Source organism: Tursiops truncatus, chromosome 9 (assembly GCF_011762595.2).
Source record: "Tursiops truncatus isolate mTurTru1 chromosome 9, mTurTru1.mat.Y, whole genome shotgun sequence".
NCBI classification, from domain to species: Eukaryota; Metazoa; Chordata; class Mammalia; order Artiodactyla; family Delphinidae; genus Tursiops; species Tursiops truncatus.
This window is the reverse complement of record NC_047042.1, coordinates 88,266,953-88,411,131: the sequence shown is the minus strand read 5'-3', so window position 1 is coordinate 88,411,131 and position 144,179 is coordinate 88,266,953. Positions and strand designations below refer to the sequence as shown.

The window sequence follows — 144,179 nt, the reverse complement described above, 5'->3', positions numbered from 1 at the left end:
TGTTAGTTTCTGGTGTATAGCAAAGTGATTCAGTTATACATATATATATATTATTTTTCATATTCTTTTCCATTATGGTTTATCACAGGTTATTGAATATAGTTCCCTATGCTATACGGTAGGACCTTGTTGTTTATCCATTCTGTATATATCCATTCTATATATACAAACAACCTCATTGTTTATCCATTCTATATATACTAGCTTGCATCTGCTAATCCCACTTTCCCAACACACCCCTCCCCACACCCCCTCCCCCTTGGCAACCACAAGTCTGTTCTTTAAATCTGTGTGTCTCTTTCTGTTTCATAAGTTCACTTGTGTCATAGTTTAGATTCCACATATAACTGATATCATATGGTATTTGTCTTTCTCTGACTTATCTCACTTAGTATGATAATCTCTAGGTCCATCCATGTTGCTACAAATGGCATTATTTCATTCCTTTTTATGGCTGAGTAGTACTGCATTGTATGTATATGTGTATATACATATATATACATATACCACATCTTCTTTATTCATTCATCTGTCAATGGACATTTAGGTTGCTTCCATGTCTTGGCTACTGTGAATAGTGCTGCTATGAACATAGGGGTGCATGTATCTTTTTGAATTATAGTTTTGTCTGGATATATGCCCAGGAGTGGGATTGCTGGATCATATGGCAACACAGTGTTTATTTTTTTGAGGAACCTGCATACTGTTCTCCATAGTGGCTGTACCAGTCTACATTCCCACCAACAGTGTAGGAGGGTTCCCTTTTCTCCATACCCTCTCAAGCGTTTGTTATTTGTAGACTTTTTAATGATGAGCATTCTGACCTGAGTGAGGTGGTACCTCATTGTAGTTTTGATTTGCATTTCTCTAATAATTAGCGATGCTGAGCAGCTTTTCATGAGCCTGTTGGCCATCTGTATGTCTTCTTTGTAGAAATGCGTATATAGGTCTTCTGCCCGTTTTTTGATTGGGTTGTTCTTTTGTTGTTATTGAGTTGTATGAGCTGTGACTAGCACATTTTTGTTTTCCCATGGAAAGAACTACCTAAGAGGGTGCATCCTGGTAAAACTAAGTTTCTGTAGTACTACAGTGACTATTACCTAAGTAGCATCCCGAACATTTGGGTATGAGGAAGCCTGAATGAGGAGGACATTACTCACTCCTCAGTATTAGAAAATGTACTTTGGGCTGACTTTCCCTCTGCAGTCATGAGTTGTACTGAGTCACATTTTCTCACTTGGTTCTCCTAGAGGTTGATGGGAGAATCCCTTGGTATAGAATTTTTCTTAGCCTTAAACTACTTGTGCAAAATCTGACCTTATCAAAATTTAAGATTCACCTGGAATATAGGAAGGGAATATTCTAAAATACTCCATCCATACTGGAGGACTGAAAATATTCCCTTGAGTTTCCTTATGGAATCAAGCAGTCCCAGTCCCCCTTTATGACACCAACATTGAATTTGCCTAAGAAACTTAATGAGAATTATATCAGACACAAGAACCAAACCAACTAGTACAAAGGTGAAGGATAAAGTCTCTGGACACATTCATTTTGCTCTCCCTCATTGAAGTTTATCAAATCTACAACCCCTAGTCCCATTTCTACTTCTCCCTCTTCCTTTAGGGAACTCTTGACAAGCATGTGATCACTTGGAAATTAAGCCCTAATGACTGCATCTCTAGTCAAGTTAAGTTGGGTTCTTCTCTCATTTGTTATTCCATAAATCATTTGAACTTTTAAGTCTTCCAACAAGCATAATTCATAAATTTATTTGCTATTGAGTTTCTCAATATAATTTTAGTCCTGTAGTTTAACGAACTGGCTATGGCAATATTCTGAAGACATCAAATCTCACTATTGATCCTGTTTTGGTATACTGTGTTCACCCTGCCTCCTATCTATGTGTTTATTCTTTCAGAGAATTAACTTATTAAGTCAAATTTCCAGAAGAGGGCAATATTTAATCCCACCACTGTTTGTGACTCAAAACACGTGCAGTAATTGGTTTTGTACAGAAAAGAAGCAGCCAACCATATTAATATATAACACTATCAAAATGTATATATCAAATGGTATTTTAATATGTTGACTATTGTTTAATAAATTATCCAAATATTATCAAATATGTTAATGTTTACCTGTACTTTAACTCAAGCATCTGTTTTACACACTTTTAGGAAAGGGTTTATATAATTGATTTCCTGTTTTGTATTGAATTAGACTAAGCAGAGCATTAGAAAGCTCATAGGAACTGTTCAGACACCTGAGGTAAAAGCTTAAAAATAGAACGATACTTTTTAGTATTTATTAAAAACATTCCCCACAAGGCTTTTGAAGGGAATCATTTGAAGGGCTATAGCGGTTTAGTTGTTCTGGAAATGAGGTTTTATTAAAGAGAGAGGAGAAAACAAGATGTTACTGAAGAGATGGAATTTCAAAGGAACTTTGAGTTAAATTAAAATGTAATTTAATGTCTCAGTTCATAGGATTCTTAAGACTTCAGCTCAAGTTTTAGTCATGACTGAAAATATGATAGGAGTATTCGGATGACCACGGTCTTCTCCCCTCGGCGACCCATCGCAAGCTTCCCTCCTGCTCAGGCCCTTCATTTGGAGAGACTATGAGAGAAGACTGTCTTCATCCCTTCTTTAAGAGTGTGGGCATCTCAAGAAATTAAGATATAACATGTTACAGTTAGGAAAGGGAAAAAGACAAAGATTCTAGTACCAGACAGAGAAAAAAAACTCACCCAGAGATAGGTTTAAATATTGCCCAGAGAGGCTGTGTGTGTGTGTGTGTGTGTGTGTGTGTGTAGATATATATATACACATATATAGTATGTATATGTATATGCATATATATACCATAATCCATATATCTATATACATGTATATGGATAATTATACCTTATATATACATGTGGAGAGAGAGAGCTTGTGCTTTCTTCAGGAAGATTCTGCTCATTTCTAGTTTAGCCTTTTTGTGCATAATCTTTTAAATATATAGTATATATTTTAAAGATCATCTGTATATCGATATCAATATAGATATCGATAAATATATAGATACAGATATGTTAACAGTAGCAACAGAAAGTTTTTTTTAAATACTTTGGGATTGACATGTACACACTGCTGTATTTAAAATGGATAACAAACAAGGACCTACTGTATAGCACAGGAACTCTGCTCAATACTCTGTACTAACCTAAATGGGAAAAGAATTTGAAAGAGAACAGATACATGCATATGTATAACTGAATCACTTTGCTGTACACCTGAAACTAACACAACTCTACTCCAATACAAAATAAAAATTTTTAAAATACCTTGGAATAAATTTAACTAGAAATGAGCAGAACCTTCCTGAAGAAAATGTTATATCTCTACTGAGATCCATAAAAGAAGATTTAAATAAATCACATACTTTGTTCTTGGGATAAAAAGCTTAAACTTGTAAAGATTTCAATTCCATTTAGATTAGTCTATAAATTTAGTAAGATCCAAGTAAAAATACTGGAAAGGCTTTTAACCTTGTGTAATTGCAATTTTTTTCCGTTTGTATAATTTTATTGGCTAATTCTTTCAGAAAAAAATTAAATAATAATGGTGAGGTTTCATCATTGTCTCCTTTTTTATTTTTACTTGAAATACTTTTCATCATTAGGAGTTAGGCCAGCATTGGTTGATACAACACACACAAACTGTAATTTTTTGGTTACATGAAATAAACTTAACACTTCTATATTCTCATTTTACTTAACTTATTAAATGCAGTCAATGCAGCTTATCTCTCTTTCCACTTTTTTCCTGTGGCTTCTAATACGACCATACACTCCTGCCTCTCCTTCACTATAGTCCTTTGCTGTCTATACCTCTTTAATCTGACATCTACAAATTGGAGATACCTCAGAGTTTCTCTTTATCTAAACCCTTGTTCATGTAATCTCATCTGGTCCATCTATAAAATCCTAAATTAAAAGAGCCAACCTGGGCCTCTTTCCCAAGCTCCTTCCTCATATCCAACTACCTTAATGACATCTCCACTTGCTTGTCAAATAGGCATCTCAAAACTACCATGCCCAAAATAGAACTCTTTATTCTCTCTGCCCCTAAATCTGTTACTCACCTCACACTCTTTGTCTCAGTAAATACCACCAACCCACTCAGTTGATTAAGTCAAAAGCTGAATTATTCTTGATTCTTCCCTTTCTCTCATCTAGCCCTTTTGATTGTACCCCCAAAATATCTTTGAAATTTATTCCTTCCTATCTCTACTCCCACCATCCTAGTGCAAGCCACCATCATTTCTAACCTGGATCATTGTAGCTGCCTCCTGGCAGACCTCCCTGCTTTCACTCTACTTGTATACACCACCCCACAGCCCATTCTCCACTCAGCAGCCAGAATGATTACTTTAAGCATTAACCACGTCTTGTCACTCCTCTAAAGTCCTCCACTGGCTTCCCTTTGAAAGTAGCATAAAGTCTAAGCCCTTCTCTTCACCACAGTCAACAAATCCCTCCCTGGTAGGACTCCCACTCACCCATCAAACCTCAACTCACACCAGACTCTTCTTTCCATCACAGGTTTCCAGTCCCCTGGCCCTGAGGCCTTTGCCTTTGTTGCTCCCTTGGAGTAGGATATTCTCCCTGTCCCTTTCCATTCCCCATTTACATGAAAAAACTGCTATAAAATCACCAAGGTCCTACTGTATAGCACAGGGAACTCTACTCAATACTCTGTAACAACCTATATGGGAAAAGAATCGGAAAAAGAATAGATATATGTATATGTATAACTAAATCACTTTGTTGTACATCTGAAACTTATACAACATTGTAAATCAACTATGGTCCAATATAAAATCTAAAAATTTTTATAAGTCAAAAGAAACTGAAAAAAACATTTGGAACACATCGAAATCTCATTACCTTAATATATAAAAAGGTCTTTAAAAATATTTTCATGCAGTAAAATTTTTTAAAAATACAAGACAATTATCTTGCTGTGGAATATTGAAAATAATAATAATAACTCATCTCTAGTTTCTGTAGAAATTCCAGAGGAATGGGGGGTGTGAAAGGGTGGTAATGAGTTAGAACAGCTAAGATAATTTTGAAACTAGAGTAATTGAAAGAAAACAGCTTTATTAGATGTTAAAACATATTACAGAGCTACAATAACTAAAAACATTAAATAAGAGCTATAAATTTAGAAAAGTAAGGGACAAATATTTGCAAATGATATGATTGTATACTTACAGAGCCCCCCAAAATGAGATAAAAAGCTTTTTAAAAATGGGAATTTAGTTGGAGGACTGACACCAAACCCAGCTTCAAGACTTACTATAAAGATACAGTAAACATGACAATGCGGTAAGAGTGAACGATTAGGTAAATAGATCATTGGAACAGAATAAAGAGCCTGGAAATAGACCAATACAAAATAGTCAACTGATCTTTGACAAAGGAGCCAGGGCAATACAATGGAGAAAAGACAGTTTTCTCAACAAATGGTACTGTAATAACTGGACATCCATATGTGAGGAAAAAAAGAATTTAAATACAGACCTTACATCCTTCACAAAAATTAACTCAAAATGGATTGTAGACCATAATGCAAAATACAAAACTGTAAAACTCCTAGAAAATAATATAGGAGGAAATTTAGATGACATTTGGTGATGACAAATGGTGGTGACCAATTTGGTGATGACTCCAAAAGCATGATGTATGAAAGAAATAATTGATAAGCTAGACTTCATTAAAATTTAAAACTTCTGCTCAGCAAAAGACACTGTCAAGAGAATGAGAAGACAAGCCACAGACTGGGAGACAATATATGCAAAAGACACATCTGATAAAGGACTGTTATCCAAAATATACAGAGAACTCAAAACTCACCAATAAGAAAATGAACAACCCCATTTAAAAATGGGCCAGAGAACTGAACAGACACCTCACTAAAGAAGATATACTGATGACAAATAAGCATATGAAAAGATGCTCTATGTCACAGGTCATAAGGGAAATGCAAATTGAAACAACAATGAGATACCACTACACACCTATTAGAACAGCCAAAATCCAGAACATGGACAACACGAAATGCTGGCGAGGATGTGGAGCAACAGGAACTCTCATTCACTGCTGGTGGGAATGCAAAATGCTGCAGCCACTTTGGAAGACAGTTTCGCATTTCCTTACAAAACTAAACATACTCTTACCTTACAATCCAGCCATTGCACTCCTTGGTAGTTATCCAAATGAGTTGAAAATTTATGTCCATGCAAAACTCTGCACATAGATGTTTATAGCAGCTTTATTCATAATTGCCAAACCTTGGAAGCAATCAAGATGTCCTTCAGTAGGTGAATGGATAAATAAATTATAGCACATCCAGACAATGAAATATTATTCACTGCTAAAAAGAGATGATTAAGCCATGAAACGACATGGAAGAAACCTCAATGCATATTACTAACTGGGAAAAGCCAATTTGAAAAGGCTGCATACTATAAAATCCCAACTATACGACATTCCAGAAAAGATGAAACTATGGAGAGAATAAAAATTCCATGGTTTCTGGGAGTTAGGGGAGAGGGAATAATGAATAGAGCATTGGGGAATTTTAGGGCAGTAAAACTATTTACATTTTTCAAAACTCATAGAATATACAACACCAAGAGTGAATCCTAATGTAAGGTATGAACTTTGGCTGACAATGATGTGTCGATGTAGGTTCATCAGTTGTAACAAATGTACCATTCTGGTGGGGATGTTGATAATGGGGGAGACTATGGTGGGAGCAGGGAAGTAAATAGAAAATCTGTACCTTCCACTCAATTTTGCTGTGAACCTAAAACTGCTCTAAAAAGTAAAGTCTATTTTTTAAAATGAGGGTTTAGTAAAATTACAAAATAAATATGGAAAATAAACATAAGAATCTATATTTTAAAAATTGATTCTAAGTAGTAACATATAAAAACAACATATGTAGAAACGTAACATTAAATAAATAAAGAGACATACTTAGATATTTGGTAGGAAGACAACACTGAGAAATATAAATTCTTCCCAATTTTTCCTCTAAGTTCTAAGTAATCTCATTCAAAATGGAACTTGACGAAATTATTTTAAAGCTAATCTGGAAGAATAAACAGTCAGTAAATTTCTTAAAGAAGAATGTAATGAGCAGAGTTCTAATATACCAGCTATCAAAATGTATCACAAAATATTGGGGAAAACAGGTCAGTGGAGGGAAAACAGAGTTCAAAATATACAAAGGAATTTATTGTCTGATGAAAAGGCATTGCAAATCCCTCAGTAAAAGAAGAACCAGGGTGTTGAGTCAATTGACTAGTCATTTAAAAATAAGCACACACACACACACACACACACACACACACACACACACGTAAGCAAAACTGCGGAAATCTGATTAAGATTGGTGGATTGTATGAGTATCAATATCCTGGTTGTAGTGTCATACTGTAGGCTTTCAAAATGTTACCATTGGGGGGAAATGCGTGAAGTGAGCAAGGAATGTCTATGTTATTTATTACAACTGCCTGTGAATCTACGGTAATGTCAATAAAAATTTCAGTGAGAGAGAGAGGGTTCCAAGATTATATAACTCTTTACACCAAAACTTTTTCAGATGGCTATTGTATTTACATTTATTAAAAGAAAGAAAGGGCAGAGAGGGACAGGGATCTGATTAACTTTTAATTTCGTTTTTTAAAATTTTATTTATTTATTTCAGTCTTGGCTGTGTTGGGTCTTCGTTGCTGTGTGCGTGCTCGTGGCGAGCCGGGGCTACTCTTTGTTGCAGTATGTGGGCTTCTCATTGCGGCGGCTTCTCTTGCTTTAGAGCATGGGCTCTAGGCACATGGGCTTCAGTAGTTGTGGTGCGTAGGCTCACTAGTTGTGGTTCACAGACTCTAGGGTGCAGGTTCAGTAGTTGTGGCGCACGGGCTTAGTTGCTCTGCAGCATGTGGGATCCTCCCGGACTGGGGCACGGACCCGTGTCCCCTGCATCAGCAGACGGACTCTCAACCACTGCACCACCAGGGAAGCCCGCTAGTATTCTATTTAAACAATTCTTGTCCTTTGCACTAAATCTAAACTCCCTTCTACCACATATAGTCAACACTTGCCCACCCCATTAAGTGCACAAAAAATTTTTATTGAAATGATCTTATATTTAGTGAAACAGGCAGACCAAAGAAAAATGAAATGTTGAATAGGAGGGTAATTATGCTGTACAAACCGATATTCCTGCTAAATTCTGTGCATGTGCACCTGTGCTTGGGGGAGACTTTTGGACACAGCTTCTGATTGTGGAACTGCATCTTATCTTCAGCATCCAATCGAAGACAGTTAACTGTGAAGCAGTGGAAGTTTGTTTGGGGGTTCCCTGGCCCCCTTTTCTTATTCCTTTTCTTACTCCCTGCCTCACAGCCCTTCATGATTCCTCCATCCCACTCCCTCCGCCCCAAACCGGAAGTCACTCAGCATCATTCACCTGTCTGGTTTGCATTAGTAAAAATGATCCAAGGCTCATTGCAAGCATTTGTCATTTAAACTTTTATAAAAATAAAGAAGAGAAGGGCTTTGTTTCCTATTAAGGGCTTTGGGAAGCTTAGGGAAACCCTCCATAGTCACACTAGGTCATTCCCTTTAGGTAAAATGTATACGTTCTTTAAGGACGTGTATCCAAGCATATGTCGTAAATTCCTTACAGTGATTGCTTAAGATGGTGGAAGAAGTAAGTACAGAGAAATGGGATTGGGGATTGTATTCGTTTCCTATTGCTGCTGCAACAAATTACCAAAAATTTAGTAGCTTAAAACAGCACAAGTTTATTTTCTTCTAGTTCTGGAGGTCAGAAGGCCAAAATGGGTCTCACTTGGCTGAAATCCAGGTGTTGGCCAGGTTGTATTCTTTCTGGAGGTTCTAGGGAGAAATCATTCATTGTCTTTTCCTGCTTCTAGAATCCGTCAGCATTCCCTGGCTCGTGTTCACCTTCCATCTCCAAAGCCAGCGCTTTCATTACCCCTGACCTCTGCTTCTGTCGTCACATCCCCTTCTCTGATGCTGACTCTCCTCCCTCCTCCTTTCATTTATAAGGACCCTCGAGATTACACTTGGGGCTACCTGGATAATCCAGGATAACCTCTTCATCTCAAAACCTTTAATCACATCTGCAAAATCCCTTTTGCCATATAAGGTAACATATTCTCTGGTTCCAAGGATTAGGGTATGGATATCTTTGAGGGGGAAGGTGCCATTAGATTGCCTACCATAGTGATGAAGGGGAAAGAATAAAACAGAGCAAGAGAAAGATAAATTAACACTAGCGATAACAATGTGTCTGTTAACTCCATGCATCTGAGGTCAGAGACTCCTTGTTTCGCCAGAGGACAAACCAGTGGTTCTCAGACTTAGCTACACATTTACAACCACCTAAGAAGTTTTAAAACCTCCCAATAACCAGTTCACACCCTATGCCAGTTAAATCAGAATCTCTGAACACGGGGAACATCAGGAGTCTTTAATGTTCCTCAGGTGACTCCAATATGCAGCCAAGTTTGAAAACCCGTGGTGTAGGTACTTGGTGATCAGTGAAGGCCTCTTCCTGTGGGTTTTTGATTAAAGACGTGTTCCTAATAGGTGAAGGGATCTGCAGCTCTCCCAGTTCGCTGCCACTTACTTCCAGATACTTTTCAACCCCGACTGTTTCCTCCATCCTCGGGTGAACGGCACCCTGTCCTAGTCACTGTCTCCAAGGGCTTCTGTGTCCTCCTTTGGACCCGAGCCTCCAAGCTACCAGGATCCAGTCCACCATCTCACTGAGCTCTCCCCCTGCTTCATGATAGAAGCTGCTACCTAAATCTCTTCTACCCCATCCTAGCCCCCTCCCAAAGTGTGGCGACAGTGCTTTGCTTTCTGGAAAGATCATTCCCACTTCCTCGGCCCGGTCTCTGTTTTAGGCTTCCAACATCCAAGACACCCAGAGCAGAGCAGCACAAGAAACACTCAGAGGGTGGAAGTGAGGATGTGGAATGAAACACAGGAAGAAGACAGCTGCCTAAGCCCCCAAAGAATCGAGAGGTTAGCTCCAGATGGAGTGTGTGTGCGTGCGTGTGTGTTTTAAACTGCATGTGTAAAAAGTACTAGTGGTTTTCATTTTGAATAACTAATGGGAAGAAAAACTGTAACATCTCGTCTTGATTCCATAAAAAGTAATACCAAGTGATTTTCATGAATTGTGTATTATTTGCATAATCATTATGCAGCATGAATATTTTATATATAATTTTGTGCTGCATAAATATATGTGTGTATATATCAGATTATAAATTTCATTTGACAGTGATGCTTACAGCTCCTTGTATTATGCATATTACAGGTTATAGGTTTGTAACATCGTATCAAAAGTTTTGGTATATGAGGTTCAGTTTTGAAATCCATTGTTTGACCTACAACATATCCAGTTAGTACAAACTGAGTCCTATTCTATCCAGTGATGCTTCACAGAGCTTTTTACAATATTCTGTCTGATAAGGTGCCACCCTTTCTCTGTGACCTGGTCTAGAAACAGGACTGATTAACTGAAATATTTTCAGTACACTGCACATAGCTATAGATAGTGTATAGAATATCCATTCTTCCAGCAGGGGGCTCTCTCATCATTAGAAGTATAGATGGGAAAAGTTATTTAAAATTATTCACTCCGTTGTTCATTCATTCATTCATTCATTTGCTCATTCACCAAAATATCACTGAGTTCCTACTAACTGCCAAATTATGTTACTTTCCAGGAATAGAGTAGGGAGGCCTTTGTTCTCAGGGAACTTAGAATCTGATTTTTAGTTTTTAGCTTCCTCTACTGGGAATAATCAGTTTCCTATGTAAAAGCTTTTATTACTAGGACATTCATTTGGGGAGGGGATGATTCTGGTTGCTGAGAAAGTAAGTGCTTTGAAATGACTTGGAGTACACATTCAATTTTATTTCGTTCTCCTCTGTACTCTGAGAGATGTATTCCCTCCTGCAATTAGAAGAGAAATTGCCTCTGTTCCTTCGATAGCCTCTCCTGAGATCCAGCCAATGCTGGATTCTGAGAGGAAATGACTGATCTAGAGGTAGAAGCTTCTTGTGCCAACAATTTCAAATTTCTAATCTTAGAATCTATTATTCTAAGAGCAGTGAGGGAATTAGAAACAATATTCAAGATGCAGAGATCATAAACATCATCTAGTACAACGGTCGTCAAATGGTTTTATACAAGGACCAAATCAATCTCAAGATTTTTGAGATTACATTTTTGTCTTCCTTCCAAATGATAATGACATCATTGCTTCTTATGGGAGGAAACCGTTCCTACAACTTGGATTATCCACTTTAATAAATTTTTTACATGTGAATGAGAAGATGGGTACTGTTTTATGAACCAGTAAAACATTAACATGAGAACATATGTGAAGGGTAAAACATGGTGGCAGCTTCTAATCTTTCTACTCAACATTTCAAGCTGGGCACAGCTTCAGGGCCACGGAACGTACCTTGATCCTGTGTCCAACCATCTCATTTTGCAGATTAGGGATCTAGAGGCCAGCGAGGGGTCAGGACTTGTCCACGTCATACAGTGAGTTCTCAGGGCATCTTTTTTCAGGATTAGTTCTTAAAGATGGTGAAATCAGAGATTCTATGAGTTAAAACACGTCTTAAAACCAATCCATCCTGCCCAAAGCGAAAGCCAGTTCAGGAGCCCTTCTGAAAAGACATCATTTAAGTAGGGACAGAATGCTAACTGTCCAGATTCCACCCCTCAAAGGGACCCACTCCATCCTGAGAATTCCCATTGTATAAAATCACACATTGGGCCCAAAGACAACTTCTCATTGTTTCTAGTTTTGTTTTCTGCTTCTGTATAAAGGGTTGCACTGCAATTATTTAAGAACAATGATCATAACTTCAGTTCTCTTTTCCAAGTTAAACACCCTCAATTTTTCAGCCATTTTCCATATGTCATAGTTTCTCCTCAAATCCCACCCAGATCCTAAAATGTGGTGTGTAATGTGAAGTTATTTCAGATGAATCTGACAAGCAGTGAGTACAAAGCAGTGAGTGGGATGTATGCAGATACAAAATACGTCCATTTCCCAGAAAACATTTTATCTATAGATGAGTGAATAAAGAATAATCACTCTGAACAACTAAAAGAAAAACTGCCTTTCATGCCATTTCAATCTATGGAAGGCTTTTTCAGTTTAGCCAGTTCTCCAATCTAAAGAATGAGTTTATTTGGAAAAGAAAAATCAAGACATTTCATCAATATGATAGCAGTACAAATCAACCCAGAAATTCCAAACGCCGCTCTCTCCACCCCAAAATCCCAGGGCCTGAGCTCAGGGTTAACTGTGTCCAAATGGATCAATGAGTGCCTAGAGATTCCGTGCTCTCTTGGGGACATTTCATTGTCCTGAAGCACATATTCTCCAGTATCTAGGGATATAACTATAAGGTGTCTTTTGATTCAAATAATAAGCATACTAAAAAAAAACCACCAAGGAGTCAACAGTGCAAACTGCTTCTATTAATAAATAATATATTGATACGTATATGCAAATCAATGAGTAAAAAATACCCATTGCAACATTTTCCAAATAATATCCAGTTCCTAAAACTTGTTTTACCTAATTAACCATAGTAAAAACAAATCCATTGTCCTCAATCTTGCTGAAACTCCTTATGATACATTGAGCGAATCAGCAGTTACTCAAAATAGTCCCAGCTTAAGGCCAGAAAGTCAATATTGGAAGTTGCTCAAATTTCACACTAGCCCCCAACTACTTACCTGTTTTGTCCTCTGCACCTTTTCAGCCAGAAGCCAGCCACGTGTTCACCTTCTTGTCTGTGTGTCAGGGGAGACTTTCCTTTCAGAGACTTATAGTGACCATATCCACTGAGTCAAAAAAAAGTTGACTTATGGGAACAATGGGACAAAATATTTGAATTAGTATCCTCAGAAAATTTGGAAGTCACATGACTAATGCTCATCCACGTTTGGGCTTGGACTTGTTCAATTTGCTGAGATCATGTCTTAATGGGTAAACTATCAAAATATTGCATGCACTCAATTTACTTTCTTTGGGAGCATTTTAACCCCCAAACGTGGGACATTAAGATAGTAGCTAATAATATACTTAATGTGATTTGTTGGGTCCCTTACTTAAACTATTTCATTTTTCCTTCATAAAAAATACTTTCATATAGGTACTTTATTCATCCACATTCTGCAGATGAGAAAACTGAGTTTTAGAAGAGTGAATTCACTTGTCCAAGGTCGCTTAGCTAGGAGGCGACAGAACTGAGAATTGGATCCCAGGTCTGCCTCCAGAGTTTATGCAAAGCACCACACTTCACAAAGTATGCTTCTCATTAAGGAAGAGAGCATCTGGCTGTGGCTCTGTGTCTTCTACCTGGAAAGAGTAAAACGTACCTGGGCTGGGAAGGACGCACTTCCACTTTTGACAGTTTCCCTAGACAGCAAACCAAATATCTACACCCGCTTACAAAACACTTATTTTTGAAAATCCTAAAATCACCTTAAACTCATTGTTGAGATCCAAATCTGTTTGCTCTTCCACACAGAGGCAGCTTTGTGGAATGAAAATTATACAGAATTGGAAGTCAGAAAACTGCATTCTAATTCCACCTTCCCCATCTACTACTGTGGGTAAGTTATTCCGTGGAATCTATTCCCTCAAACCTAAAATGAAAATAATAATGTTATCAACTTTCTAGAGTTGTTATAAGTATTCAATAAGAATAATATATGTGAAAAATATTTCTCAAAGTCCTACATGAACATTATTATTATTATGCTTTGTGTTTATATGATTTTCTCCTTTATTCATAAGCTATAACCATCTGGAATATTTTCATATTTCCACCTTTATTATGGCTAAACAATAATAAAATGTCAACATAGTGAAGTAATTTTCAAATATTAATTTTCATACTTTGCCAAGCATACAAAAAAAATGCTCTAACTTTAATGTTCCTACCATTTTATTTTACATGTTCTAACAAGTACAGAGAACAATGAATTTAGCTAAGAATGATTTCAGATTAACTTCTCTAACATAAAGCACTCAACTTTTATAATATATGTGGAGCAAGTAATAAGCACAGAAATATGCAATTGCTTTTTAAGAAATAATTGTTTTCATTTTATTTGGTTTCAGAGTAATGTGGAAGACTAAATTATATTATTTTAAATGGTTGTTTGTCAGGTAAAACTTTCAGGGTCAGTAATAGATTAGGAAATAGAAGCATAGTCATAGAAAAAAGAAAAATAAACTTTAAAAGCATTGGACCTTAAGCTCTACCATTATTCCATAAACCACAAGAGGACCACACAGTGATTATATAATATTCCTACCTACAGTTAGTTGTACGCTGTTATTATAACATTTTTTTTTGTTTGTTTGGTTGGTTGGTTGGGTTTTTTTGCGGTATGCGGGCCTCTCACTGCCGTGGCCTCTCCCGTTGCGGAGCACAGGCTCCGGACGCGCAGGCCCAGCGGCCATGGCTCACGGGCCCAGCCGCTCCGCGGCATGTGGTATTTTCCCGGACCCGGACACGAACCTGTGTCCCCTGCATCGGCAGGCGGACTCTCAACCACTGCGCCACCAGGGAAGCCCTATTATAACATTTTTAAGTGTAGATTTTAATCCAAGGTTTTCTTTTTTATGACCAAGAAATAAATGTATATGTGTTCATCTTGGTGCTAACTTATAATTTCTTTCATCCTGTATCTTATTTTCATGGTTTTTTAAAAAAATCATATTTAGGAAATGCTGTTCAATGTATACCCGTAGGGTCCTTCTGACCCACATGTTTGGTGACCCACCCCCATTTCCTCTGACTTTACACTATTCCTGAGCTAAATTCTCAGAATTTCCTTACTCAACGTCTGCTGTTATTTGCAGCATGTCCCTCCTGCCAGGCCCTATCCTATTCTAGCTGCATCCAGCTGTTTGCTTTGTGCATCTAGTTATCTGCAGGCCAAACTGCTCCCTTCATGGAACTAATGAAAGACCAGGTAGACAGGATATCTTCATCCTTAAAAGAAAAATCCGACTTCAAAAATAGCCTTAGCATGCTCCCTGCCCAAAAGTAGGGATGCCGGATGGGCCTTAGAACAATCATTTGTGCATAAGTTCATTCCTTTAGCAATGATGTAACCAAGCGGCAAAAGCACCATCTCTAGAACAACTTCCATTCCCAACTCTGCCACTTATTAGCTGTGACCTTGGGTGACTTAACCTCTCTGTACCTCAGTTTCCTCACCTATAAAATGTGGGAAATAATTGTACCTATCTCATAGAGTTGTTGCAAGATGTAATTGAGTTAATATGCGTGAAATACTTGAAGAGTGCCTGGTGCATAGCATATGCCCAATGTGTTCCTATTAGTATTACTATCATTTTTTGTTTTTATTCACTCATTAAATATCTACTGGTCTCTGCTAGTGCTGTTACTCTAGGCATTATAATACAACCCTGAGCAAAGCAAACAAGAAACAGCCCTCATGGAACCTACAGAGAGACCAACACAAATCAAATAATCTCACGAATATATAATAATAAACATGATATACATGCATGAGGGATGACTGCCCCCCTAAAAGTCATGAGTCTATCTACCACAGTTCTTAATACCTGCAGTGCCTCTATTTTTTCCAGGTGACAGGAAGGAGTCTGCCTGGTTACTGACTAGTGAACTAGTAATGACTTGCTTATCTGATTCCTTTGTGTCTTATTTCCAAGAAAAGGCCTGGTTCCCACTTCTCCCCATCTTGTTTTGGAACAGCCCTATTCAGCAGTAGAACACATATCTCACGCTTCGTCCATCTCAGAGCTGCCCCTCTGAAACTCAGCCCAGGCCCTGACTCTATTTAAACCAGCAGCCCTCCTGGGTTCTTCCACTCAAAGGGCAGTGCAGCCTCACTGTTTGCGTACTGCTCCACGTTGCCCATCTTCCTGCAACCTTCTATGGCACATGTTTTAGGATACCTGGGTCTGGCTTCAAACGCTGCCTCTACCGTTTGTTACTTTGTGAGTTTTACCAGATTACTCAGCTTTTCTCAGCTTTTGTAGTCTCATCTGTAAAACAAGAATAAAAATATCTACACCGTAGACCTGAGCAGCCTTACCTCCTAAACAACTTTTAGGGTCTAACATTCAATAACTAAATTCGTTCATACAAATATTTATCCCCAGGCACTGAGGATATTCATCCAACCAGTACTTACCCCCAAGCACTGAGGATACAAAGATAAAAAAAAAGACATCAATTGGTCTCTTCGTTTGTGAAGATTATATTCTATCAGGAGAGGCAATTAAAAAGTAAAATAATGTCAACTGTAATAAGTACTATTGGTGAGATAGAAAAACACAGGGACCTTACTAGAGGTAGAGTGGTCAAGAAACCAGAGGTAGGCAGAGGAAGGAGGAAGGGGCAAATATCCCAGAGGTGGGAAAGATTAGCAAGTTTGAGGGTCTGAAAGACTACAGCGGCTAGAGCTTGGTGAGCCACGGGCGGTGTGGCACAAAATGAGATTGGAGAGTAGACCTTCTAGACCTACGTGAGAAATGGTTTGGCTCTTTCTTGTAAGTTAATTTCTTTCCCTCCTACTACCACTTCTAGGCCCCAGTTTTGTTCTCTAAATAACAGATAGGTATTGTTACACAAAAGTCTAGTCATCTCCATTTTAGGAATTAATCATGTTACTACTAATCCAGTTCCTTATGGAATAAAGAAGGGAAAAGGAGAGCTGGACAGTGTGATATGCATAATGTTCTTCTGTTTTCTTCCTTCTCTTCAAATGGTGGTGTGCCCTGAGGGTTCAGTCCTACATCGATGCTTTCCCTCGTAATCTCCTTCAATTCCGTGGTTTTCTGTAGCATTGATATGGCAGTGACTCCAGTTTATATAGCCAGCTCTGACCTCCCAGAGCTCCAGATGCATATCTAACAAAGAGTCTGCTCTACCTCACCACTTGGGTGTTCAACAGGCATCTCAAATTTAATGTGACCAGAAGAGAGACATTCATCTTTGCCCTCCAAACCTGTTCTGCCCCATCTTCCCTATCTTTACCACCATCCAACCTTTTATTCAAATCATAATTGCAGATAAAGTCCTTGACCCTTTCTCATGCCCTCCCCCATCGAATCCATCAAGTCCTATCAACAGTACATCTAGGGACTGCCCTGGTGACACAGTAGTTGGGAATCTGCCTGCCAATGCAGGGGACCCGGGTTCAACGTCTGGTCCTGGAAGATCCCACATGCCACGAAGCAGCTAAGCCCGTGCGCCACAACTACTGAGCTTTGCACTCCAGAGAAGATGAGCCACAACTACTGAGCCCGCGCGCCACAACTACTGAAGCCCACGCACCTTCAGCCCGTGCTCTGCAACAAGAGAAGCCACCGCAGTGAGAAGCCTGTGCACCACAACAGCGAGTAGCCCCCACTCACTGCAACTAGAGAAAGCCCGCGCACAGCAAAAAAGACCCAACGCAGCCAAAAAATAAATAAATTTATTTTTTTAAAAAACAACAGTACTTCTAAAGTAGATCCCTTATCTATTTCTCAATCTCAACAGCCATCCCTCTCCCCTGGTCAGTCTGTAATCACTTGGACTACCTGGGCTACTGCAATAGTCTCCTAAATGACCTACCTATTTCCCCCATTAATCGTTTGTTGATTGTTATCCCTGACAATCAATTCTCCACGCACCAGCCAAAGTGATCTACTGAGAGCATGAACACGAATCACACCATATTACTCCCCTACTTAAGACTTCCGGTGCTTCCCACTGCACTTAGAATACAATCCAATCTCCTGACTCTGGACATGAGATCTTACTGGCCCCTTAGCTTCCCTCTCCTGCCTTACCTACGACTCCTACTACTCCTCTCCTCCTGTATTGCTAAGCTCCCACCATACTGTCTTCAAACACACCTGTATGGACAGGCCACTCAAGATGGCTGTTCTTTTGCTCTCTATACATCCTCAGGTCATGCCTAAATACTTCTCTCTCAGAGAAGCCTCCTCTAGCTTCTCATTTTAAAGAAGTCCCTCATTCTCCCAGTCATTTTCTACAATAGCACTGCCGAACAGGACTTCCTGGGATGGAAATGTTGGAAATGTCCTAAAACCAGTGCTGATCAATATGGTAGCCAAGACCCAAGCCACATGTGGCTACTGAGCTAAGGAACTGAATTTTTCCTTTTATTTAACTTTAATTTATGTTAATATGAACAGTCCCATGTACAGCTCTATAACATCACCATATTTTCTTTTTCTCAGTGCACTAATAACTACCTGAAGTTATGTTCATTTCTTTCATAAGTTCCATGAGGGCAGGGATCCGGTCTACCTAGAGAAAGTGCTGGACCCAAAAATGGTACGGTATCGGTTCTCTATTTCTGCATAACAAATTACCACAATCTCAGCAGCTTAAAACAACACTCATTTATATCACAGCTTCTGTGAGTCAGGGACCCTGGGCATGGCTTAACCAGGATGCTCTGCTCCAGTGTCTCTCACAGCTCTGCAGTCAAGGTGTTGACCAGGGCTGGGGTCTCACCTGAAAACTTGACTGGGGAAGGATCTGCTTCCAAGCTCATATCGTTGTTGGCAGAGTTCAGTTCTTTAAGGGCTGTTAGAAGGAGAGTCTTCTCCTAGCTGGCTGTTGCCTGGAAGCTGCCTTCAGTCCCTGGCTATGTAGGCCTCCCCAACATGGCAGCTTATTCCATCTCAGCTCAATTTATCAAACATTCAAGCCAAGAAGGAAATGAAGAGATTGTGCGAGCAAGAGAGAAGTTGCAATCTTACATAAATTGATCGTGGAAGTGACATCTCATGACGTTTGCTGCATTCTGTTGGTTAGAAGCAAGTCACTAGGCCAGCCTACAAGCAACGAGAGAAGATTACTCAAGTACATGAATACCAAGAGGCAGAGATCATTAGGGGCCACTTGAGGGGGTCTGCCTGCCACAGGTGGTTATTAAATGTTCTCTGGATGAATGAGTGAATGAATGAAGACTCCATTCTGGCTGAGTGGTTTTGCCAGGTGTAGCACTTTTATTTCTCACTGTGCAGGGTAAAGTCTCTTGAAGTGATCAAAGAAAAGATAAGGGGATCCTTCCCTGAGGAAATATGAAAAATTAAAAGAGCAATGGAAAAGGAAACTTCTTACCAAATTAGGCCGGTCTCTACTTGATAACCGTTAAGAGCATGGGCCCTCACATCAGATTGCTCAGGTTCAAAGCCCAACTCTGCATTTTCCCAGTTGAGTCCATAAGTTCTCGGTGACTCAGTTTGCTCATAGGATGGTTGTCAGGATTCAATGAGATAATAGATGTGGTGAATTTTGAACAGTACCTGGCAGAGAATAAGCACTCAAGAAGTTATTATTGGGCTTCCCTGGTGGCGCAGTGGTTGGGAGTCCGCCTGCCGATGCAGGGGACACGGGTTCGTGCCCCGGTCTGGGAGGATCCCGCATGCCGCGGAGTGGCTGGGCCCGTGAGCCATGGCCCCTGGGCCTGCGTGTCCGGAGCCTGTGCTCTGCAGAGGGAGAGACCACGACGGTGAAAGGCCCGAATACAGCAAAAAAAAAAAAAAAAAAAAAAAAAAAATCATGCTCATCATGGAGAAATCATTAATGACCACTTTAATGGACATTCTCCTTTAAAAATTATTTTGGCAGTCCAGCATTGGAATGCTCATCTTATGTTTTAGAAATTCCCCTTCTAATGAATCTTGGAAGGAGGCAGGCTTAGCCACAACCATAGAAGAAGAAGATGCTGTATCCTTGCTATTCTGGCATCTCTCTGAGACCTAGCCTCCATCAGTCAGATGGTGCCAGCTGAGAGCCCACGCCAGCCACGTGGGGGCTATGAGACTTGAATTCTGTGGCGGTGACAGCCGAAGGAAGACCAGGTTCCTCAGGGCGGTTGGCTGTATGCAGCATCTGGAACTTTACAATAGTGTGGAAAAGTGCTGAGATACGATTCATGTGCAGGTTGGTAAAATTGAAGTTTAAATCTTCATTATCTAATTCAGCTTGACTCATCTTTTTTTTTTTTTTTTAAATAAATCTAGTTATTTATTTATTTATTTTTGGCTGTGTTGGGTCTTTGTTGCTGCTCGCGGGCTTTCTCTAGTTGCGGTGAGCGAGGGCTACTCTTCATTGCGGTGCGCATGTTTCTCATGGCGGTGGCTTCTCTTGTTGCGGAGCACGGGCTCTAGGCGCACAGGCTTGAGTAGTTGTAGCACACAGGCTCAGTAGCTGTGGCTCGCAGGCTGTAGAGCGCAGGCTCAGTATCTGTGGCGCACGAGCTTAGTTGCTCCGCGGCATGTGGGATCCTCCCAGACCATGGCTCGAACCTGTGTCCCCTGCATTGACAGGCGGATTCTTAACCGCTGCGCCACCAGGGAAGTCCCAGCTTGGCTCATCTTAAATAATGGTTCAACCAGGGCGACTTTGCCCCTTGGGGGGCATTTGGTAATGTCTGGAGATACTCTGTTTGTCACAGCTGGGGACAGGGAGGGGCAATGCTACTGACATCTAGTGGGTAGGGACCGGGGATGTTGCTTAACACCCTACAATGAACAAGACAGCTCCCTGCGACAGACAAAAAATCATTCCACCCAAGATGTCAATAACGCCCAGGTTGAGAAATCCTAATGTGAACACAGTGACTTTCGTAGGCATTTCCAGTTTTCCTTCTTCACCCCCTAGTCCTTTCTCTTCCTGGCTAGAGATCTCTTCTGGTTCTCAGGTCTTTGAAGAAGCAAGATTCTTTCTGAGTGGTCACCCCAGAGCTCATCCTCACGCTTGAACTGTAGTAAATGATGCTACCACCTGCTCTTCCATTCTGAAAATTCTTTGAACAAATTTACCTCAGTAAATACTCCTTGGGTTTGAGCCTTTTCTGAAACACTCAATTATGTGTATTTGAACCTGAGATTAAACACACTTAACTCCTGTTCTCACCAAAGGTGCACATCTGCCCCCCTGTTTCTCTGAACAGTATAGTCCTCTATGGGCATCCTGCTTCTCCACCTAAAGCTCACGTGGCCTTGGAAAGTCATACAAGCTCTCCCTACTTCATTTCCACACCTGCAAGATAATATAATAAAAGTAACTTCACAAGGGAGTTTGATGCTCAGATAAAATAAAGTAAAAGCATTTAATAATCTATGAAACAGTAGAATGTTTTTGCCATTATTATTCTTTTCCTCGCCAACTCTTTTCCATACCTTACTCCCCTGTGGTTAATCTGTGTAGGCCTCCTTGCTTAGGATGTCACACAGCATGCCAGTTAAACATTTGCTTTTAGCGACAAAATCAGCATATCTGTAACATGCTTTTTTGTTACCCTTGTTCCTACCTATATCGGCAGTGAATCTACGTAGTTATGTTTTGAAGAGCAGAGAATGGATGACACTGCAATTGGACCCTCCCCAAACCTAGTAGGAAAAAAAATTATAGATGGTTCAGGATTTTTACTCTAAGATACCTGGGGATAGAAAATAAAATGAATCACCACAAAATGCTATATTTTCTCTTAGGAACAATCATGATTTGTGGTTTGGGGGGAAAATGACATCAAATAAATCTAAGAAAGAGCAAACAATAAACAAAATTCTATAACCTTTGAAACAGAAATTTACTCCAACCAATAGAAAATAAACATAACTGTGTCATTCAGATTGATATGTAATATTTGTGTTAGTCTTAACGTTTATAAAACTTTTTTATTGATGACTTGGATAGTTTATGTTATGAAAACACAGCTCATGAAAGTTTGAATTACTATCTTCCTTTTCCCTTAGTAAGTTTCTCTAAACTTAGCAGAAATAATCCATTTACCTTGGAGGGCCTTGAGTCACTGTAGTATCTAAGCATTTGAAGCTTTCCCAAAGAACTTGAGTTCCCCATTGCCTCTGTCCTCCACTATTGGATGGGAAAACCAGACACATAAGGAAAGCTATAAAGAAATGAGTGGCATAAAGGACAATCCCAGTCCTTTGGCTGTAGACATTGGAAGGTATTAATGAGTCGACTGTTGATGACAGAGCCTTTTGAGCAGCAGGTCATGGAGACCCATCCTCTCCTTTCATCACGTTGCTCCCCGAATTACTGCCCAGAGACAGCAGCATGAAACACTACTCCAGAGACTGCACAATGAGTGAGTCTGTTCACAACAAAGTGAATCCTGGGGGTCAACCATCCAGTTACACACATTAGTGTCTATTTGTCTCTACTAGTAAACCAACTTTCTTTCTCAATTCTCCAAACACTGTCTTCTCAATTCTCCAAACACTGTCAGGCATATTTATTGAATTAATTATTTGTCGTAAATTCATATTATGTTTGAATATCTGATAAAGCTATGTCCACCTCATTACTCTTTCTTGTCACCTCACTTTATACACTTTTGTTTTATCACAATGACTGTAACTCATTTAATTGAATTGGACATAAGTTCTGCTCTACCTAGATATATGACTTAATAAAAGTAATTTTATTTTTCTGATTCTTAAATTAATATTTGCTGATAGAAAACTTAGAAAATACAGGAAAGTATAGGGAAGAAAGCAAGAAATCAACCAAACTCCCATAACTCAGAGAATGGTATAATTAACACACACACAATTAAGGGTTCTGTATCCAATTCCATTGTATATGGGGAGGAGGTAGGGGGAGGGTGAGAGAGGGGTTCTCCACACCAACAAGAAATGTTCAGATACCAGCTGGGCGTCCTACAGGTCAACCTAATTATGACACTATCTACCAGGAGATAGCATCAGATTCCAGAGGTTAAGGGTTCAGGCCTACAAGACTGCCCCACCCCCCTCGGTTTCAGAAGCCAGTCGAAAGCCCAGGTTGTTATCTGTGCTTCTGACTGACTGGCTATAAATCAGGGATGGCTTGACCCTCTCCTTAGGTTTGGTTACTTTGCTAGAGCAGCTCACAGAGCTCAGAGAAGCATTTTACTTACCTGATTACTAGGTTATTATAAAAAGATATAACTCAGGAACAGCCAGATGGAAGATATGCATATGGCAAGGTGTAGGGAAAGGGCATGGAGCTTCCAAGCCCACTCCAGGTAGCTTACTCTCCCAGCACCTCCACACATTTACCAGCCCAGAAGCTCTCTGAACCTAATCCTTTTGGTTCTTATGGAGGCTTGATTGTAGAGTCATGATTGATTAAATCATTGGCCATTGGCAATTGATTCAACCTCCAGCTCCCACTTTCCTCCTCTGAGGTCAGGGGCTGGGGATGAAAGTTCCAACCCTCTAATCACATGGTTGGTTCTCCTGGCAACCAGCCCCCATCCTTAGGTGGGGTCCCAAAGTCATCTCATTAACATAATATAATTCACCTTTACAGCTCTCACCGCTCAGGGAATTCTGAAGGTTTCAGGAGCTCTGTGTCAGAGACAAAGACCAAATATATATTTCTTTTTTTTTTTTTTTTTTGCCGTACGCGGGCCTCTCACTGTTGTGGGCTCTCCCGTTGCGGAGCACAGGCTCCGGACACGCAGGCTCAGCGGCCATGGCTCACTGGCCCAGCCGCTCCGCGGCATGTGGGATCTTCCCACGCTGGGGCACGAACCCGTGTCCCCCGCATCGGCAGGCGGACTCTCAACCACTGCGCCACCAGGGAAGCCCCTATATTTCTAATTATAAATCACAGTATCACAATAATCTTATAAATCCATTTTTATATGCTTTACTATCTCAAATTTAAAGTGCATACCATAGTTCACCAGTTCTGCTGAACTCTGTCAGTGCTCACCTATGGGAAAGTAAGTGGAATGATGTAAGAGGGAGATCAGAGACTGCAAGAAAGGGTATTTTCACTTTTTTACTCTATGTACAGGGATGTTTTCTTAAAATTTAAAAAATAAGCATGCGTTCATGTGGTACTTTTTAAATGGAAATTAAAGAACGTGGCCTTAGGTAAAATTGTCATGGCCCTACTTAAGATTATTCTTACTGTGTGTATTTTGAAGCAACCTCAAGATTCGTTTTGAAAACTCTTTAGGCCCTGTTTGCTGGCATTATCTTGGTTCATCATCATGCAAAAGTGAGGTGACTCTTCAGGCACGAATCTTGGTTAATTAAAATTAAGGTCCCTAATTATGCTAAGAGAATTCACCCATGTATTAATTCAAGAAATATTTATTGAGCACCTACTATGAGCCAGTGTAGTGATAAATATCTGGTATATAACTTACAGCAAGATAGACAAGATTCTTGTTCTCATTAGGCCTACTTTATAATGCAAATGGCAGACAATAAATAGGTATTATTCAGGATAGGCTAGATTATTCTGCAGTAATATACAACCACCAAAATTGTAGTGACTTAAAACAAAAGACTTATTTCTCATTGATATTACATGTCTATCACAGGTTGGCAGGGGAATCTGCTTCTCATAGTTACTCAGGAACTCAGGCTGAGGGTTGCCACCCTATTGAAAAAGTATATTGGAGGAACTCACAATGCCAATTAAATGTTTGAATGTTCTTGGGAATTCCCTGGCTGTCCAGTGGTTAGGACTCAGCACACTTTCCCTGCTGTTGCCTGGGTTCAGTCCCTGGTCAGGGAACTAAGATCCCGCAAGCCACACTGCACTGCATGGTGGAAAAAAAAAAAAAAGTTCTGGCCCAGAAGTGATATATCACTTACGTTCATGACTTGTTTGCCAGAACTAGTCACATAGCCCTACCCAATCACTAGGGGGCCAGAAAGTGCTCCAAAAGAGGCAGCATGAGCAGGCAAGACTAGTGACCACCAGAGTCCACCCTGATCATCAGATATTAGGGTTACTTTTCTTCCCACATGCAAAATATATTTATGCTCTCTTCTAGAGCAATAACACAAAAAGTTTTATCCTATCACAGTATCAAGCTCAAAGTCCAGGATCTCACAGTAGTCAGGTCTAGTTGTATCGTCTCTTGATCTGGAGACATATGAGGTAAAAAAAAATCTGTGCCGCACCCCATACCTAATAGATAATGGCAGAGTAGGAACAGGATAACTGACATAAATGCTCCCATTTGAAATGGTGAAGAATGGGCTAGAGATAGCAATCACTGGTCTATGGCAATTGTGGAATCCTACCAGGCAGAAATTGCAAGGATCCTCTCCACTAGTGTGGGGAATGTTTCTTGATTAGGCCCCAGTCCTGATCCACGGTAGGCTCCCCTCCCCCATTGCATTGTTTTTCTGTGATCCTTAGGCTGACCTTCCACCTTCTAGGGAAGTTCTTTTTAATCATCCCCCCATGTTCTTACATTAAGTGAGCAGAAAGAATAAGTCCTCCTTAGATTTTGAGCAGCTTTCTCAGACTACTTCCTGACCACAGAAAGCTGAGGCCTAAGGGTCATTTTAAGTCTCATTCACAGTTGCCTTTAGCACTTACTGGTAGATATTTTGGCACTACCCAAAAAATTTAATCATCTTCTATATTTGATTCAAGTCAGTCCCATGTGCCATAGTCACAGCCACTATATTTTCTGAGATACAAATTTTTTCTTTTATTTCTCTCTGTGGGTAACTTGAGCCCATCAGGCTTTGTTAATGGGAAGACCTGGACCATTTTATCCAACTTACTGAGAACCGGCCCTGAACCAAGATGGCGGAGAAGAAGGATGTGCTCTCACTCCCGCTTGTGAGAACACCAGAATCACAACTAGCTGCTGGACAATCATCGACAGGAAGACACTGGAACTCACCAAAAAAGATACCCCACATCCAAAGACAAAGGAGAAGCCACAATGAGACGGTAGGAGGGGTGCAATCACAGTAAAATAAAATCCCATAACTGCTTGGTGGGTGACTCACAGAGTGGAGAACACTTATACCACAGAAGTCCACCCACTGGAGTGAAAGTTCTGAACCCCACGTCAGGCTTCCCAACCTGGGGGTCTGGCAAAGGGAGGAGGAATTCCTAGAGAATCAGACTTTGAAGCCTAGTGGGATTTGATTGCAGGACTTCAACAGGACTGGGTGAAATAGAGACTCCACTCTTGGAAGGCACACACAAGCTAGTGTGCGCACTGGGACCCAGGGGAAGAAGCAGTGACCCCAGGGGAGACTGAACCAGACCAACTGCTAGTGTTGGAGGGTCTCCTGCAAAGGCAGAGGGTGGCTGTGTCTCACCGTGGGGACAAGGACACTGGCAGCAGAAGTTCTGGGAAGTACTCCTTGGTGTGAGCCCTCCCAGAGTCTGTCATTAGCCCCACCAAAGAGCCCAGGTAGGTTCCAGTGTTGGGTTGCCTCAGGCCAACAGGGAGGGAACCCAGCCCCACACATCAGCAGTCAAGAGGATTAAAGTTTTACTGAGCTCTGCCCACCAGAGCAACAGTCAGCTCTACCCACCACCAGTCCCTCCCATCAGGAAACTTGCACAAGCCTCTTAGATAGCCTCATCCACCAGAGGGCAGACAGCAGAATAAAGAACGACAATCCTGCAGCCTGTGGAACAAAAACCACATTCACAGAAAGATAGACAAGATGAAAAGGCAGAAAGCTATGTACCAGATGAAGGAACAAGAAAAAACCCCCGAAAAACAACTAAATGAAGTGGAGATAGTCAACCTTCCAGAAAAAATGCAGAATAATGACAGTGAAGATGATCCAGGACCTCAGAAAAAGAATGGAGGTAAAGATCGAGAAGATGCAAGAAATGTTTAACAAAGACCTAGAAGAATTAGAGAACAAACAAACAGAGATGAACAATACAATAATTGAAATGAAAACTTCACTAGAAGGAATCAATAGCAGAATAACTGAGGCAGAAGAACGGATAAGTGACCTGGAAGACAGAATGGTGGAATTCACTGCTGTGGAACAGAATAAAGAAAAAAGAATGAAAAGAAATGAAGACAGCCTAAGAGACCTCTGGGACAACATTAAACACAACAACATTCGCATTATAGGGGTCCCAGAAGGAGAAGACACAGAGAAAGGACCCGAGAAAATATTTGAAGAAATTATAGTTGAAAACTTTCCTAACATGGGAAAGGAAATAGCCACCCAAGTCCAGGAAGTGCAGTGAGTCCCATACAGGATAAATCCAAGGAGAAACACACCAAGACACATAGAAATCAAATTAGCAAAAATTAAAGACAAAGAAAAATTATTGAAAGCAGCAAGGGAAAAAAGACAAATAACATTCAAGGGAACTCCCATAAGGTTAACAGCTGATTTCTCAGCAGAAACTCTACAAGCCAGAAGGGAGTGGCATGATATACTTAAAGTGATGAAAGGGAAGAACCTACAACCAAGATTACTCTACCCGGCAAGGATCTCATTCAGATCCGATGGAGAAATCAAAAGCTTTACAGACAAGCAAAAGCTAAGAGAATTCAGCAACACCAAACCAGCTCTACAACAAAGGCTAAAGGAACTTCTCTGAGTGGGAAACACAAGAGAAGAGAAGGACCTACAAAAACAAACCCAAAACAATTAAGAAAATGGTCATAGGAACATACATATTGATAATTACCTTAAACATGAATGGATTAAATGCTCCAACCAAAAGGCACAGGCTTGCTGAATGGATACAAAAACAAGATCCATACACATGCTGTCTACAAGAGACCCACTTCAGACCTAGGGACACATACAGGCTGAAAGTGAGGGGATGGAAAAAGATACTCCATGCAAATGGAAATCAAAAGAAAGCTGGAGTAGCAATACTCATATCACATAAAATAGACTTTAAAATAAAGAATGTTACAAGAGACAAGGAAGGACACGACATAATGATCAAGGGATCAATCCAAGAAGAAGATATAACAATTTAAAATATACATGCACCCAACATAGGAGCACCTCAATACATGACGCAACTGCTAACAGCTATAAAAGAGGAAATCGACAGTAACACAATAATAGTGGGGGACTTTAACACCTCACTTACATCAATGGACAGATCATCCAAAATGAAAATAAATAAGGAAACAGAAGCTTTAAATGACACAATAGACCAGATAGATTTAATTGATATTTTTAGCACATTCCATCCGAAAACAGCAGATTGCACTTTCTTCTCAAGTGCGCACAGAACATTCTCCAGGACAGATCACATCTTGGGTCACAAATCAAGCCTCAGTAAATTTAAGAAAATTGAAATCATATCAAGCATCTTTTCTGACAACAATGCTATGAGATTAGAAATGAATTACACGGAAAAAAATGTAAAAAACACAAACACATGGAGGCTAAACAATATGCTACTAAATAACCAAGAGATCATTGAAGAAATCATAGAGGAAATAAAAAAATACCTAGAGACAAATGACAATGAAAACACGACAATCCAAAACCTATGGGAGGCAGCAAAAGCAGAGGGAAGTTTATAGCTATACAAGCCTACCTCAAGAAACAAGAAAAATCTCAAATAAATAATCTAACCTTACACCAAAAGGAACTAGAGAAAGAAGAACAAACAAAACCCAAAGTTAGCAGAAGGAAAGAAATCATAAAGATCAGAGCAGAAATAAATGAAACAGAAACAAAGAAAACAATAGCAAATATCAATAAAACTAAAAGCTGGTTCTTTGAGAAGATAAACAAAATTGATAAACCATTAGCCAGACTCATCAAGAAAAAGAGGAAGAGGACTCAAATCAATAAAATTAGAAATGAAAAAGGAGAAGTTACAACAGACACCACAGAAATACAAAGCATCCTAAGAGACTGCTACATGCAACTCTATGCCAATAAAATGGACAACCTGGAAGAAATGGACAAATTCTAAGAAAGGTATAACATTCCAAGACTGAACCAGGAAGAAACAGAAAATATGAACAGACCAATCACAGTAATGAAATTGAAACTTTGATTAAAAATCTTCCAACAAACAAAAGTCCAGGACCAGATAGCTTCACAGGTGAATTCTATCAAACATTTAGAGAAGAGCTAATACCCATCCTTCTCAAACTCTTCCAAAAAATTGCAGAGGAAGGAACACTCCCAAACTCATTCTATGAGGCCACCATCACCCTGATACCAGAACAAGACAAAGATACTACAAAAAAAGAAAATTACAGACCAATATCACTGATGAATATAGATGCAAAAATCCTCAACAAAATACTAGCAAACAGAATCCAACAACACATTGAAAGGATCATACATCATGATCAAGTGGGGTTTATCTCAGGAATGCAAGGATTCTTCAATTTTCGCAAATCAATCAATGTGATACACCATGTTAACAAACTGAAGAAGAAAAACCATATGATCATCTCAATAGATGCAGAAAAAGCTTTTGACAAAATTCAACACACATTTATGATAAAATCTCTCCAGAACGTGGGCATAGAGGGAACCTATTTCAACATAATAAAGGCCATATATGACAAACCCACAGCAAACATCATTCTCAATGGTGAAAAACTGAAAGCATTTCCTCTAACATCAGGAAAAAGACAAGGATGTCCACTGTCACCACTATTATTCAGCACAATTTTGGAAGTCCTAGCCACGTCAATCAGAGAAGAAAAAGAAATAAAAGGAATCCAAATTGGAAAAGAAGAAGTAAAACTGTCACTGTTTGCAGATGACATGATACTATACATAGAGAATCTAAAGATGCCAACAGAAAACTACTAGAGATAATCAATTAATTTGGTAAAGTTGCAGTATACAAAATTAAGGCACAGAAATCTCTTGCATTCCTATACACTAATGCTGAAAAATCTGAAAGAGAAATTAAGGAAACACTCCCATTTACCATTGAAACAAAAAGAATTAAATACCTCGGAATAAAGCTACCTAGGGAGACGAAAGACCTGTATGCAGAAAACTATAAGACACTGATGAAAGAAATTAAAGATGATACCAACAGATGGAGAGATATACCATGTTCTTGGATTGGAAGAATCAATATTGTGAAAATGACTATACTACCCAAAGAAATCTACAGATTCAATGCAATCCCTATCAAATTACCAATGGCATTTTTTATGCAACTAGAACAAAAAATCTTAAAATTTGTATGGAGACATAAAAGACCCTAAAAAGCCAAAGCAGTCTTGAGGGAAAAAAATGGAGCTGGAGGAATCAGACTCCCTGACTTCAGACTATATTACAAAGTTACAGTAATCAAGACAATATGGTACTGGCACAAAATCAGAAACACAGATCAATGGAACAAGATAGAAAGCCCAGAGATAAACCCACGCACCTATGGTCAACTAATCTATGACAAAGGAGGCAAGGATATATGATGGAGAAAAGACAGTCTCTTCAATAAGTGAGGCTGGGAAAACTGGACAGCTACATGTAAAATAATGAAATTAGAACACTCCCTAACACCATTCACAAAAATAAACTCAAAATGTATTAGAGATCTAAATGTAAGACCAGACACTGTAAAACTCTTAGAGGAAAACATAGGAATAACACTCTCTGACATAAATCACAGCAAGATCTTTTTGATCCACCTCCTAGAGTAATGGAAATAAAAACAAAAATAAACAAATTGGACCTAATGAAACTTCAAAGCTTTTGCACAACAAAGGAAACCATAAACAAGACAAAAAGATAACCCTCAGAATGGGAGAAAATATTTGCAAACGAATCAACGGACAAAAGATTAATCTCCAAAATATATAAACAGCTCATGTGGGTCAATATTAAAAAAACAACCCAATCCAAAAATGCGCAGAAGACCTAAATAGACATTTCTCCAAAGAAGACAGACAGATGGCCAAGAAGCACATTAAAACTGCTCAACATCACTAATTATTAGAGAAATGCAAATCAAAACTACAATGAGGTATCACCTTACACCAGTTAGAATGGGCATCATCAGAAAATCTATAAACAACAAATGCTGGAGAGGGTGTGGATAAAAGGGAACCGTTTTGCACTGTTGTTGGGAATGTAAATTGATACAGCCATTATGGAGAACAGTATGGAGGTTCCTTAAAAAACTAAAAATAGAACTACCATATGATCCAGCAATCCCACTTGTGGGCATATACCCAGAGAAAAACATAATTCAAAAAGACACATTCACCACAGTGTTCACTGCAGCACTATTTACAATAGCCAGGTCATGGAAACAACATAAATGCCCATCAACAGACGAATGGATAAAAAAGAAATGGTACATATATACAGTGGAGTATTACTCAGCCATAAAAAGGAATGAAATTGGGTCATTTGTAGAGACATGGATGGACCTAGAGACTGTCATACAGAGTGAAGTAAGTCAGAAAGAGAAAAACAAATATCGTATATTAACACATATATGTGGAATCTAGAAAAATGGTACAGATAAATCAGTTTGGAAGGCAGAAATAGAGACACGGATGTAGAGAACAATTGCATGGACACCAAGGGTGGAAAGTGGTGTTGGGGGGGTGGGATGAATAGGGAGATTGGGATTGACATCTATACACGGATGTGTATAAAATTGATGACTATTAAGAACCTGCTGTTTAAAAAGATAAATAAAATAAAATGAAAAAATTAAAAAAACCCAACTTACTGGGAACCACTTTAATCCACTCAGAGGTTTTAGTCATGAGTATACTGGGAACCACTTTAATCCACTCAGAGGTTTTAGTCATGAGTATGACAGTCATATCCTTGATTTGATCCTTGACACATGGATGAGTTCTAATCAGCCTTTGTTGCTCATCTCAGTTAAAGATGAGAATCATTTGTATCTTCCAACAGTGCAAGTCTCCAAATCTCTGGACTCTCTGTAATCTCCTCCATTTCTAGTTGCAAGCTCAACAACTATTTTCTGATTCATCTTTTCCTATAATAGCTTATGTAAACAATAATTACCAACATCCAAATGTACCTAACAAACATATACAGAACTTTCCATTCAATAGCAGCAGAATATGCATTCTTCTCAAGTATGCATGGAACATTTTTTAGGATAGATCATATGTTAGGCAATAAAACAAGCCTCAACAAATTCATGAAGATATAAATTATATCAAGTATCTTTTCCAACCACAGTGGCATGAAACTAGTAACAGGAGGAAAGCTGGAAAATTCACAAATATGTGGAAATTAAACAAAACATTTCTGAACAACCAGTGGGTCAAAGAAGAAATCAAAAGGGAAATTTAAAAATATCTTGAGACAAATGAAAGTGGAACACAACATACCACAACTTATGGGATATATCAAAAGCAGTTATAGTGGGAATGTTTACAGATATAAACCATACATCATGAAAAAAGGAAGATCTCAAACAAACTAGCATTATACCTCAAGGAACTAGAAAAGAACAAAATAAGCCCGAAGTTAGCAGAAGGAAAGAAATAATAAAGATTAGAGCAGAAATAAACTTAGAGAATAGGAAAACAATAGAAAAGATTAACAAAATAAGAGTTGGATATTTGAAAAGATAAACAATATTGACAAACCTTAGCTAGACTCAACAAGAAGAAAAAGAGAGAGGACGCAAATAAAATGGAAATGAATGAGGAGACATTACAGTAGATGCCATGGAAATATAAAGGATCATAAGAGACTGCTATGAGCAATTATATGCTTAGGTTGTTCCAGACAATCTAAAAGAAATAGATATGTTCCTAGAAACATATAACCTACGAAGACCAAATCATGAAGAAATAAAAAACCTAAGCAGACCAATAACAAGTAAGGAAGTAAGGAAATTGAATCAGTAATCAAAAATCTCCCAACAAAGAAAAGTCTAGGACCAGATGGTTTCAATGGCAAATTCCACCAAACACTTAAAGAAGAATTAACACCAATCCTTTCAAACTCTTACCAAAAATTGGAAAAGAGGGAACACAATGGGGGAAAGTGGTGGTGGGGGGTCGTGTGATGAATTGGGAGATTGGGATTGACATATATACACTAATATGTATAAAATGGATAACTAATAAGAACCTGCTGTATAAAAAAATAAAATAAAATTCAAAAATTCAAAAAAAAAGAAAGTTCACCAAATCATCAGACTAGAAATGCATAAATGCCAGCTGGTAAAATGGCCATGCTGTAGCCAAGAAAAATGGGAAAGAACATTTGTTTTTCCCACAGATCCCCATCATTCAACAGCACCACCCTGTCACAGATCTCATAAACCTCCCAACACTCACTCTCACCCAATACTGACTCCAGAGACCCTCCCCCCATCACACACCCTCCACACCCTCCCATCACTCCAAATTTCCCCATCATTCACCCTACAGATTCCCCCATCACTGACTCTAGAGACCTCCCATCACAGACCCCACAAATGCTCCATCACATACACACACACACACACCCCAAAAAAAAGAGGGAACACTCCCAAACTCATTTTACAAGGCCAGCATTACCCAGATACCAAAGCCAGATAAGGGAACTACAAGAAAAGAAAACTACAGGCCAATATCCCTGATGAATATAGATGCAAAAATTCTCAACAAAATATTAGCAAACTGATTCAACAACACATTAAAAGGATCATACACTATGGTCAAGTGGCATTTATCCCTGGGATGCAAGGATGGTTCAACATACACAAATCAATAAATGTGAAAAATTACATTAATAAAATGAAAGATAAAAATCATATGATCATCTCAATAGACACAGATGAAGCATTTGAAAAAATTTAGCATTCTTTCATGATAAAATTCAAACAGGGTATCAGAGATGTCTGCATTCCCATGTTCATTGCAGCATTATTTACAATAGCCAAGACATAGAATCAACCTAAGTGTCCTCTGACAGATGAATGGATTAAGAAAATGTGATATACTATACAGTGGGCCATGAAAAAAAGAAGGAAATCCTGTCATTTGTGATAACATGGATGAACCTTGAGGGCATTATGCTAAGTGAAATAAGTCAGACAAAGACAAACACTGTATGATCTCATTTACATGTGGAATCTAAAAAAACCCAAACTCACAGAAACAGAGAGTAGATTGGTGGTTACTAGGGGCTGCAAGGTGGGGGAAATGGGTGAAGGTGGTCAAAGGGTACAAAATTCCATTTACAAGATGAATAAGTTCTGGGGAATCTAATGTACAGCATGATAACTATACTTAACACTACTGCCTTGTATACTTGAAAGATGCTAAAAGTAAATCTTAAAAGTTCTCACCAAAAGAAAAAAAAAGTTACTATCAGGTGATGGATGTGATAACTATCCTTGTGGAGGTAATAATTTTGCAATACATACACATATCAAATCACCATGTGGTATATCTTACACTTATACAATGTTATATGTCAATTATATCACAGTAAAACTGGAAAGAAAGTAAATAAAAACATGCCCGCCCTCCCCCTCCCCTTCCCCTCCCCCCCAGGCAACACACAAAAATAGCTCCCAACACATGCCACCAGCTTTCCATTTCCCAGCCTCTTCCACTAGAGCTACAAGTATACAGGGTACGTTATCTGTCTTCCATGCATCACCATGCTATCACAGGAGATTGTTTTGCCAAATGTTTCACTCCTGTGAAAATGACTCACTATCCACATGGCTTCCAATATCACTTCCTTTGTTGCGTACTACCTAGGCCCTAAACCAATGCCATGTATTTAAGGTTTTTGTTCGAGTAACAGCTCACTTCTGACAATAATTTCTGTGTCGGTCAAGACTGACTCAGTGTTGCTGCAGTAATAAACACCACAATCTCAGTGGCTTGAAACAACAGAAGTTTCATTATTATTTTACTGGATATCCACTATGGGATGGAAGAGGAGTTCTGTTGATTGTAAGTTGCTCAGGAACCCAGGCTGACTGCAGCCACTGTTTTGAATATTGCTGGCTGCTGTGGGAGAGGGAATAAAGCACTCTGAAGCGTCTTGCATTGGCAAGCCTGCAAGTGACTCATGTTACTTCTGCTCATAACTAATAGGCCAGAATTAGTTACATGACATTATCCAACCACAGGGAAGCCAGCAAGAGCAATTCTCTCTTATGCCTAGGATGGCAGACAAAGGGAAATATCTGTTGGATACCTGCCAAAATAGGTAACAACAAGAAGAAAAAATAGTGAAAATATTTATGATAAGTGAACTTAAAGAGGTTAAAAACAAAAAAAGTGGACTATATGGTAGACATGATTGAGGGACCTGTTTAAAGTGGATGGTCTGAGAGGCCTCTCTGAAAAGGTAACATTTGCACTGAGACCTCAGGAGTGAGCAAGAATTAAAAGAACATTCCAGACAAGAAGAAACAAGCATAACAGCCCTAGGGTGGAATAAGCTTGGTTTTTTCTGAAACTGACAGAAGATGAGATCTATGGGAAACAAAGAAGCAATGGGGTGGGAGGGAGTGTCATGAAATGGGAGAGACCATAAGGGTCAGATCACAGAGGGCCCTGAAGGCCATAGCAAATAATTTAGAATTTTATCCTAAAATGCAGTAGGAAGCCATTGAAAAGTCTAAAGATAAGAAATGCATGTTTGGGGCTTCCCTGGTGGCGCGGTGGTTGAGAGTCCACCTGCCGATGCAGGGGACACGGGTTCGTGCCCCAGCGTGGGAAGATCCCACATGCCGCGGAGCGGCTAGGCCCGTGAGCCATGGCCGCTGAGCCTGCGCATCCAGAGCCTGTGCTACACAACAGGAGAGGCCTCGACAGTGAGAGGCCCGCATACCACAAAAAAAAAAAAAAAAAAGGTAACTGGCTATGTGGTGAATTAATTGGAAAAGGGTGAGAGTGAAAATGGGGACCAGCTGGAGACGACTGTATCAGTGCAGAGATGACAGGGCTGGGAAGGGTCTTGGGGCGGGCAGCAAGCCAGGAAGATGGTGAGAAGTGAACAATTTAAGATATATTTTGAAGGACTTACTGATGGATGGAATAAGAGAAAGGTTGGGAGCAGCAGGTGTTATATATGACTCCCATTGTCAAGGATGAACAAAGCAGGGCACTAGTTAAAGTGGTAAGGACAGATTTTTATCAGTAAGAAATATTGCTATAGGGAAAAAGAGTCCAACGTGAACTGAACAAAACTTCCATTTGTATAGAGATGAATAGGTGTTTTGAAGGGAGAATGAGGGAGGGGTGGTGGAGTGGGGGCTCTGTAGAGTCAGGGAAGTAAAAAATTACAAAGATTAGTCAGTGTAAATGCGATTAGGCCAGCTGTGTCTGCTAGCGGCAATCATTGAAGTTAGGGTTCTACCCTCCTACACAGACTGGGAGGTGTTGACTGGAACAAACAGGGGCCTTGGCAGCCTTGAATTTTCTCATGCAGCCACTTTAAGGGGGACTGGCATTATTTTAGGATGTGGCCTTGAGCTGATAGGGCCTGTGTTCATGTTTATTCAAGTCTTTATAGACGAAGGTTGAGGCCTAGTCAAGAGGGCTCACAGAGGCCTGGATAGAGTTTGGTTTTAGTGACAAGGTGGTTGGTGGTGTCATTCAAAGAGAAAGCGTGAAAAAAAAAAAAAAAAGAGAAAGCGTGGTCCAGGGGACAACTAGGTTTAGAATCTAGAAGAGACCAAATCCTATTTTGGACATGTTAAGTTTGAGACATTCAAATGGGTAAGAAGTTGAATATCAGAATGGATCACATAAGAGAAGTCTGGGCTAGAGACATAAACCAAGAGCTGTCAGCAGGATGTAACTCAAAGATCACACAGGTGGGAATTAGAAAAGAGATAGGAACTCCAGGATTTACCTAGCAAATTCATCCTTGAGATTTGTTCCCAGAAATGTTTCATCATTAGGTATGTGAAGTTGCATTTCTGTCAGAAAGTAAAATTAACAGAATAACAATCAAGGTAGCTATTAAATATTTGGAGATTTTTCTTTTGATTTGAATCCTATCTCTATTTGCTAGTTCTAAATCACAGGCATATATATATATATATATATATATATATATATATATATGCGCTTATTGAACACTACTGTCATATCCCCTAAACAAATATGGAAAACTGAACAGGGCAGGGTTAAATAACTTGCTTGAGGTGACACAAAATTAACAAAGGTTGGGTCCTGTATTCAAAACTAAGCATTCTGGTTCCAGTCTGTGTTCTGAACCCCTATTCTATATGGCAAGCCTAGTAAAGTAGTTTATCATTTATCCGTTTAGTGGGTCATAAATAATGGACTATACATATATATATAATAGTTCCAATAAGCATTTTTATTGGCTTTCTTTATGTTCATGTGTGCACGCCTGGGTCATTAGGGTTGAGGCACAATTCATTTGGTGGCTGCGCCCCAGGGTATTACAGCCAAACTCTAGGAAGAGTAGAACCGGTTTCACTAGAACGGTCCTGAAGCTTCAAAGCATTAAAAACAAACGAACAAAAAAATTTAAAAAACACAAATTGTACCGGTCAGTTAAGTTTGCTCTGCCCTATGGCATCAAACTGAATTCCTAGTCTCTGGATATCATTTGCTGGTCGGGGAGATGAGTAGAGTTTTTCCCTCCACAGAACATTACACGTAGTATTGGCACACTGAATTCACATTGTTGTCATAAGTATGGAAGCGTTCCTTGAGGGCAAGAATTGGTTTATGCCATCTTTTTTCCTACAGCCTCTGTGCCTAGCAGAGTCTGACATGCAGTAGGAGCCTAAAGGATGCTTGACAGTAGAGGAAGGAAGGGAAGGAGCAAGGAAGCGAGGGAAGGAGAAAGAAAAGGAGAGGAGGAGGGAAAGAAAAGAGAAGGCAAGGAATTCAAATCAAAAATTCCTACTGCACACTAGGAAGGTGAGCAACATGCCCTCCAAGGCTGTGGGTTTCTCTTAAGTTTTTCCCGCTTATGGGGCGCAGAAACGTCCTGATCCCCTCTGGAATACCCTAAAACTCCCGCCACACACTTTCTGCCCTTCCTGACCTCCGACCCCCTTGTTTGGCCTCCCAGACCCGCCCACTCCTCCCCCAGCAATCTCCGCCAGCCGTCCCAGCCACTGCGCCTGCGCACGCGGGGCGCTCGGCCGCGGGCCGTCGGGGCGGGGTCCCGAGCGGGGCGTTCCGCCGACGGGAAGAGGAAGAGGAAGTTGGGGGAGGGCCCTAGCGGGGAGTGAACCGGAAGTGCAAGCGCTCCAGCTTCTCTTCGGCCAGGCGGAACCTTCTCAGCTGGGCCCGGTGGCCGCAAAAAACTTTCTTTCTCCCGCCCTAACGGTCGCCGCGGCCAACTGCCTCGCTCGCCTGCCAGCCTACCCCGCCTTCTCTTTGCTCCGGCTCCGCGCGGCCCTGTCTCCCGCTCGCCCGGCGGTATCCGCTTGCTGCTGCCACCGCCTCCTCGTTTTCTGCCTGGCTAGCCGGCCCGCCCCGCTGCAGTAATGTGCGACAAGGAGTTCATGTGGGCCCTGAAAAACGGAGACCTGGATGAGGTGAAAGACTATGTGGCCAAGGTACGTGGGGATGAGTGGAGTCGCGAGAGCACGGAGGTGGGATGGAGGGGAGGCTGAGGAAGCTGCTGGGAGCTGGGCTGGCGGGGGCGGGGGTGGGGGAGACCTCCCGGGTGGAGGCGGCACCTAGAGAGCCGGGAGGCAGGGAGCGTCCAAACTGAAAGATGGGTCCACACAACGCGGTCGCGTTCTGTGTCAGGTAACTGCCGTGGTGACACAGTCAGGCTCTTGCCTTCCCGACCTCTTGGGGGAGGGGAGAGTGGTGACCCGCTCTTTTAGAGTCACTTACGAGCCCTGATGACTTGAGTTCGGCCCTTTTCTACTCCAGAGTTACACTTAAATCTTTTTCTGGACGAGGTAATTCTCCATCTTGGACCTGCCCACTACTGAATGAAGTAACAAGTGATTAGGGTCAGAGGAACGTTTTCTTTAACTTTGGGCCTGTTATGAATTTAAAGTATTCATTGACCGTGAAAAAGAGTACCGAAAATAGCAGTAGTTAAAATTCTGAAACTTGGTATCACTTCACTGTGAAGTCGTTTAACTTTGGGTGTGGCCTTTTCCCTCTCCCCCGCTAAAACAAATAACTTCTTTGCTTCCAGTGGTAAGGTTGGCATTTAGCATCTGGGCGTCTTTAAGTTATCTGAGCAGTTTCCAAACAAGTGTGTGAACTTTGGTTACTCCGTCTTTCTCCTTGATTCCATCAGAAATGCTTATATGTGTAATAAATAGTAAGGCAGTTTAGTCACAGTACTCTTGGGGGTAGAATCATGATGAAGAAAGCTAACCTCAAACCTAAACCCAGATGTGAATCCACGTTGTGATCAAGTGGTAAACTTAAAATTTCCAAGCTGGCCTGCCTTTGGACCCTGAAATTGTTCATTGTGTAATTAGGAGAGAACTTACATGTGATTTTAATATGGTGATCTAAAAAGAAATCTTTCAAAACAAAAGTATGACTTTATTACCTAAGCATGGAGCACATCTTGCTTCTAAAAAGTATAGCTTTATGACATGATCAGGGAGGGCATCTTGCTCACCTTCTAAAAGTGTAAGAAGCCAATCCAGATTTTAGTTCTTCAAAGGATATGACCACTGGTATGTTGCTATGTTTTTGCTTCAGAGTTCTGTTAGAAACAAGTAACCAGAAGCAGAGTTTCTTAAAACTTACAGGATTGTGCAAGGCAAGGTACTGATAGTTTTTACTCTGTTTAGTACCATTACAATTTAGACTTTTCGCATAGTCTGAAATCGGACTTTTTGGATGTTTCCCTTAAGATTAAAGGAAGGAAATTACTTGGAACACTTCAGTCCATGGTATAGTTCCAGTGGTGGGACACTGAAGTACTCTGGAAGTGAGTGGGCTTTTGTTTTTCTGTTAATGGTGGAACCTAGGTTATTTGATATTCTTGAGATATGAAAAGTTCTTAAGTACTGAGCTTGCAGCTATAAAAATAAGTTTATATAGTGTCTTCCTGTTATATTATTTAGTATCATCCTTGTGAGTCTTGTAAAGTAAGTCCTTTTATTAGTCCCATTTTACAGATAAGATTACTGAGATGCAGGGTACTTAAGAGAAAAAAAAAAAATCCAAAGTTATAGAGAGAACAAATGAAGGCAGAACTAAACTGCTGACTCCCAAACTTAGACTCCTTAACTTCTCCATGCAGTCTCTCACAATCTAAACTGTAATTGTGAAAATTTATGATATCAAGATTTCTAGCAGGACATTCCCAAGGTCCACATCCAGGCAGATTATGCATAGTTTTCAATCACACAAAAACATTTTTGTAAAAATATGTGCCAATACCAATGGATTAATTTATTTTCAGTTAGTTTTTAAATTAGGTCATTCTATTCAGTTTGATTTTGATTTTTTCCCTATTACTACCATACTGCTTACTGTCATTAATAAAAAAGATGTGCATGAGAGGGAAGGATAGACAGTCAAAGCAAAGTAAAAGAAAGTATTAAGAACTGGTTTATCCAAAAAGGTTTGACTCTAAAGTAATTCTATGAACAGACCATTGAGCTTTTTCCTTTCTTAGTTTTTCTTGGGTAACTTGAGTCTCTTCAAATATCTTTTGCTTTGTTAATGAAAAATAATAAAAAACAAAACAACCAAAAACTAGCACTCCATTTTTTTCTGACTGAGCTCCCTTATTGTGCCTTTTCACATTTCAGGTCCTCATAACATGGTTTTTTCTGCTCAGCCTCTATCTTCCTTGCTTATTCACTGATTTACCTTTTTCATCCACCAATTTTTGCACACATTATTATTCTCTAAGTTTATGTAATGTGCATTTATCTGAGTGTGTACAAAGAAAGTACGTAAAGAAACATTTGGACTTGTGTAGCTTTCCTTCTAAGGGGTGAGAATCTTTAAAAATACTCTTCTGAGTACTCCTGTGAATATCTCTCACATTGCTAACATTTAAGAATGGACCTGTGGGTGAAGCATTTTAGTATTTCCCTTTTTTAAAATTAATATTTTAAAAAACAATAATTGTATTTTTCTATCTGCTTCTGACTTCTATACAGAAATCTGGAGTATGGATAGGCATAAATTGTTGGTTTGGGGTAACTTCTTGAATTCTGAAAAATAAGTTCAGAGTTCCAAAACCATTGAAAATTGTTATGTTCCTAAATGGAAAAAGCAGCATATAAAGAAAAACTTAAGATTACTCCATATTAAATATTCATCTGTGTCATTAAAACAATATCTGAAACAAATTGGTTTCTTGACTGACCAAAAGACCATATTTACTTAATTCATCCATTTTTCTTGGGCACCTTTCAGGCCCCCAGCACTTTGCTCAGCCTGGCATAATAGTGAAGAATTTGGACGCAATGCTCAGAAAACTCATATGTTTATATTAAGCAGACCTATGTGGAAAAGCGTTCATGGTTTTAAAGTAGCATGCAAAGTAAAATAACATCTCACTTTCGTAAGCAGTTTGTCCAATTGGAAAACAAGAGAAAGTAAGATATTCATGAGCAGTAATAGTAGATATTCACCCATTTTCAATCTGTATGATTCCTCTTGGTGCCTTATTTTTGCCTTCCATTTCTGCCTTTATGTTAATTTCTCCCATTGGAGTTAATTCGGCCCTCACTTGAGCTCCGGACTGCCTAATGGATAGCGCCATTCAGATAAATTCCAAATTGAGCTCACATTTTCTTCTCAAAAATTGTTTCTATTTCTCTTGTCCCCATTTTGACTAATGACATTATGACCCAATCATTTGCCCAAACTAGAAATTGGGGAATTTTCCCAAATTTCTGAGTGTTATCAGGACTCCCTTTCTCAGTCTCTCTCATCCATTCCTTACTCTACATTCTTATCATCACTACTTTAGATTAGTTGCTGCTGCTTAACCATCTGGACTGTATTTTCCTTGACTGTAGTTCCCCCCTCTTTCCTGATCAACTTGAACATCTCAGCTGGAGGGATCTCTCTCTAATACGAATCTGAGCATCTTATCTTTTTCAGCCAACCTTCTTCACTGCCCTTACACTTTTGTGATTCCCCATTATTTATTTTAAAAAAGGGCCAACTCCTCCTTGGTTTGGCGTACTAGATCGTGAAAATCTGGCCTATGCTTGCCTTTTTAAACTCTCTCTACACGCTCTCTGCTCCAGACCCTGCTAGGGTGTTTCTTACTTGTGTATCTTCACATGTGCTCTTTCATCTTTGACCAAGTCAGCTCACCTCAGTCCCTAACTCCCAACCTGGTGAGCTATTTTTCCTCTTAGCTTAAATATCATCTCTTCCAGAGAAGCATTTTGACTTCAAATGGAGTGCTGCCTCTTTTACTGTTTCACTTATCAAATTGCTGTGATTTTGTTTATATGTCTGTCTTTAATTAAAGGCTGTGAGCCTCTGGAGGATAGATACTATATCCTTTTTCATCTTTGTGTCTCCAGTATAGTGCCAAGGAATTTCACACATTAAAAGCATATGTTCCAAGTAAGAAATTCTTTTTATTCTTAACTTCACTATAGTTTCAACATCTTGCATTAGTTATATAATAATAATTACCATTGACAGGATGACTTATATTGCCAGGTACTAGAAAGCATTCTGTAAGATTTTTACGTAAATTTTCATTTGCCTTTTACCACAGCCTTTCAATATAGGTAATAGTATTCCCATTTTGAAGATGAGGAAATTGAAGCTTAGAGAAGTTAAGTAATTTAACAAGGTCACAAAATAAGTAGCACAACTGGGATTTAAACCCAGAGCTGTCTGAATCTACAGCCCATATATTTTTCACCAGATCAGTCTGCCTTGAAATGGTTATCTGGCTTCTTAGCTCACAGTTGCTTAGCATGAGCACATTAAGAAAATGAGAAAGGGGCTTGCAGGAGGCAAGCACAAGTTATCTCTGTGAATAAGGAATAGTAAAAGGGGTACAGTTTTTTAAATTTTCAACTGTTTAATTGTAAAATTGTTACATTTGGAAATAATTAGCATGGAGACATCGCTATAAAGTTTAAGTCTTGTCAGGTGCTGTCTTTCTCAAAGTGTCTGTAAAGAAACTGATTAATTGATTGATTGATTGAAAGCTTGTGGAAACTTTTTTGTATGTGTCGTCATGCGTAATCTTATAATTTGTATTAATAATTACGATCCTGTACAGTACAGGAAAAGTTAAATTGTGTCTGTTTGCCTTAAGAAGAAACAAAAGTTAACTGAAGTATTGAGACTTCTATTCAGAATGGTTTAAATTAAACAAATGGCACTTTTTTCAAAAGATATGTTCTTAAAACTTTATATATTTGAGTACTGTGATGCCATGTACAGGTATAATTTCATTTATTTATCACATCAACCCCTGAACATAGTTAATATTGTTAACCCAATTTTAGAGATTTTAGAGATGAAGAAATAGAGGCAAAGATTAAATAACTTGCCCAAGGTCATACAGCTCTTGAGTAATGAAGCTGAGATTTGAACTTAGTCTTTCTGGCTTCAAAGCTCCTTGCTATTTATGTCAGCATACCATTGACTTTCATTTCTCAATAATGCTAGGTAACTCAGGGAGTACTGTATTATTGAGTAAGTATTAAAAATAATCACAGCAGGATGGTAATTATCCATTGAGACTACTTAGAGGTGAGCTTTGTGATTAGTTTTGAGGATCCAACTCTCTTAGAGGTGAATGCTTGTGAGTTATATTGATAAGTAGTACCTTAGAATCTACAGTAGGTCTGATATATATACTCTCTTGTTTACATGTGCTTCTGTTTCACTTACTGTGAAATACTATACATCAGGCCTCTAACTTCCCTTTCTCTGTGGTTTCCTTTCCCTCTCCAGCCCCCAATCTAATTACACCTGCCTTTGACACTCTGGTATGTTTGAAAAGCAACAATTGTTCACCTGTGAGAGAAAATGATCTCTTGAACCTGAGAGAAAAGTATCAACTCTAATCTTTAGAAATTGCATGACTTATTGGGATCACTTTTCACTTTCCTAATAAAATAGGCAATTGAAAAGAGGTCCTGATTCACACTATCTTGCATGTATCAGTTTTATGCAGTTTCCTTTTTTGTTGTTTCTTTTTGTTTGTTTGCTTCTTTTTTAAATTATCAGTTTCTTTCTTATAAAAATTTGTCACTGTGTTATGCCCTTTCTGCAGCAGGGCTTGTGACCCAGTCAGAAAGCCAGTAGGTCAGCTTGTAGAAGAAGGTGCCCTCAGTAGATACAGAAAGTTTAGTATAGATACTTTTCTATTAGTCTTTTACTTTGAATTTAAAATAATGCAAGATCTTTTTAACATTGGAAGACAAGTTTTCACTCAGATGTCCATATGTAGTGTTTTGCTTTGAGATTTTAAACATTATCAAACTAGGGCAAACAATTTAAAGTGTAATATGTTAAAGCTGATTTAAATTTTAAAATGATATATGCTTATTATTTAAGAGATAAAGCTGTATTGATAGAATAAAGTGCAACAAAGGGTCCCATTGCCCATTATCCCTACCCAGGTGGTTTTTTAAATTTAAAATATAGATTTTATTAGGTATTTTTAAGACAGAGAAGTATTTAAAAAGGCAAAAATTGGCCCACAATTCTACTCTGTAGATAATTCCTATTAACTTTAAAAAGTGACATTAACTCGGGAACAGATTAGAAAATGCAAGACCTGTGGCTCTCTGCCCCAGTCCCTGTGAACAAAGTTAACCACACTTAACAGGTTCACATAATTAATTCCAGAGAAACATTGGAAAACCCGCTTACTCATCCATTTCCCCACTTAAAAATAATTCTATACACACTTCTGCACTTTGCTTTTTTTAATTCCTTAATAGTTTATTTTAGATTCTACATTGAAATTTATTCATCCCCCTGCCTTTTTAAATGGTGCATGCCTCCATTTTATGGATATACCATAATTTATTTAACTAATGCTCCATGATAAACATCTTTTTCCAGTGTATGTTATCATGATTACCTTTGTACATATGCTTGACAGCTTCTCAGGCTATATCTGGATGACCCTCCCGATGAATTTTATCAACTTAGACACACATCAGTAGCACTTGAGACTGATCATTCCCTAAGACATTGCATTTTTGCCATTTGAATAGGTGATTTGCATTTCTTTAATGAGGAAATCAAACATCAGAACTTTATTAGCATTTGTATTCATTTCAGATTTCTTGTTTATATCTTTTGTTCATTTTTCTAGTAGGTAATTGGTCTGTTTTTTATTGATTTGTATGAGCCCTTTATAAATTAAGGAAGTTAGTATTTTGGGTTTGTTTGTTTGTTTATTTATTTATGGCTGCGTTGGGTCTTCCTTGCTGCGTGTGGGCTTTCTCTAGTTGCGGAAAGCGGGGGGCTGCTCTTCATTGAGGTGTGCATGCTTCTCATTGCGGTGGTTTCTCTTGTTGCGGAGCACGGGCTCTAGGCGCACGGGCTTCAGTAGTTGCCGCATGTAGGCTCAGTAGTTGTGGCGCACAGGCTTAGTTGCTCCGCGGCATGTGGTATCTTCCCTGACCAGAGCTCAAATCTGTGTCCACTGCATTGGCAGGCAGATTCTTAACCACTGCACCACTGGGGAAGTCCAGGAAGTTAGTTTTTTTATCATATGTTTTGCAAATATTTTTTCCAGTTTGTCTCTTGGCTTCATTTTTTTGGTTGTTGTTTTACAACAGTCTTTACTTTTTATGTGGTTAAGTATATCCCTTTTTCCCCCTTTTGTGACTTGGATTTTGTGTCCTATTTAAAGAGACCTGTTTATTCTCCTCTATCAGATTATGAATAAATTTGGTCTTTCTTCCAGAACTTCTGTTTTTCATTTTTTTGCATTTTAGGCATTTGATCCTTCAGTTACTTATTTTGAAGTAAGACATGAAATAGGAATATAGTTTGTGTATTTTTTTAACAGTTTCTACATTTATTGTAATTCCTCTTTACCTACTAATCTGAACTATTTATCATAAAGAAAATTCCAATATGTGTTTGGATTTCTTGCTCTTTTTCTATCCATACTAAACTGTTTTAATGGTAGTTTCATAATATGTTTTAGTATGGGATAGAGCCACTTTCCCTCTTATATTCTCTTTAGAATTTTTGCAGGAGGGTTCCTATAAGGATTTTTCCTTTTTTCTATCATTTCAGGGAAACAAGGAGCATTTTTGGAACCTACCTCACATTTAACCCATATGACTTCATAAACATTAAACTTTTTTTTTTTTCTGGCTCGCTGGCATTATGTGAAGACATGATGCTTTAGATTTTAATTCGTTATGAAGTATCTTAAGATAGGAGGATATGGTACAGTACAGCAATATTCTGTGTCAAAGTATTTGAAACAATAAAGTTGTGCTTAGGTCATCAAATCACAGCTGAATTGATAATTAAGAATTACTTTATGGTACTACATCAAAAGCCACCTTGTAATGAGAAATATGGCTGAAAGTAATTTTTTTGCAACTTGATTTATTTTTTTAGTCCAGAAACCATTATAAGGGTGTAGAGGACCTGTGATTAATGAAAGCAGTGAGAGAAGAAACAAAAACGTAAGCTGACCCAAGAAAATGAAGAGAAAAGAGTCACATTATATTAAAGTTCCACAGAACCATACAATAATTAATATGTATAAATGTAACCTTGAGCTTCAAGAAAAGTTAAAATTTGATCTACTTTTATCTAAACAGAGATGTGTATGATATATTTTGGAAAGATTTCTATTTGACCATATAAAGTAATGAATATTTTGATACTTGGGTCTAAATTCTTGGCCCTCTGAAAAATTTAGATATCAGAAAAAGGTAGATAATAAACATATTACCCATAGCATAATAAAAACCATAGTAGCAAATTCCCTGTCCTTAGGGAATTTGGAATTTTGTGATTGGTTTAACTATGATTGAATGTATTGGCTTTGCAATTAAATCCTCCAGCTGTGGCTCTCTTACTAACTGGATCACTTTGAATGAGTTAGCTAACTGCTCAGAACTTGAGTTTCCTCAATTGGGGAAAATGGGGATAATGATACCTACCTAATATATGTAAACTGTATACTATTTTCCCTGCCACATGGTGAGTGCCAATAAATGTTAACCATTGTGATTAATAATAATAACCAGAAATTCGTTTAGTAGCAAACCTACTTAAAGATCATCTAGTCCGTCTCCCTTATTTTGTAGATGAGGAAAAATCAGATGTTAAAGGACTTGACCCAGATTATACTGCTAATTAGGATTAGGAGTTTAATTCACTTTTCCTGACCTGAACAGGTGCCTTTTTCACTACGCTACAGTGTTTTCTAATGAAGTGCTTTATACTAGCTGTTACCTCTGTTGGAGTATTCTTTTTTTGCCCCACCCCATTTGCTTGGTAAATTTCTGGTTATTTTAAAGTTTTTGTTCTGCATAGCATTCCCTGACTGTAGTTAATCCCTCGTTTATGCCAACATGGTATCTAATATAGAGCTTTCTTATTATATTATGTTTTAGTGTAGTTTCTTAAACTTGAGAGCTATGGGCTCCTGACTTGACTGACAAGTCCCTGGACTTGAGTTTGAAAAACTGAGTGGCTTAAGAAACTCAAATCTTGCTCTGTGAAATATGTCTTTAAGTTTTGAATGTTGAAAAAGAGTTTTGTCTTAATGACTGGTTAAAAAAACAAAGGTGAATGTATAGGAGTATATCACTTGTTATTATTTAAGTATTTGAATAGGTATTTGAGCACACAGAGACTCCCCCTCAAAATATTTCTGCAAATCTTGATTTAAGATACAGTGTTTGTAGAGGGGGGGTTGTTTTCTTGGGGGTGGGGCTTCCCAGCCTTTGAAGCCCCTTCCTGTGTTTGAGGAGTTCCCTGCTATATAGTATGAATCTTGGTGAAGGGCAAGCCCTGGCTCCCACTACACAAAAGCAAAAAAGGACAAATAAATTGTTTTCTCGTGCCCAAACTTTAGGAAATTGGCCCATAGCCCAAACATGACTAATTGGATGCTTTTATCTGGAGCCTGTGTGGGCACAGTAAAAGATGTAGTGGCAGCAATAAAGCATCCAGTTGCCAAAAGGAGAAGTAGTGACATCTCTTCTGTACTCAGGTGGCTCATGTCACAGATTTTGATTTTTATTTCTTGCCTTTAAGCCTTCTCGCTCAGTTCCTGCCCGTTTACTGAGTGCAGTTCTTCAAACTTCCCAGCAATTCTGAGAACTACTTTTAATGCCTGTTTAATGCATTACATTTCTGTTGATCAGTATGAATTGGTTTCTGTTGCTTGCAGTTAAGAACCCCATATTAATTTTTACCTGCCTGTCCCCTGTTGAGCTATGAATTTTTTAGAAGGTATCTTTGTATTCCCAATCTTTATCACATTGTCTTTTATCCACCTATATAGTTTAGTTAAATTTGCGTTGAAGCCATATCTCTAGGAATTAACCCTTCCTTGCTTTGTTGTTTTCAAAGTTGTTTTACCACATACCTCTTTAAAACAGATGTTCTTAGTGTAAATGATATTCCTGCATTTCCTCACTTAAAAATAGCTCAGTTTTCAAACTTGGTTCACTTTTTCCTCACTACTGTAATAGTTGTGAAATACAGTAATAGTGATAGCAGTTGTATAAATATAACACAAACTTCCACTTGTAACCTCTCGTGGCCATCATTTTAGAATTTCAGTTAAGAATTTTTAAATTCTTAATTTCATTGCAGCAGTATTTACAGTAGCCAAGATATGGAAGCAACCTAAATGTCCATCAGTAGATGAATGGATAAAGATGTGGTGTATATATATACAGTGGAATATTACTCAGCCATAAAAAAGAATGAAATCTTGTCATTTGCTACATGGGTGGGCATCAAGGGTATTATGATAAATGAAATAAGTCAGAGAAAGACAAATACTATATGATTTTCATGTATATGTGGAATCTAAAAACCAAAATAAGTGAACAAACATAACAAAACAGAAATGGATGCATAGATATAGAGAATGAACAGGTGGTTGCCAGAGGAAGGAGAATGGGAGGAGTGAGTGAAATAGGACATTAAGAGTTATAAACTTCCAGTTACAAAATAAATGAGTCACAGGAAAGAAAGGTACAGTGTGGGGAATATAGTTAATAATATTTTAATAACTTTGTATGGTGACAGATGGTAACTATTATGATGATCATTTTGAAATGTATAGAAATATCAAATCACTATGATGTGTACCTGGAACTAACATAGTGTTGTAGGTCGTTTATACTTCAGTTTAAAAAAAATAAGATTACATATATGAAAAGTGCTTTGAATAAAGACGTGAAAATACTGTTACTGAGGAAAATACTAAAATCTATAAATGTCTTAAATGTAAATGTTTCCATTTTATTTACTATATATATTAATAATTGCCTTAAATTGTCATTTAATCCCAATATAACTTAAGTTGTTAAAAAAAATAAAAAAGAGGATTTCCCTGGTGGTGCAGTAGTTAAGAATCCACCTGCCAACGCAGGGGACATGGGTTTGATCCCTGGTCCAGGAAGATCCCACATGCCGCAGAGCAACTAAGCCTGTGTGCCACAACTACTGAGCCTGCGCTCTAGAGCCTGCAAGCCACAGCTACTGAGCCTGTGTGCCACAACTACTGAAGCCCGCGTGCCTAGAGCCCGTGCTTCACAACAGGAGAAGCCACCACAATGAGAAGCCCATGCCCTGCAACGAAGAGGAGCCCCCGCTCGCCGCAACTAGAGAAGCCCGCGCACAGCAATGAAGACCCAATGCAGCCAAAAATAAATTTAAAAAAACCCTCAGCTTTCTCATCTGAAAATAGGGATTACAATAAGTACCCAATTCACGTTTTAGCCATAAATTTTATGCAAAAATTTTACCCAATTTTTAAAAGAGATAATTAATGTAAAATTTAACAAAGCAGTGCCTAAGATATTGTAACTGTGTAGTAAATATTGGCTATTTGTGTTGTTTTTATTTAGACCCTTTCCTAAGAGGAGGCTTAGAGACATCAAGGCTCTCTTACAGCCTGGACTTTGTAAGCCATACAGTCTCTATCACAACTGTTCATCTCTGCTGCTGTTAAAAAGCAGCCATAGATGTTATGTAAACAAATGAGGATGTCTGTGTTCCAGTAAAACTTTATTTACAAAAATAGGCAGCAGATGAGGTTTGGCCCCACTGGTCATAGTTTACTCACTCCTGCATAACATTGAAGTTACAAAAACCAGGTTGTCCGATAAACTAAATTTCATTTCTTTCCCCTTGAGTTTTTGAAATCTAAAATAATTAAAATATATGATCAAATATAAAACTTATTTTCGGGATCAGCCTTTCCAAAAATATGATCTTTATGGTTTAAAGGTATTGAACTGTAAGGAAAAGCAAGGCATGGAAAGCCATGTACAGATAGGGGGAAGAGAGAAGAGAGGCTGAATGAAATTCTTTAAAAGAAAAAGTATAGTGTTTCTACAGTAAATGTGAACCTTTAGGCAAGAGGCCTAAAATTATTCTGAAAATTAGGAATCATTACTTATAAACATGCAAAGAGAAACTAGATCTTTAAACCGTGAAAGGGAATTTTACAAAATCTTCTCAGCTATCAAAGGTCATCCATCACCAAAAACGTGCCAGAATTCTTCTCTTTCCGGCCCTAGTGCCAGTCGCGTGACCTGGCTTGATTTCCAACTCTAGGAGTGAAAGAGAAGGCTAGTTAGCACAGTTCTCACTGGTTCATTCACAGTTCATTCATCAAATATCATTTGAGACCTACAGTGCTGGCCAGTGTATTCAATAACTCTTCTGAGGATGAGTTTTCTTTGGTAGGTTCAGATAAAAGGGTGTAGAGGACAAACAACAAATAAGATAGATAGTTGTATGGGTTCTCAATAAATTATTTCCCTATTTAATACGTGACATATGAAAAGAACTTAGAAAGCAACTATACAAACGTGTTAAGAAAACATACAACTGTATAAAAAGAATAGATTGCTGTAAGAGCCAAGGAATCATATTTGGTTGCAATATAGAGGAGAATGAATGCTATAGAACATCACATTCAAAATGGAAGATAACGAGAACAGAATGCCTTCCCTTTGAGTACTCACTCTATGCCAGGTATGGTTCCACGTAATAAATATACATACAGATATGTATGAAATTTAATCCTCACATCTACCCAGGTAGGCCTTATCTCCATTTTATAATTAGGGAAATGGAAATTAAGTAACTTGCCTGCAATCCTACAACTAATGAGTGGAAGGATTGGATTTGATCTGATTCGTTCTAGAAGAGTATTCTTTCCACATCATTTGTAATGAAATGTTTCAGAACTACATGTGAAATACTAGATGGAAAAAAAAATCAAGATTAAGTATTACAGTAGGTAAAACATTGAGATCAAACCAGCAGAAGATAGGGAAGAACATACAAGTTTGAACTGATAAATAGAAATACAAGTTTTCAGAAAAAAGACCCCAGATTGGAAATAGACAGTCCCTATACTTCTATTCAAAATTAATAAACCCAAATGAAGAGCAAGATACATCCTGGCTAAAATGATTAACTATGAAATTTTTTTTTTTTTAGTCTGTAAGCTTCTGGGCAAAATAATAACATTAATTTCCAAGGGGTTAAAAAAAAATCATCTTACCTTTAGATTATTTTCTGTGATGGTACTGGAAAACAGTGAAATAAGCAGTTCTGTCAGGAATAAAAGATATGAATATATTTAAGTTGTCATTCATGTATGATGGTGACAAAAAACAATCTTAAGAAAATATATAACCCCCTTCCCACTCAGCAGATTTCTACAGAGATCATGCCTGAAATTTTAGGGACTGAATTTTTCTTTCTCTTCCCTTCTCTCTTGCCCTGTCCTTTCCTCCCTTTCTCCCTCTCTCTCCGTATCATGGGATTATTTACAGATACAGCCTTTAAGAATATAAACCATTGGAACAGAGTACAAGGGATTTCCCAGGCTACATAATATTTTTAGGAATTTATTCCAATTATGGAGCCATGAATTAGTTTCTTGAAAATGAAGCTACTTTTTGATCATATTAATCTTTTTCCACATTGAGATACTGCTATAATGTTTTGGATGGATTTTCTTAATTTTGGTAGTCTTTCTTCATATAGAAATATATATTTTGTTAAATTAAAATTGTAATTTTATACCATCAGTAAAAATTTTAATACTTCACTATTTTCAATTAGAAAATGTCTAATTGCTTTTAAACCTTTCAAAGAAGAAAAGTGTGCTTTTAATAAGTAAATCAACTATATAAAACTAATTTAAATGCCCGAAGTAGTCATTTTGAAAGAAAAAAAAACTTGAAAGTTCTAGATAGATGTATAGATGGTATATATGGTAACATACCATAAGATTTGGGACCTTAATTATTGCAGGCTTCCATTTTAAAACGTTTTTTTGTTAGTAAGAAAGAAAGATGCTTAACACTTTTATGGATTAAAAATACTTATAAAGACTTACACATTTGCACTTAACATGTTTTCTGGTGCACATTTTATTTCTTTGCTTTCTGTTCTGTGTGATGCTGCTAATAAGTAAATTAATGAAAATGAACCTATAATTTGAATACATACTTTCAGAACCTTGAATAGTCCTAGGTTAAGAGTCCCAGAGACAGAGATACATAATTATTTGTAAAATGGTGTTAAAAACACAGGACTTCGTTTTATTTTGTAGTTCTCATCCTTAAACAAGGTATATGTGTTTTGTTTGTTTTTTACTGCAAACAGCTTTTTTCTTTTTGGCCAGATTCTCAGCCATCACAACCATTGAAGTGTGTCAAAATTACTACCACTCATAGTAATTTTGTCAGTGAAAATAACCCTCAATTGGGAACATATCTGAGGTGACTTATCTGTTGGATATTAGAAGGTGATCACTTTGGTCAGGATCAGCCTAGTATGGATTTTTAACTAGTAATAAGAAACTATTGTTTAAAACATTTAAAGTGCTTTATGAAGCTGTATCTTCATATATTACATTTATTAAAGAGATGCTCATTAAATGATTATTTGTTATGGGTATCATTGTTCATTACTTTGAAATGAGTTCATATTTATAACATTGAGAGTTCGATGCATTTGGTGTGACAGAACTTTACTGTTAACTTTGTAGAAACTATGTGGACTAAGAGCAAGCTGATTTTATTTTATACTCTTAGACTTTCTACCTTTCTGTTGTGCCATCTATCTATATTCTGTATCGTAAAGTTTCATATAATATTATCTGCAACTCTGGTACTGGTATTTATAACTCTGGTACTGGTTTTACCCACTAATGTCACCAGTGCAGTAACATATGATTTTTCTTGGCAAAGTAATATCCTAAGGTAAGGACTTTTAACCTTGAGTGGCAGAGGAGGGAGGAGGACAGAGGGAGGGTCATAGGAAAGGAAGGTCCATAGCATTCATCCAGTTCCCAAAAGGATCTGTCATCATAAAAATACTGAAAAAGAAAAACAAAACAAAAAAAACCTAAACACCCGAGTCTTACAGTCTTTGAATTCTAAGTGGGGACAGGTAATACTTAGCTGTAACTGAATTACTAGGGACATTGACTCAACTGTATAGAATTTGTTAAATTTAATAGTTTTGCTACATTCTACAATCAGTCAGGTGTCCAGTATTAATTTACGTGCTGCACTACAAAATGGTCACACGTATGCTAATTTAATCTGCTCTTTGCTAAGTAGCTTTTGAGGACACTGGTTTCTTGTGACAGTAGAGTATGTACTTATGCCTTAGAGCTCAGTTGCAGCAACGTGTACGTATCTTAAAGATCAAAGGAAGAGAATTAGTCGTTTCTTTTCACCTGAAGAAAAGCCTAAAAAAGTAGGAGAAGGCTAAAATAGTAGTTCTCTGCAGGAGCCAGATAACCATTTCATTTAGAAATATTTTAAAGAACACTATCCCATCCGAATGTTTATTATTCAAATGAACCTCATCTTGTGTAGTAGAGGCCTATAAGAAGTACTGGATCTATAGTAACTATCTCCACCAAACTATACTTTTGAGATGCATTTTAAAAATGTTGCTATTAAGGATAGGAAATCTGAAACTATTAAAAATTTGTTTTTATTCCATATTAAAGCCATGTAGGAGAGTGGGGAAGGCAAAGATTGAGAAAAACTAGGGGAAATCTAGTGAAAGGAAGAGTTAGACATCTAAAAATATAGAAATACTAAGTAAACTAGACTGTTCTGATTTACTCTGTATTTGGATTGTGGGTGTTAGAGATAGAACACTTCCTATCATAAAGCCCCTTGAAATTTCTTTACTGGTGTACCTAACCTATTACCCTTTGTTTGCCTTAAACTTCTAGTAGCTGCACTTGCAATGAAGTAGTAACAGCAGCCTACCAGAAGAAAATTTGCTCTCTGGACCATATAAGTGATTAGACTAGTAATATCCCTAGAACACGGATAAAGCAAACCAGAGACCTAATTTTTTTTTTTCTTTTCTATTGAAGTATAGTTGATTTACAATGTTGTTTTAGTTTCAGGTGTACAGCAAAGTGATTCGGTTTATATATATATATATATATATATATATATATATATATATATATAATTTTTTTCAATTCTTTTCCATTATAGGTTATTATAAGATATTGAATATAGTTCCTTGTGCTATACAGTATATCCTTGTTGTTTATTTTATATATGGTAGTGTGAATATGTTAATCCCATACTCCTAATTTATCCCTAACCCCCCTTCCCCTTTGGTAACCATAAGTTTGTTTTCTATGACTAGAGTCCTAATTTTTGCACTGTGCTATGAAATAACAATAATCACAATATCCCAGTGGCCACTGTTTAATGTGAGGTTGTTTACTGAGTGCTTGGTCTATATTTTTTTGTTTAATTGTCAGAAAATTTTGTTTTAAAAAAGACCATAAAAGACTTTTTGCAGATGAGGTAAATGAGACTTGAAGAAATTCAAGTAACTTGCCCAGGGTAACCAAGCTAGTAAATGGCAGAGCCAGAATTTATTTCTGGATCTGTTAGATTCCAGAGAGCACTCTTGTTCCATTACAGGAACATGAGTATTATTATTTTTTTAATTAAGGAGGGAGAGGAAGAATGGAGTTTGAAGTTTTGTTTGACTTAGCACAAACTGTTGTCAAAAGAGAAACTTTTAGAACCACAGTGACCATAATCCAGCTCTTGCTGAGCAGGTTACAGGCCATTACTTGACCTGATGAACTTTGCCTGTTTTGTTCACTTCTGTATTTCTACCACTTAGAATAATGTATAGCTCATAGTGGGAGCTCATAAATATTTGTTGAATGAATGAAGGAATGACTAAATAAATGACTAGTGAATGAAAAACTCTTTAAAGCTTCAAGGTCTTATGAAAGATCTACAGCTGTGTATACCAGGGTAAGAGGAGTTTATGTAGAAAGAGCTTGCAGCTATTCTCTATCCAGAAGGCAAAATCAAGATCAGATTAAGGAATATCGGGTCAAGGTGAAAGTCATTGGTAAAATTTAGAGTCTAAATGACAGGAAAAGAAGAGCATCCAAAGTCTGAATAGGAAAGAGGGCATTAGCAGAGTCCAAGTGAACCAATTCACCTCCTTCTTGACGTTAGCAAACTGGCAGATAGGGTGTCTGAATGGGGAGGGGCGGGGGGAGTAACATCCTTATAGGATTTAACTCTTGCCACCCAGTGCATTAGGGGGGTTCTGTGTTCTTTGATACTTTTAACTACTTCTAAGGTGTAAGTAAGACGAAGAATGAGGAGATCAAATAAAAAAGATGCCAGGCCGCTTTGACTTAATCATGTAAAAAAGTGGTTCAGCATTTCAAGCTTCATAATTAAATAATAATTTAAGTCCTTGTAAGACTTCTTTACCTTTGGCACAGAATGTTGCTCATTGTTTTCCCCTAATTTGTTATTCAAGAGGGAACAGTCAAATTGCTACACAAGATCACCAAAGCCAGGTATTAGTTTGCCAGTTTTGTTTAAAATGAAAAGTGAATTGAGCAAGTACTTTGGCTCCTAGACTTTGATTCAAAATATTAAGACTTTTTTTTTTAATTAGCTTGGAGATTTTCTGCAGTTAGTGCTGTAATTGCTGTATATTGTTCTTAATTCTTTTCTTCTGTTCTGAATGTTCATTTTTATAAGGATATATATAATTTGAACAGTGTCAGGTTTGGGAACAATTATTCTAAAGGAAATATTGATGGATATATATTATATATGTATGCATATATATATATTTATAAATATATATAAATATTGGGTTTCTCAAGCATTAGGAACTCTAATGAACTCTTATTAACACTGATTTTTACAAAACTAGAAGGATAGATCTTTCAAGTCAGATGTTCTGAGGTTAATTTTCTTAGGAAGCAAGATGCATTGAATGGTGTTTCTATACAGACTTTTTTATGGACTTCTAAATTTGTAAAGATTGTCATTACCTTTCAGCTTATATGAAAAGTTATCACAATTAGTGTACTTAAAATTTTTGTTGTTGTTTCAGGACTTAAGCAGAATTATAAATGTTTTCAAAATCTAATGTGAAGTAAAAGAATTGTGGCAGACTTTAAAAATCCATACTTTTAATTTAACCATCTCACAAAAGCTCACTTGGTTTTGCACAGTTTTGGTTCTGTCTATAAGTAATATTCTTTAATATAATTAACATTTTTACCTTATTTTCAAAATAGTCTAATTCTAGTATTGCGTTCCTCTTTACTCCATCAGTAATTTAGGACATTAAGTGTTGGTTTGGTTGTGTGTGTGTGTTTGTGTGTTGTTTTGTGTGTTATTTTTGTTGTTTCCTTGGTGTTTTTGTTCTGTTTTGTGTTTGTGCTAAAGCCTTTGGTACTAATTTTTAGTTTTATTGCATTGGGATTAGAGAATGGGTTCTGTAAGCTCCTAAACTTGGGAATGTATTGAGGTTTTCTTCGGTCTATTATAAATGAGTTTTGTTAATAGTCAGTGGAAATAGAATTGTAGTTTCCATAGAGTTGAGAGTTTGGTATATATTAATTCAATCTCATTAATTATTAATCAAGCCTGGCTATATTCTTAACTGCCAAAGACTGAGATTATTATGATAGTCCCTCACTCCAATGCTGTTTTTTTAATGTATACTTCATTTTGCTGATTCTTTCTTCTTCTTTCCTCAGCAATGGTTATAGGAGATTGATAGACCTTTTTTTTTGAAGTATAGTTGCTGTAAATGTTATATAAGTTACAGATGTACAATATAGTGAGTCACAATTTTAAAGGTTATACCCTATAGTTATTATAAAATATTGGCTAGGGCTTCCCTGGTGGCGCAGTGGTTGAGAGTCCGCCTGCCGATGCAGGGGACGCGGGTTCATGCCCCAGTCCAGGAAGATCCCACATGCCGTGGAGCCTGCGCGTCCGGAGCCTGTGCTCTGAAACTGGAGAGGCCACAACAATGAGAGGCCCATGTACAGAAAAATAAATTAATTAATTAAAAAAATATATATTGGCTATATTCCCCATGTTGTACAGTTATCCTTGTAGCTTATTTTATTTTTTTATTTTATTTTTTTTGTAGCTTATTTTATACATAATAGTTTGTATCTCTTAATTCCCTACCCCTGTATTGCCCCTCCCCCCTTCCCTCTTCCCACTGGTAACCATTAGTTTGTTCTCTGTGTCTGTAAGTGTGCTTCTCTTTTGTTATATTCACTAGTTTGTTGTATTTTTTAGATTCCACATATAAGTGATATAGAGTATTTGTCTTTTTCTGTCTGACTTATTTTACTTAGCATAATGCCCTCCCAAGTCTATCCATGTTGCTGCAGATGGCAAAATTTCAGTCTTTTTTATGGCTGTGTAGTATTCTACTGTGTGTGTGTGTGTGTGTGTGTGTGTGTGTGTGTACACATACATACCACATCTTCTTTATCCATTCATCTGTCAATGGACATTTAGGTTGTTTACATGTCTTGGCTATTGTAAATAGTGCTGCTATGAACATTGGGGTACATGCGTCTTTTCAAATTAGTGTACTTGGGTTTTTTTGGATATATACCCAGGAGTGGAATTGCTGGGTTATATGGTAGTTCTGTTTTTATTGAGAAACCTCCATACTGTTTTCCATGGTGGCTACACCAATTTACATTCCCACCAACAGTGTACGAGGGTTCCCTTTTTTCCACATCCTCACCAACATTTGTTATTTACATTCTTTTTGATGATAGCCATTCTGACAGGTGTGAGGTGCTATCTCGTAGTGGTTTTGATTTGCATTTCCCTGATGATTAGTGGTGTTTAGCATCTTTTCATGTGCCTGTTGGCCATCTGCATTTCCTCTTCGGAAAAATGTCTATTCGGTTCTTCTGCCCCTTTTTTAATTGGGTCGGGGTTTTTCTTTGTTTTGTTTTTTTTTAATGTTGAGTTGTGTACAACACTATTTTTGTCAGTCGTTTTCTTGATATTCAGATAAAAATTCATGACTGACGTCTACATTTTTAAAAATGTAAAATGAACATCTTTTTCCCATTTACTTTTCTTTGCCTTTAATTCTACTTTGTCATATATTAATATTACTCTTCTTAGGGTTTTTTTTGTTCTTTTTTGTTTTTTTTTTGTTTTTGCGGTACGCGGGCCTCTCACTGTTGTGGCCTCTCCCATTGCGGAGCACAGGCTCCGGACTCACAGGCTCAGCAGCCATGGCTCACGGGCCTAGCCGCTTTGCAGCATGTGGGATCTTCCCAGACCGGGGCACGAACCCGTGTTCTCTGCATCGGCAGGCGGACTCTCAACCACTGAGCCAGCAGGGAAGCCCCTCTTCTTAGTTTTTTAGATATATGTGCCTGATGTATTTTTGCCCATTCTTTTATAATTTTCTCATATTACTTTGTTTCTTAGGTGTGTTGCTCAGTAACAGCTTCTAGTTGGATTTTTTGTTTGCTTTTCTTTTTGTTGTCATTTAACAAAATTCAAAACAAAATGAACATGAACAAAATTCATTCTTTATCTTTGATAGATAAACCTATTCACATTTATTGATATAACTGATCAATTTATTTAAACTTTATGCTTTTTAGACTTTGAATTCACTTTGTTTAAACTTGCTTTCATTTTGTCTTTTTTAGCTGTCAGAATTTATTTTCTTCTTTTTCTTCCAAAAAGTTACTAGAACTTAAATTTATCGGGAAAAAAAAATGTTTAGGTCTAGATTTTGCTAAGCAGTAGCCTTTGATTTTAGTTTTTCAAAACAATAATATCGATCTTGCTTTAATCTATTATAAAAATAATGCATGCTCATTTTTAAAAAATGTAATACTACTAAAATAAGAAAGTATGAATATCCTCATAATCCTTTTCTCTAAAGGTAACTACTAATAAATTTGTTGTGTATATTCTCTGAAATTTTATGGTTATGTATAAGCATATTTTTCTAAGTTTTGAAATAAACAGGATCGTACCTGCTTTACTGACTCAATAGCATGGTAATCTTGCATTTCAACAATACAGAACTTGTATGAGTTACCTTCTCTGTGCCTTAGTTTCCTTGTACAAGAACAGTAGTACTAGCTTCCTAAGGCTTTTGTGATAATTAAGTGAATTAATACCTGAAAAGTACTTGTAACAGTGCCTGGCACATGGTAAGCATTCAAGGAGTATAAGCCACTCTTCATTTTCATTTTGAACAATTCCGCATAGTATTTCATGGAGGTTATGCCATCGTTTATTTAAAAGCTTCCCATGTACAGCATTTAGTTGTCAGTGTGTCACTTAATAAGACCTTGTGTCTGAGAATCTAGTAGGCTTTTTATTTCCTCACCTCCTTTCTACTTTATATAAATGTGTGATTGTTTATACTTGTTAAATTGTATATCTACTCTCTCAAGACTTATTTTTTAATCATATATGCTTAAGTAAAGGCTCATTTAATTTTACTTTTCATTATTAATTCTTTTATGCCAGAATTCCCCATTCTTGTGTTCTAATTTTGAATTCCTCTCTTTTGTTTCACTGGAGCAGCAGTTCTCAAAGTATTGTAGATCTCCAGGAGCCCCAGAGACCTTTTCAAGAGATCCATGAGGTCAAAACTCTTTTCATAATACTATTAAGACTTTATTTTCTCTTTTGATTGTGATCATAATTTTACTGATGGTGCAAAAGCAAAGGCAAGTAAAACTGCTGTGTGAATCAAGACAGTGGCACCAAACTGTATAACTGCTAGTCATTGTGAACTTTACCTACACACGTGTAGTTAAAAAATATCCCCTTGATGAAGATTAATAATAATTCACTTCTACTAAGTCTTGATTGTGGAGTACACTTCTTTAGTATTCTATGTGAAGAAATGGGAAGTGTTCATAAAGTACTTCTACATTCGTTGGGGTTGCAGCTTGCTTGCACTAGCTCCTTTTTTTATGAAACACCATTAAAAAAAAAATCCACTGACAAATTATAAATTCAGCTATTCAGACTTGGGTATTTGGCAGATATTGTCTTGAAGATGAATTTAGTGAGACTGTCAGTTCAAGGAAAACAGCTGATAATTTTTATTGCCAAAGACAAAATTCAAGCTTTAAGAGAAAATTCAAATTTGGAACATTTATATCTGCCATTTTGAGTTTGACAGCTTCCCAGTATTTAAAGACTTTTCCAATGAGATCTGAAATGATATCATTGAATGTGATGTTTTGATATTGTATAAAGAAATTTGTCAACATTTGGAAGATCTGCATAGCTCAGTAAACCAATATATTCTAAATTACCAATGCATGAGGTTACAGAATCATGCTGCATGGATAAAAGAGCTATTCAAAGTGTAAGTAGATGGATGGATTTTAATGTAACAGAGTATGTTACATTAAATACATTTAATGTATTTATGAGTATGAATAAATACATTAAATAAATAAATACAGAATATGTTACATTTTAATGTAACAGAGTATGAAGTTTGTTGATACAATTTCAGATTCCACATTGTAAATAACCTTTAACAAACTGCCACTTGTTGAGTTTTTAATACAGTGTCAAAGAAGAATATCCATAATTGACCTAAAAGACTTAAAATTTTTTTTACTTGTTCAACTACATATCTGTGGGAGGCCAAATTTTCTTCATATATTTCAGCCAAAACAGTATGTCAAAACAAATTGAATGTGGAAGCAGATATGAGAATTCAGTTGTCTTCTATTGAAGCGAACATTTAAAAAATTTACCAAAAAAATTGGGTTGGCCAGAAAGTTCATTCAGTTTTAAGTAAAAATGAAAGACATATTTTTCATTTTCTCAAAGAACTTTATTGAACAACGTGTTCGCTAACCAAACGAACTTTTTGGCCAACCCAATATAATACAGTGCCATCCTCCTCAGTTTTGGGGTGGGGGAAGTATAGTTATTTTTTATTAAAATTTCATTTGTTAACATGTAATGTCTTTTGTTATTTCTAAACGAATTAATAAACAGTTAAAAGGCTTTCTAATTTCAAATTTGATCAGTACTTGTAGATATAACCCATATTTTTTTAAAAAAGAAAACCCTAGGATCCTGAGACTAAAATGTTGGAGAATTACTGCACTAGAAGTCTAAGGTTTGCCTCATGTTTGCCTCCCTCTCAGGGGAGCACGGGTGACATACCTGCTGATTTGCTGATACCCAAGACTGCCTTTACACATGAATATTGATTTGCATAATTTATTCTTTCCAAACTGCAAATCAGAAATTCTCAACCTTCTGCCTACGTCCAACACCTCACACATTTCCCATTAGTATAAGTGTCAGTAACTCTCCTCAGGGGATTATACCTGATACCCAAGCCTCCTCCAGATATCATTATTGTAGATAGTTTCTCCCTCTTCTTTAGAATTCAGTGTTGTAGGGAGGTCAAAAATAAGAGATCAGGCTAATTTAATTTTCTTTCCTGTTAATGTATTTTTTACTTTTTATTTTATTTTTATAAAACAGAAATTGTAAAGCTGTATTAATGGAGGAGATCTATTCAATTTTGTCTGTAATCTAATGAGCTTTTATGATCTGTAGGCTCAGGTCTTTCTTGAGCTCAAAAAAAATTTACTTTTATAACTAGTTCGGTTCCCTTTGTTCTGGTTCTGTATTATTTATAGGTTTGAACTTTAATTATACCAATCATCTTTTTCAAATTTTTTTTTTCTTTGTTTATCAGCTCCGTATTATGGGAAATTTTCTTAAGCTTGTTCTCAATTCTTTATTTAATTAAATTTTCTTAATTTGAGTAGGGCTGCCCAACTCTACTGACTTTGGTGCAGATTTTAATTTTGCAATTGCAATTTCAGTTTCCTTACTATATTTTACTTTCTCAGCCAGCTTCCTTTTCTTATCAGCTGGCATCTCAGTTGTTCACTTTGTATGTTTGCCTGTTTTCTTTTTAAAATACCTTTTTCATAGAAACCATATCTTTTGGATTCCATTTTGGTAACTCTGTAAGTGCTTTCTAAAATTGTTGAGTTTTCAGTATGATATTCCTTTTCTTTTGCTATATGATTAGTTTTCATACATCCCCATATTGTTTTTCTTCTGGTAGTTCCTTTTTTTTTTTGGCCACGCCATGCAGCGTGTGGAATCTTAGTTCCTCGACCAGGGATTAACACCCCCCCCCCGCCCCCCCGCAGTGGAAGTGCAGAGTGTTAACCACTGGACTGCCAGGGAAGTCCCAGTTACTCACCTATTAAAGAGGGAAAGCTATCCAGATTCAGGGTTGTGAACAGATAGGATGTGAGGATTGCTTCTGACCATACTTATCACCTGCGTATGTGCTAGAAGAATTCTAGTTTGGGGTGCCTTTGTTGGCCTGATGTGAGATCTTTTATACTCTCTATTGCCTGCTTCTAATACACTATGTAAAAAATTCTGTCTTAAGGCAGGAATGTGCCTATGTCTCTCTGACTCTGTCTCTGCTTAAGATGATCCTTTGTGGGTGGAGAAATAGTGGGTCACTTTTTTTCCCTCTGACGGGAGCAGACCCTGCAGCTAAAATGAATATGCAAGTAATTGGCCAATACGCTTGGTTTTCTGAGCTTTCTAGGGTAGTCTTTTTCTGTCTGTTTTCACAGAAGTTAGGACAGGCATATCAGGGAATGTTTCCTTCAGGATATATTACTTATACTAGAGTTCAGTTTGCTTTCCTTTTAAGTCTGTGAACATAAAATTCAGATGATGTCAGAACTTCCACACACTTAGTATTAGCATTAGGGTTTAATGTGTTCCTATTGGGTTTAATTTATTTAAAAGCATGAAAATTCTGTTTAATTTTTGAGCTAAAATTAATTGATGGCAGACTCACCCAAATTTCATAAGAATAATATCAACAGGTCCTACTTTCCATGAATTTCACCATTTTATGTTCTCCAAATTCAGCATAATTTAATTCTGTACTTCACATTTTAGCATCTTGATCCAGTCATTTATTAGTTTCCGTAGCAAAGCAAGGCATAGGAATGACTGTTAGTGTTTTTACAAAGCATATAATCAACCCATAACCCCTTTCCCCACTCACCAAGGTAAAGTGGTAAGACTTTATTTTCTCTTTTGTGACCTGATTTCAGACATGTTAAAAATACAGGAAAATGTGTGCTTTGGAATTCATGAAATATGATATTGTTATGTTCTATAAAATAAGAACTTTAATATTTTAGGGTATTTGGTATTAACCTACATGTCCAGAATTAGGAGAATATTTAAGTAAACTGGCACATCTATTTTACAGAATATTATGTGGCTTTCAAAAATGATAGCAAGATATTTCATATATTAAATAATAGTGTGATTATAACTTTTTCAAGCAGCTACTTTCATAGAAAAAAGTAAACAGGTACAGCAAGGTAGTAATAATGGTCATATTTTGGATCGCAGGATTCACTAGAAGAAACATCTCTTATTTTTCAAATTTTATTTATTGATCATGTTACTTTTTAAGTGTGTGTGTATGTTAGTAGTAGGGTTGTTTGTAACACTTACAAAGAGATCACTTAGACCTTAAGTCCTGCCATAATAATTTCCATTTTTGCAGTTCCTAGACTGTTAGATAAAGGAACTCTCAAGCATTTCATTGAAATTTGGATGTTTTAATGGTATGCTTGGGGGCATATGGGAAAGGATAGTTAGATGAGAGTGTGATGAACTAGATTTAAGACTGTTTGAACAGTAGTACCCAAATACACTACCTATCTCTTTATGTAGCAAACTGAAGGAAGTTTCCTGACACTGGTGGGGCTCATTCCCTAGACTTTTCTTACTTAATTTTAATGTCTTTAGGTGACCATCATGAAGATAGGTGAGATGCAGCTGGAGGGAGGGGCAGATGAGGACTAACAAATTCCTTTTAATAAGACTCTAGAAAGAACTTGGCAGCCTGGAAAAATAAGACGATCATTTTAAGATGCAATTTAGTAGCAGTTAATGTAATGGCCCTCCATATATACTCAAAAAGTCAGTAATCCAAGTTCAGGATAACAGCAAGTCATATAGAAAAGATTTCATTTTAGTTACTGTGTCATCTGACTGCTAAACAATTAATAATCTAACATGCAAATAGGGACTCCTTGTTCCATGTGTCCCCAGAGGATAGGATCAGAACCTGTAAACAGTGAATTTTCCAGCATTTAAATAAGGAATAGACTGATTTGTAAGGTCTTGAATTGCCTTTCATTAGAGAGATTCAGTTATGTGTTGGGCATGCACAAGCAGGAATTCAAACGCAATATGGGTGGTTGAATTAGATAACAGAATCCTTTCCAACAAGGAGATTATGTGGCTTTCAGACACTCTTAACAATGTTTTTTAAATACATACCTCTTTATATTTGTTTTGTATATGTATATGTTTTGGTAAACAACAGGTTACATAATATGACAAAGATGGTATAAATGATTACACTAATTCTTTAAATTGGACTTTTATGCACAAGTCACCCACAGACATTGTAGACAATATATATAAATAAGTAAAGCATTGTCCTTTCTTTAACGGAGTTACATCATTGAAATACCTAATTAAATAAACGTAAATGTAGTAAGAGACATATAAATAAGAACTATGAGGATTAAAAGGAGGGAATTTTATATCAAGAGTATAGTGGGCAGGGGAGTATCAGGTAAAAGTTTTAGAGAGAAAATAGATCTTGAAGGGTAAGTGGAATCTCATTACACCAAGACATGAGTGGAAGTGGGGTGACTATGCCAAAGAAAGGCAACATCATGAAGTTTTCCAGATGTGGGAAAGCACATCTCGTGTGTTGGGAGCGCAGTGTTTCAGAATAAAAAAGCCAGAGTAGTAAGTTGGTGTTGAATTGAGGATGAGTATCATGGTGAGGATTTTCTATTCAACAAAAGGGAGCAGTTGAAATTTTTTTGCATGAGGAAGAGGTGTGATCAGTGTTACTCTTTAGGAACTTTAATTTACTTGGTTTACATTTGTTGAATTGTTGAAGGTGGAAAAATTGAGTGGAAAACTATTCAAATGAGAACTATTGAGGCCTCTAATAATAATAATATTGGTTGACATTTTTTGAGTGCTTACTGTACAGGTACATTATGTTATTTCATTGAAGCCTCAAAACAGCACTGTATATAGTAGATGCTTTCCAAATGAGCACCTCTTGGATTTCCAGTTGGCCTATGAGAATTAACATACACCATAATATATCAATTAATTTCTCCAGGCACCATTCTCGCATATGCATACCTCCACACTCTCCAAATCAGTAGACACCCTGTTGAATACTGTTATTTCTTAATTTAGCATTTTATACTATGCTATTATAATCAGCAATCAAAACAAATTTTTATTGAGGTTTAAAAATACCATATTTGGAATTATGGTAGAAATGAAAAGTGTAAGATGCAGTTTCTGACCCCTAAGAACCTTTAAAGTCTAATTAACAACACAAGATAAAAATACATGAAAAACTAAATGGCAGTAAAAGATGAATTGCCCACACACTAAGGTATTGAACATTCTGTTCATTAAGGCTCTTCTTTATTTTGTAGTACTCAACTAAATGGCATTCATTTATTTGCCTGCTAGCTTCCAAAGAAGGCAGCAAATTCTTTGAGTCAGAGCTGGGTCTTTCTATTTTATCCCAAGCAAGTAGCACAGTAGCAAGTAGGCTCGTTAAGTATTTGTTGAATTAAATTAATTGTAAATAGTGTATCTTTTTCAAATACTGTATTTCATCAGTTTTAGATCCATGCCTACTTTTGTTAGTAAAACAACTCAAAGTAATAATAGATTTGAAAGAAAAAAATTTTTAACTTCGAAATGTATGTATATATTTTTTACATTGTTCATGTTGTTGTATTAAATCTTCTTGCTTGATCCAACTTTTGTGGAAAGTTAAATATACCTACTGTAGCAGCCATTTTCTGCATCCAGTCTCTTAAACTACTTTGTTTTCATGGCCAGAAGTACAGAAACACCTATTTCTCTGGTCTAGAATATAGGGGGGGGCGGGGGGAACAATTGTTCCCAGATGCATTTAACCGTAAAAGTAAGCTAACTATAAGACTTTAGAGGTCATCTCCTCCAACCACAGATTTTTCAGTGAGGAAACTAAGGTCTTCCAAGCTTCTTACTTCCCCATTGTGGGCAGTAGCAGAGGTAACTTAGAGCCGAGGGCTTCTGTTTGGTGTTCTTTCCACCATTTAATACTACTTCTCTTCATAAAGTAGAAAACTAGGCAGTGAACGTTAGAGGAAGGGGTTCCTAACCTCTCAGGGGTCATGGCCCCCTTTAGACTCTTTACCTAGAAAATTTTATGCACACACAAAGAATTAGTAAGCTTTTTGAAAGTCTGTTCACTGATTGCCTGGTGGTCTGTAGATCTCAAGAGGAAAGGTACACAAATTAGCATACTATATTCATGGCATCAGAAATAGATGAGACTGAATTAAATTGTACTGTGCTCTTCAATAGTCAGCTCATGGTCTTCCAAGGAGTTACTCTAAGCCATAGAGTACACATGGCCCAAATTCCTGAAGCATCCTTGGGCAAAACCCATAGCAGTAGCTATGGGTTTTGAGCTGTGGCTTTTATATTAAAACAAACAGAACATACATATGTATATATGATACATGCATATTTGTGCAGATATATTTGAATGAATTTTTAATTTGTTTAGGATTCTACTTTCAGACTCAGAGAAGCATATATTTTCTATCCTTTGCTATTTGGAGTACTTCAGTGAAAAAGTTTGAGAAGTACCGGGTAGAGAGTTAGTAGGGTAGGTTATTTTATATTTTTGTGAGTGTATTAGGTAGATAGATAGATAGATAATAGATAGATAGATAATAGATAGATAGAAATTCATACATATTTTGTTAAATTAGTTAATAGTGAAGAGTAAAGTTCTTGTGGGCAGAGACCCACAATTCCACTTTCTTGTACCCTTAGCATGCCTAGCACAAGGCTAGGAACATGGTTTCTCAGTAAATGCTACTTGATTTATTGATATTAAAGATAGAACTAGATCACTGTACCAATATATTTCTAGTCAGATAAGAGAATTTATCAGTATAGCTGAGGCTCATGGTTATTTAGAGCAGTGGTACTTGAGACGTAAAAAAAACATGACCAGCTTTCTCAAATGCCAATAATGTCATTATTGAGGAGCATCAGGAATCAACACATCCTAAAGCATTCATTCATGGTCACTATAGTGGTTCTGGATAGAGTATATTAATTTAAACTACTCACCAGAAAATATCATGAAACAGTATTATTTCATATATCCAATATTACATATATATGTTATATATACATACGTAACATCTGGAATATGTCATATTTAGAAAAAAATAGCATCAAAACGACTTTCTTGGTACAAGAAAAATATGGTAAAAAGTACAATTTTAATGTAATAAAAATCTGTTGTATATTTAACAACCAACAGGCTTCATAGTGCAATGACAGGAAGGAGATTAAAATGAAACTGGTTAAATTATTCTTGCTAAAAAGGGAAAGGTGAAGCTAGACAAGCCTGGATGTGGTGACAAGTTAGATTTGTCAGCCTGCTTTACTTGAACTGCATATGGCAAATAGAAGCTGTGTGCAGAGTTACTTGTCACCTGCCTGGTTATTTACACCCATATCATGGTGAGAATTTATTGCTGCCCAACTCTGTGACAGTGATATTACTGCATGATGATGTCTTTAAAAACACATAAACTTTGTCACTAAGGAAATCCCCCCAAATTCTGTAATCAAGGTATTCCTATAAAGATACTATTACAAGACTATAAGGCTAACCAATTTTTAGCAACTGTTTGAATTATAAATATATGATAATCTGAATTCATAACCAGGATTTCAAAAATTTGTTTTAAACATCTAGTAGAAGTGGACAAGTCAGAAGAGGAAACAACGAAGGAATAGAGAGCAGGAGGAAAACTACAATAATGTGGTGTCCCTGAAATCAAGGGAAGAGAGAGTGTTTAAAAAAGGAAGGAGTGATCAACTTTATCACTGTTGGGAGGTCAATTAAGGTGAGGACTAAGATAACCTTTGCATTTTGCAACGTGGAGGTCTTTGATCTCAGCAAAAATGGCTATGGTGTAGTATTGAGGGTGGAAGCCAGATTAAAACAAGAAGTAAGAAACTGGAGATAGCAAATACAGACAATGCTTTTGGCAAGTTCAGCCGTGAAAGGGAGGAAAGAGAATAGTAACTAAAAGGTGAATATCACGTCTAAGGATAGTTTTTTTTTTTCTTTAATTTTTTTTGCGTCTAAGGATAGTTTTTCGTGTTGCTGTTTGCGTTTTTAGCCGAAGAGTTGAGAATGGCATATTCTGATGAGAAGGAGCCAGTACAGCAGGAGAGGTTGAAAACACAGGCAAGAAAAGGGATAAATAAAGAAATAAGTTTAAGAAAACAAGAAAGGATGATATCCAAAACTTAGGTGAGGGATTGGCTTTAGATAGGAAAGGATTTGTCAGTTGCAGGAAGGTGTGGTAGAGAGAAGCTCGGGAGGAAGTTCATGTCCGAAGACAGTTTTCTGTTTGAAGAAGGATATGAGGTTATCTGCTGAGAATAAAAAAGAAGCAGGAGCCTTATAAAAAAATGAAAGAGATTTAAAATAGCCGCTGTGGAAGGTAGAAAAGCAAGATAAAAAGGAACATGGTAAGATTGTCATGTAATGCTAAGGGACCTGTTGAAATTGTGCATCTCTCTCTTCTATCCCCAGAATCTGGGAGACAAAATTAGGGTTAAATTTTTCTCTGTAGCTGGTAATGTTTCATGAAGTTAGAATGAAGATTACAGAATAGGTGTCTAACATCCTCTCTTCTGATGTAACTCACTAATGCCAAGGGTGAGGAGAAAGGAACTAGATAGAGCACTATCTTCCTTCCCTATTTCACCACCACTACTGAAGTTACCACCCATCCAGACTGCTGGAAAGCTGGTGAAATTGTCATTCAAACCCCTACATCAGTAAACATACCACTGATCTCAAGTAACTGCTGCTGTTACTGGATAACTAATGCATTATCAGTATTTGCTTGAAATAGAAGATGACTTACTTCCAAGTCTTTTGCTTCAGCAATTTCACCATTTGTTCAGTCTAAAAGCTTCTATCATGTAAAATTTAGTATGTGTCAGAAGGTATACTAGGCACTGGAGCTGCAAAAGTAAATAATAGTGACATGATACCTGACCTGTGTTCACAGAGGATACAGACAGAGGCAGGTTAAGTAGAATGTGACAGGGAAATACAAGGTGCTTTGGGCACCCCTGTGAAGGTCGTATGACTCAAAGTTGCAGTAGTTAAAAGATGACTTTCCAGAGGAAGTTTGATTAAAGCTTGATTCTAAAGAATTAGTAGGAATTAACTGAACAAAGGACAGTGGGGAGGAGTGCTGTGAGAATTAAAGCTGGAAAGGTAATCACTGAATATAGATCACTCCAAGTCTTGTAAACCGTGTTTAATTGTTTAGACCTATTCTCTAGGAGCAATGCGTGGTCTTCAGAGTACTTTTAAAAGGGGAATAATGTGACCACATTTTGTGTTTAGCAAGATCCCTGTAGCTGCAGAGTAAAGGATGGAGTAGGCATAATGGGGCTGGAAGTTGGGGGTGCCGAGTAAGAGGTTTTTTCCAGCAATCCAGACAATTGTTTTGACCTCTAAAGCCCACCCAGCTAGTAGGAGTCGTATGGATCCACTCTTATCCCACTTAAAAACTTCTTGTTCCGTGTAGTTTGTTGGTTACAGAAGTCAGGAGCTTCTCATTCAGCACTAACAATGAAGGAACTTGACCTCAAATAGCTTTTGCTCTTTAAGTCTCCCATGAAGGTACTGTTACTCATTCCTACACCTATTCTACCTCAAATATTGATTTGTTAGCATCTCATTTTACAAGAATTAGAGCCACAGAGACTTGATTTAGGAAAATCTATGTTACTGAGGTGTAATTGAAATGCAAGAAACTGCAGATATTTAAAGAGTGCAATTTGATAAGTTTTGACACGTATACAATCATGAAACCATCACCATAGTCCAGATAATGACTAGATTTCATTACCCTCAAGTGCCCCTTCATAGTCCCTCCCTTCTGTTACCCCCAAATAAGCAACCACTAATCTGCTTTCTATCAGTATATATGTTTGCATATTTTATAATTTTATGCCAATACCATGCTTTCTTGATTACTGCAGTTTTTAATAATTCTTGAAATCAGGTAGTGTTAGCTCTCCAAATTGTTCTTTCTTTTCAAAGTTGTTTTGGCTGTTATAGATTGTTTGTATTTCCATGTGAAATTTAGGGTCAGTTTGTCACTTTCTTTTTAAAATTTTTAATTTATTATTTTTGGCTACGTTGGGTCTTCGTTGCTGTGCACAGGCTTTCTCTAGTTGCGGAGAGCGGGGCTACTCTTTGTTGTGGTGCGCAGGCTTCTCACTGCCGTGGCTTCTCTTGTTGCGGAGCACGGGCTCTAGGCGCGCAGGCTTCAGTAGTTGTGGCATGCGCGCTCAGTAGTTGTGGCTCACGGGCTCTAGAGCGCAGGCTCAGTAGTTGTGGCACATGGGCTTAGTTGCTCCGCGGCATGTGGGATCTTCCCGGACCAGGGCTCGAACCCGTGTCCCCTGCATTGGCAGGTGGATTCTTAACCACTGTGCCACCAAGGAAGTCCTGTCAATTTCTTTTTAAAAAGCCTGCTAAAGTTTTAACTGGTATTGCATTGACTCTATACATCAATCTGTGGAAAATTGACATCTTTACAGTAATGAGTCTCCCAATCCATGAACATGCTGTGTATCTCTCCATTTATTTATTTAGATCCTCTAATTTCTCTTCAACAGTGTTTGGTAGTTTTCAGTATATAGATATTGTACATTTTTTGTTAGACTTACTAAGTATTTCATAAATTTGTATGCTATTGTAAATAATATTGGTTTTGATTTGCAATTATTAATTTTGCAATTATTAATTGCTAGTGCTATACAAAAATGCAGTTGATTTGGTATATTGATCTTTTGTCCTTCAGCATTGCTAAAATTACTTATTAGTTCTAGTAACTCTTTGGTAGATTCCATTGGACTTTCTGCATAGACAATCACACCATCTGCAAATAAAGACAGTTATACTGCTTCCTTTTCAAAAGAGATGGGGTTTGTTTGTTTGTTCCCTGTTGCACTGGTTAGAACCTCCAGCACAGTGTGGAATAGAAGGTAGAAACTGACATCTTGTCTTGTTCCTGATTTTAGGAGAAAAGCATTCAATCTGTCACAAATTAAGTATGATGTTAATTGTACTTTTTTTTGTAGAAGCCCCTTATTAGGCCAGGGAAGTGTCCTCCTTTTCCTAGTTTACTGAGTTTTTATCAGTAAAGGATGTTGGATTTTGTCAGATACTTTTTGAGATGATTATATGATTTTTCTTTGTTTAGATGTTAAAATAGTGAATTATGTTGACTGACTTTTTCAAATATTCAACCAACCTTGTATTCCTGGGGTAAACACTACTTGGTCATGGTCTATTATTAAACTTTCTATATATTGTTGGATTCAGTTTGCTCAAATTTTGTTTAGAATTTGTGTTCGTGAGGGACATTAGCCTGTGGTGTTCTTTTCTTGTAAGTCTTTGTCTCGTTTTAGAATCAGAGTAATGCTCACCCCATAGAATGAGTTTGGGTGCTTTCTGTTTTCTGGAAGAGCATGTAGAATTGGTATTACTTTTTTTTTCCTTAAATGTTTGGTAAAAATTTACCAGTGTAGCCACCTGGGGCATGGGAGTTTCTTTGTGGGAAGATAGTCTGTGAGGTCTAATATTAGCACTTTCTGTCATTTTTTTTCCTGATCATTCTGACTAGAGATTTATCAGTTATATTGATCTCAGAGAATCAGATTTGATTTCTATTATTTTCCTGTTTTCATTTCATTGATTTCTGCTTATTTTGAATTTAATTTTTTAATAGACTTTATTTTCTAGAGCATTTTTAGGTTCATAGCAAAACTGAGCAAGGTACAGAGATTTCCATATGTCATTTCTCCCCCTATTTTTTTTTTTTTTTTTTTTTTCGGTACACGGGCCTTTCACTGTTGTGGCCTCTCCTGTTGCGGAGCACAGGCTCCAGACGCGCAGGCTCAGTGGCCATGGCTCACGGGCCCAGCTGCTCCGCAGCATGTGGGATCTTCCCGGACCGGGGCACGAACCCGTGTTCCCTGCATCGGCAGGCGGACTCTTAACCACTGCGCCACCAGGGAAGCCCTCCCCCTAGTTTCTTAAGGTAGAAGTACAAAGATCGTTAATTTGAGGCCTTTCTACTTTTCCAATACAGGCATTTAGTACTATAAATTTCTCAGTAAGTACTGCTTTTGCAAAGGCCTGCAGAAGAAAATCCTTTCTTTCCTGTCATTCACACAAAGCCTTTCCAGTATTGTCACTTTTGTCTGCTAAAATAAGAATTGTAAAGCAGCATCTGCAGGGATAAAGGAGAAAGTTTAAACTCACAACAGTTCCTTTTCATATGCATTTTGCATGCTTGTACTAAGTAAGGAAGGAAGATAGTGCATATTTTGACTCAGGAAAATATCTTTTTTTTTTTTCTCTCTGCGGTACGCGGGCCTCCCACCGTTGTGGCCTCTCCTGTCGCGGAGCACAGGCTCCGGACACGCAGGCTCAGCGGCCATGGCTCACGGGCCCAGCTGCTCCGCGGCATGTGGGATCCTCCCTGACCGGGGCACGAACCCGTGTCCCCCGCATTGGCAGGTGGGCTCTCAACCACTGCACCACCAGGGAAACCCAGGAAAATACCTTTTTGACAAAGCTATCTTGTTGAATACTTACTGCAGTTATTTCTTTACTTTGTTTCACTGAAAGGCCTCTCCAGTTAATCCTCTCCAGTTAATCCTCTCCAGTTAATGTAAATAATGGAAAAGAAATAATAATGAAAGGAAAACTAGTTTTATCCAAATCATTTGAAGGAGTACCTCTTTGCCTCAAAGCCTCACATTTCTACAGTTGTGAATAAAGACTAAGGTGGTACCCCAAGTCACCCTTACGTTTAAATTTGTTTCTGAATATAAAGTATATTGTAATAAATCATATCTTTGTATTTCAGCCATTATGCAGAAACCTGCATTAACCTAATTTTGGATAATCTTTTAGAACCAGTATAAACCAACATTAGGAATGCACAGCAATAATACTTAACCTCTATTAAACATATTACCCTGTGAGGTAGTGTGTTAGATACTTTACATGGATTATCTCATTTGATGATACACTAACACCCCCCCCCCCCCCCCCCCCCCCCCGTGAGGTTTATTTTTAGTCCCATTTTACAGATAAGAAAACAAAGATTTAGAAAGTAACTAGTCTAAGGTCCTACAACTGACTGGTAGAATTGGAGCTCTAACCCAGCCTTCGTTGATCTTAAGTATGTTATACACCTTTCTTCTATATTCATATACTTTATAAGAGGCCCTATTTTACTGTAAATATCACACGTTGACTTGAATAAGCAACCCATTAGAAGTTACTTCTGTGAATTACTCAAGTACTCTTAACAGAAAAGGGTTGTTTTATTATTAATTCAAAAGAGGACTATTTTTGATGAAATTCTTGATCCTCCACAGAGACAATATATTTGAAATATACATCTGGCCTGGAACTCGGAAACACTGTGTAATTTCGTTTCCTGACTTAAAGCTCTGATGCCTCCACTGATTGTTGTGACAGGCACGTGATCTCACCTCTTGGAATGCTTTTTTTTTTTTTTTTTTTTTATTTAAGTACCAGCCCTTGAACAATAAGTAAGATAATATAGCTCACTCTGATACTTACTGGAGGATGTAAAACCCTGGAGTTAAACTTTTTCCTTAACGGAAAAAAAAAATACCTCTATATATTTAAAGATTTCAAATTGTTGTTTGAATTTAATAACTTCATTGTTTGAAAAACTGATGCATTATCTTTATAGTGACCCTTAACATTAAAAAGAAAAGACTGAGTAATGGATTTCATTCAGAATTTGAGTATATCTCATATGTACATAGGTAACTTATAATAATAGCTAATCATATTTCTATTAATATTAGCTATAATATCTTAAGTGCTCTACATGGATCATTTAGTTTAACCCTCACCACAACTCCATTAGATGTAGGTATTGTTATCGTCATTATGTTTAGTCATGTGATTATTTGATTAAAATCTGCCTCCCACACTGGATGGTAAGCTCCGTGCAGTCAGCAGCCATTTCTGATTTTGCTCACTATTGTCCCCTGTGTGCACAGAGCCGGCCATACAATAGCGCTTAAATGCTGAATGAATGAAATGAATTCTTAATAGCTAATACTCATTACCTTGTGATGATGTCTGCCTCCATCAAAGTAGTGATGCTTTCTCTGAAGTATTAAAATACATGTCATATGATCTGTGTAAAATCTAAGTATTTGAACTCATCAGTCTTTGGTGGCCACATCTTGACATCGTGCTGATTGAACTCCTTAGAAATAGAGCACAATAATAGATTTCATTACATTTAGCATTTTTTTATTGTTTTCAGCTTGACTAATCATGATTTGAATTGCTGTCATGCTGTGTGCTATTTGTACAGAATTTAAAGTTCTTGGTTACTTATTTCACGTTGCAAGAAATGTAATTCTTTCATGAAACCCTTGCAGCTTTAAGAAAGTAAAAATAGCAGGTGCCTCAGTTCCCTTCTTCAGTCTACCATCCTTATGAATATTGTTTTCATTTGGCTTCTTTTATAAGGGAGAAGACGTCAACCGGACACTAGAAGGTGGAAGGAAGCCTCTTCATTATGCAGCAGATTGTGGGCAGCTTGAAATCCTGGAATTTCTGCTGCTGAAAGGAGCAGATATTAATGTATGTAAAGAACACTGTCATTCTAGAAAAAATTCTTGTATGCTTTTGGGTAATTGTTTTCTGTAGATTTATAAAATAGTTACTGGTGGAAACCTCATATGAAGTAAGAATATAGTCTGAAATTATACCAAATTTCTGTAACTTAGAAATACATAGTTGTGATTTTTTTAAAATAAGCAGAACAAGTTGATTTTTTTTTAACTGATAAAACTGGGGGGGTAGATGTTTCCTTTTCAAGTTCTAAAGCAATGTGAGAGTTAGCACTATCTGTAGGTGGCAAATAGCTATCACCCAATGGAGCATAGGGCTCTGCAGTCATGAGAAATCTAAACTGGATTTTTGGACAAAAGTCAGACAGCAGTCATCTCTTGACTCTTGCCTTTTGTAGCTGTTGCATTTCAGAGTTTTAGAAAAATGTTTAAGTAACCATGACAGCAAGTGAGATGAACTTTTCACATCTCAGGGGATACCATGTCACGTGGCCCAATTGTGGCAATCTTTTACCTCTTCATTGGCTATGTTCCACCCCTCTCGAGATTCCCTTCCTGCACCACATTGGCACGTCTACAGTAATGCGGAGTTGAGGCTCAGAGAGGTTAAGTAATTAGTCATGCAGTAAGTGGCAGAGCCCAGATTTGAGATGGGGTCAAAGCCCTGCTCCATCTGTTTCACTAGGCTGACTCCCAAGGAGAAACTGCGTGTGGGCTTGGGCCTCTAGCAGCTCCTAAGAGGCTAAAAATGCGTAAACACCGATTTTGAAATATTTATGAGCATTCCCTAATTAGATCTAGAAGGAAGGAATAAATGAAAAATGGATGAGGTGATCTATATCTTTATTATTTCATAGGCTCCAGATAAACATCATATTACACCTCTTCTGTCTGCCGTCTATGAAGGTCATGTTTCCTGTGTGAAATTGCTTCTGTCAAAGGTGAGGTCAATTGCTGATTTTTATTGCTTTTTCCATTACTATGTAACTGTTTAAGCTAAGTATTTGGTTGTTAATTTACTTAAATTTTGTGTGGCATCAGGGACAGAAAAACTAGAGGTAATATCCAAAATTGAGGCCTAGAGCAATGTTGCTCAAAACAGCTGGTCCACAAGCTGTTTGTTACCAGTTCATGGTGGGTAAAGAGGTTGGGCTAGAAAATAAGTCAACACAGTCTCTCCTTCATCAAGAATATCTTGCTATTTAAAAAACGTTAGCCAAACTAGGCATTGTAGTTAATAATCAGTAATATAGAAAATGTTGTCCCATGCTAGTAACAGTTTGCAGACTGGTACCATATTCACATACCACGCTTTGAGTAACGCTGGTTTGAAATTTGTATAAACTTCATTTTCTGTAGTACGTACTGAGCAAGATTATTAGAGGCAGATTGCTGTAAGGGCTCTCCAAGTCATCTGGTTTCTTGATGTGATTGAGATCATGGTAAATTTGTAGTTTTCCAGTGTTTTACCTTTGCTATTACAAGCTCTTAGATGAAGTTCAATGTCCAGCCTCAGAAATTAACCAGTCAGTTGCAGCCATTCTAGGTGTATAAGATGGGACCTGCAAATCTTGGAAGACAAGAACTCTTCATAAAATAAGGCACCAGTATCAATCCCAAGGTTATCATTTATGGCCATAATCTGGAAAGTGCTGTTCATAACATTTCATTTGGAATTTTAAAAATAAGCCCTGCTAAAAGAAGAATTAGAAATTAAATGAGTAAATGTATATGAAGCATTTTGCCACAGTATCTGACACATAATAAGTACTCAATAAATAGTAGCTCTTATTACCTCTACGACTAAAGAGGATTTTATGCTTCATAGATTGAACTTCAGTAAGATTTGGAGAACATTGAGAAAGTAGCACATTTGTCTCAGCACTTCACTTTTCAAAGATACTGTCTGAAAGCAGTTAATTCAGGTCCTCTAAAACTAGGGGGTTTACCCATACCTTCATGTTAAACACAACTACCGGATTCCTTTAAATGTGTGGTGGTGGTGGTTTTTGAAAAACCACCGGGGGAGGGGTTGGGAGGTTTTGGCATATGGCGACAGGAGTTTTTCCATATTATACACCGTACTGATATGAAAAGCCAAAATAAAGGGGGATATTATTCTTTGCCACTGTAATGGATCCAGGATCTGTGGTAGGATGTACTCAGAAAGATTTCCAGCCACTGTCTTTCTCCTTACTGTCTATTCCTCCACAACACCCATGAAAAGATTAAAAAGTACCTTTGAAAACTACTGGATAATTTCATCCCTGGGGGAATATTTTTGCATATTATGTTAAAAACTCGTTGTCGAAGGCTACAGATATAAATTTACATTTCATGAAAGATTTTTATAATTTCAGTATTTTGTTGGTTAGGACCCTGTATTGCAAGTAACTAAACCCGGCTCACACAGGCTTAAGCATTAAAGAGATCGTGTTGACTCACATAGGTCTACAGTCGAGGCACAGCTTGTCCATGGGCATAAGTCACGTGACCAGCATCTGACTTCTCTTTTGGATATTTCTCAGCTCTTCCTCAGTGTTGACTTAATTCCCTTGGCCTCAATCTATCTGCTAAGTGTAGAGCAAAAGAAACAGTTAATACTGTATTATTGATATATTTGAAAGTTGCTAATAGGGTAGATCTTTAAAGTTCTCATCAAAGGAAAACAATTTTTAAACTATGTGAAGTGATATTAATTAAACTTATTGGGGTAATCATTTCACAGTATATAAACATATCAAATCATTATGTTGTATACCTTAAACTAATAGTATTATATGTCAGCTATATCAATTACAAATTAATAAATTCATAAGTCAGAATTAAAACAAACAAGAAATGAATGGTTCCTTCCTTCCCCTTCTTTCTCCCTCTTTCCCTGACCTTTTCTATCTAGCCAAGGGTTTTCTTCTCTGAAAATAAAAAACTCCATGGGATCCTTTTTAGCTTAGGGCTCTGGTCATTTACTAAATGAAATGCCCCTAAGCAAGCTCCTCCCTCCTAGCCAGATCTCAAACTGTAGGTCAGAGCTGTATTTCTTTCTGATAAGCTTCTCTTTCCTCCTAGGACAAACAGAACAAGATGTAATTATTCTTATGATAGAGCCAAAACCGTTGTTCCATATTTCTTATTCCCAAAACATGATGCTCTAGGTGACCGAGACCTTGTGGCTATAAGATTCCACTGTTAAGATAGAATCTTCTACATAAAATAAGTTCATGAAAAGCTGGCTTGATTTGAATGTACATTAGGCCCCTGATATGTTATCCCAGAAGGGTCTTTATAAATATGTGCTGTGTTGCTGAATTACTGGTTATAAGTTGAGTTTCCTGACTTTTAAGTAGTTTTTTAATTTTACTTGTGCCCATAATATTCTTTCATTTGTGTCTGATCCTTAATTTTTATAGCTAAACAAGTGACATTCAGAGATGGCTGTATTGATGGCAGACCATTTGTAACCATGTAGAGCTGTTATTGATTTTAGATGAAAGGTTTTTTTTTTTACCTTTTTGAAAGCAACATAAAATTTAGTTCTTTTTTCAAAATTAATTACTTCAATTTTATTTTTGCATAAGCTCCTTTAATGTGTACCCTATAGTTCCGTTAACCAAATTTTTGAGGGGGGAAACTGTGCTCTTTAAAAAATCCTTAATTGCTAAAATAAGGCTATTCCAGTGCACTTTTTTAAAGTGCAGTCAATGTTTGTATTATGAAATCTGGTTTATTCTGTCTTTTATCAAAAGTAGAATCTTTATCAATTACTATTGTATGTAGTTTAGAAGTTTTCCACATTCATTGAATCTCTAATGTACAACTGATGCGTGAACAGCAAAGGTTTGTATTGAACCAGTCCACTTACACACAGATTTTATTCAGTAGTAAATGCTGCATATACTGCACGATGCATGGTTGGTTGAATCCACAAATGTGGAGGAACTGCAGATATGAAAGGCCGACTGTAAGTTACAAGTGGATTTTCAACTACAGAGAGGGTCAGCGCCCTTAACCTCCCCCCACCATGCTGTTCAAGGGTCGACTACATTATTCCACTGGTATATCGTTAGCATAGGAAAAAAGCCAAAACAATAAATTTTAAAACTCAATATGATCACAACTAATAGAGAAACACAAAAATTACAGAAAACAAAAGAATGGTAGAATGTATAAAATCAAACTCTATGCTATATGCTGTATTACTTACTGGACTTTTTAAAAAAACTTTAATGCGATGGAAGATGAAGTTTATGACACAAGTAAAAATTTAAAACATTTAATTCTTTATTGTCCATATAGCAAAAGAGGAAAGTAACATCTGTGGGAAATCTAATATAATCTTTGTTTATATAATCTCCAAATACATAAGTATAATCATCTCCATTTTATGGATGAGGTGACCATCTGTCCTGAGGAGGTTAAATAACTACCTGAAGTCTAATAGAATATAATGAAATCAAGATTTGCTCCAAGTTATATGACTCAAAAACCCATGTTCTTTGTACTACTTGAGAGTGGCTTTCAGACTTACTGTCAGGGATAGCTATGAGAAATGATTATGTATATTTCCGCAGGTAAAAGATATTTGGCCTGATTTTTAATTGATACATTCATGAATGAAAAAAATGTAGCGATCAACACTTGTGGGACTTCCACTTGAAGCCTGAGGTCTGAGCACATGCCATGGTATCTCCTTTTTGCCCTCTGATGACAGAAAAGATGTTTTTAAAATGAATGAATCAACATCTGTTTTAGACCATAAGACAGCAGGGTTCATTAGACAAGAAATTATAATGAAGCCTTGAGAGACAGAAGGCAGGTAGGATGGAGTTGAAGAAGAAAACATTCCCAAACACGAGCATGAGAGGACTGTTGTGAAAGGTAGGAGTTGATCCAAGGCAGCTTGAAGCCCAGAAGTGGTCAGTACCCTTGAGGAACAGATGAGTGAAGAGTTGGATGTGCTTTCAGGAAGAAACACATGAGACCCAGAGGTGAAGGAGGTATGCAAGAAGTCAGTATGTGAATAAATCTAAACAAATATTGAAATACAAAACAAACATGAACATTTAAAATAAGCTAAAACAAGGCTCCCCTGGTGGTGCAGTGGTTAAGAATCCGCCTGCCAATGCAAGGGACACGGGTTCGAGCCCTGGTCTGGGAGGATCCCACATGCCACAGAGCAACTAAGCCCGCGAGCCACAACTACTGAAGCCCATGCTCTGCAACAAGAGAAACCACCACAATGAGAAGCCCTTGCACTGCAACAAAGAGTAGCACCCACTCGCCGCAACTAGAGAAAAGCCCACGCGCAGCAATGAAGACCCAATGCAGCCAATAAATAGATTGATTAATTAATTAAGCTAAAACTATAGAACTGTTAAATAATAACTTAACAAGAAGCAAGGGAAATGAACAAAACTCCTGGTATTCTCACCAAATCCAGAGTACATGAGAAACCTTAGTAAAACTGGTGAAAGGAAACTGATGAAGCAGGTAAAAAATGCAGGCTCGAGAAGCATCCTGGGTAATTGAGTGGTCCCAGGGAGTAAGAAGCCCAAGTGAGAGTATGAAACAGAAGAAGTGGCAGCTGCACAGCAGTCATTAAAAAGGCCAAGCCTAACAGACTTCAGCCTGATGTTATGAAAGCAAAAACAGACGGTGTAAGCACCTGTCATTTTGAATCATAATTATCTCACGGTTGAATAAGGTTCCTCCTTCTTTGCCCTAAAAAAATCTTAACAGGAAATTTTTGGAATAAAAGAGGTATTTAAAAGATGTATAAAAATATTACTGAACTGATCTTCCTGATTAGAATCTCAGATACCTGAATAATAGCAGCGTTGCATGAACACATTATTTAGAAGAGAGTTAATCTTCAAGTGGTACTCTTGAACTATAATGTTATAATCAATGGATGTTCATAAGTCCAAAATTCATTTATTTTTCAGTTACATATAATTTGAAATCATCTAGTTTCTGTGTAGTTAAAGAAACAGTTCTCTAAGAGAAATAATAGTTTACCTGTAGCATTAATACACTATCATGTTAGACATTTCCTTTAACAGTACAGTATATAGTATTTAATATATACCAAATTTCTATAATATTTATACTTATTAAAATTCTTTATAATCTATGTAATCCCTTTGATAATAAAGGATTTTAAGAAGTATCCTTATTTTCTAAGGAAAACTGTTTCTAAATAATCCACTAAAGGATATTGTGGGGAAAGGGGAAATACTTAACATCTTTAAAAGATAATACAAGTTAACCTTTAAGTTCGCTATCATTTAGAATTCAGACACGTAAGCTTTCAGTCATTTACTCTAGTGTGGTTTATACTCTGTCCTTTATATACTATATATTAAAAATGACCAGTCAACCTCCTATTAAAACAAGAATTCTTTTAAACAAATAAATAGAAAAATTACCCCAGCATGAGAGAATCACAGATCTCATGAACTGAAAATTTAATGAAAGTTTTTAAAACATTATAATTACTGTTTTATTCTTAGATTACAGAAACAAACTGACAGTATACTTGTTATTATAAACCCATTTGTTGTTAGTGATAATACGAAGCTATATCTGAGAGAGAAAAGTCCAAAAGAAACTTCGCTTTTTTGTTTTCCATCATTTCTCTGCTTTATACTGTGTCAAAGAATTTACCTCCTTAGCTCAGTGCTTTGTGACAGCCTGGAGGGGTGGGATAGGGAGGGTGGGAGGGAGGGAGACGCAAGAGGGAAGACATATGGGAACATATGTTTATGTATGACTGATTCACTTTGTTATAAAGCAGAAACTAACACACCATTGTAAAGCAATTATACCCCAATAAAGATGTTTAAAAAAAAAAAGAATTTACCTCCTTAGGATATCTGCTGTAACCTTACAACGGAAATATGTAACCACTGATGCTTGTGCAACTCTGATGTTAGTGAGGCACAGCTGTTTCAGACCACTCTGTACATTCACTGTGTGGGGCAAATGAGTGAGAAACAAAGGTTTACTCAACAACCTTCCTTTTATAAAAAGAAAGTCAAAATGATTAACGTCTTATGTACAATTGCTGTAGAGAAGAAAAAGTACTAAAAATCAGTCTGTTAAGAAAATATAGAAAACCACCTTATCTGATAACATTGATGATTTTGCCTCATGTATTTTCCGTGCTGTATTTTAAAAAATCAAGCGGCCAGTTAATAATAAAATTTGAATACCCCTCTCAAATACCAGCATTGTCAAATCCTCAAGAAGGATCTACGGTACAGATTTTGCTGCTTGAATTGAGAATCAAGTGCGTAAGATATAAGGACTTAGAAGTCAACCCTTTCAGCCTAAATAAGTAGGTGTGCTGGTAGGTAGAAACATTTTTTTACTCAAATTGCTCACTGTTCCACTCCCAGTAAAATCTAAACAGTTTCACACATTCTCAAGCACACATTTTATGATTACTTGGAATCCCCAGAGTTCTCCATATAACATGGGCAGGTTTGGTTTCAAAAAAATTTTAGGACAGATGACCTGCAAAGAACTGAGCAATGCCTTTCTGAATTGCCTTAGTTTAAGAAACTGTGTTAGAGAAGGACTAGCAGAATTGATACAGCTAGAAAACTTACCCCCCTAAATAACTGAAGAAACCAGTTGTTATGCTGTTTTGATATATCTCACAAATCTCATCCACAAGTATGCCCATTGTAAGCTCATTGTTTTTTTACCTATTTAGCTCTTTTAGACTGGAGTGCATCATTATTTTAGATAGTTTCTGTTAGTGACATAAACTGTGTGTTGTGACATCACACACCCCCAAGTTTGGTTCTGAGTTCTCCTTCCTAATACCTTTGGGGCTTTGAATAAATTCCTTATCATCTCAGTCTAAGCATCCTCTTCTGCAACATGGGGCCAGTACTCATCACATAGAGTTGATGAGCAGGTAAATTAGCTCATAGTTAAAATAGTACTTATACATAGGAAATGTCATTTAAGTGCTTTACATATATTAATTCACTTAATCATCACAGTAATCCTATGAAGTAGGTACGATTTTTATCCCCCATTTTACCATTGGGGAAACTGAGGCCCAGGGCATTAGGAAGCTTTCCCAGGATCACACAGCTCGATAGGAGGAGAGTTAGGATTCAAACCCCATCACTTTGGCTCCAGAGCTTGTGTCTGTAACCACTACATTACACTGCCTCTCAGTGTAGCCAAGTAGTTAGAAGAGACACTGTATGCAAGTCATTGACGGCAATACTGAGCTCATCATAAATTCTCAGTAAATACTAAGACCAGTTAGGATTGATGCAGATGACTTTGATGTATTTCTCAGAAAAGGGAAGACTTGCTGCAAGAATGAGGGTTCCCTGAAAAGCAAGCTTTATGAAAATGACTGTTTCAAATATAAACAAACTTTTCATCCAAAACTTACAGTGTACCACATCATAGGTAATATATTGGCTCACTATCTGAATGTCTTTGGAGAGAAGTAATTTGAAGGCTCATTTATACTTTCTCCCATCCCTTGTATTTCCATGATGAATTTCTCTCTGAAACCTTGAAATGATCTTTCTGTTTTTGCTAGATATGACTACAGTGGAGATGTTAAAAATCATATTTTCACAAGGGGTAACATAAGAACAAATCTAAGACCATTATATATGCAACTGAAAATGAACTGTAGTCACTGTCTCCAAAGGAGAAATAAAATGAAGAGAAATGTAGAATACATGTCATTCCCTGTTGCATGGTTAGCATGTTGTTTAGAGAGGCAGAGGGGGTGCAGATGAGGAGCATGGCATTGAAGTTAGGAAAGCAAGATTTAACACCTGGTCCTATGGTTTCGTATCCAATGAAGCACAGTTAACAGATAATAAAGGACTATGACAAGTGCTGTAAGGGAAGTAGGGTTCAACTGTAACAAAAACTCCTACTACAGAGATTTAAACAAGAAAGTGGCTCTTCTTTTTTGTGGCTGAATAATATTCCATTGTATAATTAGTTCTTATTTTTAAGAGAGATTAAGAGAATTTTTGATCTAGGAGTTACTGCCGAAATCATGTTAGGTTTACCATTTTATTTGCAGAAAGTAGCACAGAAAGGTTAAGGTACTTGCCTAAAGTTACACAGCTAATTTGTGGTAAAATTGGGTGGCCAGGTTCAGTATGTCCTTGAACCACACCACCTGCTTTTTCTTATCTTGAAGTGTAGTTGATGTACAATATTATATAAGTTACAGGTATACAATATAGTGATTCACAATTTTTTTAAATTGAAGTATAGTTGATTTACAATATTGTGTTAGTTTCAGGTGTACAGCAAAGTGATCTGGTTATACATATATATGTGTGTGTATATCTATATACTTTTAGAAATTCTTTTCCCTTACAAGATATTGAATATAGTTCCCTGTTCTATACATACATCCTTGTTATTTATCTATTTTATATATGGTAGGTGCATCTGTTAATCCCATACTCCCAATTTATCCCTCCTCACCCTTCCCCTTTGGTAACCATAAGTTTGTTTTCTAAGTCTGTGAGTCTGTTTCTGCTTTGTAAATAAGTTCATTTGTACTGTTTTTTAGATTCCACATAAAAGTGAAACCATAAATTTGTCTTTGACTTCACTTAGTATGATAATCTCTAGGTGACAACATGGATGGACCTTGAAGGCATTACGCTAAATGAAATACGTCAGAGAAAAATACTGTATGATCTCACTTATATATGGAATCTACAACAAAAACGAAACAAACTCAGATACAGAGAACAGATTAGATTGATGGTTGCTAGAGGCAGGCGGCTGGGTGGAGGGTGTGTGGGGTCAAAAGGTTAGAGGCCTAGAATTACCAGGTAAGTCAGTCCTGGGGATGCAACAATGGCACGGTAGCTATCCTTAGTACTGTATTATATACCTGAAAGCTGTGAAGACAGTAAGGCTTAAAAGCTCTCATCAGAAGGAAAAAAAATCGTAACTCTACAGTGATGGATGTTAACTAACCTTATTGTGGTGAATTTTGCAATATATACATATATCATATCGTCATGTTGTACAACTAGAACTAATATAATGGTCTATGTCAATTATATCTCAACTTAGGAAAAAAACAAGTGGCTCTTAATGAAATGCCTGAAGGTAAGCAGTCCAGGGCTGAGTAGCTGGCTCCACTTGTCCTCAGTACCCCACACTCTCTTGTCCCCTGTCTTACCCACTCCTTACGGTTGCAAGATGACTGCTGAACCTCCAGGCATTGTGTCTGTTTGGGGCAGGGAGAAGGGAAACAGTTAAGGACACTCTCCTCCCTGAGGCTTTATTGGAAAAGGAAAGCTATCCACGAGATGCCAGCTTTGTGCCAGATGGCCACCTGTAGCTTTAAGGGAGTCTGGGGATTCAGTGCCTTTTCAGCCTCTATAGGAGATGAAAGCACAGAAAAAAGGGGTTTGCGCTAGACTTTGGATGAGCCAAGCTGTAGTACTGGGTTGGCCAAAAAGTTCATTTGGTTAATGAATCCATTCAATAAATTTCTTGGTGAAAATGAAAAATGTGTCTTTTATTTTTACTTAAAACCGAACAAACTTTTTGACCAACCCAGTATACACCTTGAAGTATGATCAGCAACGTGCCAGGGGGCATACAGGAAGAGAGGGAGCCAGCTGTCCTGGAAACTCCAGAAGGGCTTCACGGAAACAATTGAATAAGAGTTAATCAAGTGGTTAAAGGGAGAGCACAAAGAATTGCTTTGTTCCTTTACATTTTAAGAGTCCTTGTTGGGACATTTAATATCAGATATATTTATTCAGGCATTCCTTTTGTACTTGATTCTAACCCACTTTCTTTCCAAAAGTGAGTTGAATATACCAAACCATGGTTGCTAAATTTTTATTGCTGAGATAGTGGTTATATTCCAAGGTTGTGAAACAGTATCTAGCAACATAATACAGAAATGTCCGCCAAGATGTCATGTGTGTATCTAAATGCTAATTTTTTAATTGATTTGATAAATTTTGCACTGAAACAAAGCTGCGTAGTGTTTTAACAATTGATTAGTATAATTATAATTATCATCTTTGCCACGAAAGCCTTCTGTCAAGATAATGTCAGATAACCTGAGTACAAGTTTAAGAGTTTCATTCTTAAAATGTTACTAATCCAGTTTTCTGGCCTATTTGTCCAGATTAAGAACTGGTGGTAATTTTTAAAAAAACACACAAAAAAACCTGGTGGTATAAAGCAGCATTGAGCTATCTGAAGTAAGAAGTAGATAAAGATGCACTCTTGTTTCATGCCAGTATATCTTATCTTTCTAGCTACATTGTAAACTATTCTATTCAAGGGCAGAGATAGTATGATGAATTTTTTTAAACATTCCCCATATTCTACAACTTAACTATCAAATAATACTTGATTGTCTAAAACGGTAACTTTTGAAAATGAAGAAATTACTGGTGAGGTTTTAAAGCTTTTTTACTCCCTAGAATGACAAATGACAAATGGCCTGTCTCTCTACTTGGGCCACTTAACTTGGCTGTAGCAACCGTTTCCTCCTCCAGGAAACTATCACAATCAGAATCACGCTGTAACTATCAGCAGGTGAGCCTAGTCCTTTATTGTATGTGTACAGTCCCTGTCTATATCAATTAATTTTAAAAAACATTTAATTTTTCTAATATCATTTGATAGCCTGTTATTGACACTGCAAGGCCTTGTGATTTCAGAGACTGATAAACATGGTTACTGCTGTCACCATATTTAGTAAAATGTAAAACAAGTGCACAAAGTGTTGTGATTGCTGTGGCAGGAGTTTATGTAACAGCAGACACCTAAAGGAAGAAGAGGTCACGTGTGGTCCTGGGAGTCAAGGGCATAGTGTGTTATAAATAAGGATGTCATTACAACTTTAGGTACCACAAATATAACTTCAAAAAGCAGTTGACACTTGAGTTGAATCTTAGCAACTTAGTGTCCAAGAATCTAATAGAGAACTGGAGTACCTTTCCAAGCAGAAGCAGCAATGTGAGAAGGTTGCAGAGGCAAGAAAGAACCAGCTTTCAAAGAAACAGCTTTTAGTAGTTTTATTGATTTTTGCTATTGTTTTCTTCATTTCTATTTCATTTATTTCTGCTCTGATCTTTATGATTTCATTCCTTGTACTGACTGGGTTTTCTTTGTTCTTCTTTCTCTAGTTGCTTTAGGTGTCGTGTTAGATTGTTTGAAATTTTTCTTGCTTCTTGAGGTGAGATTGTATTGCTATAAACTTCCTTCTTAGAACTGCTTTTGCTGTGTCCCAGAGGGTTTGGGTCATTGTGTTTTTGTTGTCATTTGTTTCTATGTATTTTTTTATTTCTTCTTTAATTTCTTCAGTGATCTCTTGGTTATTTAGTAGTGCACCGTTTAGCCTCCATGTATTCATGGTTTTTTACAGTTTTTTTTTTTTCCTGTAATTGCTTTCCAGTCTCATAGCATTGTGGTCAGAAAAGATGCTTGATACGATTGCCATTTTTAAAATTTTCCGAGGCTTGATTTGTGACCCAAGATGTGATCTAGCCTAGAGAATGTTCCATGTGCACTTGAGAAGAAAGTGTAATCTGCTGTTTTCTAATGGAATGTCCTATAAATATCAATTAAATCTGGTCTATTGTGTTATTTAAAGCTTGTGTTTCCTTATTAACTTTCTGTTTGGATGATCTGTCCATTGGTGTAAGTGAGGTGTTAAAGTCCCCCACTATTATTGTGTTATTGTGTTACTGTCGATTTCCTCTTTTATAGCTGTTAGCATTTGCCGTACGTATTGAGGTGCTCCTATGAGGTGCATATATATTTATAATTGTTATATCTTCTTCTTGGATTGATCCCTTGATCATTATGTAGTATCCTTCCTTGTCTCTTGTAACATTATTTTAAAGTCTATTTTATCCAATATGAGTATTGCTACTCCAGCTTTCTTTCACTTTCCATTTGCATGGAATATCTTTTTCCATCCCCTCACTTTCAGTCTGTATGTGTCCCTAGGTCTGAAGTGGGTCTCTTGTAGACAGCATGTATATTGGTCTTGTTTTTGTATCCATTCAGCAAGCCTGTGCCTTTGGTTGGAGCATTTAATCCATTCACATTTAAAATAATTATTGATATGTATGTTGCTATTACCATTTTCTTAATTGTTTTGGGTTTGTTTTTGTAGGTCCTTCTCTTGTGTTTCCCACTTAGAGAAGTTCCTTTAGCCTTTATTGTAGAGCTGGTTTGGTGGTGCTGAATTCTCTTAGCTTTTGCTTGTCTGTAAAGCTTTTGATTTCTCCATCGGATCTGAATGAGATCCTGGCAGGGTAGAGTAATCTTGGTTGTAGGTTCTTCCCTTTCATCACTTTAAGTGTATCATGCCACTCCCTTCTGGCTTGTAGAGTTTCTGCTGAGAAATCAGCCGTTAACCTTATGGGAGTTCCCTTGTATGTTATTTGTCGTTTTCCCTTTGTTGCTTTTAATAATTTTTCTTTGTCTTTAATTTTCGTCAATTTGATTACTCTGTGTCTCAGTGTGTTTCTCCTTGGGTTTATCCTGACTGGGACTCTGTGCTTTCTGGACTTGGGTGGCTATTTCCTTTCCTATGTTAGGGAAGTTTTCAACTATAATCTCTTCAGCTATTTTCTCTGGTCCTTTCTCTCTTTCTTCTCCTTCTGGGACCCCTATAATGTGAATGCTTGTGCATTTAATGTTGTCCCAGAGGTCTCTTAGGCTGTCTTCATTTCTTTTCACTCTTTTTTCTTTATTCTGTTCCATGGCAGTGAATTCCACCATTCCGCCTTCCAGGTCACTTATCCGTTCTTCTGCCTCAGTTATTCTGCTATTGATTCCTTCTAGTGTATTTTTCATTTATTGTATTGCTCATCTCTGTTTGTTTGTTCTTTAATTCTTCTAGGTCTTTGTTAAACATTTCTTGCATCTTCTCAGTCTTTGCCTCCGTTCTTTTTCCGAGGTCCTGGATCATATTCACTACCATTATTCTGAATTCTTTTTCTGGAAGGTTGCCTATCTATCTCCACTTCTTTTAGTTGCTTTTCTGGGGTTTTATCTTGTTCCTTCATCTGGTACATAGTCCTCTGCCTTTTCATTCTGTCTGTCTTCCTGTTAATGTGGTTTTCATTCTACAGGCTGCAGAATTGCAGTTCTTCTTGCTTCTGCTCTCTGCCCTCCAGTGGATGAGGCTAGCTTGCATTAGAATTTTCATATGAAAATCTTGAACTAAGAAAGTAGTGGTAGCAAGGACAGGTGGAAAATGTTAGGAACATTATGGTCTAAAGATTTGGTGACTGATAACATGTGAAGTAAACAAGAAGAACTGCATAGTGTCTCCACAGTTCCTGGAAGGTGGTTCTTACCATGATAGTGACTACTCCAGAAAAAGAAACAAGTTTGTAGGAAAAGATCATGGATTCACTTTAGGAATCGTAGAGTTTGCGGTATTTCTGGGACTTAAAGTAGATAAGTCTCAGTGGCATGTATATGTGTTTATATATATATGGGTTTAAAGATCAGGGTAGATATTCAAAATGAGTATAAAGGTTGGAACTTAAATTGTAACATGTATGAGATCAGGCAAAAAGCGAAGAGTGCCAAAGACCAGAACCATGGAGAATCCAGCATTTAAACAAAGCAGAGAGAAAGTAAAGGGGAGGAGGGTGGAGTGGAAGTAGTGGGTGCAGGAAGGAGAGGCAGGCTAGACAGACAGAACTTGGAGATAATATTCTAAAGCATTTTCAGGACAGCATAGATTAGACTATAAATTGCCTTCTGTGTCCATTCTTTACTCTTTCTTTTAGAAGGGGAACCCCAGGTTTTAACTGGGTGCATACATTGCAGCCTAGCTAGTCCTTGTATCTCAGTTTGCCTTGCAGTGGATATGACTTTGTGTCTAAGTTTGGGCTGATGGGATGTGCACAAATGATGTGTGCCACTTCTAGATCATCACCTAAAATGTGAAGCCACTTACTGGGGACTTTCACCCCCACATCCAGCAGGCTGGAAGCACATGTGGAGGTGAGCACACTTAGCAGTAGACTGTTTTATGAGAGAGAAGTAAATTAACTTAGTTTAATACATTGTGTTTTAGCCTCTCTTTGTTATAGCAGTTTAGCCAAACCATAACAAATTGGGTCAAAAGTTGTTATTTGTAAATGAATGAACAGGAGTGGGGAAAACTTGGGTGTGGATCTCCCGATTCTGTCACTTGGGAGAGTTGCACAGGGTTTTGATTTTGGAACGATAGAAATAAAACTGATCATAGTTGTCTGCTAGGTGCCACAGTGAGCAGTGTTTACCCAGAAGTAATTTAAGCACTGTTTATATATTTTAACTGTAAAAGTCTATCAATATCCAGGACCAGATCGCTTTACTGGTGAGTTCTACCAAACATTTAATGAAGAATTAATACCAGTCCTTCTCAAAGTCTTCCCAAAAACATCAGTACAGATGGGACCGCTTCCAAACTCATTTTACAAGGCCAGCATTACCCCTATACCAAAACCAGACAAGGATGCCACAAGAAAATTGCAGACCAATATCCCTGATGAACATAGATGCAAAAGTCCTCAACTATATGTTAGCAAATCAAATTCAGCAATACATTAAAAGGATCATACTCCATGATCAACTGGGATTTATTCTGGGGACGCAAGGATGATTCAGCATCTGCAGATCAATCAGTGTGAACACCACAACAACAAAATGAAGGATAAAAATCATATGATCATCTCAGTAGATGCAGAAAAAGCATTTGACATAATTTAACGTTCATTCATAATAAAAACACTCAACAAAGTGGCTGTAGAGGGAACATGCCTCGGCATAATGAAGGCCATACTATGGCCACAAGCTATACATCATAATCAACAGTGAAAAACTGAAAGTTTTTCCCCTAACATAATGAACAAGATGAGGTTGCCCACTCTCACCACTTATTTAACATAGTACTGGAAGTCCCTAGCCAGAGCAGTTAGGCAAGAAAAGAAATAAAAAGCATCCAAGTTAGAAGGGAAGAAGTAAAATGTTCTCTGTTTGCAGGTGACAGGATACTCCATATAGAAAACCCTCAAGACTCCACTAAAAAACTGTTAGGGGCTTCCCTGGTAGCGCAGTGGTTGAGAGTCCGCCTGCCAATGCAGGGGACACGGGTTGTGCCCAGGTCTGGGAAGATCCCACATGCCACAGAGCGGCTGGGCCCGTGAGCCATGGCTGCCGAGCCTGCGCATCCAGAGCCTGTGCTCCGCAACGGGAGAGGCCACGACAGAGAGGCCCGCATACAGCAAAAAAAAAAAAAAAAAAACTGTTAGAACTGTTCAACTAATTCAGTAAACTTGCAGGATACAAAATCAATATACAAAAATCAGTTGTGTTTCTATACACTAATAACAAATTAGAAGAGAATTTTTTTTAATTCTACATAAAACTGCATCAAAAAGAATAAAATACCTAGAAAGAAATTTAACCAAGGAGGCAAAAGACTCTTATGCTGACAACTGTACAACATTGATGAAATATATTAAAGACACTAATAAATGGAAAGATACTCTGTGCTCATGGATTGGCAGCATCAGTATTGTTAAAATGTCCATACTGCCCAAAGCAAGCTTTAATGCAGTTTCCATCAAAATTCCAATGGCATTTTTCACAGAACTAGATTAAACAATGCTAAAATTTTTAGGAACCACAGCAGATCCTGAATAGCCAAAGGAATCCTGAGAAAAGAGAACAAAGCTAGCAGCATCACATTTCCTGATTCCAAATGATACTACAAATATGTAGGAATCAAAACAGTATAGTATTGATGTGAAAACAGGTACATAGATCAATGGAATAGAGAATCCAGAAATAAACCCATATATATACACACACACACACACACACACACACAGAGTCAATTAATTTACCACAAAGCAGCCAAGAATATATAATAGGGAAATACTGTTGAGAAAAGTGGACAGGCACGTGCAAAAGAATGAAACTGGACCACTATCTTACACCATACACAAAAATCGACTCAAAATGAATTAAAGACTTTAAAATAAGACCTGAAACCGTGGAACTCCTAGAGAAAAACATAGATAGTAAGCTCTTCGACATTCGTCTTGGTGATGAGTTTTTGAATTGGACACTAAAGGCAAAGGAAACCATCAACAAAATGAAAAGGCCACCTATAGAATGGGAGAAAAATATTTGCAAACCATGTATCTGATAAGGGGATAATACCCAAAATATATAATGAATTCATATAACTCAATAGAAAAAAAAACTCAGTAGAAAAAAAAATCTGATTTTAAAATGGGCAGAGGATCTGAATAGACATTTATTTATACAAAGAAGATATACAGATGGCCAACAGATACATAAAAAGGTTCCTCAACGTCACTAATCATCAGGCAAATACAAATCAAAACCACAATGAATTGTCACCTCTTACCTATGAGAATGGCTGCTATCAAAGATATAAGAAATAATAAGTGTTGGCAAGGATGTGGAATAAAGGGAACCCTCGTGCACTATTGGAGGGGATATAAATTGGTGCAGTCTCTGTGGAAGACAGTATGGAGGTTCCTTAAGAAATTAAAAATAGGACTGCCATGTGATCCAGCAATTTTACTTCTGGGGGTTTATCTGAAGGAAACAAAAATCCTAACTCAAAAAGTTATCTACACCTTGTGTTCACTGCAGCATTATTTACTGTAGCCAAGACAGGAAAATAACCTAAGTGTCTATCAACAGATGCATGGATAAATAAAATGGGGTGGGTGTGTGGGTGTGTATATACACACACACATATGCACACATAATGCAGTGGATTATTATTTAGCTATTAAAAAAAGAAGAAAGTCCTGCCATTTGCAACAACATGGATGACCTTGAGGGCATTATGCTAAGTGAGATAAATCAGAGAAAGACAAATACTGTATTATCTCACTTATATGAAGAGTCTCAAAATTCACAGGTGACAGAAAACAGATGGGGGGGGGCGAGGAATGGGTAAAGGTGGTCAAAAGGTAGAAACTTCCATTTATAAGATAAGTAAGTCTTGGGGATATAATATACAGTATGGTGACTAGGAGGAAAAAATCAATCAGTAAACAACAGTTTTTACAGAACCGAATATAAAAGTTAATCTTGACAAAATAGAGAAGCTGGCAATTTAAGAGGTAGAGGGAGTAATGGGAAGGTAGAGAAAGTATCTTATAAAGTAGAGGAATTTGATGGAACAAGAAACAGGTTTTAAATACAAACATATTTACAAAGAAACAGAAACTGCTATTTGAAGTATAAGACATGGGGAGGATGTGGGAAAGGGATGTGCTCCCTGCTAGGGCAGCATCCATGCAGCAGGGAGTCAGAAGGTAATCTCTGAAGTTAATAACTCAAACAGTGGCATGAGTATAGTACTTAGAGCCACGGAAATAATCACTAGAACTAATAACTACTGAAAATGGTTTCCTCAGGAGAGGGGTGAGGCCAGATATACTTAAGTTCTCCAATAACTGCATCAAGTATCAAAAAATCATTTTCTTTTAATATCCTTTTCCACGTTGACAAAATTGGTTTACCTTTTTTAGAAGAACTGGTTTGAGTTCATTAACTTTATTCCTAACATTTTATTCTTTTTAATGCTATTATCAATGGAATTCTTTTTACCGCGAGTTTTTTGGTGTGTATTCTGAGTTCTGTGATTAGTTTGTATTACAATTAGAAAAAAAAGATGATTTATATAAAATTTTTAATACTTTAATCAGATTTTTGGGGTTGCATATAGCAGAAGTTGACTCTAACAAGTAGAAAAGGAATTTTTGAAGATGTTGGACTAGTCAGAGAATCAATAGGAAAGCTGGAGGACCAGGCTCAGAAGAGGCCAGAGCTATGGTAGCTGTAAGACTCTAGATAGCAGGAACTTCTCAACTGTCTCTTCTGGGTGATAACACAGAAATAAATGAGCTCTGACTTCTTGTTGTCTTTCTTTTGTTCTCTCTAATCAAGATTCAAAATCCAGAAGTGAGCGTCCTGCTTTGATGCCTGGCAAGGAAAGTACATGGCACCTTAAGTTACAGTTCTAGGAGTCCACACAATGGGGACAAATGATTACCCAGAATGAAATTAGGGTGCTGTTATCAAAAGAAGGGAAGTCTGGCAGCTAAAAAGCAACAGATATTCACTATGATATTTAACTTTTTGTTAATGCAGAATTACAGTTTACAATGTTAGTCATAAAAACAGTTATCAATATTGAATAAGAAATAATTTGTTTTGCTAAATAGAATTACCATATGATCCAGCAGTCCCACTCCTGGGCATATATCCAGACAAAACTATAATTCAAAAAGATACATGCCACCCCTATGCTCATAGCAGCACTGTTCACAATAGCCAAGACATGGAAACAACCTAAATGTCCATCAACAGATGAATGAATAAAGAAGATGTGGTACCTATATACAATGGAATACTACTCGGCCATAAAAAAGAACGAAATAATGCCATTTGCAGCAACATGGATGGACCTAGAGATTTTCTGACTTACTTAACTTAGTATGATAGAGAAGGACAAATACCATATGATTTATATGTGGAATCTAAAATATGATACAAATGAACCTATCTATGAAACAGAATCAGGGACATAGAGAATAGACTGGTGGTTGCCCCAGGGCAGGGGGGTGGGGGGGGCAGTGGGAGAGGGTAGGAGTGGGAATGTGGGATTAGCAGATGTAAACTACTATGTATAGAATGGGTAAAAACAAGGTCCTACTGTATAGCACAGGGAACTGTATTCAATATCCTGTGATAAACCATAATGGAAAAGAATATGAAAAAGAATACATACTGTATATGTATATAGCTGAGTCACTTTTGCTGTATAGCAGTAATTAACACAACATTGTAATTCAATAAAAAATAAATTTTAAAATTTGTTTTGGATACAATGGTCCCAATTATTGTCACTTAACCTGTGTTGGAGTACTCACCACACTGAAGTTCTCACTCACAGATTTCCCTCTCACTTAACTGTAAGTTCCAGATGTTCCATAATGCAGTTAAATTCAATTAGAAAAAGAGAAAACAGACTTTTATAGTCATATTGAGGAGGACTTTGTGATAATTTAACACTTGCTAAAATGTCTGTCATCTCCTTCTTGGTTTACCTAATCAACTTGTACTTACTCAAGGCTCAGCTCAAGCATAACCTCATCCAGAAGGACTTTCTTACACTCTCCTAACCACATCCCATTATGGTTTACAGACCACTCATCACTGTGCATAACGCTATTGTTCTCATCCCACTGTGTCATACTGGTTGACTTGTCTGTCTCTCACACCAGCCAAACTGGCAGGCTCTATCTTGTTTTGTGTCTATGCATCAAACATTCAGTAAATATTTCTTGAATGAGTGAATGGATTTGCCAGCAGAAAGGGGGCAGGGCATTCCATATTCCAACAAGTGTAAAGTCATGGCACCTGGTACATTGAGGAATGGTGACATTCCAGAGGATTAGAGTATTGAAAGATTAATGGGAAAAGAGACTGGTGAATTTGACTAGAGTTTGTCTCTACAGGACCATGCCTGCCAAGTTTAGACAATTCCATAGGCCTCAGGAACAGAAGAATGAGTGGGACTTGGCAATGGGAGGAGGACAGGACACAAGAGGTTATTTGGTGAATAAATACGGGTTGGGCTGGAGCTAGCAGAGAACCTTTCCATGGTGGAGTGTTGCTATCTGTGGAAGTTAGAGAGGTTCAGACTTGGTTTGGGAGCAAATTCACCCACCATGCACTAGGTACTTTTTTAGATACTGGGGACACAATAGTGGATAATATGAACAAGATTTCTACTCCCATTGAGTTTTTACTCTAATAAGGGAAGACAGATAAAAACAATAGACACAAAGGTATGCGTACACATGCTCGAAACTAGAGTGCCATGTTGCAAGTAAAATGTTCCATGACAGCACTCTCTGCATGAAGCATTGAGAGCAAGCTGGAGAGAATTTCCCTAGATGATAGCAGATACCCTCCTTTCCTAGCCCACATCCCAGCCATTTACTGCTAAGTTTTTGTAAGTATAATGACCAATATTGTACATGTTCTTTAGGAATTTGTCTAAAATAAAAGGTTTGTAAGTTCTAGATTTTACAAATGTGTGTATTACTTATGCACTCTCCAAAAAGTGTTGCAAGCAAGAAAAAAAGATAATTTTGTCGCAGTAATACTTTCTTCTTTAGCAAAAGTGATTTCCTTCCCAACCCTCCCTGTTTTATACTACATAGGGATCTTCTTTTTTAAAGCTTAATTGAGTAAATATATGATAGTATAAATAAAAGTCAGTCATTGCCTATGTTACTGGCAAGTTGTGTTTCTAGTTTACATTTCTAGTGCCTGAAAAATAATCTGGTGTTTTTACAGCTTAGTCTCTAACCTTGCCAGCTGTTCGGGGCTTTTCCTTCACTAGAATGGACTCCGGTAGTAAAGGAGTTTTGCCTCTGCCAAGCGCCCTGGCTTTCACTCTCTTCTCCTGGTTGTGGGCGTCGTTTAATGATAAAGGCTCTTTCCTCTTTTCCAGGGTGCTGATAAGACTGTGAAAGGTCCAGATGGACTGACTGCCTTTGAAGCCACTGACAACCAGGCAATCAAAGCCCTTCTTCAGTGATGGACGGATGGGCTAACAGCTCTGGAAGAATGACTCTCCTGTGGCCTCACACTGCTGCCTGTCTGTCTGTCACTCTCTATCTGCCAGCTTCTTCAGCTAAAATACTTCTAGAGGGGTGAGGGGAGAGAGAAATTCATAACAAATCAGACTACCAGAAAAAAACAATGTTTGGGAGGAGAGGAGAAAAACAAGATCAGGCTTTTACTAGGATTCCTGATCAGGTTAGCCTCTTTTCCATTTCCAGAAAAAAAACACAGCTTATACCCATGGGAGAGCAAAGACAAAATATACCATTAACGTTTGACCTTTTCAGCTCCCTGGCTAATTTATTAATTAGATTGCGTTGAGGGTCTGACTCTACCAAGGCCAACTATACATTTGGTAGCCCCATCTGTGCGAGCAGTAGTGGCTGCTGTGACGTAACTTAGGGTGCTGAGATAAGCAATTAGCTCTAGCCTTCTGCCTTAAGATTCACTCTAGTGGGGATCTCCCGGCATAGTTAAGAGCGCTGCCTGTGGTTGGTGACCAAATCTTCCCTCGGTGACTTCCAGCTTTATGTGAAAGCTCATTTAAGGCGAGGAGGGGCACACTCCTAAACTGCTGGGCGGCTGAACTTTGGATTTCCTCTCCCCCTTCACATGGATTTCATGTATCTTTAGATAAAACTGACTAGTTTTATTTATAAAATCTCAAAATTTTGGAAGTCTAAAGGAGAAATCATTCCAGTATGCATATTTTTTTTCCTCTAGATTCAGACATTTATAGAACATTGAAAACACTTTCAAACTCCTGCTGGTAGTAAAAGGGGATTTAAAAATAGAATCATAGCCATAAGCCTGTTAGTATCATAAAGAGAGAACAGTTGTCTTAGTACCTATGGATTTTCTTCATTTGCTATTTGAATGGATTGGCCTCAGTTGTGTTTGGAGAATCAAGGAACATTCTCTGGAATGCCTCTCTCAGACCCATCCTGGATGCTGATTACTTATTGCACCAAAGCTATCACTGGGGTGAGATTTACTGTTTGGACAAACTTAACCCCATCCCTTAAAAATATGCGTGTTACCAAGTTTCCCTGAGGTGTTGATAGGCTGAATGTATGCCAACCCACCTGCATAATATATATTTTTTCTTTTCTATATTATGCATTGCATAAAATGTGAGAACTTCAAATTGTATTCTGTGTTCTTAAAATACAGTGCCCTAAAATGGTGTTCTTGGGACCTGCAGAAAATATTTAGACACATTTTCTAATGTTTATTTCATGAGCAGTACAGCTAATTAAAACATATACCCTTAAATTTGCTGTCCTGCATATAAAATACTAAGATTCCCTTGACTTGCCATCCATATAAGCTTACTAAAAATATAAGGGTTTTTCCTTAGCCATGTCATGCAATAATTGAATGTACCTCAAATTTTTAAAACGGGGGAGGGTGGGTGAGGGACTTGTATTCAGATTGTGGATAACAAAGAATTAATGATGATTTTTTAAGGCAATGTAGCATTCTACAGCAGGGTTAAACTAGTACCAAGTCAGCCTGGCCAACAAGTCTTACTGACCACTTGCTGATTGGTTGGTTGGTGTGTGGGTTTGTGTGTGTGTATTTTTTCCCCATGAACCCTTTTTTTATCCTGTGGCTTTTTCACTTAAAACTAGCCTAACCCTGTAATTTTCCTGCATCCAAGAAAACAATCACAAAATGCTGGTTTAAATACTTTGATACATTTGGCTAATTCTGCTGTCTTAATGCAGCCTATTTATTAGAGTTGGATTAAAAGTCGGTAATCAGTACTTCATAACATCACTGAACTGAAACACAGAGCTATCCTCACTGAAGATGGAGGGCACTCTATCAGACTGTAACTGTCAGCGTAGTGACAAGCTGTTTTGATATCTCTGTTTCCACTTCTTGGCATACTGCTGTTTAAAAGGCTTGGATTTTACTCTCTACGCAGTTTTACCTTTACTCTCAAAGTATTTTTTGTAGTTGGCTGCTGCAGAGAGTGCACTGTCCTGTCATTCCTAAACCTGGTCTGCTTCCACAGTCACCTGGTCTGGAGACCATGTGATTCTGTGTACAGTTTATCCTCATGTTCCTCGTAATGCAGTAGAGGCTACTCTGCCTTCCCTCTTCTTTCTCAGCCATTTTGTAAACCCCATAATTATGAAGCAGTTGCTTGAGAAAATAACAGATAAACAGAATAGACTGACCAAGATGGTTTAGTTTCTTTTTTTTAACTAGGTTATTTATAATGTATTTCTGAACCACTTGGCAGAGAAATTCACAACACTTAATGTTCATATTTTGACTAAAGGAAGCTAAAACCTTGTCTGCTTTTTGGTACTACATGCATTAGTAAAAGATTAAGTAAGTTTTGTTCTCCACGGAAGTAATATTTAACATCTCAGAAAAAATCTTGCATGTTCTGTAGTTTTGTATTAAGTCAGTCATATCGTATGCACTGTATCAAGTGAAAACAGGTGGTTTACCTGTCTACATTAGTATACTAACAGATTCCCCCTTGCAGCGTCAGACTGGTATCTGTAGACTTACGGTTGAGCTACGGCACGAGAATCGATGCAGTAGTTCACAGCTCACCTTCTAAACCCAGTGGGGCATGAAGGAGAGGTAGGTGGGTGCAGTGAGTGGAAGCTGCCAGCAAGTACGCCCTTGATTCATTGATTTCTTTCCCCCAAATAATGGATTTCAAATCTATATGTACCTATTTGATTTTTTTCCCCTAAATCTTCAACTGAGCTGCTGTTTTCTTCCATGCAATACTGTATACTCGATTGTGTATAGAAGAAGCTGGTGAGGGTGCCCTCCTGCATAAGTAACTGCAGTGTTTTGCATGCAAAATTTTAAAAAATTTAAATTGTCCTGATTCTATTTTGTAAATGGAGAAACAATCATATCTTTCTAAGCAGTAATGGAGGAAGACTAGTGCTTTGTGCATTTTGATATATTTGAGTTCATTTTTTCCACAATGTAATGCGTTTGACACAATTGGGTTTCTCATATTATCCTAGTTCATGTACATCAGAATGCTAAATAATATTGTGTTGAAGTTTTGTGTTGCAAGAACAAATGGAATAAACTTGAATTGTGCTACAGCCAGCGTGTCAGCGTTTACCTCACTCCATTACTATCGCCTTCCTCCTCCAGTCTTCTCTACAACTGTATCGGTGCTTTGACTCAAACTTTTAATTAATCTGAATTTTCCCCCTCTATCCCACTTCTGGAAAAAAATAAGTGGAAAGAAAATAGGACATAGGAAAGATTCCATAGAAATAAACTATATTACTTATCTCATCTAGAGGTTTTGCTCTTCTCGCAGTTGCCTGATACAAATTGTTTGCCTGTAATAAATGTTGAGTAGTTACTAGGAGCAAGCTGTAGCTAGGAAATACGAGAGTGTCAGGATCTTAATAGGTGTTAAAGAAAACAGGGTCACAGTAAACCTCTTTAATCCTTTCATATGCTCATTTAAGCTATCGCAGAACTTTCACGTAGCACAGTATATCAGACTGTTAGATCTTTTTTTCCTCTTCCTGTTAAGACCAGTGATTCTCAAAATGTGGTCTCTAGACGAGCAACCATGACCAGGGAACTTGATAGAAATGCCCAGCAATCTGTGTTGTAATAAAGCCTCCAGGTGATTCTGATGCACACAGATTTGTACGAGACAATTAAGAGAAAAATAGTCAAAAAGCTTCTAAATAGGATGTCATCAAGGGTGGCTTTCTAGAGAGTAAATGGAAGCTGTAACACATGAGACAGCAAAACTCTGGACACCCAAGAAAATCTTAAGATGAACTTCAAAGCTACGTTCTGGGCAAAAGAAGTCGGGTTAAGATGTAACAGTGGCTCCAAAAATGTAACACTGGTAAGAATGACCCTTCACGGGGCTTCCCTGGTGGCGCAGTGGTTGAGAGTCCGCCTGCCGATGCAGGGTACACGGTTTCATGTCCCAGTCCGGGAAGATCCCACATGCCGCGGAGCAGCTGGGCCCGTGAGCCACGGCCACTGAGCCTGCGCGTCCGGAGCCTGTGCTCCGCAACGGGAGAGGCCACAGCGGTGAGAGGCCTGCGTACCGCAAAAAAAAAAAAAAAAAAAAAAAATGACCCTTCATTATTAGGGATTTTTCCCTGAAGGATGTCCCATCAATTGCCATGGACAGTATTTCCACAGTCCCCAGCTATGGTGTTACAGTCCCCATAGCTGAACTGCTGAGGCTTGAGCCTTGCCCAAGTCCTTTGAGTTCCAAAGTGGAGTGAGGGAAGCATGCAAGGACATTGGGGAGATAATGTCATGAACCTCCTTATTTCATGCTGAGCATACTGTGGGTCACTGGCAGGGCTCTAATCACTTAGCTGTGCCCCTGGCGGCTTCTGCCTAGCTAGTCCTACAGCAGGAGAGCCCTTTGGGAGACCAGTTGCTGCTTTCAACTCTGCTTCCCTGGGCTGGCATTAGTGCCTTAAACATGGATCCTCCACTGCAGTGGGTGCACCACTGGCTCAGAAACAGCCACCTTTGTGCCAGCGAACCATTTCCTGTTTTAAATTTACCATCTTCCCCAGACACTAACGGGATAATCACACATCAGCCATAGGATATCCTTCTTCAAGGCTTTTACTTCATTGCAATATAATTACTGATTGAAAATAGAATTTATCATCTTTAATGGCACCTGATACATGGCAGACATTCACCGTATTTGTTCTGAACTAATGTCAAACCATTATACAGTCAAATGCGAGGTAAGCTTTGTTTTAGTAAATCCTGGCTAAAGGATTACTGGCTTTTGGGACCATGGGGCTACACCTAAGTGTCACTGTACTCAAATATTGGCCAAGCAGCCTCAAAAGTACTACTGAAATTTCAAACCCAAATCAATGAAGTAGAGACAAATATCACAGTCACAAAGATTCACTGAGGAAACGCTGACCATGGGGTCAAATGCAGGTCACTGAGCTATTTGTGGCATATACTAAAGCACAGCTGTAAATAGAGCAGCAACACAAAGGACTGTCTGGTCACCCCAGCAACTTCTATGCATTCAGCAGCTGCAGCAGCAAGGGTATTCTTATTCACACCATTTGGATAGAATGATGGGTCACATGTCTGGCAACAGCATCTTATCACACAAAGGAAAATAATGCATAGACAATTCCTAGCAACTGGATGCTGATATTATTACTAGATAACTTTTTTCTTTTTTAAAGAAACTGTGTTTTACTAAAGTTTTACTAACAAATCTGAGAATGTATCTGTACATCCTTCTCCGGATATCTAGTAATGTCCCATGTGTTTATGCAAATCCCCTGTGGCAGGCCACCAAGTCTAGCTATGTGCCACTGCTGGTGATTTGCTAGTCTAATTTCAGTAGGCTTGAAAGTACTCAGATCTAAGTTAACTTATATTAATTTTACTACTCAAATTTTTTAAATAGTTATTGTATTACAGCTAGTTGTGCTGAGAACTTTTTACCACATTACATTATTCAATTTTCACAATAATCATATGTTTAAAAAAAAAAGACTAAGGTTAAAAAACTTGCAGTAAACAGCTCATGAATGGTACTATTTAGTTCTGTCCGATTTTAGAGCCCACATTCCTGATTTTAGAGCCCATATTCCTTCAAATTAAATGAAGAGTAAAAGCTGTTCTCACCCATATATCCAAAACCAATGCTCATACCTACTCCCTTGCAGAAAGCTCAGAGAGGCTCTGCAGCCCTGGTGCCCTTTTTTTTTCCCTCTTAGCAATAGATCTCCAAAACTTATTTTGCATAACTGAAACTTGGTAACCTTTAACCAACACCTCCCCATGTTCCCCTCCCCCAGGCTTTGGCAATCCCCATTCTGTCTCTGCTTCTATGAGTTTGACTATTTTAGATTCCACACATAACTTCTTTTTCTGGCTTATTTCACTTAGCATAATGCCCTCAAGGTCCATCTATGTTGTTGCAAATGGCAGAATTCCCTTCTTTTTCCAAGGCTAAATAATATTACACCTTATGTACATACCACATTTTCTTTATCCATTTGTATATCAATGGACATTTGTTTCCATGCCTTGGTGATCACGAATAATGCTGCAAGGAACGTGGGAGTGTGTTCAACTATCAACTATCTCTTTGAGATCTAGATTTCACTTCTGTTGGCTATATACCCGGAAAAGGGATCACTGGATCAAATGGTAATTCTATTTTTAATCTTTTGAGGAACCTCCATATTGTTTTCCATAGTAGCTGCACCAATTTACATTCCCACAAAGTACGAGTGTTCCCTTTTCTCCACATCCTTGCCAACATTTATTACAACACGGATTGCTGGGCGTTTCTATCAAGTTCCCTGGTCTAACAGGCGTGAGGTGGTATCTCATGCTTTTGATTTGCATTTCCCTGATGATTAGTGACATTGAGCTCCTTTTCATTCATCTGTTGGCCATTTGTATGTCTTATTTGGAGAAACATCTATTCAGGTCCTTTGCCCATCTTTTAATCGAGTTATTTGGGGACTTTTTTGGCTATTGAATTATAGGTGTTCCTTATATATTTGAATATTAACTCCTTGTCAGATATATAGTCTGCAAATATCTTCTCCTCTTGCGTAGGTTGCCTTTTCATTTTGATGGTTTCTTTTGCTGTGCAGAAGCTTTTTAGTTTTATGTAGTCCCACTTGTCTTGTTTTGCTTTTGTTGCCTGTGCTTTTGATGCCATATCAAAGAAATCATTGTACAGTTCAATGTCAGAAGCTTTTTCCCTACGTTTTCTTAGTCTTATTGTTTCAGGGTTTGTGTTTAAGTCTTTGATCCATTTTGAGTTGATTTTTGTATATGGTGTGAGATAATCCAATTTTATTCTTTTACATGTGGATATCCAGTTTTCCCCACACCATTTATTGAAGAGACTATCTTTTCCCCATTGAGTCTTCTTGGCTCCCTTGTCCAATATTAGTTGACCATACATATATGCCAGGGTTTATTTCTGGTCTCTTTTATTCTTTTTCATAGTCTGTCTGCTTTTATGCTAGTACTATACTGTTTTTGATTACAGTAGCTTTGTAATACATTTTAAAATGAGGGAGCATTTCAGCTTTGTTCTTCTTGCTCAGAATTGCTTTGGCTATTTGGGGTTTTTATGGTTCCAAATGAATTTTTAAGATTGTTTTTCTATTCCTGTAAAAATGTCATTGGGATTTTGATAAGGATTACACTGAATCTATAGATCACTTTGGTAAATACTGACGTTTTAACAATATTAATTCTTCCTATCCATGAACACGGGACATCGTTCCATCTGTCTTTATTTCTTTAGTCAGTGTTTTCTAGGTTTTAGTGTACAGGTCTATCACCATTTTGGTTAATTTTATTCCTAAGTATTATATTCTTTTTTTTTACACTATTGTAAATGGAATTTTCTTAATTTCCTTTTGGTTGGTTTGTTTGTGGCCACCCATGTGGTTTGTGGGATCCTAGTTCCCTGACTCAGGATTGAACCTGGGCCGTCAGCAGTGAGAGTGCAGATTCCTAACCGCCAGACCGCCATGGAATTCCCCTTAATTTCCTTTTTGGATAGTTGTTTGTGTATAGAAATGCAGCTAGTTTTTGTAGGTTGATTTTCGTGTCCTTTGACTTTACTGAAATTGCCTATTAGTTCTAACAAATTAAAATTAAGTTCTTGAAATTAAACTGTAACACTATGAACCTGGAAACCCTATCATATACCCAGGCTTATCAAAAATTACTATTTAAGGGAGTTAGATCACCATTTTAACTGATCATCTATTGTGGTCTGGGCATCATGCCAAGTATTTCATGTGAACTGACTCATTTAATCTTCAAAAAAACCCTATGAGGTAGGACTATTGTTATCTGTTTTCAAATGAGAAAACTAAAGCTCAGAGAAGTCAGGTAACTTGCATGTGGTCACACAGCCAGTTAGTGGTAGTCTGGATTTAAACTCAGTCTGACTCTAAAGTTTGTGCTCTCTGCACCTTATATTGCCTCTCCAACTCTCACTGAACCAACCTATGACATTTTATTCAGTAAATGCAGTGTTTTCCAAGTTCTTAAAAAGATACTTAGCAAAAATTTTATGAGTTTGTTTATGATTTTAAGCAATTAGATGAAAAATATCATGTAACATGCCTTGATCAATTACTTCTTATGATGAAATCAAATTCTGCAGAGATGAAATTTAGTTTTCAGTTTGAGAAATAGAAATACTTGAATGTAATATATTTTGGCAGTCTAGAATTATTATGATATAGATCAAGAATCAGCAAACTATGGCCCACAGCTCTAACCTGTCCTATCACCTGTTTTTTATAAATAAAGTTTTATTGGAACATAGCTTATACCCATTCTCTTACATATGATCTATGGCTACTTCTACTTCATTAGCAGAGGTGAGTAGTTGCAACAGAGACTTTATGGCTCACAAAGCCTAAAATATTTACTCTCTGGCCCTTCACAGAAAAAGCTTGCCAACTCCTGATATAGATGTTTAGTTGGGATAGGTTGAGGAAAACTCTGTAGGATTGGCCAGGACCTAATTAGAGAGTGATGAGCAAGTCATGGGAGAATGTAACCTGTTAATTGAAGCAACTTAAAAGCCAAGCCTATAAATAATGCACCTCTCTTCATACCTAGGGTAGATTGTTACAGTAATGATCCCCAGTGAATCATGCCTGGGTATCTGGGCCCTTGTGCAACCCCTTCCCAAACTGACTCTTGGGCTTGGCCATGTGACCTACCAGGGCCAAATGGGACAGCAAACATGAAGCCAGCAGAAGCATGAACAGGTGCTTCCTTGTTGGGGCATGCCCCCTTAGGTCTCAGCATGGAAACAAGCCCAGAGTTATATCTCAGGAGAGACCACATGAGGAACTGAGGTGTCCCAGTCCACAGTCCCAGCTACCCGCCAGACAGGTGCGTGAAGCCATCTTGAACTATCCAACACCAGCTGAGCCCCCACATAACTGCAGCCGCAAGTGACCCCAGGTGAGATCCGAAGAACCACCAGCTACACCCAGCTCAAACTGCAGAATCATGGACAAATATACAGTGGTTGTTTTAAGCCACTAGGCTTTGGGGTATTTTTATGCAGCAAGAGACACCTGATGCAACACCCTAGATGAAGGAAATCTACTGATGAGGGCTCAGGAGCAGTACCTGGGGGCAAGAAGACATGTCTAATTAAAAAGAAAGTGAATTTTTAAAATATACACACCTGCGAGATACAAACAAATACAATGAAGGGCCCAGGATTTCCTTTTCTTTCAGACTCTTGAAGAAGAGAAAAATAAGTTAAAAGCAAAAACCTTTGGCTTTCTGTCTAGGAAAGGTTAAGTGCTATAAATAAACTCTTGTGTTTCTACAGAATCCTTTTTATCCCTTTCTATCTGCCCAGACAGAGAAAGTGTCTCCTGCATCCTGGTAGGTTTTTCCTTTTGCCTCTTGGAGGAGTCAAAGGCTAATGGGGATTTGCTGGTATGAGCCAAACACCCGTGCCAAGCTAGCGGCTTTATGGCGAAGTAACAGCTTAAATAGTATGGGGAGGGGGTGGAAAAAGGGGGCAGCACGGCATGAAATAAAGAAGAGCCACAAGGGCTGAGACTCTCATCTGTGATTCCCACGCTAACCGCCAGGTGAGCCAGTGCTGGCCTTCCTGCCAGACATGAAGGCAAGGGGGCCCTCAAGCATGGCCAGCAGGGTGTGGGCATGGCAGCTGCATCCGGAATGGCAACAGCAGCAAAAGGTCCCTCACCCTTAATTGTTTATCACCTCCCAGCACTCTCTCTCTCTCAGTCAAGACCTGTGGAATCGTTTCAAAGCAGCCTTCCTAAGACCCAAACCAGCCACAGCGGCTCCAGAAGCTAAAATGCCTTGGGTTCCAGGGGCAAAAAGGGAGGTAGTGAGCAGAGTCAGTTCTCTAAATTGTGAGTTCATTGGTTCATTCAACAAATACTTATTGCGGATCTATATATGTCAGGCCCCGTTGTGGGCACTGTAGTGATAACAGTCAACACTACGGACGTGACTCCTACCCAGATAGGGCTTACATCCTAAGAGGAGAGAAAAGACAATGGCTACTCCCTAAATAAAACCAGTACAGATGCTGACATGTGCTGGAAGGAAGTGGACAAGCTGGGCTAGGGCACACACGGTAGGGTGCTGGAGGACCTCCTGGCTCGCCTACGTCTTACTGGTTTCTGACGTTCAAGGTGTTTATACCTTCGAGGGAAATGTTTTGGCCTCAGGTAAGTAAAGCTCCACGTGGTTAGATTTTTTCCACATTTCGGTTTATTGTGTCGGGTAATATCGATGCAGGCTAAGACATGGGAGGGAGGTGGCGAATGGCAGCAGCGCTGAGACCAGACAAGACGTTGAGCTGGCCCTCTGGTGGTGGGGGGGATCGCCTGGCACCCCACTAATGACCCTGCCTGCAGGGCAGGCAGGGCAGCAGTTCTCCAAGGCCATCTCTCTGCGCTGTGTGTGCTCACTGATCAAGCAGCAGCAGCATCAGGGCCCTGCCCAAGCTCTCTAACTAGATTGCCCTAATGGGACCACGCGGGAGACAGAAGCTCAGCGCTCTCTGTAGGGAGCTACTAATGCTTCCAAGTCCAAGGAGAGGTCGACCAGTGAGTGCTTGGCTTGCTTTACAAAATAGGAACGAGGTCCCCAGGCTTTGTCACCTCAAGGAGGATGGGCTTTCTAATATCTCCTCCTCACACTAAGCACAAAATGCTAGAGAGTTGCTTGTCATCTTTCTCTTACCCCTTTTCATTTTGAATGAACCATTACATAAATCCTGTGTTCATCTCATTTCGGTAGCTGTGAGCTTAAATCTTGTTTCATGTCATTATCAGCAATTCTTTTCATGATGATAAGAATCAACACAAACCCCAGTTAAAACCTGGACATCTGCCACCCAGTTGCCACAGACAACCGAACCACTCACCCAGGAGGTATATGGCTGAGGTCGGACGACGTGGAACAAAAAAGGGAATTCTTCCTGAGGATAAGCAAACCAACTGCGTATATTTTGGTTGTGTGACCCAGTGGATTCCATTTTAAAAATTTAAACTCCCTCATTTAAGATTAAAGGTGTGTGTTTTAAAAGGAGGTCTTATAGAGAACAGACTTGTAGTTGCCAAGGGGGAGGGGGTTGGGGGAGGGGTGGCGTGGGAGGTTGGCATTAGCAGTTGTAAGCTATTATATACGGAATAAACAACAAGGTCCTACCGTATAGCACAGAGAACTATATTCAGTATCCTACGATCAACCATAATGGAAAAGAATATAAAAAAAAATGTAGGTATAACTGAATCACTTTGCTATACAGCAGAAATTAAAACATTAAAAATTAACTATAGTATTTAACTGTACTTCAATAATATATATATATATATATTAAAAGGTCTTACTGATTAAATATTAGGGATTTGTTAAAAATCTAAAACTGCTGCCCAGAACGTTTTCATTTGATTAAATTTCCTTTTTTCTGAGATATTCACTATTATAAGCGCGACTTCACATGCCTCCTAAACTGTGGAGTGTTGAACAAAGGGAAAATATCTTTATTATGATTTCTCTCCTGCCACAGTTATTTGAGTTATACTACCTTGTGCTTCCTGACATTTTAGGAAAGAATTATGTTTGGAGCTTTGCCATGTCATAAATTAACTTGACAATCTTTTTTTGACAAAAATCACATCCATACTTTTGGCCCCAGTCATTCTCTTTGATGTTGTTGTCTTCTTGTTAAGGAGGAAGAAACATGCTTTCACAAGCCTATTGGCGAACATGTCAATGAGAAGCAGATTCCAGGTATAGGATAAGGGGCTGCCTGAGGATGAACTCAAGCAGACCCCCATGGAGAAACACTTCCTTTGCTCACACTGTTTTGTCCTTTCCTGCACAGGTTGAGACTTAACATACAGATGACTTGCATCCTAGATAAACTTGTCCAGGAGCTCACACCCGGCTGAGCTGAAATGTGATTACCAGGAACTCAGACACAGTTCTCACGCCAATGATAAACCAAGTTCCTTGTGTCCATAAGTAAATCCATCCAACCAAAATTGAATTAAGAGGTCCTCATTGCCCAATCCTGCTTCCTCCCTTGATGATGCTTAATGGGTCTAACAAGGATCCATTAAGACCACCCAGGCTGAGGCTTCCCTGGTGGCGCAGTGGTTAAGAATCCTCCTGCCAATACAGGGGACACGGGTTCGAGCCCTGGTCCACGAAGATCCCACATGCCACAGAGCAGCTAAGCCCGTGCGCCACAACTACTGAGCCTGCGCTCTAGAGCCCGAGAGCCACAACTACTGAAGCCTACGTGGCTACAGCCCGTGTTCTGCAACAAGAGAAGCCACCGCAATGAGAAGCCCACGTGCCGCAACGAAGTGTAGCTCCCGCTCGCCACAACTAGAGAAAGCCCATGCACAGCAACAAAGACCCAACACAGCCAAAAATAAATAAACAAAATAGATTTTTAAAAAATTTTTAAAAAGAAAAAAAAAGACCCCCCCCCCCCCCCAGGCCTCCAAGGACTAACGTAAACAGCTGAGGAGCAGTACCGCCAGATTTAAACTTGATTGACTAATGAAGTCAAACGTGCGGGTGATCAAGCAGGAAGGCGGCACTGAGAGCCCTGGTAGAATGCCAGTTTTGCAGTACAAGATGGTTATGAAATGATTCAAGATGTTTAAAGACAGACAATGTATTCTGAGAAAGCAGTTGTGTGAGGTTTTAGGAGATTTGAAAACATCCTGTTTCCAATCCCAACAGGGAGGGTTCCAGGAGCATGGAGGCATGAACAAGAAATACCCTGGAAATAAGAGTTTCAGACCAACTTGATAGAGCCCTTCTGTGTCATAACTCCTAACATCTCATCTCATTCTCAAGGAGACATCTCCACAAAAAGCCCAGCACACCATCAACCCAAGGTACCTAGCGTTCACTTGTTATGCCAGGACTCTCCACCCTGTTGCAGAGAGAAGCTGTACACAACTAGAAGAGTTCCTTACACAGAGGTTTAATATCAAAACAAGAAACAGCAACCCCAGAGCCAGCTCAGGGGTACAGACAAGAACTCAAGAGCTCCAGGAGTGCCCTCACCAGGAGAATGACTCCCAAATCCACATCTTTCTTGAAATCTCACCCAGGCTCTGGGCCCTGACCTCCAACTACTTTCTACATCCACAACTAAACCTAGGATCCTCACTGCCCACCCACCCACAAAGAGAAAACATTTCATTCCTGCTAAATACGTTTATGAAAATCAATTAATTGAGTATATATCACAATATCATTTTTTTAATCATGTAGATTCAAAACCTCATCAAAATTGCTTGATTACACACCCTTAGTTTCAGCTTCTCTTGTAGTCATTTCTTCCCTAAAAACCCTCCATGGCCAAGCTTAACTCTCCATTCACATTAGTGCCCCTGCCCTCTCCCCTTGAAGGTCCAGATACTGTCACAACCCCCAGCAGAAAGGCCCTCCCTCTCCAATCAATTAACACACTACATTTAGACTAACTTTATCATTATCCCACTTCTACCAATTCATCCCTCTTATGGGTTGAATTGTGTTCCCCAAAAAGGTAAATGCTAAAGTCCTAAGCCCCAGTACCTCAGAATATGACTTTCTTGGGCACAAGGGTTACAGATGTAGTTAATTAAGATGAGGTCATACTGGAGTAGGATGGTCCCTTAATCCAATATGACTGGTGCCCTTACAAGATGCTTAGCTATGAGGGGAAGACACCACTTGAAGATGGAGGCAGAGATTGGAGTGAGGCAGCCACAAGCCCAGGATGGATGGCCGCCACCTGAAGCTAGGAAGGGACGAGGAATGATTCTACCCAGAGTCTCGGAGGGAGCATGGCCCTGCTGACACCTTGATTCCTAGCCGCCAGAACTATGAGACAATAAATTTCTGTTGTGTTAAGTGAACCAGTTTGTTCTACTTTGTGACAGCAGCCCTAGGAGACTAATACAACCCCCTTCCCTTCTAAAACCTTCAGTGGCTTCCTATTGCTTTATTATATCAAGTGCGATTCTTTGGCCTGGCTCCTGAGGCCCTTTCCCACATCATCCTCCCTTTACAGATGTATCTCCCACTATTTCTTCCTCACCTTTTCTAAACTCCAATCTACACTGACTTCTCCCTTCTTCAAAGTCCTGCTGCCCCTGATTCCACTAAAGTATCCTTTTACTCTACCAAGTAGATTTCATTGTCTCCCCTAGCAATTCAGAAGCACCTGGAGAAATGGGCTATGCAATTTACCTCCCCTGAGCATACAGATACTCTAAAAGTACTCATAGATTAATTGATCTAGTAGCCTTTACACCTGCTTTGCCCTTGGGTAGGCTGTGAGCAACATGCCGGGCACCACTGTGTTAATCTTTGTGTCCCAATGCCTCACACCATGTCTAGCATTTCATAAACTTTCAATAAATATTTTACTTAATTCATTTTAAAAATCCAGCCTCCAGGTATATCTGTTCTGGGTCCATCCTAAGTAAAGCAGTATCTGCCTCCTTTTAAAGAAATTACTAATGAAATACCTTAAAGTTCTTCAGACAAAAGTGGCTGAAGAGGGGGAAATGCCATTCTCTTTCTCCAGTAGCCTAAGAAGTCAATAGAAGGGCCCCAGCCTGGAGCCTCAGGGAGCCTTATTAGTCCCCCATGACCCATCCAAGAGGGGAGTCTTCCTCCCTGTTATCAGACTTCGTGTTTAATAATACACGATAGGGCTTGTTCTTCTACCCCATTGTTACCTGTGTTTCCAGAGCCCTTTGAAAGCATAAATAAATGATAGTTGACTGATCCCCTTTCCCCAGGATTTTGCCAGTGCTGAGAATCTTGAAAGTTTTCCAAGACATGATTTGCCACTACAAATGCCAAGTGGGGGAGTTCCTGTCCTCTCCTATTCATAGTGGTGCTTGATAATTCAAAGTGCCAACTCCTTCCAACAGAGTCAGGCAGACGAACCAGCTGTCACAAATCTTCAGGTGATAGAGCTGTGCAGTGGGCTTTTCAAACAGCCCCAAGCCTTTGCAGGTGGGAGACCTCTGCTCAGCAAGGAAGTTGTCCAGACCTCCAAGATGCTACACCCAGAGAGCCTGCAGGGACCACCATGTGACTCTGAGGGACAGAGCGAGGGAAGGCGCCCAGAGGAACATTACTGCTGTTCCAACTCTGGCAGCCAACCATTGCCCCCCTTCCACCACCTCTTCTACCCACATTCTCCAAAGCATGTGAATTAGCATCTCTGACAGCGAGATAGCTATTTCCTGGGCCGTACCCTCAGGTTACAAATCCTCTGATCGTCCGCTGGATGTTTACAGCGTTAGGACGCGGCGGCGGGGGGGGGGGGGGGGGGGGGGGGGGGGGGGGGTGCAGTGTGGGGAATCCAACCTTGGAAAGTAATTAGAAGCCAAAGAAGAAAGAGGGGAACTTCCAGTTTCCAGGTCCATATGTAAGGAGCTTAGAAGTCACCACTCCATTCTGAGAAATGGCATATTACCTGCCATATCGGTAAACGAAGATGTCATGGTCAGCAGTGATTGCTGCCCTCCAACGTGAGCCAGTGAGCCCTGGAGAAACTCAGGATGTGAAAACACAGGGATACTGGCCCCAGGTAGCTGAGGTGCATGTCAAAGGTATGATTTCAGTGAGCCCAGACTCTTGCATCTTCCCATACATAGAAAAGCGCTAAATTCCTTAACTTGAGATATCCGGTTTTCTTTAATTAACAATCATCTTTCGACGGTCAGACTACCTGCCCTTTGTTGCAAAACTTCTCTATAACCTGGCTCCCCCCTCGCCTCCCCGGAGCAGTTTTCTCAGGGTTACTGAGATGCTGCCTCCCAGGCTTGAAGTCCGAAAAATTCCCGCTGAATAAAACGTAACTCTCAACATTTAGGTTGTGAATATTTTTTAAGTCAGCAATCCTAACAGCAAGTAAAACGCTGAACAGACTGAAAAAAATCAACAATACTTCTTGCATCGGTACAAGAGCAGGGGACACAGGGCAAACCACTGCCCTTAAGACAGACGGGTGAATACAGGAGTCACAACTTACCAGAGCGAGACTCGGGAGAAGAAACAGCAGGAACTAGTGCCCAGGTAGGACGCGTGCAATGAGCGAGTTGCCGGAGGCTCAGTGTAGACAACTCTGACAGTTGAAAACTTCAGGATGACCAAGTCACGGTGGGCCCACAACATACGGGGAGACTTCCCGCCAGGAGCTCAACCAACTTCCTGCAGCAAATATATGAGAAAAATGCCCGCGAGCTTCCCGCAGAGGGAGGGGCAAAGGAACCATTTTTAAATTGACCGGAGCTGCTGTGCTTCTCAACAAGGCCTGCCCGCAGGTGAAGCCAGTTAACCAGAGCCCGACCCGCTGGGCTATTATTATCGGAGCCTAATTGACCTGGGGAAGGGAAATATACCCAGCTCCAGCGGGCTCTTCCACGTGGAAGAACAGAAATGCCCAGCTCCGGCCCACTCTAGCCTTCATGTCCCACCTAAGAAGGGAGGATAAAACTGAGAAACACTTGTGAAGTTCGCAGTTCAGAGGCACAGGCTCCCTAAAACATGGAGACCTACTTATAGGACTAGAGAATGCTTCCCCTCCGCTCACACCTCACCGCCACATTACTGAAGGCCTATCTCCAGTACTTCCTTTTACCTGGTATATCATGTCCAGCTATCAAGAAAAAATTACAAGGCATACCAAAAGGCAAAAAACACAATTTGAAGGGACAGAGCAAGCAACAGAACCAGATATGGCAGGAGTGTTGGAATTATCAGGCAGTGTTTTAATTAGCAATTAAAACAACTCTAATTATTACACTAAGCATCCTAATTGATCAAACAGACAGCATGCAAGAACAGATGGTCAGTGTAAGCAGAGAGATGGAAATCCTAAGGAAGAACCAGAAAAGAAATGCAAGAGATAAAAAACCACTGTAACAGAAATGAAGAATGCCTTTGATAGGCTCATTAGTAGATTGGACACAGCTGAGAAAATAATCTTGGTGCTAGCGCCTATATCAATAGAATCTTCAAACCAGAAAGGAAAGAAACAAAGACCGAAAGAAAAAACAAAAACAGAATATCCAACGACTAGGGGACAACGACAGAAGGTGTAATACACACATAATGGGAATATCAGAAGAAGAAGAAAGAGAAAGGAACAGAAGACATATTTGAAACAATAATGACTGAGAATTTCCCCAAATATCAGACATCAAACCACTAATTTAGGAAGCACAGAGGTCGCACACCAAGCAGGATAAGTGCAAAAAAAAAAAAAAAAGAAAAAACTGCACCTAGGCATATCATTTTCAAATTGCAGAAAATCAAAGATAAAGAAAAAATTCCGAAAGAAGCCAGAGGGAAAAAATACCTTACCTATAGAGGAACAAAGATAAGTTCAAAGCGTTATCGAAGGGTTCCCTAGATATTTTTGCTAGTTCTCAGCAACTTTCTGACCAACAAATACTCAAAATACTTTGCACATTCCCAAAAGAGTGAAGGAGACCTACTCTCTGTTTTGGGAATGTGAAAAGCTGGGATGAAGAGTAGATTTGGCCTTCCGGAAGTGCATAAACTGTAATGGCCCAAGGTGAACACACACTTCCTCTTCAACATCCATCTCCTGCTCCTGGTGTCACAGGTGCCCTCAGCCATGGGCTGCTGCTGGGCCTCCTTCACAAGGAATCTGCTTTCACCTAGTGTTACATCATCATACCATCATGTAATCCAGGGATGTTTGCATTTTAACTGGGGACTGAAGAACCTTCCAGACTCAACAGTCCATCCCTAAGGTAGCTGGAATATAGCAGGATACCTTATTTTCAATCACACAGGTTTCTAGAAGACTCAGAATTCTAGGCACTATGGCAAATGGGAACAAAGACAAACATTTTTAGAAGAAAACAATGTCTGTTTATCACTGGCACCCCAGTAGCGGCAAGCATGCCCAGCACCCAGATCTTGGTTTCTAAATACGAGTCTCCGACCAAAGGGACCAGGGCTCCTTGAAGAAGTAGCTGATTCCAGGTCTAGGCAAGAGAAACACGAGATGATCCTGGAACATCCTGTGGTGCCAGAAGGTAAGAATGTGCTCAGAAAGGATGAAAGAGCATAGAAACCAGCATGAAAGTATTCCCAATGGCCAAAGCCGGCACATTCTGAACAATAAAATGAATAACAATATTTAATTGTAATCCATAGACTAAAGTAAACATACATGAGTCTATTCTCATATTTTAAAATAATTGAACAAATAAGTAAATTGGCAAGAAGGTATAGCTCTTAGAAAAAAAACTCCAATGAATAAACGTAGAAGGAAATATAAAATCCCCATTAGTAATAATTACTGCAGGCAAAAAATCACCAATGGATGCTAAAATTATTGGGCAAAAGCTTGAGATAAACAATATTTGCATAGTCTAAAAGTATCCCCCCAAGACATTAATTAATTACAAAAGGAAATACAGTAACTTTACAGTGGAAACACCCTTCAGACATACCTTAAATCAGGGATTGAGGAAAAAGCACTAGTCATAAAATTTATTGAGGTCATGTCACCCTGGCATCAGATCAGGGCCCCACCCTTCTGACCTCATTTAACCTTAATTACCTCCTAAAAGCCCTATCTCCAAACACAGTCACAGTGGGTATGGCTTCAACATATGAATTTGGAGGGGAGACAATTCCATCCACAGCATTTTCCAGAAATATCTAACCACAATCTATCCATGAAAAACCATTAGACAAACGCACATTGTCTGTGAAACAACTGACCAGTACTCTTCAAACACATCAAGGTCATAAAAGACAAAGAAAGACTGAGGAACTGTCATAGGTTGAAGGATTTGAGGACCTTTCAGTGCAACATGGGATCTGGGATTGAATCCTGTAACAGGAAAAAGACAGTAACAGAGAAACGGGTTAAATCTGAATAAAGTCTATAGTTATTTGTGTTGTATCAATGTTAATTTCTTGGTTTTGATCATTGTCCTATGGCTGGATAAGATGTCAACATTAGGGCAGCTGGGTAAAGCATATCTGAAATGCTCTGTGCTCTTTTTGCAACTTTTCTCTAATACAGTTTCAAAATTAAAAGTTTCTCTAAATGTCCCTTCGCATCCCATACCTTGCAATAGTGGTGGGAATAGAGAACTAAATCATCGCCCATGTTTCCTTTGGGGGGCGGGGTGGGGCGATGGTGCAGAAGGGAGTAACTGCACAGTTCTTCCACCCAACAGGAGGAGAGAGGGAGCCAGGAAACGGAAAGATTCAAAGCGAAAGACAGATTTAAAAGCTAATTTCATGGAGACTGATGTGGAGCACAGAATCCGCAATAAGGGAGCTGAGCGCTGGCCTATTTCCAGGTGTCCAGCTCAGAGGCGGGCCAGGCGCCTTTATTTTAAGACTGTCAGCTGTTTGTGTCCACAAAAGAGAAAGAGGGGACGCTGCTTCCACGTGAACAGCCCTGTGGTCGCTCTCCCTCCCAGCTGGTTGGTTCTGTGGCTCTGAGGGCTTCGAGCCTGATTATCGCGGGGATTAGCACCTGACGGTCTGGGAGGCCCAGATAATTCTGTTTATTTAGGACAATCTGCCGTAAAGTGGGTGGCCAAGCCCTCTCTCCCACACCCAACTCTCCATCTTTCAACTCTGGGCTTCTAAGCACTTCTGTCCTTGCTGTTGTTCATTTTACAAAGGCTTTTTTGAGTACCTACCTTGATTAAGGCATAAAGAAGTCCCAGAAGATAGAAAATACCTCTCGGCTAGGAATGGAGCACCAACACGTAGTAGGCTCTCAAAAAAGGACTTGCGTGCCCTCGGTGCATAACGTCCAGGAAGCTTTTCTACTGACATGGTGGTACTTCTGGCCATAATCTCTGAGGCACAGTGGCCAGACGATAAAATAAATTGCTGCGCTGAGGAATAGCTGTAAACGTTTCTAAAGATGCGATCCTTAATGGAATGACTCCTCTGTACAAGGTGCACCATGAACCCTAGATAAAAAGTAAAAAAGAGTAATAATAGTAATAGCTTTTATTGAGTGTTTACCGTGTGCCATGTATGTAAACCTCCCAAGAACCCTATGAAGCAAGAACAATTATAATCCCCGGTCGGCAGATGGCTAGGAACTAGCAGAGCCTGGATGCAACCCAGGTACATGGAATGGAGTCCATGCGCTTCACCGTTAGGCTCCCCTTCCTTCACATTCCTCAGTTCTGGTCCAACCTGACTGAGAAACTTTGGGCGACTCTTTAAAATTCTCTGGGCCCTGATTACCTGCTTATAAGAAGGGGATAATAATTCCGTCTTGCCTACATCAAAGGGTCTATTACCTAAGAGAACATTTATAAAAGGTGAACACATAGTAGATCACAAAGAAATTCCCTAAAATTTCAGGGACTCTATAAAGAGACCACATCGTTGACCATAACGCAATTAAATCCAAAACCGGCCCAAAAAACATAAAAAGGTGGTTGGAACTTATTTTAAACTAATGTGCTCATAAATAAGTCATGGGTTAAAGAAAGTTAAGTCTCATTAAAACAACAAACTGATTATATATTTATCCACAAAGTCTAATTCCTAAGCTGCAGTGGGGAAAAAGTGAGAAACAGCCTATTTTTGACTTCAGGACTCCCAAAAGATCTAGACATTATGGGAACCAGGAAGCAAGGATGGAGAAAGGTCTGCAAATAGGAGGACTGACTGAAAGTGGGTTTAGGAAGCATGTAGCCCTCAGGGTACCTTCCCTCTGCTCAGCCAGTGACTGCCCCTCCCATCTCCTCCTGTCCAACAGCCCGGGAGGATGTGCATTTGCTAGAGACAGTAAGGCAGTGGGTCTCTGGCCCAGGGAACACTAGGCATGGCTGAAGGTTTTAATACTGAAAACAGCAGATTCAGTCAAACTTGTACTGAATATTGACACTCTCTCCTCTCAGCCCTAGCGGTCTTCCAGGACTCGCAAAATGCCAGTAGCCAGGTTTCTATGCTTCAGGCAAGACCTTGAAAGAGGCTTCACTGGCAAATCTCAACCTAAGGATTCTGAAATTCAGGGTCCCCCAGGAACTGGCCCAGCCAGAACCCGTTACAGTGACCCTGACAGTCAATAAGCCCTACTAATGGGCTCAGGGCTGCCAATCACCTTTTTTATTTTCTTATCGTGGTAAATTATATATTACATAAAATATGCCATTTTAACCAGTTTTAAGTTTACGGTTCAGTAAACTTTAAGTTTACAGGCATTAAGTACATTCACAATGTTATACAATCACCACCACTGTCTATTTCCACAATTTTCATCACTCCAAACAGAAACACTGTACTCATTAAGCAATAATTCCCACTCCCCACTGCCCCTCAGCCCCTAGTAACCTCTATTCTACTTTCTGTCTCTATGGAATTTGCCTATTCTCAATATTTCATATAAGTGAAATCATACAATATTTGTCCTTCTGTTTCTGGCTTATTTCCCTTAGTATAATGTTTTCAAGTTTCATCCATGTTGTAGCATGTATCAGAATTTCATTCCTTTTATGGCGGAATAATATTCCATTGTATGTACATACCCCATTTTGTTTATCCATTAATCTGTCGTTGGACACTTAGGCTGTTTCCACTTTTTGGCTATTATGAATAATGCTGCAGTGAACACTGGTATGCAAGCATCTGAGTCGTCTTTTCAATTCTTTTGGGTATTCCAATCACTTTTTAATTCTTCATAGTCATGAAGTGACAACCAAGGATCGCCAGACATTTGAGGAAAGCAGTTATAATGAAGGACAAAACACAAACAGAAAAAAAAGAAACTTGGAGGAAACAAAGACTACCCCGAGAGAAGAAAACAAAGCAAAAAAAACTGTGAAAAGCAGTTTTTATCACAGAAAAACTGTGATAAAAAGAAGACACTGCATCTATAAAATATGAATAGTATGCTCTAAAAATGGAACTTTCAGAGAGCACAAAAAAGTAGTTCTTAGGAAATAAATGTATAAGGGCAGAAATAAGATGCTCAATGAATAAACATTTTAAAAGTTGAGGAAATCACCCAGAAAATAGAAAGACAAAGAGATGAAAATAGGGGGGAAAGAGAATAAAAATAGAAACCCTGAAGAGGAGAGGTAGCATCTGAGCAAATAGAAGCTCTATAGAGGAGAGGGGAAACAGAAAATAAAATAACAAAAAGATTAATAAAATAACATAAATAATAACAGAAAATAAATTGTTATTACAATCAAGAAAATTTCCCAGAACCCTTGCACACTGTTGGTGAGGTTATAAACTGGGTCAGCCACCATGAAGCACCATATGGAGGTTCCTCAAGAACTTAAAAATAAAATTGCCGTATGATCCAGCAATCCCACCGCTGGGTATACATCCAAAGGAAATGAAAACAGGTTACCCAAGAGACAGGTATGCACTCCCATGTTGTTGCAGCATTATCCCCAACAGCCCCAAGATACGGAAACAACCTCAGTGTCTATCAGTGGATGAATGGATAAAGATGACATGGTATATATATACAATGGAATATTGTTGAGCCATAAGAAAGAAGAAAATCCTGCCGTTTGCAAGAACGTCTACGGACCTAGAGGACTTAGGCTAAGTGAGATAAGTCAGAGAAAGACAACTACTCTATGATATTGTTTTATACGTGAAATCTTAAAAAACCTAAAATTGTAAAAGCAGAGAGTGAAGTGGTGGTTACCAGGGTCTGGAGGGTGAGGGGGGTAGCTGGAAATGGGAGAGCTGTTGTTTAGGGTACGTACTTGCAACTAATAGATAAATAAATCCCGGAGACCTTATACAGCTAGTCCCCAACTTACGATGATTTGACTTACAATTTTTTGACTTAATGATGGTGCAAAAGCAATATGCATTCAGTAGCCGCAGCTCCCAGTCAGACATGTGAACACAAAGGTAAACAATCAATATAGTTACAGCCATTCTGTACCCAGACCACCATTCTGCTTTTCACCTTCAGCCCAGTATTTGATAAATTACCTGAGATTTTCAACACCTTATTATAAAATAGGCTTTGTGTTGCCCAACTGGCAGCTTACGTAAGTGTTCTGAGCACGTCTAAGGTAGGCTGGGCTAAACTATGCTGTTTAGTAGGTTAGATATATTAAAGTAATTTTCGACTAATGATATTTTCAGTTTACCATGTGTTTATCAGGAGGCAACCCCATCGTAAGTCAAGGAATATCTATACACAGTACAGTGATTAGAGAGAATAAAACTGTACTATAATCATTAAACTTGCTTAGAGGCTAGATCTGAATTGTTCCCAGCCCTAGAAGAAATGATCATAATGTGATGCAACAGAGGTGTTAGCTAACGTTACAATGGCAATCACATTGCAATATAAATGTGTCAAATCAGTATGTCGTACGCCTTAAACTTACACAATGTTGTATGGCAAATAAATCTCAAATTTTAAAAAAGTAAAGAAAATATCCCAGAGCTGACACAGGTAAGCTGGGCTCATACCAAGGCACATCATCATGGAACCTTCAGACCACTGTGGACTGACAGAAGATCCTACAAGCTTCCAAAGAGAGGAACACAAAATCACATACAAAGGGTCTGGAGTCCGGGTGACTTCTGACTTTTCCCCAGCAACTCTGGAAGCCGGTGGACAATGGAGTAATGTCTTCAGACTAGTTCGGGACAACAGTTTCTGCCCTAGAAATCTTTTCTGTTTTTAAAGGCACTTGTGCCGCACACACCCAGATGTGAGATTTTACTGCGGCGTTGTTCTCCTCCACCCGGGTTCAGCCCCCCACCTTCTACCGCCACGGGTTTGCCACAACCACAAACGGCTTGTACTGCTTTTTATCCATTTCTTCCTTAAATTAAGTCACGTTTTCTTACTTTTATCTTTTGTGATAAAGTAAAAGGCAAATATGAAAATAAAATAATTTTGAAAAACAAAAGCGATGATTTCAAGTCCTGAATGGCTCCTGTTGGCTTCCCAAGGCTCTGATCCTGGAGCCTCCCTCTGCATGAAGAAGGAGGACTAGCAAAGTTAGAGAGGTGTGAAAGGCCAGCGCCCTGATAACTCTTTTGATGTAACCAAGAAGACTGAAAGAGATCTGCAGGGACTAATTGTCTCCATGAGTTGAGGTTATAAGATGCCACCTCAGTGCACCCCCTCCACCCCACGCCCAACCATTCTACCAGCTTCCTCTTAAAACTGCCACACCGAAAGGACACAGAGGCCGCATCCCACTCGCCAGCAAGTCTTCAGCACGACCAGGTGGCCCGTGTCTATGTAAAGAAAAGCACTAAGCGCCTTTAGACCCCACCGGGCCTAAGACTGGACAAGAACACTAAACCCTGTTTTGGTTTCAAACTGTTTATCTCTGTTCTTCAAAGCTCTGAAACCAAAAGAGGCCCTTCCTGCAAAAGGGCAGGTTTCCTCTTGGGGATCAAAACCAGAGCTTGCTGCAACCAACCCCCGCCCGCATCTCCAAGTTGACTCCAGTCATCTCAGTTTGCCACTTCACAGAGTGGCCTCTGCAGGCCTCTGCCCGCAGGTTTGGGCCACGTGTAAACGGTGGCTTCAGGGGCCTCTTGGGGCCTGTAGCAACACTTACAGTTTCCCTCTGCGTTAACACAACCACTGAGGCTGGTCTCCAGAGACTTGAAGACTCACTGGTCCCTGACAGAGACAGGCGGCTTCATAGCTATGAGTGTTCAGTACACTGTCTGGCAAAGCTAAGCCAGGTCTCAGACTGCAAGACTCTATGTGGCCTGCACTGTCTGCGCCCCCATGACCCACTCCAGCCATGAGACAGGTACAAGCAAAGTCTGGTAGTCAAGACACCAAGGAGAGAGTCTAGGAGTTGTGGTTATGTTAAGTCAACACGAAACTTTTTAAAAATTACTCTTGGCCTGACTAACAACAATAACTGCTCAGCTAAAGCATGTAACTTGGAGGTCCCAAAGGAGCGTGGCCCCTAAAGGCCTCTTTCATCTGGATTTTTTTCTATAAATGTTGGCGAACCCTGCAGTTCACCCTTAGACAATCTCTCATCTTTTCCATTCACCCTCTCTCCCTTGTCAGATCATCCAGTCTCATGGTTTAAATGGTTAAGTAGCTTGTTCAACGTCCCATACCTAGGAAATGGCCAAGTATTCAACTGGAGTCCATTTGGTGTCAAAGCCTATGTTTTAATCACTATTCCTGAAAGATGACTATTTTGGGGTCTTACATCAATCTGGGATAGTCAACCTCTTGGGCTGTCCTTGCCTGCTCTGCTCTGATGGACTCGTTTGTCCTTCCCAACCCAACAAAGAGAAGATCCAGGTGAGCTTCAGCTTCAGAAATGCAGCCTTCCATGCTCTCCCACTCACCGGCGTCCGTACCCTGGGCTCCTGGGCAGGGTTAAGCAGCACTGAGGCTGCCAGCCCTCATCCACCAGCAGGCAAGGGCCGGCGAGCTCTGGCCCTGAAAGTTTAAAATAGCCGTCTTGTCCCAAGGGTGTGCCAAGCGCTCAGAGCCAACACTGGGCCCTGGTGGAGACTGACTGAGGACCAGGAACAGATGCATTCACGGGATTTCACAGGGGCTCTTGGGGAGGAGGCCCCACAGTTAATTTGAAACAGTCTTTGGTGATATCTGTGGTTAGACCCAAGGGTCATGGAGAAGGGTGCCAGTCACCCCAAACATGTGGAGCTGGTGAGGTCTGTTGTTTGACACCTTCTGGGTATTGAGAATGAGTCATGATTGAGTACAGGAAGCAGTGCAGGGGCACCAAATGTGTAACTCCTCTCTGTTGACGCTTACAGCATTCAAGAAACGAACATTTAGTGAGAGCCTATTACATGCCAGGCACTTTATTCGCACACTTCACCTCCAAAACCCTGTGTGGTAGGTACTGATATCCTTACTTTGCAAATGAGAAAACTGAGGCTCTGAGAGATTGCAAGTGGTGAGGCTCAGCCTCAAATCGAGTCTGTCATATCCAAAGCTCAGACATGAACTTTTGTTACACAAATGTGCCTTATGGGAAGACAAGTGCCCTTGAACTCCAAGGGAGCTTTATATCTCAGGAAAGTAACATGTTTCTAACCAGATATGTCCAAAGTACTATCCAAGTTACCAAAACAACAACAACAAAACAACTTTCCTATCCGGAAAAAAAAGGAGTTTATTTATACTGGGGAGCACTGAACTTGGAGCAGATGAACGGCCTGAGTGGGAGGGTACAGAGGCGGTAGCCCCCTCCCCCTGTGGTGGAAGAAAAAAAAACTTTCCCACCCTAGAAAGCTGCTCCTAATGTCTTTCCCTGCACCCAAGAGGTGTCCCTTTAGGTAGTTTAAAATATTTATAACTGCAGGAGTCTCTGCAAATCTCTCATGTTAGACTGACCCAGTGGGGAGGGATTGCTTAATCTGGTTCCTCACTGCTGTGGCTGCTGGGAGGATCTAGATCATTTACAGGAATGAGGGATGTAGCTTGAGCAACTCTAAAGCAGTTATCAGAGGTGGTCTTTCCATAGCTCATAAATTTGCTTGTTAATAGCTCTGCCATCAATTCACCGAGTCACATCTGCATCTCAGTTAATGCTACATATCAGGACCCCCATCTGTGAAATGGGAATACTGTAAGACTCTCCAGATGGGAGAATCCTCCAGCAGCAATCTGGTTTATCCCCCATGCCAGGGACCACCACGCTTTCTACAAGGTGAAGGAGGAATTCCATTCTTGAAGGTGTTTCTCAACTCTCCTATAAGTACTTCCCAGGGTCTAAACATCCCACAAAGAAATTTTTTCTTACATCTGATTTCAAATTCTCCAGGGAAATTCCAGCTCATTTTTTCTCTCTGAAGATAGAAAATCCTTCTCACAAAAGATTTAAATATATTCAAATAACATGACAAAATCAGGAAAGAAAATGTTGTAAAATATTCAATCTTACCAGCCCACCTTCACTTTCATTTCTGTGCATCCTCTTCCAAATTTTATCCATGTGTGTAAATATTTGCAATTATTATAATCCTAACACAGACACCATTTTGTAAACTCCCCTTCTCATTGAAACACTTCTTCACACACAAGCTAATTTTCATCTCTATCTTTTAGACAAATCCTCAGTAGTGTACTATCCTTCCTACACAGATTATTCCTGGAGTCCTCACCCATAGTCTGGAAAAGAGAGAAAGAGTACTTTTGTTTGAGGGGTGTGTTTGTCTGTCCAGTAAGAAGATGGGACTCATTGAGCCAGTTTACCATCTTGCCATATCTTCCTTGAAACCAACAACATTTATGTATAAGATGGATGGTCGAGGTTATGTCAAAGCTTTCTTGTTTTCAGATTAGGGTCCCTGTTCCTTGCCTCCTAATCAACCCAGATATGGACTCGTAATTCACCTGCTTAGTTTTCAGTATGCCTTGACCATGAACCTTAATGGTTGCTCCATGCTACCCTGGTAAGGGAACAAAGAACTGCAGGGCTCTGGATTAAATAAGACGTCCTCCCCAGTTGTCACAAAAACATTCACGTCAGTGTTTAGCATCTGCAAACTGAGCTCTTTCTTGACATTACAGGTCTGCTAAGCTCTGGTTTGCTGAGGACAGGGCCCCACCTGACACATGTGTCCCCATTAGGAGACAGAGTATGTATGGAACACCCTTTCTACTTCAAGTTCTTTCAGTTAAACATCACATCCATGGCCAGGGGACAAGGTTGTTCTCAGTATAACTCACTGGCTGCTGAATTGGAAATAAGACCTCCATTATGCTTCTGGTTACAGTTAAATAAGAGGGAAATATGAGGCCTTCCCTGAGCATATCCTGGGAACTAATTTTTTTTTTTTAAACAAAGACAGTAAAATTAGAGCACCAGCCCTCAGAAGTAGCAACAAGAAAGGAATGCATATATATAGGAAAATAAATGCCCGCCCAGAATAGAAAGTTGATTTCAGTTTATGAGTATAAGACTAAATAAGTGAGACTCCACGGAGCATAATATCGAGCCCCACCTGACTTCCAACCTTTCTTCCACCCGGCACTTGGGAAAAGATGCCATCTCTCAACTTGGAACAATTCTTATTGGCAATCCAATTTCTGAGTGTCATTGTGTGCCCTTCTGCAAGCATAAAGACACAATGACTTTCTGGCAGAAAGCCCCAGGAGAATTGTCAGACATCCTGATAAGTAGGAATCATTCCCATTTTCAGTGTTTGACCACACATTTCAATGCCAATCTTCTATAATTTTATGATGTCCACACTGACTTTTCCCAATAGCCAGGCATGCAGCCAAGAGTGAGTGAGCATCTCTGCCCCTTACTGTGTAAGTCCTGCTCCTCTCAGAATAATGGACAAGGAGGCTTGTTCACAATGGTGTGCAGCTCGTAAGAGGTGACTGTTAAATTTTCAATAATTTTGTGAGCAGGTTGATATCACCATGATAGCTGGAAATCAGCCATGGTGAGATGATTTACACCACAGAAATTGGCAGATACGACAGATCAGTGCCAGTTTTTAAACATTCACCAGCACATCAAGCTTGTTGTTGAACTCTTGGGATTTTATAGACATTCAGAAAGGGTCAGGGCTTGAGCTATTTTATTTTTAAATTCTCTACAGAAAAGACCAGCAAAGATAGAAACAGAGAGTCCTAAAATGTTGGGATTGGAAGGGATGCTAGAGGTCACCTAGTGAAAATATTGTGGCCAAGAGAGGTGACAGGAATGTCACACTGCCAGTTACAGACAAAGAGGACAAGACCCAGATCCCTCATCTCCAGGTCACCATTCTTTGCAAAGTCCCAAACAGACTCCAAAAAAACAAGCAAAAGACAGTCATTGCTTTCACTCCATTGTTAAGGAAGTAAAATTTCCCATCTTAAAAATGAAACACTTGATTTCCACCATGACTTTCCTCAAGCTAAGAAGCAGGTGGGTCAAGAATTTCCTAAGCGTTTCATGGAAAAGAGCCACTTCCTGCTTCGCTTGAGATTTCCAGATGGGGAGTGAGAGCTGTTCCGAGCAGGTGAAGCATTGGCCTCCAGGCAGTGGTCTTAGTCAGTCGGGCTGCTGTGGCACAGCACCATAGACTGGGTGGCTTATAAACAGCAGACATTTATTTGTTATGGTTCTGAAGGTTGGAAATCTGCGATCAGGGTGCCAGCACAGTCAGGCTCTGGAGAGAACCCTCTTCCATATTGCAGACAGCAGACTTCCCATTGTGTCCTCACATGGTGGAAATGGGACAAGAGGTCTCTCTGGGGTCCTTTTTATAAGGGCACTAATCCCATTCAAGAGGGCTCCACCCTCATTACCATATTACCTCCCAAAGGCCCCACCTCTAAAAACATCACACTGGGGGTTGGGATTTCAACGTATGAACGTTGCAGAATCATAAGCATTCAGTCCACTGCAGGGTTAGTTCAGGTTGCTGGAGTCTTAAGAGTTAATATCTAAGAGACACCTCTGAGTTCAAGCAGTACTGAATTCCCTGAGCCCCTATAATGCTGAGGAGATAAGGGCCCTGCCCCTTCTTCTACTACAAGCTAACCTGGCACAACTATCCTCAGGCTACCCACGTTGGCGGCCTGGGAAGCACATCAGAATCTCTGCCTGTAAGGGCCCTAAATCTTCATCACCCTGAGGGCTTGGGGAGCTGGGTAGGGAAGGGACTGTGACTCCCATTTTGTGGTTTGTGGCAGAGGAGGTTCAACAACTTTTCCAAGTTTACAAGAAAGACAAGGCAAAACTGGGAACTTCTGACCTTCTGGATTTATTCAGGCTGGAAAATAATCGAGAGCATCTCAAAGAATAACAGTGAAGTGTTAATGAGCTAATTAACACTTGCGCATTGTTTGTTCATAGTTCATATGGGACCAGCGTACCTGCCTTTGGTACTTAGAAGTTTGTTCTAGACACTTAATTAAATAGAGTATTAACTATTCAAAGGAAAAAGTTAGGTGTTAGATTATATGGGTGACTTTACAAAAAATTACAGAATATTTTATAAGAAAGTACATTTAAGTCAATGCAGTCTAAAATGGCTGATACTCAAGTTCCTCTTGAAGTAAATGTAACCACAGGTCCTATGCTACTTTAAACAGATGTTTTCTGCCATGTGGTGACAGACATTTTCAATACATCCATAGCACCTAGTAGGACTTAATCCACCTCATTGACATTAACTGTGTGACTTGGATCTATTTCAGCGAAAGGAAATCATTGCCGTGCTCTGAGGAGTCTTCGTTGCATCACTGGTTCCATTAATTTCAACATTCAGTGAGTGCCTACTGTTTCCAGGAAACAGCCGGCTTCTCCAACTGTAAGGTACATAAGAGTCCCCTGGGCATCTCCTTGCTAAAATGCAGATTCAAACAAGCTCCCAGGTGATGTCAATGCAACTGGTCCAAGGACCAGACTTCAAGCAGCAAAGAGCTGACAACAGAAATAAAATGATCAAGAAAGACAAAGTCTTTGTACCTTAGGATTATAAACAGGCACATAGGAAATTTCAATACAATGTTGGTGGTACAATAGAGACACCAAATACCCAGACTCTGGGGCACCAAGAAGAGATATCTAATAGCTAGGGAGGGAGGGATGCCAAGGAAGTCTTCTGGAGAGAAAAGGAGGAAAAAACCAGGGATGGCTTTGTATCAATACCTCTGGTTACAGTGTTTAGAATTTTTTTGATAAGCGGCAAGGAAACCCTAAGGGTTATTGCATGTGGAAGCCATATGGCTTAAGCTGTGTTTAGACAATCACTCAGGAGCCACTGATGGAGGTTGGAGGAGACATCCTTGATTCTTTCCTTTTCAAGTCCTATTGATTCTGCATCCGAATTATATTTCAATTGCATCCACTTCTTTCCATCTCCTCTGGTAGTCCCTTAGGGCAGCCATCATTTCTGACCTGGAATAATTCAATCACCTCCTAACTACTTCTAACTGTGCTCCTATAACCTATTCCCATGCAGCAGCTAGAGTAATCTGCTTTGAAGGTAAATCAGATCAGGTTACTCTCCTGATGAAAATCCTCCAATGGCTCCCCCTTACATCCTAAATCCCCAAACCTACCCATGGCCTATATGGCCCAACACAATCCTACCTCATCCGAGACTATTCTTCCCTTCACCTGACATCCTCCAGCCACGCCAAATGTGGACCTGCCTCAGAGCCCTTCTACTTGCTGTTCTCTCTACCCAGAATCCTCATTCTTCAGGTATTCCAGAGACAGGTTCTTTTTCATCATTCAGGTCTCTGGTCAGATGTTACCCACCCAGACAAGGCTACTCTGAATATCCAAATTTCGTTCAACCCATCAGTTAGCTTCTATGCTATTATTTTGTCTTTGGAGCACTTACTAGTATCTGGAATTATTTAATGTAGATTTATTTAGTGTATAATAGATTTAATTATATAGTGACCTACATATCACTCCAACACAGGCTCTATTCTGTTTACCGGTAAATCCCCAACCCCAGTAGTACATATGGTAGGTGCTCTATAAATGTTTTGACTGAATGGATTTGCTGGAGGTAAGATGGGTGCCAAGGAGACCTATCAGAAAGCTTTTGGAATCATCCAGACAAGAACAGAGGAAGCCTAAACTAAGGTATTGGTAACAGAGATGAAGAGATAATAGGTTGAGAAACATTTAGGAAGCAGAATCAATAGGACTTGGTGATTGAAGAGATGGAACATGTGAATAAAGGAAAAAATAAAGATGACTTGATGACTTCTATCTAATGCATTAGTGAGTGGCAGTGTCACTAAATGAGGTAGAGAATTCCAGAACTAGAGAATGATGAGTTCAGTTATGGATAAGATGAATTTGAGGTTCTCCTGGAATATCCAGATGGAGATGAATATACGGGTCTGGAGCTTGGGAGAGATGTCTGTACTGAGGATATAAATTGGGAATTTGTCAGTATCCAGATAGTGGTTAGACTGCTCAGAGAGAATACATATAAGAAGAAGATGAATGCACAACAGATAAAATCTTGGGGTACACCAATTAGATGGTAGGTAAAGGAAGTGGAGCCCACAATGGGATAGTCAAATAGAGATGATGAGAACCAGGACATTTTTCGCTATGTCAGGGAAGCCAAGGGAACATAAAAGTTTCCAGGAAGCAGGAATGATTAATGGTGTTAGATTTAGCAGAGAGGTCAAGGAAGATAATGAATGGAAAGTACCCGTTGGATTTAGCAATTAGGTGCTCAGAGGCTCCTAACATTCTATAGAACTGTGTAGGTAGAAGTCAAATTGTGGTATAATGAAGATCAAATCGGGGAAGAGATGATTAAAAAATGGTATAATGAGGAGGAGATGATTAAAAAATAAGTCTTTCAAGAAGTTTGAATGAGAATGGAAGGAGAAAGAACAGCAGCTAAAGAGGTCACAGGAAGGTTTTGTTTGAGCATGTTTTTAACGATGGGAAAGACTTAAATACAGTATGTTTGTGTGCTAAGCGTACAAAAGCCAGTAAGGAAGGGGAGGTTGAATATAGGAGAGGGGAGCTAAGTGATGGAGCAAGAGCCTAGAGACGGAGGGGAGGGTTAGATGATGGGATCTAGGACACAGGCAGTGGCATCAACCTTCCACAGAAAGAGGGAAGCTCTATTCTGAGTCAAGAGAGATGATGGGAATGGTGGAATGAGATAAGTAAATGAGATTAAGAAAATAACATGGCCTTGACCTCCTCAGTAAAATAGGAAATAGACAGATAGTTTAGATTTTTTCATACAAGCAGCAACATAAAAACAATAGGAGCCTAGAAGTCACGTCCGGGCAGCCTGTGCTTCTAACATACCTCTGAACGTGGGAGCCTTGGGGACCCCAGACACATGGTCTATACCTGCCTCCCATTTTGGTGTCACCTCCCATTTACTCTGCTACCAAATGCAACCCAGCTTCCATCCATACCACTCCACTGAAACAGTGCTTACTGTGGACATCTGTATCAAACAACACACATGAGTTGTGGGAGTTGGGTATCATGAGTATGTCCTGAGTATCAGTGTGGTCAGTCCCAGCATGGCTTTCCAACCATCTGGATCATGTACTTTCATGTATGATTCAAGATATGTCTCAAGAAATTTCTTCAGAAAACCAGATGGCCTTTACTGAATATCAGTTCTATTACCCAACGGCTAAAGTGTAGCTTCCATGACTTCAACAAATGCTAGCTAATAGATCCAAACCCTAGGGCAGAAGTCAGCAAGCTATGGCTCGTAGGCCAAATTCAGCCCACTGCTAGTTCTTATAAATAGAGTTTACTGGCACACAGACATGTTCCTTTGTTTCTGTAGTGTCAGTGGCTGCTTTGGCACTATAGCAGCCGGGCAGAGTAGTTTCAAAGGAGACCCAATTGCCCAGAAAGTCTAATTTACTTACTACCTAACGGTTTACAAAAAATACTTGCTGACTCTCGCCTTAGATGAATAAAGGTCTGCAGGATAAGACACAGAAAAGGAGGATGGAAGTTAAGGAAATTTCCCCATTTACTTGCTTGCCTGGATTCTGACCCTTATTCCCAAATTTTCTGGATTATTTGACTCACAAAATATAACCTTAAGCCAGTGAGGGAATCACAAAAGATTGGGAGAAGGTTTTTCCTTTGCTTGAGAAAGAGGTCTTGGTCAAACAGTAGGAACCGCCATATTTTAGAGGTATTCATTCAATAAATGTCAACAGAGCAGCGATGTTGTGTGAGGCTCTGTGCTGAGGCTCTATCGTGGCACAGAGATAAACCAGGTGCAACACCTGCCTTCCAGGGGCTCCCTGTGCAGGATGTGAACTCTTTAAGGGCAACAGCCATGGCCTATTCACCTTTGTGTCTCTGGTACATAATTCTCAGTGCACCCACGATGAGTAGGTGCATAGTAGCTGGGTGCTGCTCCACTGATGGAACGGAGCAAAGACTGTAGTGGCTCCCAGCGTCTGGGCTTGACTTAGGTCCAAGGAGTTATTCAAAATCCATTTGTGCATCAAACAATATCTTTAGATGGAATAAGTTGTCTTATACACAGGTCTTCCTAAAGGTATGTTTAGTCTGTTTTGATTACTCAGTATATATTCAATTTAAAAGCACTATTGGGGCTTCCCTGGTGGTGCAGTGGTTGAGAATCTGCCTGCTAATGCAGGGGACACGGGTTCGAGCCCTGGTCTGGGAGGATCCCACATGCCGCAGAGCAACTAGGCCCGTGAGCCACGACTACTGAGCCTGCACGTCTGGAGCCTGTGCTCCGCAACAAGAGAGGCCACAATAGTGAGAGGCCCGCGCACCATGATGAAGAGTGGCCCCCGCTTGCCACAACTGAAGAAGGCCCTCACACAGAAACGAAGACCCAACACAGCAAAAATAAATTAATTAATTAATAAACTCCTACCCCCAACATCTAAAAAAAAACACAAAAACTCTAAGGGATACACATTAATTTAAAAAAATAAAATAAAAAAATAAAAGCACTACTGAACACCAACTGCTACAGACTAAATGTGCCTCCCCAAAACTCATATGTTGAGGCCCTAACCCACAAAGTGACAATCTTTGGAGACAAGGTCTTTGGGAGGTAATTAGGGTTAGATGAGGTCACAAGGGTGGGGTCCTGGTCTGATGGGATTAGTGTCCTTCTAAGAAGAGACTACAGAGGGCTTGTTCTCTCTCTCTCTACACACGCACAACGAAGAGGTCATGTGAGCACACAGAGAGAAGGCAGCCATCTGAAAGACAGGAAAATAGTCCTCATTAGAACCCAACTATGCTGACACCCTGATACTGGATGTCTAGGCTCCAGATCTGTGAGAAAATAAAAAAGAATGAAATGCATGAAATAATGAAAAGAATGAAATAACACCATGTGCAGCAACATGGATGGACCTAAAGATTATCATACTAAGTGAAGTAAGTCAAAAAGAGAAAGACAAATACCAAAGGATATCACTTATATGTGGAATCTAAAAGATGACACAAATGAACCTATCTATGAAACAGAAACAGAATCAGGGACATAGAGAACAGACTGGTGGTTGCCAAGGGGGAGGGGATTGGGGGCGGGGTGGAGTGGGAGGTTGAGGTTAGCAGATGCAAGCTTTTATATATAGAAGGGGTAAACAACAAGGTCCTACTGTATAGCACAGAGAATTATATTCAATATCCTATGATAAACCATAATGGAAAATAATATAAAAAAGAATGCATATATATATGTATAACTGAGTCACTTTGCTGTACAACAGTAATTAACATGTAAATCAACTATACTTCAATTTAAAAAACAAATAAAGCTATTATGAACATTTGTGTACAAGTCTTTGGGTGGACATATGCCTTCATTTCTCTTGAATAAATATCTAGGAGTAAAAAGAAATATATGGCTATGTATTTTGGTAGACGTGTTTAACTTTTTAAGAAACTGCTAAACTGTCTTCCAAAGTAGCTATACTATTTCCCACTGCCTCCAGCAATGTACAAGAGTTTCAGTTGTTCCATATCCTCACCAGCACAAGGCATATTCAGTCTTAATTTTAACCAGCTAGTGGGTATATAAGGGAATCTCCTTGTGATTTTAATTTGCACTTCCATAGCAACTAATGATGTTCAGTGTCTTTTCTTGTGCTTATTTGCCATCTGTACATCTTCTTTCGTGAAGAGTCTGTTTAAACTTTCTATTTTTAAATTGGGTCACTTGCCTCTTTACAACTGATTTATAAGATATATATTCTTTGTATATGTTTTGCAAATATCTCTCTATATATGATGAGCCTTTTTATTTCCACAACAGTGTCTTTTGAAAAATAAGCATATCTTGAGTATGTCCAATTAATTGATTATTTTTATGTGTGCCCTATTTGAGAAATCAGTCACTAAGATTCTCACATATGTTTTCTTCTGGAACTGTTATAGTTTCAGTTCTTATATTAGGGTTTATGATGACTGTCAAGTTACTTTTTGCAGATTGTGTAAGGCAGGGGTTAAGGTGTCTTTTTGATTGTTTGGTTTGGTTTTCTGCATATGGCTATCCAATTTTTCCAGCACCATTTGTTGAAAAGATTATTGTTTCCCAATTGAATTGTCTTGGCATCTTTGTTGAAAATCAGTTGACCATATGGTATTGACAAATGTGTGGGTCTATTTCTGGACTCAGTTCTGTTGCATTGATCTACATGTCTATTTTATGCCAATTCCGTACTGTCTTTATTATTATACTTTATAAGTCTTGAAATCAGCTAGTGTGAGTCCTCCAACTTTGTTCTTCTTTGTGAAAGTTGTTTTGACTATTCTATATTCTTTGAATTTCCTTATAATTTTTAGAATTACCTTGTCAATTTCTACCCAAAAAAGAAGGCTGCTGGGATTTTAATTAGGTTTGCTTTGGATCTATAAGTCAATTTGGGAGAATCGACATCTTAACTATATTGGTACTTCTAATTCATAAACATGACATCTCTCTCCATTTACTTAGGGGTTCTTTAATCTTTCACAGCAATGTTTTATAGTTTTCAGCGTGTCCGTCTTTTACATCTTGTGTCAAAATTGCTCCTAAATACTTTATACTTCTGATGCTACTAATGACATTTTTAAAAATTTCAATGTCCAATTGCTAGAATATAGAAATACAATTACCTTTTTTATCAGTCTTCTATCCTGCAAATACAAGATATTAGTTCTAGTAGCTTTTTTTGGAGATTCTTGGGGTTTCCTACATAAAGGATGACTTTACCTGTGAGTAAAAACTATTTTACTTCTTCATCTAATCTGTCTGCCTTTTATTTCTTTTACTTTCCATACTGTACCAGCTAGAACCTCTAGTACGTTGTTAAATAGGAATGGTGAGAGCAGACATCAGCCTGGTTCCCTGTCTTAAGGAGAAAGCGTTCAGTCTTTCATCACTAAGTATGATGTTAGCTATAAGCTTTTTGATAGATGTATATACAGGTTTTTTTTTTTTTTTGCGGTACGCGGGCCTCTCACTGTTGTGGCCTCCCACGTTGCGGAGCACAGGCTCCGGACGCGCAGGCTCAGCGGCCATGGCTCACGGGCCCAGCCTCTCCGCTGCATGTGGGATCTTCCCGGACCGGGGCACAAACCCGTGTCCCCTGCATCGGCAGGCGGACTCTCAACCACTGCGCCGCCAGGGAAGCCCTATACAGGTTTTTAATAGGTTGAAGAAGTTCCTTTCTGTTCCTGGTTTGCTAAGAGTTTTCATTATGATGGATATTGATTTCATGCGTCTATTGTTCTATCCTTATATATTCTTAATTCCCATCAGTAAATCATAAAAAATTTGTATTAGGAAGAACTTCTGTTACTCATAAAAGATATTTAATTTTCAGTATTTTCAGTATTATTTATAGGACTTAGGAATGGCAGAAAAGTCAAGTAGGAATTTTAAATTGTAACGACATCTGTGTGTTTGATCTTATGTGATTTTAAGTAATGTATTGTCTGGTTAATTTGAGTCATAAGCACTTCAGAAAGCTTCATTCTGATAAATAATGGTTTATTAAATACTAATTTAAATTCTTGAAAGAAAGAGTTCTAATAAGAGAGAAAAAAGGAAAAGAACACAATTGTATATACAGAGCTTGAGACATTGCCCATAAAACGACACTGGCTTTAAGTTTCTGGACTGTGAGAGTTCCAAGTGCATATCAAGTACTGCTTTCTCTCATTTCTTGCTAATTCACAGAAAATGTTATTCTCAAAGTTCTACTATACCTACAAACTCACCTGGGTAAGACTGACTCAGGCTTACATAAGATCCAAAGAACCTTGAATACCTTATATAAATCTTTCAGATTAATTTTCTTTGGAAGAGAGAGTTTGTCTGGGGTCAAAAGTAAAAATAACTCAATCCTCAAAAAATTTAAATTTATTCCATCACCTAAACAGCACATCTAGATTTGTCAAGATGTCTTCTTTTCTTGCTAGGGACTCAGTCCACAGAGATGAAATAAAAATGATTCATACTCATAAACATTCAGCAGCCTACAGAGAGTTGCCACCAACGCAAATAAATGAAATGTCCTTTTCCCACAGCTGGGTTCTTATATGAATGCGGGAAGTAAAATCCTTGCCCCTGGCAGTCACTTCTTTCCTCTCTTCTAGATGACACCAGCCCTGTTCAAGGCTCAGCCTTGCACTTGCCTGGAGAAAATGACATCTATCCCTGGGAAGGAATCTTCCCCAGGCCAAAACTTTACGCCATCCACAGGCTGATCTCCAGGATCTCACTCAAAGAGAGCCTTGATGATTTCGGTTGGAAGAGCTGGGAATGAGAACGGGTCAGATCACTCATCTGGGCCGGGACCTCCCTGACCCTTCTCACAGCCCATTGCCTCTTTGGGCAGTTCTGATGCAAAAAAAAACCCAGCCAACTTCACACTGGGGGGTGGGGGAACACATCTCCCTGTATGTTTCACCCAATGGTCCTTGTTCTACCTCTTGGCAACATGCTATTGAACAGGTCCAGCCTTCACGAGAGTGGAAGGCAGTTCTCCAGGGCTTGCTGAATCTCTCTACTCTTCACTGATCCAAACGTATCCCATTATGTCTAGGTATTTCTTACAGCAAGGAGTCCAAGACCATATGTAACAACTCCAAGAGAAGTCTGATCCCCATGGAGTTAGGTTGGGATTTACCCCTCTTTCCTGATTCACATTGTGTTTATATTAATGCAGCCTTCTTAAGGTAAATCACATCATACTATTAATTCCTTTCACAATTAGTATGGCCTAGCCCAGTGAAATATAACATTCCATTAAGAAGCAGTTCTTTAAATACGTAAATGCCTCTGGAAGAGTTTATAAATAACACTATAGAGAGGAACCTAGTTGGGAATTGATTTCTCAGATCTCCTTCCTCTGTGGGAAGCCTGACAACTGCGTACTGAGAGAATACTTAATTTGAGGGAAGAAGAGGTAATTTTTGTGAGAACTGAGGAAGCCAGGCCTATTGGGGTACCACAGAGTACAGAATGAAGGGGAGGGGAGGAAGGACACAAAACGAGGAGGGGGCATTGCGTCGAGGACAGAATCCAACTTTTCTGTAGTTTTCCCAGGGTCGATACCTGGGAAAACGTGCCAGCACAGCAAGCCGGCTGTCCCGCCCGTCCTCCCAGCCAGATCGCCAAGAGCAGAGGTTCACTTGCTCAGTCGGCCTTCTGGCGTGGAGAAGGGAGGTCCCCGTTGCTGTGTTCAGCAATTTCAAGTGTCACACCCTCTCCTGACAGGTTCTAACCCAACCCCCTTTCCCTTTAAGCCTTTTTGAAATGACCCCTTCTCTTCTCCTAATCACTATAGTCATAAACAACTGCAGGGCTCCTTAGCTCCCCCGGGAGGAGGGGGACAAACCAGACAACGGCCTACACAGCCTGATCAACGGCTGTCGGACGGCAGCCGCAGCATTATGGAACCAGAAGGACATCATTGTAGTCAAGCTGCTGGGTTCACATGTCTTACGCTGACCCCTAGAAAGATGAGGTGCGGGGGATGGGATGACTGTGCTGAGGGCTGGTATCTAGCTATTGAAAGACCAGGGGAGGGAGGAAAGAAAAGTAATACACTTTGAGCATCTCCAGGCACAGGCTGGGTGCTTGACATACATTTAACGCTCACACTAACCTTGTGGGGTATGCAGTATAAGGGCCCTGTTACAAGCGAACTCACAGAGGTTAAGCTCACAGACCTTGTCCAAGGCCACACAGCTAATGGATGGATGAAAAAGATTTGAGCAACACAAAAGTCCATCATATTTCCACCTTCTTACATAGCCCCCTGGGACTCAAAAGAATCGCATCTGAAGCCATTTGTTCCATTTGATTCTTGGTTGTCAAACTTTTAACACCACGTGCTGAAAACCACAGACACATCTATGTGATCCTGCAGCTCTGAGAAAGAAGGTAATGTTAAGAAAAGGCTCCAGTTCTGCTTTAAGTCTGAAAGGCAGAACCACAAATGACTACAGGGGCTGCAAGTAACAGTTTGTATCTACAAGCTAAGAAGCCACCAATGGGTGAGCAGAGGGAGGGGACCAACAGTTACATATCCTGTCCAGGTGTATCTGCCCTACGTGGGCAGAATCCATACCATCCCCTCACACTTCGAAAGCAGTGATGTTACGAAAACACACATGTACACACAGACATTCATCACAAACGTCACTGTAGCTTTGTTTCCCAACTTGCATCTCACTTAGGTACATAAAGACGCAACTTTGCCACTTTTGCTTGGGAGGGTGGAGCTTGGAGTTGGTGGTAACGTGGGAAGAGAAACACAAAGAGCTGGAGTGAGCTGTGGTTGGAGAGATGCTGGGATTAGCGGACTGGGAGGTGAGGAGAGGGGAAGGAATGGCTGACAGCCCTCCCCCCGAGAATGATCTGGAAAATACTGGATCATAGTGAACCTCAGACTATTTAGTCACTATGAAGGAGTAACTGGTTGATTCCAAACACTTGTGCCCATAAAAGAAGAAAAGTAACTTAGTAAAGCCATCGCCTCTCACTAATGTTTAGGGCAAAATTAAATGGTGCGTCTGTCTCCTTGCGATTCTTTCTTATTATAATACATGGAGGATCTTAAACAGTATGCCCACGCTTTGTGAACTCACCTCACAGCAGATAAAATATGTGAGACACACAAACAAAAAAACTGAATGTCATAGTTGGACTCAAAAAGAAGAGAAACACCTCTGTGGAGCAGTTGCAAAGCAAAGCAATCAGGCCTAAAGAATGGATACAGACCACTGAGCCACAAAGCAGGCAGGGGCCGCACGTGGTCCAGTCACTCTGAAGGAAGCTGTGGCAGCCTGCTCGGGCTGCCATTACAAAGTACCATAGACTGGGTGGCTTGAACAGCAGAAGGCTATTTCCCCACAGTTCTAGAGGCTGAAAGACCCACATCAAAGTCCAGCAGGGCAGTTTCTGGTGAGGAGTCTCTTCCTGACTTGTATTCAGCCACCTTTCCACTGAGTCCTCACAGGGTCCTTCCTCTGTGCATGAAGAGAGAGGGAAAGAGACAAGAGAGAGCTCCCTAGCATCTCTTCTTATAAGGGTTCCACCATTATGACCTCATTTAACCTGCTACTTGGAGGCCCTGTCACTAAGTAAGCCACACTGGGGGCTAAGCTTCAACATAGGACTTTGGAGGGGGGACACAAACATTCAGGCCATAGCAGAGGGGATTGGCCTCACATTCACTGTTGGAAGCCGGTTTGGGGAAGGGACTTGGGGAAGGAGGAGATGAGAATTTCCTGCTTTGTGAAAAGAAGCTGAGAAAAAAGGCCATGGACCTGCTGCCTGGGACAAAGCCAGAACCTCATGATCAGGAATTAAGCTGTATCATCTGTATCATCCCCAATATTTCCATGGAGCAGGAACCCCAAAATACCATCATGAGGCTTGATTCTGGACTGAGAGCCTGAAAGGCCAGGTGGAAGCGTCAACAATAATTATAAAACTCTAGATAAGAAGACAGCAAGAAAATAAACAAACACAAAATCTTCATTGAAGATGACCCTGCAGGTGTCTTTAGTGAGTATTTGTGTTTGCTGCCACCGCTGCTGCTTCCAACGTCTTGAGGCGGGTGCTCAGCTTACGGCTTTTTAGGCTTCTTTTTTTAAATGTACATGTTAGTGCCATAAATTTTCCTTTAAGCAAGGCTTCAACTGCATCCACAAAGTTTTGATCTGTTGTATTTTCATTATGATCCAGTTCAAAATACTTTAAAATTTTTATTGTGATTTTTCTTATTTGATGCATGAATTATTTAGGAGAATATTCTCGATGTCCAAATATAAAGGATTTTGAGTCCTTTTCTGCTGTTTTTGTTGTTGATTTTTAGATTCAAAATTGACAGCTGAAAACTGTTTCCTTTTAGTTACATAAGTTGTGGTACGTCTGTACAGTGGAATACCATGCTGCCATTACACACAAACATTTGACTCTGTATTTATAGACATGGGAAAATGCCCAAAACACATTATTAAGTGGAAAAGGTTAGAAAGCAGTAAATATAATATTGTATTAATTAAGTTTCTTCAGGTTGTATGCAAGAGGAACTGATTCTGACCAGCATAAGCAGAGAGACAGAAGAAGGAAGGCGAGGAAAGGAAGGGAAGGGAAGAGGATGGGAGGAGAGGAGAGGAGGGAGGGGGGAATTTACTGGAAATATGCTGGGCTATTTCATGGATGAAGAAAGCCTAAAACAACTAAAAACAAAGAAAGGATATGAACTCGCATAGTTTCAGGAACCTCAGCAGAAAAAAAATTTACAAAATTTTTAGATTGGTCTAGATTGGCTCAGATGTCTGCACTAAAACCAATCAGCTTTGGTTCATCAAATAACATAAACATGTTATTTTATGTTTATATAAGACCCACCCAACTCTGATTATTGGGATGTTCCCAGAGTAAGAAGAATTATTGTGCATGTACCCAAGTGGTACCTGTTACCAGTGTGATCCCATTTTTGTAATAAATATGTGAGGGTACATGTATATGTGCGTCTCATGGTGATAGAAAAATGAATGCTGTTCATCTTCTTTTATATTTTTCTGTGTCTTTTTTTTTTTCAAGGAACATGGATTATTTTTATAATTTAAAGAAAGCAATTTTCCTTTGGGGGGAAAAACTGTCACTTCAGAATATGCTAACCTATTTTATAAGTCCTTAGACAGACCTGACAGCCAGAGGGTGCAAAGCTTTTATCAAATACTCTTAAGAAAGGAAAGGAACCACCAGCTCTTTTCCTCTTCTCTCCGCTGTCTGCCCACCTCTGCTTCCCTGTCACTCACCCAAATACAAGTCCTTGATACAAAACAAACACAAGGAGATTATCCGGTAGAGTATAGGGTAAAAGTAAGGACAATAGATCCAAATCACCCCGAAAGAAGGAAACAGTTTTCAGCTGTCAGTTCCGAAATCATCATCTGGTAATCTAATCCTCTGAGAAATCTGGAGTCTTTGAGTCTGTGTCTTTCTCTGCTCCTGATTCACAGAAGATGGTTTTTCGTTGCTGTTTCCACTCCTTTTTCTTTATATGTACACATTGCAGGAGGGGAAAAAATTCAGATCTTTTTTTTTTTTTTTTTGCGGTACACGGGCCTCCCAATGCCGTGGCCTCTCCCGTTGCGGAGCACAGGCTCCGGACGCACAGGCTCAGCGGCCATGGCTCACGGGCCCAGCCGCTCCGCAGCATGTGGGATCTTCCCGGACCGGGGCACAAACCCGTGTCCCCTGCACCAGCAGGCGGACTCTCAACCACTGCGCCACCAGGGAAGCCCCAGATATTCTTTTAAAATCTTTTAAGCACCTCTTGTACCCTCTGCTCTGCCTGTGTTGGGAGTTTTCACATACATCTCATGAATGAATATTCATTTGACAAACATCGACCATCATCTCCATAAGACAGACCAGCTCAGGCTTTGACATCAGAATGTCCTGGGCTTGACCTACCTAAGGAGACAAAAGACCTGTATGTAGAAAACAATAAGACACTGATGAAAGAAATTAAAGATGATACAAATAGATGGAGAGGTATATCGTGTTCTTGGATTGGAAGAATCAATATTGTGAAAAGGATGATATTATCCAAAGCAATCTACAGATTCAAAGCAATCCCTATCAAACTACCACTGGCATTTTTCACAGAACTAGAACAAAAAATTTCACAATTTGTATGGAAACACAAAAGACTCCGAATAGCCAAAGCAATCTTGAGAAAGAAAAATGGAACTGGAGGAATCAGGCTCCCTGACTTCAGACTATACTACAAATCTACAGTAATCAAGACAGTATGGTACTGGCACAAAAGCAGAAATATAGATCAATGGAACAGGATAGAAAGCCCAGAGATAAACGCACATGCCTATGGTCACCTTACCTTTGATAAAGGAGGCAAGAATATACAATAGAGAAAAGACAGCCTCTTCAATAAGTGGTGCTGGGAAAACTGGACAGCTACATGTAAAAGAATGAAATTAGAACACTCCCTAACACCATACACAAAAATAAACTCAAAATGGATTAAAGACCTAAATGTAAGGCCAGACACTATCAAACTCTTAGAGGAAAACATAGGCAGAACACTCTATGACATAAAACACAGCAAGATCCTTTTTGACCCACCTCCTAGAGAAATGGAAATAAAAACAAAAACAAACAAATGAGACCTAATGAAACTTAAAAGCTTTTGCACAGCAAAGGAAACCATAAACAAGATGAAAAGACAACCCTCAGAATGGGAGAAAATATTTGCAAACGAAGCAACTGACAAAGGATTAATCTCCAAAATATACAAGCAGCTCATGCAGCTCAATAACAAAAAAACAAACAACCCAATCCAAAAATGGGCAGAAGACCTAAACAGACATTTCTCCAAAGAAGATATACAGATTGCCAACAAACACATGAAAGAATGCTCAACATCACTAATCATTAGAGAAATGAAAATCAAAACTACAATGAGGTATCACTTACACCGGCCAGAATGGCCATCATCAAAAAAATCTACAAACAATAAATGCTGGAGAGGGTGTAGAGGAAAGGGAACCCTCTTGCACTGTTGGTGGGAATGTAAATGGATACAGCCACTATGGAGAATATTATGGAGGTTCCTCAAAAAACTAAAAATAGAATTACCATACAACCCAGCAATGCCACTACTGGGCATATACCCTGAGAAAACCATAATTCAAAAAGAGTCATGTACCACAATATTCATTGCAGCTCTATTTACAATAGCCAGGACATGGAAGCCACCTAAGTGTCCATCGACACAGATGAATGGATAACGAAGATATGGTACACATATACAATGGAATATTACTCAGCCATAAAAAGAAATGAAATTGAGTTATTTGTAGCGAGGTGGATGGACCTAGAGTCTGTCATACAGAGTGAAGTAAGTCAGAAAGAGAAAAACAAATACCATATGCTAACACATATATATGGAATCTAAAAAAAAAAAAAGGTTCTGAAGAACCTTGGGGCAGGACAGGAATAAAGACGCAGACATAGAGAATCGATTTGAGGACACGTGGAGGGGGAAGGGCAAGCTGGGACGAAGTGAGAGAGTGGCACTGAGAATATATACACTACCAAATGTCAAATAGCTAGTGGGAAGCAGCTGCATAGTACAGGGAGATCAGCTCAGCGCTTTGTGTCCACCTAGAGGGGTGGGAAAGGGAGGGTGGGAGGGAGACACAAGAGGGAGGAGATATGGGGATGTATGTATATGTATAGCTGATTGTTTGTTATACAGCAGAAACTAACACACCATTGTAAAGCAATTACACTCCAATAAAGATGTTAAAAAAAAAAGAAAGAATGTCCTGGGTTTGAAGTTTGGCTTTGCTTTTCCTATTTGCATGTTTGAAAGAAATCACATGACTGTTACGAGTTTTTGTTTTCCAATCTGTAAAAGGGTTATTGTAACTGAGGAGGCACATGGGTAGGACAGCTTTAATCTCATACACACATAAATTGTAGTTCACATGTCTACCTTGCCCTCTAGATCATTAACAAATTAAGGGAAAGAATTAAGGCTTTTTCATCTTTATATCCCCAAAGCCTAGCATGGTGATGACGGGGTGTGTGGGGGGGGCGGGAATATAGAAATAGGGACCACCATTTGTTGAGCTGTATTAGCCACTGTTCTAAACATATACTCTCATTAAATCCCTTTACTTGTCTACATCCCCAGCTGTACCCTAGCCACGTTTAAGCAATCCTCTACCTTTTGTGCCTAGAAGGGTGCCAGGTACAAAGTGGGACTCCCATAATTATTTGCAGAATCAATACATGCAACCAGCCAGTCATACACCCTTATATTTAATCACCATCTCCTTCTCTCATATCAAAGGTACTCTTCCCAATAGAGACAAAAGGTCGTGGGAAGTCAGATGTTAATGTTGAACCATTGGAGAAACTGAGGCACGAAGCTATTGAGTGGCTCATAGTCACTGACCCTCAAGTCAATGGAAAAATGTCATTCTATGCACCCATAACCATTCCCTACCCAGTTTCCAACCAAGTGAGAGAAGAGAAAGACCCAGGGTGTGAGATGAAGAGTAAGCACACCCTGGGATGAGATAAAGACAAAGGAGACCATCCCCCAAACTTCATGGAGCACAGAGCCTCATGGAGAGGATAAGAGACCTTCCAAAATGGGGATGGAAATTACTACCTGGAAACCCCATATTTAACCCAAAAAGCCAGAGAGTGAGTTGCCCTGTTGGGGAGAATTCCCAAGAAGCAAATGGTGAACACATGTCTGGAGCCTCCCAAGGCACTATCGGCTCGCAGAGGACTTGGGGACCATGGCATCAGTGAGCACTTCCACTTTCCTCTCAGGAAAAACAAATAGAAATGAGCCATTTTGCTTCTCAGATGAACTTTTGTTTCTGTAATTCCAGAATGTGCTCGGGCTGTCCAAGGGTGTTGTGTCAGAACACAGTTCACGTTTTATTCCAGTGGGGAGGCCGCTCTTCTTTTTACCAATTACAAAAAAAAAAAAGAGATTGAAGAAAGGATCAAAATATTGTTGGTTTGTTTAATGGAAGAGAAACTCACTTAAAAACTCACAGTTTTTAAGAAAACCGTGGGGACAATGTAGAATTAATTGCTGCTAATGAAATTTAGGATCAAGAGTGCCAGCAGGTACAATTCCTGCTCAGAACAATTAGCCTCCCATCTACCAGAATGGTATCTGTCACAGACTGCACCCCAACACTGGCCACTCCTCCACAGATCTATGCCAGTGTCACAAGGTAGCAGGTGGGTCTATGTTACCTGGTCTCACAACCAGAAAAACAACCCAAAGCATCATCTTCCCAAATAAGGGCAAAACACTAAATAACAGGCCAGCCAAGAGGTCTTTCCATGGTTCTGGAAAAGAGCTTTGTGGCTCCATTCACTGCCGTGGATGAATCACCAGGCGTTAAGGATTGTATTTCCAGGGCCAGGACTGGGCTGAAGCAAGTCCTGAAAAATTCAGTACTTCAGATAAATAAAATTCTAACGCAGTATTTTTAAAAATCAGAATTAATGCAAAAGCCTCTATAGAAAATCGTTTGGTGGTCCTTCAAAAAATTAAACATAAAATTACCATATGATTCAGTAATTCCACTTCTGGGTATATACCCAAAAGGAATTGAAACAGAGACTTGAACAGTTATTTGTATCCCCATATTCATCACAGCATTGTTCACAACAGCCAAGGTAGAAA

General features: G+C 39.0%; 1 protein-coding gene and 2 long non-coding RNA genes across 4 annotated transcripts; 1 reads left to right on the top strand and 2 right to left on the bottom strand.

Annotated features, from left to right (window-relative positions):
- Positions 1-38,106: 38,106 nt before the first annotated feature.
- Positions 38,107-100,020, top strand: MTPN (myotrophin). 2 transcript variants are annotated; one of them, XM_019950789.3, is made up of 4 exons: positions 38,107-38,434; positions 75,135-75,248; positions 76,096-76,179; positions 94,238-95,168. In XM_019950789.3, exons 1-4 carry the CDS (start codon positions 38,363-38,365, stop codon positions 94,268-94,270), a joined length of 303 nt encoding a protein of 100 aa, XP_019806348.1. In that variant the 5' UTR covers positions 38,107-38,362; the 3' UTR covers positions 94,271-95,168. The 2 variants fall into 2 exon arrangements, with proteins under 2 accessions (XP_019806348.1, XP_019806277.1); XM_019950718.2 differs by lacking the exon at positions 94,238-95,168 and adding an exon at positions 96,816-100,020 and having other exon boundaries at positions 38,113-38,434.
- On the bottom strand, positions 74,791-77,797 carry LOC141279579 (uncharacterized). Its single transcript, XR_012334089.1, has 3 exons — positions 77,684-77,797; positions 76,709-76,808; positions 74,791-74,865 (listed from the first exon to the last, which is right to left on the bottom strand). It is a non-coding gene; the product is annotated as an uncharacterized lncRNA (long non-coding RNA).
- LOC141279578 (uncharacterized) lies at positions 82,142-116,825 on the bottom strand. The gene is made up of 3 exons (XR_012334088.1): positions 116,686-116,825; positions 106,146-106,201; positions 82,142-82,209 (listed from the first exon to the last, which is right to left on the bottom strand). It is a non-coding gene; the product is annotated as an uncharacterized lncRNA (long non-coding RNA).
- Positions 116,826-144,179: the final 27,354 nt, after the last annotated feature.

Excerpts from the sequence above, each read along its gene's own strand:
- MTPN (XM_019950718.2), top strand. The coding sequence starts at position 38,363 with ATGTGCGACAAGGAGTTCATGTGGGCCCTGAAAAACGGAGACCTGGAT. Across the intron at positions 75,249-76,095 it reads TGAAAGGAGCAGATATTAAT|GCTCCAGATAAACATCATAT; the intron begins GTATGTAAAGAA and ends ATTATTTCATAG. Across the intron at positions 76,180-96,815 it reads TGAAATTGCTTCTGTCAAAG|GGTGCTGATAAGACTGTGAA; the intron begins GTGAGGTCAATT and ends CCTCTTTTCCAG.